The sequence below is a fragment of the Apium graveolens genome, chromosome 11 (assembly GCF_009905375.1).
Source record: "Apium graveolens cultivar Ventura chromosome 11, ASM990537v1, whole genome shotgun sequence".
Classification (NCBI taxonomy): domain Eukaryota; kingdom Viridiplantae; phylum Streptophyta; class Magnoliopsida; order Apiales; family Apiaceae; genus Apium; species Apium graveolens.
In genome coordinates, this window is record NC_133657.1 from 170,583,046 (window position 1) to 170,727,224 (window position 144,179).

General features: G+C 37.2%; 7 protein-coding genes across 11 annotated transcripts; 3 read left to right on the forward strand and 4 right to left on the reverse strand.

Annotated features, from left to right (window-relative positions):
- Nucleotides 1–28,992: 28,992 nt before the first annotated feature.
- Nucleotides 28,993–33,141, reverse strand: LOC141697650 (protein kinase G11A). The gene is made up of 2 exons (XM_074502143.1): nucleotides 32,478–33,141; nucleotides 28,993–30,030 (listed from the first exon to the last, which is right to left on the reverse strand). Exons 1-2 carry the CDS (start codon nucleotides 33,011–33,013, stop codon nucleotides 29,232–29,234), a joined length of 1,335 nt encoding a protein of 444 aa, XP_074358244.1. The 5' UTR covers nucleotides 33,014–33,141; the 3' UTR covers nucleotides 28,993–29,231.
- A 352-nt stretch (nucleotides 33,142–33,493) lies between these two features.
- LOC141697086 (serine/threonine-protein kinase KIPK2-like) lies at nucleotides 33,494–39,236 on the reverse strand. Its single transcript, XM_074501296.1, has 3 exons — nucleotides 38,968–39,236; nucleotides 35,046–36,981; nucleotides 33,494–34,932 (listed from the first exon to the last, which is right to left on the reverse strand). Exons 2-3 carry the CDS (start codon nucleotides 36,827–36,829, stop codon nucleotides 34,074–34,076), a joined length of 2,643 nt encoding a protein of 880 aa, XP_074357397.1. The 5' UTR covers nucleotides 36,830–36,981; nucleotides 38,968–39,236; the 3' UTR covers nucleotides 33,494–34,073.
- A 19,874-nt stretch (nucleotides 39,237–59,110) lies between these two features.
- LOC141697127 (uncharacterized) lies at nucleotides 59,111–74,686 on the forward strand. Its single transcript, XM_074501361.1, has 5 exons — nucleotides 59,111–59,482; nucleotides 59,990–60,125; nucleotides 60,299–60,366; nucleotides 60,450–60,536; nucleotides 74,355–74,686. Exons 1-5 carry the CDS (start codon nucleotides 59,114–59,116, stop codon nucleotides 74,433–74,435), a joined length of 741 nt encoding a protein of 246 aa, XP_074357462.1. The 5' UTR covers nucleotides 59,111–59,113; the 3' UTR covers nucleotides 74,436–74,686.
- On the forward strand, nucleotides 62,337–66,736 carry LOC141697126 (uncharacterized). Its single transcript, XM_074501360.1, has 3 exons — nucleotides 62,337–62,892; nucleotides 64,508–65,040; nucleotides 65,123–66,736. The coding sequence occupies exons 2-3, from the start codon at nucleotides 64,531–64,533 to the stop codon at nucleotides 65,627–65,629; spliced, it is 1,017 nt and encodes a 338-aa protein (XP_074357461.1). The 5' UTR covers nucleotides 62,337–62,892; nucleotides 64,508–64,530; the 3' UTR covers nucleotides 65,630–66,736.
- Nucleotides 74,687–75,065: 379 nt separating the features above from the next.
- Nucleotides 75,066–87,951, reverse strand: LOC141698367 (alkaline/neutral invertase E, chloroplastic-like). Of its 2 annotated transcripts, none has more exons than XM_074503053.1 (7): nucleotides 87,837–87,951; nucleotides 79,652–80,395; nucleotides 77,970–78,135; nucleotides 77,663–77,874; nucleotides 76,259–76,752; nucleotides 76,107–76,155; nucleotides 75,066–75,658 (listed from the first exon to the last, which is right to left on the reverse strand). In XM_074503053.1, the coding sequence occupies exons 2-7, from the start codon at nucleotides 80,312–80,314 to the stop codon at nucleotides 75,332–75,334; spliced, it is 1,911 nt and encodes a 636-aa protein (XP_074359154.1). In that variant the 5' UTR covers nucleotides 80,315–80,395; nucleotides 87,837–87,951; the 3' UTR covers nucleotides 75,066–75,331. The 2 variants fall into 2 exon arrangements, with proteins under 2 accessions (XP_074359154.1, XP_074359155.1); XM_074503054.1 differs by having other exon boundaries at nucleotides 79,652–80,400; nucleotides 87,837–87,947.
- Nucleotides 87,952–106,788: 18,837 nt separating this feature from the next.
- Nucleotides 106,789–115,352, reverse strand: LOC141698088 (histone deacetylase 9). Of its 4 annotated transcripts, XM_074502701.1 has the most exons (14): nucleotides 115,101–115,347; nucleotides 113,684–113,796; nucleotides 113,472–113,589; nucleotides 112,669–112,743; nucleotides 112,365–112,584; nucleotides 111,636–111,699; nucleotides 110,030–110,122; nucleotides 109,828–109,936; nucleotides 109,612–109,661; nucleotides 109,444–109,534; nucleotides 108,473–108,543; nucleotides 108,142–108,240; nucleotides 107,309–107,375; nucleotides 106,789–107,198 (listed from the first exon to the last, which is right to left on the reverse strand). In XM_074502701.1, the coding sequence occupies exons 1-14, from the start codon at nucleotides 115,135–115,137 to the stop codon at nucleotides 107,113–107,115; spliced, it is 1,293 nt and encodes a 430-aa protein (XP_074358802.1). In that variant the 5' UTR covers nucleotides 115,138–115,347; the 3' UTR covers nucleotides 106,789–107,112. The 4 variants fall into 4 exon arrangements, 3 of the variants coding, with proteins under 3 accessions (XP_074358802.1, XP_074358803.1, XP_074358804.1); XM_074502702.1 differs by lacking the exon at nucleotides 115,101–115,347 and having other exon boundaries at nucleotides 113,680–113,796; XR_012564938.1 differs by lacking the exon at nucleotides 106,789–107,198 and having other exon boundaries at nucleotides 108,142–108,247; nucleotides 115,101–115,352.
- Nucleotides 115,353–116,193: 841 nt separating this feature from the next.
- On the forward strand, nucleotides 116,194–120,378 carry LOC141698646 (uncharacterized). The gene is made up of 5 exons (XM_074503417.1): nucleotides 116,194–116,507; nucleotides 116,853–116,959; nucleotides 118,639–119,125; nucleotides 119,744–119,862; nucleotides 119,977–120,378. Exons 1-5 carry the CDS (start codon nucleotides 116,262–116,264, stop codon nucleotides 120,173–120,175), a joined length of 1,158 nt encoding a protein of 385 aa, XP_074359518.1. The 5' UTR covers nucleotides 116,194–116,261; the 3' UTR covers nucleotides 120,176–120,378.
- The last annotated feature ends 23,801 nt before the right edge of the window (nucleotides 120,379–144,179 follow it).

Sequence of the window (144,179 nt, forward strand, 5' to 3'; positions counted from 1 at the left end):
AGCTCCATACCCTCAATGGTTGCTCGATGGGTTTAATGACACTATAGAAGATGTTGGGCTTTGTGATATAGATTTGGTTGGTCACCACTTTACTTGGGAGAGAGGCAGGGAAACTGATTCATGGCTGGAAATATGATTAGACCGTGCACTAGTTACTTCAACATGGTTTGATCTTTACCCTCTTGCAAAATTATATAATCTAGAAGGTTCTCCTTCCGATCAAAGTGCTATATACCTAGAACCAAGCTGTAGAGTTTCAGGCAATCGAAGAAGGCGGTTCAAGTTTGAAAACACATGGCTAACTGACCCTTTATGCAGTGTTATTATACGGGATAACTGGGAAGCAAACGAAAGGTGCAAGTATTTAACAGAAAATCCAAAGCTGTGCGGATAACCTGGGAGAATGGGGAAAAGAAATCACAAGGTGCTTTAACAAGCGTATTAAGGAATGCCATAAAAAATTAAAGGAACTCCGTAAAAAACTGTGATGTGTTTTCAGTGCAAGAGTACAAAAATACAAAGCACCAACTGTTCTTGATCCTTGACCAGAAGGAAATTTTCTGGCGTCAGCGCTCTAAACAATTGTGGCTTAATGCAGGTGACAAAAACACGAGGTACTTCCATGCTGCTTGTATCAAAAGAAAACGAGCAAATAGTATCACGAAGTTGAAGGATGATTCTGGTACATGGAAAGACTGGAGCACGGGTTTAAAAGAGCTCATTCGAAGCTTCTATGCAGATTTATTTACTGCAGATCAAGTGGTGTAAGATGACATTGTTAGTTGTGTTCCACAGACTATAGATCAAGTACAGAACAGGGAACTTAATAAAGAGGTAACCAGATAAGAGGTAAAAATGGAGCTATTCCAAATGCACCCCGATAAGGCCCCAGGGCCGGACAAAATGACTCCAGCGTTTTTTCAAAAACACTGGCACATTGTGGGTGAAGATGTATTCAATCTGACGCAACAATTCTTTGATACAGGGGAAATTCCAAATGGACTCAACGACACGAACATTATCTTGATTCCAAAGAAAAAGAACCCTGACAATAGTAGGAGAGCTCAGGCCAATTGCTTTATGCAATGTCACTATGAAAATTATTACGAAAGTAATGGTTAATCGCATGAAAATTCTGCTGGACAAGGTTGTGTCTACTACTCAAAGTGCATTTATCCCAAACAGGCTCATTTCTGATAACACCATGATTGCATATGAGATTATGCATTATCTGCGAGGAAGAAAAGTTGGTAAAGACGAATTTATGGCCTTAAAACTCGACATGAGTAAGTGTTGTGCATATGTTGTGTACTTGATGATTACATAAACACAACATCTAAGTAGATTTTACTTATTGAAATAATGTAGCACTCGATGGATAAGGATTATAGTCCCGACGGATAAATCATTATAGTCCCGACGGATGATAACTTATTATCCATCGAGTGAGTAGCTTATGTAATAATGAGTCTGTAGCACATTTCTGCATACACTTGTGTATACATTCTGTAGTAGCATATAAGTCATGTTGACTTTAACTAGATATGCAGAATAGGTTGATTAATTGTACATAAATGATGTCTTCTAATTCTGCATAAATGAATTGAAGTCAAGTGCCAAAATAGCTACCGATGGATGATTAACAAAGCCATCGACGGATGATCAAATACCTATCAACGGATGTTTAATATAGCAGTCGACGGATGATCAATGAAGCCATCAACGGATGATCATAAAGTCGAAGGATGATCATGTACTCAACGGATAAAGAATTCAAATATCAGTTGACACTTGACAGTGACAACTGGTCACATGCATCGAAGTGTATGCAAATGGAATGAGGAAGCCTATTAACTGGGTAATAGAGAACAAAGTAACAAAGCATTAGACCCGATAGTTTTATAATGATCCTGTCTTTTGACTTTGTAATCTTGGTAATATATAAACTAAGAAGTAGCAAATAGAAACTAAGATCTGAGATACAAAAAGTGAGAAACATTTGTAAGCAAAATTATTAGCATTTTGTCTGTATTCTCAGTAGTTCATATTTATAAGCAGTTGTGAGCATTCTTGCACACAGAGTTCTCTCGATATAATATATATCTCTGGTGGAATTGTTTAAATCCACCAGAAAGTTTTTAAAGACTCTTGTTTTTAATTACTTGTGTTTTGATTCACTTAAGTTTTTATTACGCATTGTGCTAATCAACACACTTATATTTATATTCGAGTTCGAACATTTTTATTTTAAGAAAAAAGTTCAAGAATTTCATTCAACCCCCCTTCTGTAATTCTTGCTATATTGTTAAGGGACTAACAATTGGTATCAGAGCAAGCTCTTGACTTATATGGAGTTTAAAGATCAAAACAATTCAGCAAGATGAACAAGAAGGATGTTGGAGTCAAGATTCCTTTTCTAGATAAAGATAATTACCATCATTGGAAGGTAAAGATGCATCTTCATATGCTTTCTCAAGATGAGGCATATGTGGACTGCATAGAAAGAGGCCCTCATGTTCCAATGAGAGCTGCAACAGGAAAGGAGCCATCAGTCCCCAAGCCAAGGCATGAATGGTCTGATCCTGACATTGAACAAGTCAGGAAGGATAAAAAGGCCATGAATATTCTGTTTAATGGAGTTGATGCGGACATGTTTGACAACATTATCAACTGCAAAACTGCCAAGGAAGTTTGGAATACTATACAGATAATCTGTGATGGCACTGAGCAAGTTAGAAAAAATAAGATGCAGGCTCTTGATTCAGCAATATGAGCATTTTCACAATGAGGAAAGTGAGTCACTCACTGACATTTTTAGTAGGTTTCAAAAACTACTAAATGCTCTCAAATTGCATGGAAGGGTCTATCAGACTAAAGACTCTAATATGAAATTCCTTAGATCTCTTCCAAAGGAATGGAAACCAATGACAATCTCATTAAGAAACTCATAAGATTATAAGGAGTTTACTTTGGAGAGACTGTATGGCATCCTAAAAACCTATGAGCTTGAAATAGAGCAGGATGAAAGGATAGAGAGAGGAAAGAAGAAAGGAGGATCCATTGCACTAGTTGCTGAGTTGGAAAAGGAGAAGGAAGTGAAGATGGAAGTTGTTGAATCAACTTCAAAGGTCTGTGAGAACAAGGGCAAGGGGCTTGCAGTAGAAAGTGAAGATTCATTAAGCCAAGATGACATGGAGGACATTGATGAGCACCTAGCATTTCTTTCCAGGAGATTTGCCAAACTCAAGTTCAAGAAAAACTTTGGAGCAGCCAAGCCAAATAGAAACATGGTGGATAAGTCAAAATTCAAATGTTTCAAATGTGGCTTGGCAGGGCATTTTGCCAGTGAGTGTAGGAAGTCAGATTCCAGTAAGAAAAAGTTTGAGTCTGTGGATTATAAGCAAAAATATTTTGATCTACTCAAGCAAAAGGAAAGGGCTTTTATTACAGAAGAAAATGACTGGGCAACAGATGGTCTGGATGAAGATGTCAGCTATGTCAATCTAGCCCTAATGGCCAAGTCTGATGAAACAGAGACAAGTTCCTCAAGCAATCAGGTAATTACTACAAAACTTGCACATTTATCTAAAGTTGAGTGTAATGATGCCATTAATGACATGTCTACAGAGTTATATCATTTGTATTAAGTCTCTTACTAAAGAAAATGTTAAAATCAAAGAAAACAATTTGTTTTTAAGTGAGAGGAATAAGTGCTTGAGTCTCAGTTTATTGATTTTGAGAAATTAAGAATTGAGTGTAAGATTGCTAAGGAGGAATTAACCGAGTCCTTGAAAAAGGATGAAATTTTAAAGAAGCAGCTCGAGCGTGAACAAGAAGTGATTAAAGCATGGAAAACATCCATGGATGTCCATGCTCAAATCACCAAAGTTCAAGGAATCGAGTCTTTCTGTGATGAAGCCTGGAAAAAGAACAAAGAGAAACTAGAACCTAATTTGGTAGATGGTCTGCTAAGAGATGTAGACTCGACGGATGATGAGGACTATCCGTCGGATAACAAAAAGTGTTATCCGTCGAATGATGAAAATCCTCATCCGTCGGCTGTGAGCAAGCCCATTAGCAAAGCCAAACTAGTGAAGCTGAATGAGAAGTATGGGTCTATTTCCAAGAATTTTGTTTCAGGAGAGTCAAGTCAAGTTAAGAAAGGGAAAAAGGCTAATGTTGGTCACATGATTGTCAAACAGTTAAGTGACAGACTTGAAAAGATTGAGGTAAAAACAGAGACTGATAGGAAAAATAATAGGAATGGTAAAGTAGGGATTAATAAACACAATAACTACACACCTGATAAATATGCTCCCAGAAAAATCTGTGTCAAGTGTGGTAGTGTAAATCATCTGTCTGTTAATTACAAATCTGCTATGCCTACTTCCATGTCTATGCAACCTCAATTTCGTAACATGAATGCCATGCCTCCCATGCCTGTTAATGCTATGTCTACACAGAACATGAATGCACAGTTTGCTAATATGCCATTTGCACCTAATCCTTATTATGCTGCATACAGTCTGCCACAAATGCCATTTAGCATACCTTACTGGAATAACATGTTTACCCACAACATGCCATTTCCTGTTAGTCATAGTATGCATGATAATTCTGTTGCAATGAATGGTTTCAAAGGCCCAACTCAAATGACTAAGAATGAATCTGAAATTCCTAAGTCAAATGAAATAAGGCCTAAAAACAGAAAAAGAAAGCTAACAAGGCAGGACCCAAGGAAACTTGGGTACCAAAATCAACTTGATTTGATTTTGATGTGTGCAGGGAAATAGAAAGAATCTTTGGTACTTGGATAGTGGTTGTTCAAGACACATGACTGGTGATTCTACCCTGCTCACAGAGTTCAAAGAGAGAGCTGGCCCAAGTATTACTTTTGGAGATGACAACAAGGGTTATACTGTGGGATATGGCTTGATTTCAAAGGACAATGTCATCATTGAGGAGGTTGTCTTAGTGGACGGTCTCAAACACAATCTGTTGAGTATTAGCCAGCTTTGTGATAAAGGCAATTCAGTAACCTTCAACTCAGAAGCCTGTGTTGTGACTAATAAAAGAAGCAACAAAGTGATTCTCACTGGTGTGAGAAAAGGAAATGTGTACCTAATTGATTTCAACTCATCTAATGCAGAATCTGTAACTTGTCTTCTCAGTAAAGCAAGTCAAGATGAAAGTTGGCTATGGCACAAGAAGCTATCCCATTTAAACTTCAAGACCATGAATGAGCTGGTAAAGAAAGAACTAGTAAGAGGCATTCCTCTAGTGGAGTTTTCAAAGGATGGACTGTGTGATGCCTGCCAAAAAGGGAAGCATATTAAAGCATCATTCAGGAAGAAACTTGATTCAACAATTGAAGAGCCTTTGCAACTGCTTCACATGGATTTGTTTGGACCAGTCAATGTATTGTCCATCTCAAGGAAAAGATTTTGCCTAGAAATTGTAGATGATTTCTCAAAGTTCTCTTGGACATATTTCCTAAAGTCTAAAGATGACGCTAGTGAAATCATCATCAATCACATAAGGCAAGTCAATAATCATCCTGATTTCAAGGTTAGAAGAATCAGGAGTGAAAATGGAACTGAGTTCAAGAATTCAGTCATGAGAGCATTTTGTGAGGAAAATGGGATTCTGCATGAGTTTTCAGCAGCAAGGACTCCACAACATAATGGAGTAGTGGAAAGGAAGAATGGATCACTTATTGAAGCTGCAAGGACAATACTTGAAGAATCTAAACTGCCTATATATTTCTGGGCTGAAGCTGTAAATACTGCATGTTACACTCGGAATATTTCTCTGGTTAATCAAGCAAGATGCATGACTCCCTATCAATTGTTCAAGAATAAGAAGCCAACTCTAAACTTTCTTCATGTCTTTGGCTGCAAATGCTATATTCAGAGAAATCAAACTGATCAAAATGGGAAGTTTGATGCTAAAGCAGATGAAGGAATTTTTGTTGGATATGCTGTTGGTAAAGCATATAGAGTCTACAATCTAAGAACCAACATTGTTGTGGAATCAATACATGTTGTGTTTGATGATAAAAAGATTGAAGGACTGAAAGATGGAGATTACCATGAGAGCCTCAAATTCGACAATATGGAGATGGTTAGTGATGACAGTGATGATGAAAGTGATCAAGAGAATGTATCTAAGGATAATGCAGATAAATCTACCACCAATGAAGCACAAAACTCAACATTTGTCGAGTTGCAGAATGCTTCATCCGTCGGAAGGCAATCTGCGTTATCCGTCGGGAGACAACCTACTTCATCCGTCGGTACTCAAAATTCACCATCCGTCGGGTTATCAAAAGGAGCAGGAAGTCAAGACAGATCACTTAAAGAAATTTCTCCTTTCTCAAATCAAAGATCCACAAACTCATGGGGAGTTTCAAATAGTCAAAACTCAATCACACATCAAGACAACAATGAGGTCTCTTCATCTAGAGCTAATCTACCTCAATAAAGGAAATGGACAAAAGATCATCCCTTTAAGCTCATCATTGGTGATGTTTCTGCTAGAGTTCAAACTAAGAAGAGCAACTCAGTAAGAATGTCTATACAGCAGCTTTCTTTCCAAGGAACAACCAAAGAAGGTAGAAGAAGCTTTGTTGGATCCTGATTGGATATTAGCTATGCAGGAGGAGCTAAACCAATTTGAAAGGAATAATGTGTGGAAGCTGGTACGCAAGCCTAAAGGAAAGAATCCAATAGACACCAAGTGGGTATTCAGAAATAAGATGGATGAAAATGGCATAGTTGTCAGGAACAAAGCTAAATTTGTTGCTAAAGGCTATTGTCAACAAGAAGGAATAGATTTTAATGAAATATTTGCTCCTGTTGCAAGACTTGAAGCCATCAGAATCTTCTTAGCCTATGTAGCCCATGCCAATTTCAAGGTCTATCAAATGGATGTCAAAAGTGCCTTTCTGAATGGAGATTTGGAGGAAGAAGTATATGTCAGTCAACCGCCTGGTTTTGAAGATCCAAATTTTCCAGAACATGTCTATTATCTTTTGAAAGCACTTTATGGACTGAAGCAAGCACCTAGAGCCTGGTATGACACTTTATCAAAGTTCCTTTTGGAAAATCACTTCACAAGAGGTACTGTAGATAAAACTTTATTTTTCAGGAATGTTAATGGCTCTAGTATACTTGTTCAAATTTATGTAGATGATATTATTTTTGGCTCTACAGATGAGACACTTTGCAAAAAGTTTGCCAAATTGATGCAAAGTAAGTATGAAATGAGTATGATGGGAGAACTAACTTACTTTCTTGGTTTACAAGTTAAGCAAGTTAGTGATGGAATATTCATTAGTCAAACTAAATATATTTTTGATCTTTTAAAGAAGTTTGATCTAATGGACTGTACATCTGCAAAAACTCCCATGGCCACAACAACTAAGCTTGAATTAAACACTACTGAAAAGTCTGTGGATATTTCAAGTTATAGAGGCATGGTTGGCTCACTTCTGTACTTAACAGCTAGTAGGTCAGATATAATGTTTTCTACTTGTTTATGTGCTAGATTTCAGGCTGATCCTAGAGAATCTCACTTAATAGCTATTAAGAGAATTTTCAGATATCTCAAGGGAACACCAAACCTTGGCATTTGGTACCCTAGAGATTCTGGTTTTGATCTAACTGGTTATTCAGATGCAGATTATGCAGGTTGTAGAATTGATAGAAAGAGTACAACAGGAACCTGTCAATTTCTAGGAAACAAGCTTGTGTCCTGGTTCAGTAAAAAGCAAAATTCAGTTTCTACTTCTACAGCTGAAGCTGAATATATTGCTGCTGGCAGTTGCTGTGCACATATTTTATGGATGAGAAATCAATTATTGGACTATGGTTTGCAAGTTGAGAGGATTCCAATTTTTTGTGATAATACAAGTGCAATTGCCATCACTGAAAATCCAGTGCAACATTCAAGGACAAAGCACATAGATATCAAGTACCATTTCATAAGGGAACATGTAATGAATGGTACTGTGGAGCTTCATTTTGTTCCAAGTGAGAAGCAACTTGCAGATATCTTTACCAAGCCACTGGATGAATCCACATTTTCAAGGCTGGTAAGTGAGTTAGGTATGCTTAATTACTGTTAAATCTATCTGAGTTATTTTGCAAGTTGATATGCAGCCATAAATTTAATTGATTTTTCAGTCCTGGATGAAATTTTGGCCAAGTCAAAATTTACATCTCGACGGATGACCCTTATCCATCGAGTTTGGTCATTCGTCGACACACAATTTGCTAATAAAAATCAATTACTTTTCTGGAATATTTTATGTCTCGACGGATAACAGTTTATCCTCATCCGTCGAATTGTCTTAATCTCAGCCGTTAATTCCATATACATTATCCATCGAGTATACTTACAGTTTGTAAGCATTACACGACGGATAATGGGTGGAATTTTTACAGTTTATTTTTAAACGGCTATTTTAGACAATTTCTATTGGTTAATTTATTTTACTTTATTATTTTTATCAGTTATTTTTGAGATAGTATAAAAGCTTATTTCATTACAATTAGTTTTCTTTTATCATTCTCGAATTCAACTGCTCTAATTTCATTCTCTCTCAAGCACTTACTCTCCTTCTCTTCAAGCTATTATTCTCTAAACAATGGCACCTGTTGTAAAGATTATGTCTCAAACTGGGTACATTTATGAGAAGAACAATTTCACTGCATTAGTTAACAAGGGTATTAAGCAATCCGATGACTATCACAAGATGATGGACTTTGTGAAAAATTGCAAGCTCAATTATGCCATGCTGGAATCAACCACAATCTTCTGTGAAGTTGTTGAAGAGATGTGGACCACTGCTACCTACAACTCTACTGACAAGACCATCACTCTAACCATCAAAGGTAAAGAATTATGTATCAATAGTGATGTGATAAAAGCATGTTTCAAAATTCCTGATAACAATGTAACTTCACCACACAATGACACTGATATCATAAATATGCTTAATTCCATGCACTATGCACTTCCTACTTCTAAACTGAGTGATATTAGGAGAATGGGTCTTAGGAAGGAGTGAAGTTTCTTGTGTGATGTAGTTACAAAGGTTTTCTCAGGAAAGATCAGTAATTTTGATTCAGTGAATATTTCCATGCTCAACATGCTATATATGCTAGTTACAGATAAATTTTATAATTTCAGTGACCTTGTCTTGTTTGAGTTAGGCTTTAAATTAGGTGAGTTAGCTAAAAGAGTTAAGAATGTGTATTATGCTAGATTTCTTATGTTATTGGCTAACCACCTCTGTGAAGAGATTGTGCTTGAAAACCCTAACAACAAACTGGATTATTGGGTTCAAGAGAGAAGGCTCATTGCAGATTTGAACAGGGCCAATCATCACAAGGATGTGCCAATGTTCTACTTTCCTGTAATGCAGGCACCTCAGGTAAGTGAGGTAAGTTCATCCATCCCTACAACTATTCCAACCTCCACAATTTCTTTGAGTTCAGGAGTAGCTATGGCAACTGTGCCAATGACCAAACAGTTGTCTACCAAAGCTACCAAACCTACTACTATTTCCAAATCCAAATCAAATAAAACACCTTCTGGTATCTCTCAAAAGATGCCAGTTGAAAAATCCACCAAAGCCAAAGAGGGGAGTGTGAAGGAGGGTAAGTTAGGTGAGGGAAGGGGTGAACATCAAAGAAACCCCAAGAATAAGGTTGGAGAGTTGAGTGAATCCCAGCCTAGCCACACTGCAGTTTCCCAACAAACTGCAGTGCTTAAAAAGGATAAAAGCTCACTTCTAGCTGCATCCTCCCAAAAGGATGTAGTTATTGAACAAAGCTCTCAACCAATAGCACAGGCCAAGAGGGTTAGGGACACAAGCTCACCCCAAACTTATACAAGAAAGAAGAAATCTAAAACCTCTGGGGATGCACAGGATACACACACAATGCAAACTGGTGCTAAAGACACAGTCACTGCACCTTCTGAAGTTCAGTTTGATGTGGCTCCAATAAATGTGGAGTCACAGCCAAAATCTCTAGTTAAAGAAGCACCTCAAACACCATACTCACCAATAAATTCTCTGGATGTGGATATGATAAACATATCAATTCCTGATTCCCTTCTTTAACTCTGTTGGGGAAACCAAAATCCAGTGCAAGTGAGCATCATCTTTTAGATGATTTGTTGGCTCACTTGCCAATTCTTTCAGAAATTGTTGTGTCATCTGTGCCTAAAATCTTTTCAATCAGCACAGAGTCAACAATAGTTTCTCTTCCCATCTCATTCATTTCTACTCTCTCGACGGATATTGCTCATCCGTCGAGTAGTGATTGTATCCCGACGGATAAGCCTAACAACAGTTATTCGTCGGATAGCAAAACCACTCACTCGATGGATATCACTCATCCGTCGAGTATCTCTGTACAACTTCAAACTTCAATTATTTCAAGTGCAGAAGATTTAGTGGTTGTACAGTCACTCTTAGGATTGAGAGAGCAGAGTGTCTTGAGTGAGAGGCTGGGTTGCTCCCAGGCAAAAGGAGATAAAATGAGTGAAAATCTGCATTCCATTTCTTCAGGATTGGCAAAAGGGAGTGAGAGGAGTCCCACCTTAGTAGGTGAAGCTGAGGGTGTGAGGGTGGGGAGCCAGGGTGAGACCCTGATGCAACAAAAGAGAGAACATGAGAGAAAAGCATGTACATAGGATATAAGGGTGGATCCAGCCATTGCTCATGAGTCAATGATTGTGGATGATGCAGAAAAGGAAAGACAATTTCAGCAACATTACAAAGCTGTAATTGATAACATTTCCTTGGATGCTGAAACGTTTACTCATCCTGTGTCAGCCTATTAACTGTTGGCTGCTCAGGGCAATGAGGAGGCAGAGAAGACTTTAAATCCAGTACATACTTCAGAATCTCTACAAAGGGATAAAGCTGCTGTTAATTTAATGCCTTCAACAGCTGGTGAGCCATCTGAAGAATTTGGAGTAAATTCTAATGATGATGACTCTGTCTCATTTGATGGAAGAATGAACTTAGGGGGAGATGAAGGCCCAAGTTCCATTCCAGATCTACCTTAATGGGCATTGACAAAGGAGTCTACACCAGGACAATTCAATGTATCCTTAGTCAAATAAATCATGTATATCCAAAAGGCCATTCAGAACACCTCAAATGCTGGTACCAAGGCTATTCTTCAAGCCCACCTAGATTCTCTACATTTCATGAAGCTACAGCAATTAAGACAGAATCTGAGTGTGGATGAACTCAAAAAGGATATAGCTGACTTGAAGACCTATAATTATGAGAAGCTGGATTCAATAATGCCCTATGGTACCATGCAGGATCTACTCCTCAGACTGAGAAGAGAATCAGATGCTGTAAGTCATATGTCATAGGCCTATTTGTATATTCGAGGATTCAACTCAACTCAAATAAGAATGTAATAAGTAAATAGTGGATCTACCATCAAAGAGATCTCGCAAAGTAATATCTGTCAAAGGATTCAGAGACAAGGTTCATCTACAGACTTGAGGAATTAATTCACTGGAAGAAGTTCAAGAAATTGATCATGCCTCAGTGATATAAGTCAAGATTGTGGATTTAATCAAGTGACAGAGATCTCGTAAGGGTATCAATAAATTACAAGGATTTAATCTGAAGAAAATCAAAGTATCAAAGTCAAGACATAAAGAAACGTCACGGAAGTTAGTCACTCATGAACCAGACAGTACATCGAGTGTCAACATTGAAGTGGTGGAACTGATTCATAATTTCAGTGATTTTCAGAAGATATTCAGAAGATTGGTTGCTGCTCAGGATTAGTATTAATTATCTATTAATTAATTAAGTCATATAATTTAATTAAGAAAATAAATTATATCTGCAAAGATTAATTTATTGATTAATTGAATTAATTGATTAATTAATTCAGAATTAATATTAAGGACTTTCAGGATTTTAATTGGTTTAAAATCTATTTAAATTCAAACAAGACAAACTGATTGTATTAGTATGACAATCGGTATGACAATAAATAGTCATACCGAAAGTCATGCTAATTCATTTAATTGTCTTGTTAGAATTATTATTAGATTAAAAATCTGTTATTAATTTCAGTACGACAATCTGATTGTACTAATATGACAATCTGTATGACAATCAATAGTCATACCGAATGTCATGCCAGTACAGTTGATTGTCCTACCGAAAGTCTTGCTGAGCTAAAAGGAATTGTCATGCCAGTTCTTTTGTGTTCGGCTGTTTGTTTTAAAAAGAAGCAGAAGACCAATTCAATTCAATAACATAGAAAAGAAGTCAAGAACATACAGAGAGAAAAAGCAGCCAAATATTTCATCTTATATGCTAATTCAAGATCACAATTTCTAGTTTGTAATGTTAAATCCAATCAACTAGAAATCATTCTCTTGTTCTTGTGTAACAATCTAGCGGATCAAAATCCCTAGAACTTAATCTCAAATTGCGTTTAGCATTTGATTCTAATTATTACAAAAATAGAAAAAGTTCATGTCGAATTTATTCTAGATTTTTGATAATTAATTTGAGATTAATTCCTTGTAATCGATACAATTGTTGTAACACCTTTCAAGTTTAATAATATTTTTATTTAACTTGAATTTTGTTTTACATTTTTTATTCCGCATTTATTCGATTATTTGGTACTGTTTGTATTCAACCCCCCCTTCTACAAACACATTGGGATCTAACAATTGGTATCAGAGCCTTCTGATTAACGAACAAATCAAGATCCTAGACTTTTGTGATTTTTCAATTCCTTGAATTTTTATTCATTCAAAAATTCATAATGACTTCACAAAAAGTTGAAACCGTTAAAATTCCACAATTTGATAAAGAGAATTATATTATGTGAAAAAAGAAGATGCTCTTATTTTTACAAGTGGCAAATCCCAAATATTCAAACTTGTTAAATAAGGGGATAAAAACTCCGATGGTTATTGAACTGGAGGTGATAGTAGATGATGTTGTGATCACCAAAGCTAGAACCTATCCTAAAGATCCTGAAGATTTTACTCCTGATGAAAAGGAAGAAGCCTCCTTGGATGCCAGCCTTCAATTAATTTTAATTGATTCCCTTGATCCCTTAATGAACAGACATGTGATGAACCGTAAAAATTCCAAACACATGTGGGAAACTATTGAGGTGATCAATGAAGGCACAGAGGAAGTTAGGGAGAACAAGTTGAAGATCCTAACCTCTGAGTATTAACATTTCAAATCAAATCCAGGAGAAGGAATTACTGAAGTGTTTGAGCTGTACAATGCGTTGATCAACAACCTGAACATCAATGGAAAATTTTATTCAATCAGGGAGGTCAACAAAAAGTTCCTTTTAACACTGCCAACTCATCTTGAACATAGAATCACTGCCATTAGAGAAGCTAGAGATCTAAGTGAGATTTCTTTGGACAGGCTCTATGGAGTGTTAAAAACCTATGAGTTGGAGCAGATTCAACAGAAGGAAGTCTATGGGAAGGATAGAATGGTCAGCATATCTACTGCACTTGTAGCTGAAGGTCAACAATAACAGCAATCTCAACAATTGGAGAGAATGGTACAGTGTTCCAAGGCTGAGGAAAATATATTAGTAGCAGAATATGATCCTCCTACTACAAATCAATCAAGTGATGATTTTTATTCCTTGGAAGAGCTGGAGCAATTGGAAGATGAGTCAATGGCCCAAATTGTCAAGAGATTCTCCCATGTCAGATTCAAGAGGAATCCCAAGCTTAAGTACAAGTCCAACTACAATAAATTCCAGAAAGGTGGATCTTCATCCTCTAACACCAGCAGTGGTGAATACAAAACAGGGATGATTGATCGGAGCACCATTAGATGCTATAACTGCAATGAGTTGGGATACTTTGCCACAGAATGTAGGAAGCCAAAGCAAGTAAGAAAGAACTCTGAAAGGGCTTATCTGGCAAAGGGAAGAAGCTGGGATGATACTGACAGTGAAGATGAAGAAGAAGGAAATCTTGCTCTTATGGCTATTGATGGAAAAGCTTCATCATCAAGAATAGAGGTAAAACTTTCTGATGCTGAAATGGTTTATCATCTAAGAGGTAACTTAGATTGTGCACGTCGTGATAATGAACTGTTAAGTTTACAGATCACAGACCTTGAGAAAGAGGTTAATGAATTAAGACTTGTGCACATTAATCAAGACAAATTAAAAGAACAAGTATCTTTTCTAGAGAATAGAGTTGACTGTTATAGAAAACTCGAAACTATTCTCAAAGACAAGATCACCGGTCTTGAGACTAAGGTTAGAGCCTACTTCAATTCTTGTTCGAAGGCTAAAGAGTTCTATAGTAAGCAAGCTGTTAATCAAACATCTGGAATAGGTTATGATTACAATACTGTTATTGGAGAATTAGGCATAAACTCCCCTCCTCATGTCTGTGCTAAAGGGAGGGAAGTACCACATGTGCTTAATGGTGTTGATGAACCCCTCTATAAAGCATCAATTGTTGAACCATTTGATGCGACCTCTTCTGTTATTCAAGAAGAAATACGTGCTGAGGATCATGCTTATGAGAAGATTGTTTCCAAGTCAAGTGAGTCGAAAGTTCCAGTCAAAGTTGTGAAAGCAATTGAGACTAACTCAGACACACATGAGTTGGATAACAATAATGCCATGTCTACCATGCATAAATTGCCTGCTGTTAATCACTCTCATAAAGCATGTGGTGTTTCTAATTGTATGTCTTGTGCTTTTAATATGATGTATGCTTATTTTAATGGTAAGCATGTTTCTAATGATAAGACTACTCCTCGTCAGCATGTGAATAACAAGAAGCATGATAGGTCTAAGACTGCTAGTCCTTCTAAGGCTAGAAAGGAGACATTTGTGCCTAAGCTTAAACATAAATTTGTTAAGGCTGTTTACAAGGTCAAATGTTCAGTCATTGAGGATGTTGAGACCATTAAAATTAAAAATGTTATTTTGCCTAACAAAGGACAATTCTACAAGTATGTCGGGCCCAACCAAGTTTGGGTTCCGAAGAAGGTCTAATCCATTTGAAGTGCAGAGCAGTATACAGGTGTAACCGGTAGTGTGGATTCTTGACAGTGGATCATCAAGACATATGACCGGAGATAGAGCCCTGCTATCAAATGTGAATTGAGAAAGCTGGCCCCCTAGTTACCTTTGGAGATAACAGCAAAGGTTTATCTGAGGGATATGGTTGTTTGCAAGCTGGTAATGTTATCTTGAACTTGTAAATAGTTTCTATATTTTTGCAAAATTTATATATAAATTTTTATTTGTATTTTCTGTAATTGTAAATATTGTATGATATATGAAATTGAATGTTGATATCTTGTTGATAGATATTTGGTATTTAATTCATTAATATTTGTTTTTATTATTATTATTTGTATTGTATTATTTTATTTTTATTTTATTTTAAATCTTATGCAACATAACAATTAGTATCTAAAGTACTTGACAAGTATCGGTCAATGATATCTTGTTAACATTATGTTGCAGTTATTTGTAAGCTTTTGACATGAATGAGAATTACTTAGACTTTACCCTAAGTGATCAATGTTTTATCAAAAACTCATTCATATTGAAAAATAAAATCAAACTTCTTTCTACATTAGTGATTTCTTATTTCATGTAAAATCTTTTGAAATCACTATTGTAAATCATTTTATCTCTCTATAGTGCCATATGTTCTGTGTTACAGGTTCAGTCTTCAATGACTTTCTTTCATTGACAGTCATGAGGTTGAAAACCCACAACGTCTATCCCAGACTGTAAAGACAAACACAAAAACAGAACCAACCAACACTCTCTTACCACTAAATATAGTATGAATGAGCGTGAGGGAGATAGTGCCTTAGTGCACCACATAAGGAAGGTTCTGTAGTCAACCCAGTAGCTCTGTCTCCTACATAGATGAGTAGTATTTAAACCGAGACAGCTGCTAGCCCCCATACATCTTCTCAAAAAGATGTAATGGCTGAAAAGGCACAAAAATAGTTACTAGATTCATTCTCTCAACAGGGTGTGTCTATTGAAATTTGCCTGTCGGCCAAGGTATCCGATGTAGTGTCACCACTTCAAACATAAACAATTCTTGATGCACAAGGAGAGGTTACACACACAAAGGATGAGTTGACGGAAACAAGAGTTTCGACCATTTTAAGGTCAGATTCGATTGTTCAAGGTTCGTTAATGGACCAATTGCCGTTATAGGTGTTAGGAGAGGATACTGATCCAAAAGCCATATGTCAGTGGTCAGTGTCTACCTCCCCAGGCTTAAATCCCCTGGATGCATCTGCGGATAGTGGATCTAACATAGGTGCAGATCAGCAACTTGTTGACAATGATTCAGATATTACCTGATGAGTCACAAGGAAATGTCTTCACAGACATTAGAAGGGAACTTTGATCTTTATGCTAAATTCGTTGGATCATTGTTTACCTTCCTAGAATTCAAATCTGGAACCCTAAAAGGGAAACTAGCAACTTGTAGATTATGACTCAGATTTATCTGACGAGTTTAACAAGGATGGGGATTTGCGAACTCCCATTGCACCACCTGTGACCTCTTTAAGGATGGCTAAGGTGATTTTCCTTGCAGGTACAGCTGATTTTTGGAGCTATGAGAGGAGTGATACACTTGTGAGAATGAGTGTAAACACGAGTGGAGAGAAGAGTGAAACACATGTGAGGTACACTAAACAGAATCACACACTCACAGTGAGGAAGAAAGAGAAACACTTGTTATTTCTTTTCCAACCAAGTGAAATATGAGAACTCCTTCAGACGACGGCATACATTCCTTCTTTAAGGGGGAGATAAAAGCTTAAGTAATAGTTTGGAGGATTCCTCAACTAAGGGGGAGAAATAGCAGGGAGGAAGAAAAAGATCCTACATGTACACTACACCACACCATTGTTGTTTGTAACTACGGATCCTATTGTACGGGAGAGGTGGTAAACACAAGGTGATTTTCTAGTAAGGGAAGAAGCTGTTTTCAAAAGGGGAGTACCATTGGTTTTTATCTGCGGATCCTATTGTACGGGAGAGGTGGTAAACGAAGGTGATCTTCTTTAATCAGTTGATTCTCATAGGAGGAGAAGCAAGAGATATATGGGCTTCTCAACAGGAAATATGGTTGTACAAAAGAAGATGAAACTACTTGAAGATATGTTCAGTCTAGAGGAACATCTATTTGGAATCTGGAAAAGGTTAAATGTTATCCAGAACTTTTCTGCTATTTACTTTGCATTTCTGTTTATATCTTTTTCTTATTTGTTAGTTGAGTTATCCTCTAGGTATTTGTGTGTTATTTTCTACCAAACAAATAGGGGGAGATTGTAAGTCATATGTCATAGGCCTATTTGTATATTCGAGGATTCAACTCAAATAAGAATGTAATAAGTAAATAGTGGATCTACCATCAAAGAGATCTCGCAAAGTAATATCTGTCAAAGGATTCAGAGACAAGGTTCATCTACAGACTTGAGGAATTAATTCACTGGAAGAAGTTCAAGAAATTGATCATGCCTCAGTGATATAAGTCAAGATTGTGGATTTAATCAAGTGACAGAGATCTCGTAAGGGTATCAATAAAGTACAAGGATTTAATATGAAGAAAATCAAAGTATCAAAGTCAAGACATGAAGAAACGTCACAGAAGTTAGTCACTCATGAACCAGACAGTACATCGAGTGTCAACATTGAAGTGGTGGAATTGATTCATAATTTCAGTGATTTTCAGAAGATATTCAGAAGATTGGTTGCTGCTCAGGATTAGTATTAATTCTCTATTAATTAATTAAGTCATATAATTTAATTAAGAAAATAAATTATATCTGCAAAGATTAATTTATTGATTAATTGAATTAATTGATTAATTAATTCAGAATTAATATTAAGGACTTTCAGGATTTTAATTGGTTTAAAATCTATTTAAATTTAAACAAGACAAACTGATTGTATTAGTATGACAATCAGTATGACAATAAATAGTCATACCGAAAGTCATGCTAATTCATTTAATTGTCTTGTTATAATTATTATTAGATTAAAAATCTGTTATTAATTTCAGTAAGACAATCTGATTGTACTAATATGACAATCGGTATGACTCATGCCAGTACAGTTGATTGTCCTACCGAAAGTATTGTTGAGCTAAAAGGAATTGTCATGCCAGTTCTTTTGTGTTCGGCTGTTTGTTTTAAAAAGAAGCAGAAGACCAATTCAATTCAATAACATAGAAAAGAAGTCAAGAACATACAGAGAGAAAAAGCAGCCAAATATTTCATCTTATCTGCTAATTCAAGATCACAATTTCTAGTTTGTAATGTTAAATCCAATCAACTAGAAATCATTCTCTTGTTCTTGTGTAACAATCTAGCGGATCAAAATACCTAGAACTTAATCTCAAATTGCGTTTAGCATTTGATTCTAATTATTACAAAAATAGAAAAAGTTCATGTCGAATTTATTTTAGATTTGTGATAATTAATTTGAGATTAATTCCTTGTAATCGATACAGTTGTTGTAACACCTTTCAAGTTTAATAATATTTTTATTTAACTTGAATTTTGTTTCACATTTTTTATTCCGCATTTATTCGATTATTTGGTACTGTTTGTATTTAACCCCCCCTTCTACAAACACATTGGGACCTAACAGATGCTGAAAAGAAGCTGGCCAAATTGGAAGACAGAGTTCAAGTAATTGAAAACTATGTGGCCACTATTCTTCAAAATCAACAGTCTCAGGCCAGTCTTCTAATGCAACCGGCTAAAGCACAAGGCTTGACTCCTCAACTTGATGATAACAAAAAGGGGGAGAAAGGACCAAGTGAGGGGGAGAAACTTCATATACAAATCAGTAAAGTAATTGTGCCTTCAATTACTGTCTCAAAGCCACCAGTTGCAGATGGTATAGATCTGATTCAAGCAGCAGCAGCTAACTTGAAAGTTGCTTAGAAAGAACAGTTGAGGTTGGTCAACTGGAAGAAGATTGATGAGGAGATACAGAAAAAGTTTGAACTTGTCAAGGAGCCAGTTAATTCAGCCATCCATCACTCTCAAGTCAAGCAAATTAGTGTGAATGAGATGAGCATGAACTATCTGGAAAGAGGTGCATCAAGTCTCCAAAGGCTGAAATGATTCTTAAACCAAGGGTAAACTACTCAAAATCATCCTTGAAGAACCCCTTGGACACTGTATATGAGACACCCAAGCCTGATGAGAAGAAGCTTCTGTCAAGATCAATTGTCTTCTATAAAGATCCAGCTGATTCAGTTTCTAAAAGGAGGATTGCTAAGATTTTCAGAAATGGGAAAGAAATTTGTGTGGTGGCTGGACACCCTCAATTTGCTCAAGCAAAGAGAGAAGAAAAAGCTAGATTGAAGCAGGAGAAGAAGCAGGCTGCTCTAGATGCTAAAAAGGCTAAACAAAAGAGAGAGCAGATTGCTATCTTGGCCAAGCTACATGCTGTAAATTCATCACAACAAATTACCTCTCAACCATCTGAAGCAACTGAATCAAGGAAGCAAGTTGAAGAACAGGAGAAATCTCCAAGAAAGAAGCAATTGGCTAAAAGAACTAAAAGGAAACTGGAAATTGTTGACAAGGAATTGGAAGATCAATTTCCTAAGGAATCCACACCAGCCACAACTCAAGCATCAAAACCCTTTGTGGCATTTGAAGATATAAGGGTGGTGGATCCCTACAGGAATATTCATGGTGAACCTATTGTTCCCAAGGATGAGCCAATAGAATGGGAGAACATACCAATTCCAGACTTCAATCTACCAGTCCTTAGCAAGCCAAAAAGGACAAAGTCAAGAGCAGTCAAGAAAGTGAAGCTGTCACCTCTAAAATCCAAGTCTGTAGTTAAAGCTCAGCCCAAAGTCAATAAGGGAGACTACTTGTACTTGTGTGACATCAAAGAATTTTCTGATTTAAACCTCTATCTGGATGAACTAGATGAAGTAAGAAGTATTGATGCATACAAGAACCTACCTGAAAGGTTAGTGTTCATGTACAAAGGAGGAAAGGAGATTCAGTGGCCACTTCACAGGATTCTTCAAGAGAGCCAAGCTATACTGATTAAAGTTTATTCATCCTTCAAGAAGAATTTTGTGTTCATTATCACTGCAAGAAGACTAGTATTGAAGAAGATTGAAGAACTAAGGAGTGTTAGAGCTAAATATGCACTCCCAAAGACTCTTATCATCCCATACACAGGGAGAAGAGTGCATCTAAGGTCCTACTGGATGATGGAGTTCATAGATGACAAAGGGGTGAGAAGATTCTTCAGATTAGAAGACCAATTGAGCATCTCCAGCAATGAGACTCTCTTGGAAATGCAAGAAAATCTAAATCTCTCAGAATCTGATGAACTGGAATTCCACAGGCAGCTCCAAAATCAGATTGATGAAAACAACAGAAATCTTGGAAGAAGATCCAGACCTTCAAGAAACTAGAAAAATCTGCTCAGGCTAGAGGAGCATCTTGAAAATGACTGTGAGCTAAACTTTATACATTTTGATTAATTGAAGCACTTTTCAGTATTATCTACTTTTCTTTAAAGCTGTATATTTAGGGTGTTTTGTTATCATCAAGTATCTCTTAATTTATGGCTACAATTCCAGTAGACATAAATTGGGGGAGATTGTTGTGCATATGTTGTGTACTTGATGATTACATAAACAAAACACCTAAGTAGATTTTACTTAGTGAAATAATGTAGCACTCGACGGATAAGGATTATAGTCCCGACGGATAAATCATTATAGTCCCGACGGATGATAACTTATTATCCATCGAGTGAGTAGCTTATGTAATAATGAGTCTGTAGCACATTTCTGCATACACCCGTGTATACATTCTGTAGTAGCATATAAGTCATGTTGACTTTAACTAGATATGCAGAATAGGTTGATTAATTGTACATAGATAATGTCTTGTAATTCTGCATAAATGAATTGAAGTCAAGTGCCAAAATAGCTACCGACGGATGATTAACAAAGCCATCGACGGATGATCAAATAGCTATCAACGGATGTTTAATATAGCAGTTGACGGATGATCAATGAAGCCATCAACGGATGATCATAAAGTCGACGGATGATCATGTACTCAACGGATAAATAATTCAAATATCAGTTGACAGTGACAACTGGTCACATGCGTCGAAGTGTATGCAAATGGAATGAGGAAGAGAACAAAGTAACAAAGCATTAGAACCGGTAGTTTTTATAATGATCATGTCTTTTGACTTTGTAATCTTGGTAATATATAAACTAAGAAGTAGCAAATAGAAACTAAGATCTGAGATACAAAAAGTGAGAAACATTTGTAAGCAGAATTATTAGCATTTCTCTGTATTCTCAGTAGTTCATATTTGTAAGCAGTTGTGAGCATTCTTGCACACAGAGTTCTCTCGATATAATATATATCTCTGGTGGAATTGTTTAAATCCACCAGAAAGTTTTTAAAGACTCTTGTTTTTAATTACTTATATTTTGATTCACTTAAGTTTTTATTCCGCATTGTGCTAATCAACACACTTATATTTATATTCGAGTTCGAACATTTTTATTTTAAGAAAAAGGTTCAAGAATTCCATTCAACCCCCCTTCTGTAATTCTTGCTATATTGTTAAGGGACTAACAGTAAGGCGTATGATCGCATAGAATGGGAGTTTTTAAAAGAAATCTTATTGAAGATGGGTTTTTCTCAATGGTAGGTTGTTTGGTCCTTCAATGTGTAACTACGGTGATTTATTCAATTGTTTATGGGGAACATGAAATAGGACCAATCCAACCAACTCGAGGAATACGACAAGGGGACCCCTTATCCCCTTATTTATTCATCATTTGTGCGGAAGGATTATCAACACTTTTGGGTAAATATGAGCTTCAACAACGTATCCATGGAGTGAGAATTTGCAAAAAAGCCCCAATGATCAGTCACATCTTGTTTGCGGATGATTCGTACTTGTTTTGCAGAGCTGATTCGAGTGATGCTAGTAATGTGGTAGAGCTGCTGCATACCAAATGTCATTGGCAGAAACAAATCAGCTTTATTGGGGTACTTGAAAGATAGAGTCAACATAAAAATAAGGATGTGGGAAGGGAATTATATTTTGAAGGCTGACAAAGAAATTCTAATTAAACATGTAGCTCAAACACTGCCATCGTACGTAATGAGTGTTTTTCTGCTTCCCCTGGAAATCACAAAAAGCATTGAAAAAACTCTTTCGAAATTCTGGTGGAACTCAGCCCAGTCGAGTGGTTCAAGGCTTAATTGGATGAGTTGGGATAGGTTGGCTATGCATAAACACGCTAGTTGGTATGGGATTTCGGCACTTTAAGTACTTCAACATTGCTATGTTGGGAAAGCAACTCTGGCGTTTAGCTACAAATCCAAACAGTCTAGTGGCGAGACTTTACAAAGCCAAATATTTTGCCAATACGAATGTTTTACATGCACAACTGGGGCATAACCCGAGTTTTATATGGCGGAGTATTTTAGAAGCTAGACATCTAATTACTGAAGGCATGTGGTGGAGAGTTGGTGATGGTTCCTCCATTCAAATTTTGGATGAACCATGGTTGTTAACAGATGTGAACCCGTATGTTACCTCAATTCAAGAACCTTTACAAGGTAAAATAGTTGCGTCTCTAATGTGTGTTAACTCCAAGGAGTGGAATTTAGAAGTAGTTCGTGATGTGCTTAATGATAGAGATCAAAAGTATGTGTTAGCCATTCCTCTTACATTGTCAAATTGTGATGATAAATTATTCCGGAGGTTGGAGGAGTCAGGTAACTACACAGTTAAATCAACTGACAAACTGCTGCAGTCACAGAGAGGTATGTGAAACGTGGAGGATTGTGATGAAATCTGGCAGTTTCCATGGCGTACGAAGGCACCTCCAAAAGCTCTAAACTTAGTTTGGAGAGCCCTGGCTGACTGTCTTCCAACGTTAGCTCAACTTCATAAAAAGAAAGTTCCAGTCAAGACCATTTGTCCAGTGTGTCACCAGGAGGAGGAATCAATTCTACACAGCCTGGTAACATGTCACTATGCTCAACAATGTTGGCTATTACTCTTGCCATAGATCAATTATCATACAGCCCCAAGCTTTAAAGATTGGTCGTGGTCAATGTTTAGTGCGGTTGACAAAAGGAAGCAATCAGAGGTCATTACACTATGTTGGGCAATCTAGAAATCACGTAATGATCTCATCTGGAACCAAAAAACTACATCGATGATTAAAACAGTAGTAACAACAAGGAAGGCACAATGGATAGTAACCCTAAAACAGGTCGTTTACAACTCCACTTCAGCCGTTTGCAGAAGGAGATGGAGCAGTTATATGTGTTAAGCCTCAGCCAAACAAAGTCAAGATATCAGTTGATGCAGCTGTATATGATGACTGAGAGGGGGTTGGTTTTGGATTAGTGGCCAGAGATTGTAACGGAGATCTCATTGAAGCAAAAGCAATTTTCTGTCTGAACATTATGACAGCACTAATGGTAGAAGCAATGGCGGTTAAGGAAGCTTTAAGCTGGACAAAGCTTCGAGAATGGCATGCAGCTACTATGGAATCTGATTGTCTAAGCGTGGTGCAAGCGATCAAGAGTCAAGTAGTCATGCGATCCTATTTTGGATCGATTATTATGGAGTGTCGCAGGATAATTCAAAAGTTAAACAACATTAGCTTGTATTTTGTTAAGCGATCCGCTAATATGGTGGCCCGTCAAGTAGCAAGGGAATCATATTATTTGTCTGGTGGTATAATCGATAGGAGTTCTGTTCCTAGCTCGATTCAGTATTGTATTGGCATGGATTTGTATACGTAATGAAAATATCAGCTTTTCGTCAAAAAAAGTAGTAATAATCACTATATAGACTTTGAAGTGAAGTGTGAGCAAGTGTGTCGATGGCGTTACACAGGGTTTTATGGGTGTCTAGAGAGGCAACATATTAGAGAATCATGAAAAATAATCAGAAATCTAGCTGTATCATCTCAATTACCGTGGTGCATTATCGGGGATTTCAACGATATGATGCACATTCATGAAAAAAAAGGAGGGCGTAAGCAGGAAGCTGTGTTATTAGAGGGTTTTAAAGATGCAGTGTATGATCGTGTACTGAGTGATTTAGGGTCTATTGGTAATGATTTCACATGGGAAAAGTCGAGGGGAAGTTCAACATGGGTCTAAGAATGGCTCGATAGGGGACTGGCTAATAAATAATGGAAAGATATGTTTTCCCAGGCTATAGTTACAGTTATCGAGGTATCAACATCTGATTGTATGCCTCTGTTGTTAGAAGTGACTAAAGTGATGTATGCTCCAAAGAAAAACGCTTTCGTTTCGAAAATATGTGGATCAGAGAAGAGTAATGTCGTAATTTGGTGCAGGAAAACTGGGTACAAGCAGCATGAAGGAGCATACTATTGCCTAAGGCTTGAATAATGGGGATGAGGAAAAGTAAAGGAGATGCGAATCAACATTCAAGAGACTAGAAATGAGATGAGGAAAGGGTTAAATATCAAGTAAGTCACTTACTGCGTCCAAATGTATCAAGTGAGTCACTGGTTACAAAACTGACTCAAATGAATCACTCATTTGAAAATTTGTATCAAAAATATCATTATATCGTTAATCGAAATTCTTAAAAATATTATATTGAGTTTGGCATATTTTTTATGAATGATATTACATCCAAATGAAAGATTCTGAGTTCTAGTATTTTAGATAATATTTTTAATTTTTTTTAAATTTATTTACTATTTATTTTTATTTAAATCAAATAATATAATAAAAAAATTAAAAATAAATAGTTGATAAAATTTTAAAAATCTAACAATATTATCTAAAATAGTAGAACTCGTAACCTTTCATTTGGATGTAATATCATTCACAAAAAATGTGGGAAACTCAATATATAATATTTTTAAGAATTTTGACTAACGATAGAGTAATATTTTTGATATAAATTTTTAAATGAGTGACTCATTTGAGTCAGTTTTGTAACCAGTGACTCACTTGATACATTTGGACGCAGTAAGTGACTTACTTGATATTTAACCCGATGAGGAAATATAGATCTGGAAGGGATGCATATGATGTAGAAGAGTATAATAAAGCTAGATGGGACTTCATGCAGCTACTTGAGAAACAGGAAGTCTATTGGAAGTAACGTGCGAAGCAGTTTTAGCTTAAGGAAGGAGACCAAAATACAAGATTTTTTCACAGATAAGCATGGGACTTGGAGGGACATGCCTGATGATATAAAATAAATAATCACTGATTACTTTGAAGAATTGTTTCAGGCGAACATAATAGCAAGTACACTTTCTGAATGGGAGGTAATTAACAAAGTTACCGAAGAGCAGAGTTTGAGTCTGATCATGCCAGTTACACAAGAGGAAGTAAAAGAAGCATTATTTCCATGTATCCTGAAAAATCACCAGGATACGATGGATTGAATCCAGGTTTCTACCAAGCTTACTGGAATATAGTGAAAGAGGACGTAATTATATTTTATCAGTCATTCTTTCCTACGGGAAAGCTACCAGATGAGATAAATCGTACTTTGATTTGTCTAATACCAAAAATAAAACAGCCGCAACATATGAAGGATTTACGGGCAATATCCTTATGTAAAAGGTAATGGCTAATAGACTTAAACAATGTCTACCAAGTTTGATTACGGAAAATCAAGTGCTTTTGTCAAGGGTAGATTACTGATGGATAATGCGCTCATTGCCTTTGAAATCAACCATTATATTTGACGAAAAAATCAAGGAGCAAATGGAATGGTTGGACTAAAGTTAGACATCTCTAAAGCATATGATCGTCTTGAATGGTCTTTCTTGGAAAATATGATGATTAAATTTGGTTTCAACAGTGTGTAGGTGAATAGAATTATGAAATGCGTCCAAACAATTACTTATAGCTTTATTCGAGACAGAAGTGAATTTGACAATGTTCAACCAAAACGGGGTATTAGGCAAGGGGAGTGGATCCCCCTTACCTATATTTTGTGTGCATAAGCACTCATGTCGATCATAAAAAGAAATGAAGCAGCTGGTTTGGTTCACGGATGCTCTATTGCTTGCTCATGGAGCACCTCCTATTTCGCATTTATTATTTGCGGATGGATGCTATATTTTCTTTAGAGCCACACTTTAAGAAGCCAAGAGCATGAATAGTATACCGGAGAGGTATGAAAGTCTGTCAGGTCAATTGATTAATTATACGAGGTCAGTTGTGACATTCAGCCCAAATACTGATCGTAATAGCAGACAGCAGATTAGTACTACACTTCAAGTCCAATAAGCGAAAGTACCAGGGAGTTACTTAGGCTTACCAATGTATATTGGAAGAAGAAAGAATAACGCATTCAAATTCCTCCCAGAAAGAGTTAGTCAGAAGTTGCAAAATTGAAATAATAAAAAAAATATCAAAGGGAGGAAAACCGGTATTACTCAAAACTGCAGCACAATTAGTCCCAAACTTTTGGATGAATTTATTTGTCATCCCGAACGAAGTAAGCAATGGTATTCAACACCAGATGAATGCGTTTTGGTGGGGGTCAGGCGGGAGTAGTAGATGGATACGATGGTTGGCTTGGGAAAGACTTTGTGAAGAAAAGTATAATGGGGAGTTGGGCTTTCGAGAACTTAAAAAAGTTAACACTGCAATGTTGGCAAAACATGGATGAAGACTAATAAATGGTGATAATCCATTAGTTACCAAATTGATGAAGGCCAAATACTATCCCAATCCCAGTTTTATAGATGCGAAGTTGAGAATTAACCCAAGTTACACGTGGAGAAGTATTCTTCAAGCTCAAGAGGTTATAAAATAGGGTGTCGAAGGAGAATAGGGATGGAGAAAGCACGAATATCTTTAAAGTACTATGGCTTCCTTGTTTGCAGAATGGTTATCTCACAACTACCATGCCCACTGAATTGGAGCAGATGACGGTTGGAAATTTACAGGCGGATAGTAAAGATAAATGGGACGAGGAGATTTCGCACGACCTTTTTAATGACAAAGATATTGAGTTGATTTAAAGAATTCATATCCCAAAGCATGTGAAACACGACTCATGGTTTTGGAGTTTAGAGCACACATGAAATTTTACTGTTAAAAATTGTTGTAGACAACTGATAGGCGAACAATAATGGCCACTGGCGGGGTTCTAGAAAAGACTATGATCATCGGATCTCCCAGGAAAGATTACAAACTTCATGTGGCGAGTTTATAAATCTGTCATATCAACAACTATGGCCCTATCAGCAAATCATGTACAAATTGATACTAGATATTCTTGGTGTCTAGGACCAGATGAAACCATCGAGCATGTTCTATTTCAGTGTGCGTTTGCAAAAGATGTATGGACAAAGGTAGGGATTCACGAGGTTAATACTGGACAAAATCAAAAAATGATATGGGACATGTTTTGTTCTCTTTTTAATATTTGCAATCAAGAGAAACTAATATTGATATTAACAATTTGTTGGAGTATTTGGAACATACGTAATCAATGGGTTTGGAATAAGGTTGCAGGTTCAGTATTTGGTGTTTATGCAGGTGCTCTAAATTGGTTTAATGGCGGGAATGAATAGTCAATATGAAAAGTAGAAGGGAAACCCAAGTGTTACTATGGGCCCGAGATAATGGTTACCACCACAACCTGGTTGGGTAAAAATAAACGTTGATACAACCATTTTTGAAACTGATGGAAGTATTTAGGAATAGGAATGAAGCTGGGGAGTTCATCTGTGCTCGAGTGCAGAAAATTGAAACAAAAATGCAACCGAGGCTGGCTTAAAAAGGCTTTGTTAGAACAAACAGTTTGAATTTATAAAAAATGTACTTTTGAAACATATGCAAAGTTACTAGTTGTGCATGTACAGGGGTTTACGGGTGTTCATTCTTTCACACAACCGTGTTAGATTGTATTGATCACTTTAAACATTTTAATGATGTGCTAGTTGGTTTTATTCATAGGTCTGCAAATAACGTGACTTGTATTCTAGCAAGGACTGCATATACTGTATCAGGCTTTCAAGAGTGGTTTGGTATTGATCCGGAATTTGTTTCAAATGTACTAATATTTGATTCTATCTAAAACAAGTAAGTTTATTTTTAATAAAAATAACTCCAAAAATTTACCCCACACTTCGATTTCCCCCCCGGTGTCACTTTTTTTTCCAAAAGAAAAGGCATCAAACTTGTTTCTTCAACTCGTGAAAAACATGAAAGAAGACCCCCACTGGCCATTTTTATTTTTTTATTTTTTTATTCATGTCAAGAAAAGATATTTGTACAAAATCATTCATACAAGGCAAGAAGCAACACAGACAATATGAAACCACAAATCTGTTATACTGATATGTTGTAAGAAATTATGAAACACGTATCTCATATTCAAAGATGAGCTCTCTCCCACCCCACCATTCTTATTTACCAACAAAAAGATTTCACATGGGTGGGGGCATCATTTTTCACAAGCATACACTCACCAGCCTAACTCCCATTATTCCCTTGCCCTTGTCCCCGGCCAACCCCTTTCAGTTAACCACCGCTACCAGCTTTCATGCACACATAACACGCTAGCGAAACCAGGATCTTAAAACATCCGAGGCTAAAATGCATAATTTTGAAAAATAGTTTATTTTCTAAGACATTCTAGGCTAAAAAATATAATACTTACTTTACATGATCAACCGGAATTTCAGCCTAACCTACTCCTCTTACTACACACACATAAATGTTTATATGTTTAGACGCTTGTAGGCAAATTGGACATTGTATGTGTATTGAGAAGAAGTTTCTGGCTAGTATTGCAAGAGACATTTGGCTAAAAACCAAATAGTTTTGTATCCACATGTTAAGTGGGACTCAATCAAGACTTGAACAAAGCAAACTGACCTTACATGTTGGTTGTTAGCCATTAATCCCTTGCAAGCAAGCAACAAAAGTCGTTCCTAAATTTATTCCCAGAGAGAATAATATCTTTCCTCGCAATCGATTAATAATTACATAGCAAGATTCATGCATAATGCTTGACAAATTTTCGGAATGTGCACAAACAAAATGTGCTTGCATGAGGTATAATTAGGTAGTAACTAATTTACCCACCAACTGTGTAACTGTGCTACTTAGAGAGTATGTATTACTAGAAGTAGTCCACAGGAGTTTCAGGACAGCTTTCATCGGATAAAACATCTCGAGTAAAAGGAGGAGGAATGAAAGGCGGTGACGTACATTTTAGAAGTGCCCAATTGACCCCTTGGAAAAATGGATGTTGCCTAATTGCTGTAGCACCCTTAGTGGACCCCAGTCGCCTTGCCGGATCCTTTAGCAACAGCTGTGAAATTAGGTCCTTAGCCGTTGCTGGAACTGTTGGCTCTTTAGGAAACTCGAGGGCTCGAGCCACAATGTTAGCTAAGGTAAGTTCATTATCCATACCCCTAAAGGGTGTCACACCATAAAACAGTTCAAATATAAAAATCCCTAATGTCCACCAATCAACTGGACTGCCATGGCCCTCACCAGACACAATTTCTGGTGCCAAATACTCGTGTGTCCCAACAAATGACATTGACCTAACATCAACTGGCTCAGCCACAAATTCAGGTCCATTGTGATGGATAGGCTTCTTCTTTCTCTTAAGTTTAGGATTGAAACATGAGACCGCTGGGACAATACAGTTGGGAAGAATGCACGAGGATGAAGCAAATGGTGGAGGGTCAATGTGATACTCACTCCGGAAAGGTTTGCTAAGAGGGTTCTGATTGGTAATAATTTGAGCAGGAGTTGACGTCGAGCTGTCACATTTTAACGAGAGATCAAAGTCAGTGAGCATGATGTGGCCATCAGATCGAACTAAAACATTTTCAGGCTTTAGATCACGGTAAACAATCCCCATCATGTGAACATATTCTATAGCTACCACCACCTCAGAGGCGTAGAACCTACAAACAATGAAGATACATTAGTGCTTGCAAATTGACTTCACACAGAACATTAATCTAGTCCAAGACTAATAAAACAATGCAGTATAGCTTCTTTATCTTTTTAATTTCATCACTGCAGCATCTAATAACAAAGTAATTATACTGCCATAAACAGTAAACTAATTGCACTTGGACCAACAAAGTACAACTGGTAATCTCAGATTTATATATAGGAAATTGGAAAAGAAGAGAGAAAGAACAGGATGCACCATGCCATGGAGTGGGGACCCATGTGTTCCTTTAAGATCAACACCATATATATTCTAGATGTTTACTTTTCAATAATATTACAACTCTAGATGAGAGCAGGTATTTGTTTTTTGTCTTCTATACAATGGAGGATTATACTCACTCATTAATTCATTATAGTCTTCCCTATTTCATGGATATTATATTTATACTTCTTGTGGTACTCTAGAAGATATTATCCAAATTAAAAAAATATCATACCTTTTCTGAGACAGTTATAACTTATAAACATATGGAGATGATCATTATTATTGTTTCCCAACTTATTTAATAATAACTAACACAATAGGTAGATTCTAAACCACCATAAAATTGATAGACTTCGAAAAACAAACAAGAAGGTATACATAGTGGGATTTGGGAAGACAGTATTGTCTACTCTAAATAGTAACAGTCCTTGAGCTAAAATTTAGTAATGGTATAGCAACTGAAGATCTGCTGCTAGCGCTTTAAAGGTTTAGAGTTCGATGCTCACAGCTCCTCTTCCTATACTTAAAAAATTGAATACTTTAAAAGAAAAGGTCAATTACAGGGAAAAAAAGCATCAGGTTATCTCTTATAATAGAGTCACATTTTGACGCATAAGTGCACTTCCATTATGTGCTGCATAGTTATTATTATTTCCTATTACGAGAACAGCGGTCTGTCTAAACTTAATCTCAAAGGTAAAGAACATTCGAGTAAACATACATCTTATTTTTCCCGTTCTATATCGTGATAAAGTTGAGTACATTTAGTTTCACCATCCGATAATCTAACTTTTGATGGTGCACAATTGCACATTATACATAATATGCGAAAGCTTATTGACGGAATACTGAAAATTTAAAGGCCAGAAAAATAATCAGGAAAGGTAACAAAAATTAGAATCCCCATAAATCCTGGAAAAATAATAACTAGAGCCCCATGATATTGGCTTCTGTGCTACCCTTCCTTGGAAGTTAAACAAGCAAGTAGGTTAAAAAATTCCATAATTTATGCTTCCCATCGCAAGCATTTACAGTAAAATAAGGTGCTTTTTCACATGCATACAAAAAATAATTACTCATTTTAAATTAGATACCAAGGATTAGGAGGTAGTTAAGCCATATATTATTCAACAGATGCCAATCTACTTGTAGGAAATTTCATAACAAATCATTATTTCATAGATAAGATAAGATGATAACTTACACATTTTACCATGTTTTGTTTGGATGGTGTTATTTTCTCCCATTCTAATCTAAGGTTCTATTTTGTCTTTTCACATTTATATACAAAATACACACAAATTTAAGAAAAAATAGAGGTCAACTAGAACATTGCTACATATGAGTAACATGTGACCATGTGTGAGTACATACCAAGAAGCAACATGGGCATATAAAAAATTCACATTTGATTTCACAAATCGTAATAAAGATTGTTACAACGTCACGTGCACCAGAGCATGAGCCTGATCAAACTAAACCAATGAATCATCATCACAATTAATCTTGTTAATCTCTGTGTTTAATGTTGGTGTTTAAGATGAGCACTACAACACACTGCCCAAAAAAACCTTACACAGTCAGTAGAGTACATGACACTTTAAATTTTAACTTGAAGAGTGGGGGGGGGTGGTAGACAGTAGACCAGTAACTCAGAAAAAGTAAAAATGAAAGTGTGTACGACAGTCTATGATACTACTAGATCTTCATAAACTCAACTAGACAATGACCATTGTGGGGGCATTCATCTGACAACTGGCTCCAGCTTCCTCCTCCACAATTATTATCCCCCACCCTCCCTCCTCAATATTCATTACCATATATATCCAAATATTTGTTCATTATATCAATCTCCAAATATCTCCCTGGTTTTTTAAGTTGAAAATATTAAGGGACATAATGCCAAAAATCATGCCCCTCATAAATTAAGAAATTTGTGACAATCTTTAACTACCTCCCAAAATTATGCATAATGTTATGATTTCACATGACCGCAACAAGAAGAGCCTATTGCATCCGATCATCGCACACCGCTAATGAATAGTACCAAAAAACGATAAATTTTAATGTGAGGACTTTGACTTCAATAACATTGTCTAATATGTTACAACTCCATCAATAAATTAATAAAATTTTATTGTTCTCGTTCGAAAAGTAATAATTAAAAAAATAATCACCGAGACTCACCTGACAGCGGATTCATGGAACCGCCTAGCAGGTTGGCGTTGTCTCAAAACATGAAGATCACCACCAGGACAAAACTCCGTTAACAAACAAGACCACTTAGGAGAATCCAAGAAACCATACAAAGTAGGCAAAAAAGGATGTTCAAGCATCTCAAGTATCTCCTTCTCAGTCCTGGCTCTGCCTTCTTTATTCCTGCTAGCAAGTTCTTTTTTATCCATGACTTTGGCTGCAAAAACAGCATCATTATGTCTACACTTCATCTCAGCCAAGTAAACACACCCTATGTCGCCTGCACCGAGTTTGTGGATGAACTTTAAGTCTGAGAGGAGGAGAGGAGCAGGTGGGTCAGTTGAAGAGGAGGTTCTGCGACGAATGGCGTCCCAGCATGGATCAGAGGAGTGTTTTGTGGTGAAAGTGGAGGAGGAGGATGAGCTTATGCTGCGGTTGTTGTCGGTTGTGGCTGTGGTTGCTGTTGAGTTGAAGCTTAGGCTTTCGAGATCGTCGGTTAGGTCGTCGACTGCCCATGGTGGCTCCATGTTGTCGGTTGTGTGATTCTGTATAAATATAGTTGAGAGAGAGACTTGAGAGAGAGAGAGAGAGGAGAGTAGTGGCTTAATGGGAGAGGAAGAGAGGGGAGGAGGGGGTATATAAAAATGGCTCCAATCTTGGGTTTTAATTTTTCTTGTTTTCGCCCTTTATTTATGGACGTATATATGGTCGTTTGTGTGATTTTGTGTTTGTGTAAAACTAAATCTTTTCGACTCGTTATTCTTTCCTATAATAATGTTAATTGATGCTCGAAACTCGAAAGCAGAAAATAATTGATAATTCGAGTTAAGAGTAATGTTATGGTTTCAAAAAAAAATCTTTTAATTTTTTTAAAAATAAGATTTCAGGAATTTTTTATCTGTTGGCCTGATTTATAAAGATTACCTGCCCAATATAAATTGACACATGATAAAAAAATTGAAATATTTTTGGGTTTGCTGAGATTTGAGGGAGCAGTCTAAAAAACGTAACGAATCTTTATTCTTTTTTAATCTTTGTTTTTGGTAAAGGACAGGGAAGGTAATAGAAATGTGCATGAAGGCCTTTTGTTTGCATACAATGCCACCGTCTTGTGTCATCTCCCCTCTGGTAGAGGATTGATGATAAGACAAGACTTGCTCAAAACTAGCCTTAAATTCATCACAAGATTTGCTCCTACTACAATAATTATTCATTCATGCCCCCAATTTGAATTGCAGCCGCATGGTTTATTTCAAATATATTTTTTTGTAAATCACAAGATTGGCTACTGCTATAAAACTATTCCACATGTATCTAAACCGCAGATAATAAGTGCGAAAAGTTGCATGTAACTAATATTGCGACATATTACAGATTGAAGAAAGATGTTGAGTTGCAAGGGTTGTCGGACTTGAGCCTCTACCATCTGAACTCCTCCAAGTATTAATATCAACATTGCTACTATTGCATCTACCTCCATTTCTCTGTAAAAAGTATAATTCTTACACTATAACCTACATATATTTATAATATGATACAACAGTGATGTCTGATCTCGAAAACCCATATTCTCATATCCTTGAGACATCAGAAGTTTTGCCTAAACATCTCAAACTCCAAATGATCTCCAGTGCCATTACATTCTTTCCAGCACTCATCATCTTCGTTATGTAAAGATATATCTAAAGTGGCACTCCTAATGTCACAAAATTTTGGAAGTTCAGGTGGCACTGCACACCTGATCAAAGCCCAGTTCAAGCCGTGGAAGAAGGCGTGTTGCTTGATTTCTGCTGCCCCTTTTACAGAACCTAACCTACTTTTTGGATCCTTTATCAATAATCGTCTCATCAAATCCATTGCTTGTGAACTTACCATGGGGCTCTCTGGGAACTTTACACACTCTGATACTACATTGCACAATGTATCGTCGTTTCCAGAACCTTTGAAAGGTGTCTTACCGTATAAAAGTTCATAAAAGAAAATTCCAAGTGTCCACCAGTCCACTGGACTTCCGTGACCTTCACCTTTTACGATCTCCGGAGCAAGATATTCATGGGTTCCAACAAAAGAATTTGATCGGGCACTTGTTGGCTCCACTATTAGTTGTGGCATTGAATTGATCTGGTCAGCTAGATCAGATTTTTGTTTTCGGGTTCTTGATTCATGCCTGGGTGTAAAGCATGGAACTTGCCATGCTGGTTGGAGACAGAACGGATCTATGCATCTAGAATCCGTGCATGGACTCGAAACTCTTTTTGGGGATTCAATGGGTGGAGAGGAATTCAGTATTGTCGGAGTAGCAGCACATCTGAGTGACAAGTCAAAATCAGTAAGCATAATGTGACCGTCTTCTCGGACCAATATATTTTCTGGTTTCAAGTCACGATACACAACTCCAAGCATGTGAAGGTACTCCAGTGCAAGAAGGACCTCAGCAACATAAAATCTGCCACAGTAGCACAATATTAGACTAAGACATTCGACGAAGTTAAATTAATATAGGTAGAAATGGTACAAAGGCCAAGTTCATTGCATTCATTATAAACTCGAGAAATTTACCTCACTGCTTGCTCGGAGAAAGTTTTGCTCAGTTGCTTTTGCCGAAGAACATGTAGATCTCCACCTGGACAATAATCCATAACCAAGCAGGAGAAATTATTTGTCATAAATTGTGCATAAAGCGTGGGGAGAAATGGGTGGTCTAACATTTGCAGTATCTCTGTCTCTGTTTGAACCCTGGGCATTTTCTTCCTGGCAGCCAAAAACTCATTGTCCATCACTTTCACAGCGAACAGACACTCTGTACCAGCAAGCTTCCCAAGGTAAACATTACCAATGTCCCCACCACCAAGTTTCCTAAGCAACTCAAAATGCCTCAAACCTAAACTGACGTTCTGATTTTGAACATGCCGAATGGCATCCCATTTCGTGTCTTTTGACATGTGAGGCCGACAGCCCGTGCGAGACCCACTTAAGTTGCTTTCTTCACTAAAGGCTGTAGAACTGCTATACTCCCCGATGCTACTCTTTGAACTTTGAGAAAAATCACCTTTATCTCCTGTACATGATCTTTCGCCGGCTCTTATTACAACAGGTTTCTGGATGTCACTAGATTCTGAACTAAAACCTAATTTATTAGCACTAGAGTCTATAGAACTTAGACTCAATTTACTGCCAATGTTTGTACTACTCGAAGTTGAAGATTCTGACTCTTTTTCTTTACTTGGAGTCTTTCGTACAGTGTCAGGTGTGTGACCGATTTGATTGCTGAGACAAGTGACCAAATTATCATCAGAAACTCCACGAATACGACTGCAACAAGTTTCTACAGAATCTGAGTCCTGTTTCAGTTTGGTTTTAACAAATTTCTTGCTCCTCCAAGCGAATTTAATTAGATTGGGGTCAACGCTTCTAGATTTTGAAACCTTTTTGCCAGTTTTAGAGCTAGGTAATGAATCTGCAGTATTGCACTTATTTTTCTGATCATTTTCTTCGCATGTCGACTGAATTAAACTTTGATCTGTGTCCAGGATGATCTCATCTAGCACTGGGAGTTTTTTACCACTGTGAGGAACCAATGCTGAAAGTTTTGATTTCCTTCCCCTCCGCATCAACCTCATATACGAGATCTTACTACCAATACCAGCTGGTAAGGAAACAGTCTTTGACTGCTGGGATATTGTGGCGACTTCAGCTTTTTGAAGTGATGCATCCGCCAAAAGCGTAGAAGCAGCATTCTTCTTCGATACTTCCACATTCGGTGCATGTTGGGATTTAGGTAACTTCTCCGATATATCTGAAGTGCTTGTTTCTGGAAAAAGGGAGATCTCCAACAAATTCCCCGTAACCTCATTTATGGGATTGCCAAATTCACTGGCCTCAACTACTACAGTTCTGCAGATTTTCTTATTAGTGTTCACCTCTGAAGGTCTTGAAGTGCCACCCAGTTTTGACAATCTCTTTGTAGCAGCCATTTCAGAGGCCTGAGAGATGCATAATCCTCGAAGTGCCTGCTTCAGATTCGCAGGCTCTGAAATTCCAATTCCCGATGCTTGAGACGAACTAACTCTGACTGGTCGTTTCATATATTTTTTATGTAAATTCTCCCTTAAAGTTTGTGATGGTTTCATACCTCTACCTGATGCCTGGAAGCCGATTGCTTCAAACAATCGGTTAATATCATCTTCTATCGAATATCTTAGCCCAGGCTTTTGCATGTAATGCTTCTCCTGAGAGGCTACATAATCTAATTCTCCAACAGGTTCGATTTCACTGTTAACACCTGATATACCCATTGTCCCGATGTGAGATCCAGCTGTTAAATTAAGGTTTTCCTCTAGCATTTCATAACTCACCACTGAAAGTTGATTTTAAAGGTGGAGGAGCTCAACACAAAGATCATGTTTTCCCCAATTCTATGTCCATCGTAATGATTTTCCAAATATGAAAGAAAACTCAGAAATATGGTACTTTTTTACAATGAAGCAAGAAGTACCTGCCACGAGTCAAAATGCAGGTTAATTTTAGAAAAAAATCAGTGGTGATATTTTACTGTAGAGATAAACAATAGTAAACTCTGACTAGCATGCATTAAAGAGTCAACCGCATACTGTTTATTCAAAACTTGCAGTTTCTATTTCAGTTGCTGGACATATGTTTTCATCTAGCAATTTAACCTTGTAAATTTGAAAATGTAAAAACTTGATTGACCTTCTTAGTCATAAGTCCCGCTACGGAACAGCAAACATTTAGTACATAGATCGTACTAAGTACTAACATTTAATCATTTATGAGAAATTGACGTTATTGACTCCGAGAATTAATCTGTCAACTTATTTGAAATCTTTTAATCCAGTATATGTACGTTCTCTTTGTCCACTAAACTAGTGCAGAGTGGAGTATTACATTGATAAGGTATTGAGGTTTGGGAAGACGACTTATAATTTTCTTTCTCCTCTCTTTGTTCTTGTCTGTATGGTTTCTACAAGTTCGTTTCATTAATCTAACCATCCAAACGACACGGTTTCTAACCAAATAAAACTGAGTATCGCATAATAGATTCTTAATAATTATTAAGTAAAAATAGTTAAATTTAATAACCCTAATAATGATAGTTCTCCTATGTGCATTACTCGGGATGCAATAATAAGGTGAAAATGACAGTATTTGTGCTAAACAGTTATGCTTCTGAACATTTAGGGTGGCATAATGATTATTCACATTAGGCTTTTACTTATTACTTTTGATAGTAAACAACAAAAGATTATAACTAATTTTGCTCTCACTTTGACTCTTACGATGAGACTTGGTTTGTAGTAACATACTAACCTGCAGGTAATAAGATAGAGCAACGAGCTGGCCCGTGTTCAGGTGGAAAGACAGTAGCATCGTTTTTGCTCCTACATACAAATATCTTACCCAAACTATTTACATCCTTCAATCTTTAATATCTAGAGAGAAGCATGGGTTTCTAACTTTCTATTATAGTAGGAATTATAATTATATTACATGACCATATGTCCTTATTATGACTTGAGAATTTTATTTGTAGTATAACTAACCTTAGATTATGTTGCAGGTAATGATGGCACTAACTATTTATTACTTCACCTTTAATAATAGTGTGTGCCAGTTGTTAAGATATATGTTGTATGTGGGGATATTACAGGTCAATACATAAATATTTTTCTTAATATCTGACTAGGAGGAAAAGGATAGTATCTGACCTACATACACAGAGAGCAGTGACAAACAGGTGGGGGAATTTGATCTTCGAAATATGAAAATTCAAGTGAACAACAATAATTCTTCACTTAATAGAAGTCTCAGAACCACACTTGATAATTGGCAAGACCACCTCATCAAGTATAAGTTAAATTAATTAACCTAAGGTAACAAAAGTAGTTACCTTACTCAAATGCTTCAATTTGTTGATCTATTGATTCAAATATTATTTATATCATTTATTTTCATAAGAATGTAATTAATTAAGGCCACTCGACTTTTAACTAAGTTACAAAACTACACTTATGTTAATGTATAAACCTTGTTCCTAATTTTACTTGGATCATCAGTAGACAGTAGACAACTGTAACACAATGTTCATACAACCAAACAGCTACACAAGTACATGGCCCTAAAGTTGCAAACTTTCTCATCAATAATCAACAAAATTCAAAACTAAACATATATACACGCATCCAAACTAAAACCAAAAGTTGGGTATGTTTCCTTTTCAAGTTTGAACCTACTCTCTCTCTCTCTCTCTCTCTCAAGTTTGAACCTACTTCAACTCTCTCTCTCTCTCTCAAGTTTGAACCTAATTTATCTCTCTCAAGTTTGAACTTACTTCATCTCTCTCTCTCTCTCTCAGAGGGAAAGTGAAACAATAAGCTTAAAACAATAACTAAACAAGGAGCTTCACAAACATCAAGATTCAAGAGATCAAAACACATAATACACATAAAGATGAGATTTTTACCTAAAAAACAAGAAGAATGAGCTTCAAGGCCACAGAGAAAATTCCAAGATTGTGAATAAGTGGAAAGGGGAGAGGAGGGAAAAATTAAAAATGGGAGAGAAAAGGGGGTGAATCTTTTTAGTGATAATCACGAGAATACGTAGCTTTGTCGTCGTTATCTCTGTCTTACAGTCACGAAACATGTATGTATGGTGTGTGTGTGTGTTGGCGTAAAAATATCAAAACTTGAGGAAGTAATTATGAGAGAGAAAGAGAGCTAGTAGTAGTAGTAGTAGCAGCAGCTGCTAGGTAAGTGGTAAGCCGCCTGTCTGACATATTTATGTGTGAATATATTCAAAATTACTGCATAGGATACTCGTGTTTTCATTCAAAATTGACTTCATTATATTTCATATTTTGTGAAACATTTAATTGCTTTTTTTTTAAAAAAAAAAAAACAACTAATTGATTTGTGTTCATTTTGTTTACCTGGTTAAAAGTACTTGTAAATTTATTATTTGTTTTTATCTAATTTTTTGTAGACTTGCGCCCAGGCCATACTCGAGGACCCCAAATCGAAACTAGCAAACAGTATTAAAAAAGACTTGTATCATTTGAATATTAATTTGGCTGAAATTATTTTTAAACCCCTGAATCGACAAAAAGAAATGTAAAAATGTAAGTTCTTCTAGCAATCTGATTGGATTCTTATTCATTACAGATTTTTTAAAACGGATCATACATTTTCAACAAGTGAATTTGAATTGCTCTCCAACAAAATAATGAGCACAATAAAAACTCACAAGAACATGTATATTTATCAAATTTGCTTAGTTCATGGACTAGGTACCTGGTGGATGGGGCAAGTAACTTGCACCTCTTCCTAAAGGCATTCTAAAAAAAGTCAATTGTTTGACGTTCAAATTTCTTTGGGGTAATTGTATAATCCTTCTTGAAAATGTCATTATAAGATTGGATGGGAGAAATGCTCCAAATTGTTGTGTAAAACAAGATTGTATAATAACAAGAGTAAGTGATATTGATAGTTCTGAGATTAAGTTGTTTGATAATCAATATTTGTATTCTGTAATTGTATTGTTTGGGTCTGTAAACTGATGGATTTTTCTTATGAACATTTTCAAGTTAAGGAATAAATTCTAAAAAAGATCAAGTCTTGATCATGTCTCATAGAAACGATGTAGAAGTTTGAAATTGAATAATGTTGGTCTATGAAAAATGTTATAAGCTCAGATATCGGCAAGTTACAGATCAAGGTATATCGAGAAGTCAGTTGAGAAGTCCAAAATGACTTGTAGAGAAGTCCCAAGAGATATCGACAAGTCATTTTTGCATGTAGAGATCTCGGATATCGACAAGTCAAATGAACATGTAGAGAATTGGAGATATCGACAAGTCAATATTTCTATAGAGATCTCAGAGATATCGACAAGTTAAAATGTGTATGCAGAGATCTCAGAGATATCGACAAGTCATTTCTGCATGTAAATATCGACAAGTCAAATCCTTCATGTAGAGAACTCGAGATGTCGACAAGTCAAAAGCCTATACCGAGAACTAGAGATGTCGACAAGTTATTCTGCATGTCGAGAACTAGAGACCTCGAGAAGTCATTTACATATGTCGAGCACTCGAGATATCGATAAGTCATTATACTTATCGATATATTGATGTCACTTTTCTACAGAATAAAAGGAGATCTCGACATACTATCTCAAATTCAGAATACAGACAAGTTCAATATTCAAGATTATCAGTAAACAAACAATTCATTCACTGAATTGAAAAGTCTACAAAAACAGCTGGAAGAATACAAGATCAAGGGTCAAGATTCACTGGACAAATGATGGTCACATACCTACAAGATTTTGCATAAATTTGCTAACACCGGAAAAGTAAATAGACAAGGTTCATTTAAAAATTGGTTTAGTACATTTTAGTACAAGTTTTGTAAACTCGTGTTGCAAGTCTATAAAGCATGCACGGGTCCTTAGTTGAGAAGTAACAAACATATCTAGAAAATCTTATATTCACTCAAGATAGAAGCAGAGTTCTTATTTTTTTAAAAACACAGATTTTTAGTAAGACGGACTTAATTAATACAATTAAGTGAGTTTTTGATATTGTGTCTTGTGTGTTCTTACTGCCAAACATTTTATCTTTACAATTTTAAACTGCCTTGTTCACCAATAATCCAAAACAGTTTAAAAGAAAAATAAAATTCAAGAAACACATCCACCTCCATGTGTTACTTTTCTTTACATTCAATATATAACAAGTGGTATCAGAGCAAAATCTTAAAGAAGACAAATAAAGATCTTGGAAGAATGGGTGCTCAGAAATTAAGCAGTATCAAGAACCCTGTCTTTGACAAAATCAACTACACACTATACAAAAAAATGATGTTGTTCATAAGGATGGACAACCCCATGTACATTCAGATTCTTAAAAATAGACATTTCATTCCTATGGGAAGGGTTCCAGAAGCCATAGATGGAGACATGGTCAGACCAACACATTATGTACCCAAATATCCCTTAACCTACACAGAGCCTGAAAAAGAAAAGTTGCTAGATATTAAATGCAACACAAAGGGGATGAATGTGTTTTTTTGGATTTTTAGCCTATTTTAAAATTGTTTGGATTATAGGTGAACAAAGTAGTTAAGATATTGCAGAGATATTGTGTTTACAGAATTAATCAACAAGCACAATATTTTCAAAACTTACTTAATTTGTATTAATTAAGTTGGTCTTGCTACAAATTATGTGTTCTTAAGAAAATAAGAACTCAGCTTCTATCTTGAGAGAATACAATAAAAATCTTGATATATTTGTTACTTATGAACTAAGGACCCGTGCATACTTTATAGACTAGCAGCACGGGTTTACAAGACTTGTACTAAAATGTACTAAACTACTTTATAAATCAACCTTTTTCTATTTCCATTTCTAACTTAGCAAATATGTGCAAAATCTTACAGGTCTGTGACCACTCTTTGTCCAGTTAATATTGACCCTTGATCTTGTATTCTTCCAGCTACTTTGTAGACTTTTCAAGCTAGTGAATAGATCATTTGTTGACTGATAATCTTGAACTTGTTTGCATTCTGAATTTGAGAATTATGTCGAGATCTCCGGTTTGTTCTATAGAGAAGTGACATCTCGATAAGTAAATAACTTATCGAGATCTCTGAGTTCTCTATAGGTTTACTTGACTTGTCAAGGTCTCTAGATCCTTGCATGTCAAATGACTTGTCGATATGTCTGAGATCTCTACATGTAGAAATTATTTGTCGATATCTCCGAGATCTCTATATACACAATTTGACTTATCGATAACTATTAGATCTCTATATAAGAAATTGACTTGTCGATGTCTCAAATTCTTCACATCTTCATTTGACTTATCGACATCTCTGAGTTCTCTACATGCAGAAATGGCTTGTCGACATCTCCAGTTCTCTACATCTTAATTTGACTTGTCGATATCTCCGAGACTTCTCTATAAGTCATTTTGGACTTCTCTACAAGTCATTATGAACTTCTCGAATGACTTCTCGATGTAACTTGATATGTGACTTATCGATATATTGACTTAGAACATTTTTCATATAACAAATTTATTCAACAACAAACTTCTACATCTTTTCGCTGAGGCATGATCATGACTTGATCTTCTTCCAGAATTTATTCTTTAACTTAAATCTGTTCACAGAAAAATCTCTCAGTCTAATGTTCTAACCAGTTTTACAGATTCAAGAAATACAATACATAATACAGATTTAGATTATCATACAACTTAATCATATGATTGTCAATGTGACTTAGTTTTGTTGTTCTAGAGTTATGTCTTGCACAACAATTTTCATAATTTATCAAGGTTTGTCACTATCATAAATAAATTATTTCTCGAAAAGTTAAGATTGTCTGACTACCGTTATCCGAAAATAAATAGCATTGATCTTAATAGGTAGTAAAAAATGATAAAATATAAATAATTCATAGACGACATTTCACCTAAAAATATTTTTCTCTTATTAATAACTAATATTTTATATTGAAATAAAAAATATAATTCTCGAAAAAAATCCACTTAACTTTTATATGAATAACATTAAGTAAATTTATTATATAACTAATACGTGTAATTATGAATACGATAAAGAAAATTTAATATATAATTAATACGTGTAACTAATGACTATTACAATGCTATTAATGTCTTAAAAATATATTTAATAAAAAATAAAAAAGTAGAAATTTAAGAAAAACAACTTTAAACAATCTGGTGTCTTTCGACTCCTCAACTATCATACTATACTAGCTTAAAACCTATGTAATGCACGGATCATACATATCTTTTTTAATATTATACATCTTTTAAAACAATTATTTAGAATTGAATTTTTAATTTTGTTCACTTAAAATTTAAAATAATATGATTTCATGATATTTATATATATATATATATATATATATTCGTAGTTTTTTTAGAACAGTTAAACCTACTTAAAATAATACCCTTAGTATCGGGGAAACAAATATTATTATAGCGAGTTTATAATTTTATTGAGAATAAAATATAATATCCCCATGGACCATAAAAAATATTAGTTTAGTGTGGTTATTAATTAATCAATTAACTATAACTTTATAAAAGCTATTTGAAAGTGACAATATAACTGATTGAACGACATAGTTTTATTAATAATTCTATGTGTGTTTTAAAAAAAATTAACTATGTTTTTATTAAAATTTGGTTTTAAGTTCAAATCAATAGAATACAAATTATGTTTAGTATGATATTAATTTGATTTATCCCGGATTAGTTGTTTACATTATTTCATTTTAGCACAGTGTCCGATACCGACCAAATCGTACTAATTATTTTAATTTTAATTTTTTTTAATTCGGAATCAATAAGATAATTTTTTTATCCCGTATATTTAGTATACATGATTTTATTTCAGTTAGTCGAATTATTTTTTCTATTTTAATTTTGTGTTAGTTTAGATCAATTGTATACTATATTTTTTTTATCCTGGATAAATAATATATATTATTTTCTTAATCCTAGTTCAATAGTATAATTTTTTTAGCCGGATCATTATTATATTTTATTTCATCTTAACCAGAGGCACATGAGGCACATTATATCAACGAATTCCAACTAATTACATTTAGTTTACTTAAATTTATTTTAGTCATAAATAACAATTATAATAATGTATAAATAAATATGAATTAAATTTAAATTGGTTGAAGAAGTTGACTTCAATATCGCTTATAATAATGCAAAGTTCGATATAAAATAAAATTTATATTGATAAACCGTGAAATATATTGACTTCAATATCAATTAAAATTAGAATTGACCGACCGTTCCACCCACTGACAAATTAGAATAATTAAGTAAGGTTGATTAAGTAATTTCATCAATTACTCACCAACCGACTATCTTTTAATATTTCGTCTATTATAATATAGTTTAGATATAGATTATCAAGATTATTTAAATATATGTCGTTATGCCCAAACAATTGGTATAAACATTATTCAGGTCAAAATCATATAGAGTGGTCAAAGTTGAGACATGTGTGTCTAAAATTAAGGAGAAGATAAGACAAGTTTCCTTTTTGAAAGGGGAATAGGCGCGCCCCTTGAATAAATGAAGGCGCGCCCCTTAAATAAATGAAGGCGCGCCCTGTGTTCTGAAGGACTGTTGATAAAATACATCTGTGGATATTGGAGGCGCACCCTCAGGAGAAGAGGGAGGCGCGCCCTATTTAGCCTTTGGATGATATCCTTGAGCTGACCCCTTACCTGTGGAAAGTGCTCAGGGTGCGCCCTAAGTAAGGAAAAAGGTTTGATAGGATTTCGGTATGGTTACTTGGACGGATTGTCAGGATGATTAAAAAATGGAGGAGATTATTACAACTAACCTATTTGATGCAGGTACTCTATTGAAGAACTCATTCCTGTAATACAACCGCAGGAAGGCGGTGTCCGTGGTCAGGGACCTCCAGGTGTATGTCTGGATGGAAGGCCTCCTCCTGTAGTCAATGAGTGTCCTCATTGGGGATGTGGGGTGAAATATGGTATGTGCTTTGGGAGCTCTGTCTCTGTAGTCAAGGGGTGTCCTCGTTGGGAGACTTCAGAGTATCCTGCACTTTGCACCCAAAATCTTGGGATCACTTGTCCTGCAATCTGGTAGGGGCTCCTTATCCGGGGGACAAGGATGCGTCCAACATTTGAGGTGAACCACGGCTATACATGCGTCCGCGGATTAGAGAAACAGCTGATAGCGGAGGGTTATCCTTAGACAGAGAGATGTCTTATCCGTGAAGTCTCGAAGTCGTGGACGAGCCTTTGGCCTTTATGGTTGGGCCTCATCGGCGGACATGCCTAAAGCTAGTAGAAGACGGTTTCCAGTAGGTTTCTTACTGGGCCTCGAGACAAGAGATCTAAGCCCATTAAGTTTCTTGTTCCCCAAGAACTACGTTGGATTGATTCCCTATAAATTGAGATACGTAGGAAAATTTTAAGGGGTCAGAAGCGAGAACGCAAATAAGCCACCACTAACCCTAAGCAATCTCTGCCACCAATAATCACAAATACCAAACACTGTTCATAAAATCCGACGATTACTTTTCACGTTTTCCGACGAAGAACCACCATCACAAATCTTGTTTCCGGCTACGGACCTCAAAATTTGTTGCTACCAAATTCCTCCATCCACAAATTGGCGCTAGAAGAAGGGGTAATCAAGATCTGGATCTAGGAGGAAAGATGTCTCAATGTCGTGATGGAAGTTCTTATGATGGAGAAAGCTCCGAAGAAGGCTCTGAGCAGGGCTATGATGAACCTTATGTTCCTACTCCGATGAATCATCCCACCCCGAATGTCGGTGGCCAACCACCGGTCCTGATTAGCAATGCGGATTTGTTGGAGCAACTCTATTACACGGGCGATGCCTTTAATGGCTTCGACTCGAGGTTGAGTACGGTGGAGCGGCGTAAGACAAGAAGAGGCATTCGCCATAACCGCTATGCTCATGCATCTGGGAAAGCTCCCATGACTGATGCTCCGATCGGTCATGGCCAATCCAGAGGCGAGCGTGTGGCAATAACGCCGCGACATCTGATTAAATCCCACGATGCAATCCCGATCGTTGAACTTGTTAATGAAGATACTGATGGACGAGAGGTGCCGCAGGCAGATAACCGGGTAATCACTCACCCGCACCGATCCGGACGTACTCTTGAGGAACGTCGGCAAGCGGAATCTATGTCAGCAAATGAACAATGAGGTTTCGCTGCTTTGAAGGATCGCTTGGGGATCTGCTTGGGGGATGATGATCTAATGATGTTACTGTTGGAATGGCAGAGAGACGCTGATCACGGAGATGTGACACCCCGTGGTTCAACGCGTGTGCCCCTGAATCCCCTTGAGAATCAGGATCAGCACCACGACCATGAGAGAGCTCCTTCTCGTGGATCGATGAACCAGTATGGTCGAGGATAAGGAAGTGGTCGTTAGAGGAGATCTCAGTGGAGGGGAAAAGGCGGAGGCCGAGGTAAAAACTTGGACGGATATCACCGCGACAACTATCGTGGCTATAGGGATACTCGCACTTATGACTGAGCATAAAGAGATAACTACGCGGGAGATAACGATCATAAGGATATCCAGGTTTATGATCGCGAGATGCCTCAAGGTCGCGTGTGAGGTCAAGGAGAAAATCCGGAAGGAGATCAAGGGCGAAACTAAGAGGTAGTAGTGATACCTGGAGGAGGACAAACTGATGCCCAAAAAACTAATCAACAACAGGCTCCTCTAGGTGGGAATCAGGTAGTGCCACCTCCACCTCAGCCCCAAGATCCAGAACCTCACATGCAGACTATCCCTGGTACGGGAGCTTTTAATGTGGATGATCTAAAGAGGCTGCTCAATCACTTGGAAGGAAGAGTAACGGGGACGACCGAAATTCCTACGCCATTCTCTGCGGCTGTAAGAGAGGCTCAGTTACCGGCCGGATATCGTAATGCAACTAGCGATCTCCGGTTCCATAGAAGTTCAAATCCTGTGGAATTCTTGGGTTGATTCAATATAGAGATGAACGTGTATCAAGTTCCAGACTTAGCCTGATGCCGACTTTTGGCGGCAACTTTCAGGGAAAACTCTCAGTAATGGTTTCAAAAGCTTGGACCGGGTGTAATCACTTCCTGAGACCAAATGAAAGCCTTATTCCTGACCAAGTTCCAAGCAGCTGTGAGATATACTTCGTCTATCACTACTCTGGCTAATGTCAAACAAAGGGAGAACGAAAGCTTGATATCTTACTTTAAAAGGTTCAATGCTGAGTCTACCAGCGTAAGAGGTGCTTCAGACGAAGCTTTGAAAAGTTTTTTGATAGCAGGGCTAAGGGTTGGCTCCGATTTCTGGAAAAATTTGCAGGGAAAAGATCCGGCTACTTTGGCAGATGTCTTTGCTTTGGTAGAATCATTCAAGGTCATAGAATAATTTTTGGCAGAGGTGCAACCGACTTTGCAAACAAGCCAGAAAGGCAGAGCAAGGAAGAAGGATAGATCTCCGAGCCCAAGATATCAAAGAAATAGTCGAAGCCCGAATCGGGTAAATGCTGTAACTGTAAGGGGGGAATGGAGCCCTCCCTCGAGCTATGAAAACAGAACTGGAGGGTACACCCATTTGGCTGCATCCATTGAGCACATCTTTGAGGTAAACAAGAACAGAAGACTTTTTAGAAAGCCAGAAGCTTCGTCATCTTGGCAAAGCAAAGATAAGAAGAAGTACTGTGAATTCCATGAATCATCCGGACACAACACCCATGAGTGTCAGCATCTAAAAGATGAAATCGAGACTCTAATCAAGGAAGGATATCTTGGCGAGTGGGTGGTGAAGGAAGTAAGGAGGCATAAAAATGGTGCTGACAAAGCAAATGAGGAAGGAGGTTGTACCCCTCAGGGATCTAACAACGAAACTCTGGAAGAAAATAAGTTTTTCAGGGATGGAAGTATCCGAGCATTATACAGAGGAGATCCTGGGATGGAATGCAAACAGAGCTTTGTCAAGATATGAAAGGGAAGCACAGTTTAGACCATTGACTGGCTTTTATAGGGTGAAGACTCGGCCACCCAAAGTATTTAGGGGAGAATCCATGGATATCACTTTCAGGAAAATGGATGGCAGGTGGGTACATCATCCCCATAATGATGCTCTAGTCATTTCTCTCCAATTCAGAACTAAAAATGTCTACAGAGCCTTCATGGACAATGGAAGCTCGACAAACACCCTTTACTACAACACTTTTAAGAAGATGGGTTTGCCTGACCGAGATATGTCAGGAGAGGGATTCTTGGGTCTATGGTTTTTCTAGTGAAGGAGTTAGAGTCATGGGATCAATTCGGCTGCCATATACCCTGGGAGAAAGTCCACTGTCTGTAAAAAAAATGCTCGAGTTTAAGGTCCTGAACCAAAAGTCGTCCCACAATGTGCTGTCGGGATGACCTTTTCTCAGAAAGATGAGGGTCATCACTTTGATACACCATCTTACAATCAAGTTTCCAACCCTAAATGGGGTAGGCAGCATAAAAGGCTCTCAATATGTCTCCCGAGAATGTTACCGACAGGCAATGAGGGGTTTTGGGAGAAGGGATATCCAAGTCGGAGATTCCTTAGACGATGAGCGGGAAGGAAGCATCGAGCAGCCAATCAAAGAGATTCGTGTCCATTACTATGTTGAACAGGAAGATGAATACTCAGCCAAGTTGTCTTCTGTAATGTTATTCTTAGAAGATACTCACAGGGTTAAAATGTTGGAAGAAGAACAAGAATCCCCAAGTGGTATAATACAAGGAAACATCAATGTGGAATGGCTTGAGGGAAGAAGTGATGTTTTGCAAAGCCTCGGAAAAACTGTATGTAATGGTAGATGCCCCCCTTCCTCAGGGCGTTCCCTTATCACCAAAAATCTCAGGAGAAGTTGATGCCCCTGCGTCTCAGGGCGCACATTCTCATAATCAGAATTCAGAAGAAGTTGATGCCCTTGTTACTTAGGGCACACCTTCATTCAGAAAGGAAGTTGATGCTCCTCCTCTAGAGGATGCGCCTTCTTAACAAAGTAATGAAGATCATAATAAGCTCGACTTGGATCCACGGATATCAATGCCAACACAGAAAATGGGGCCAGCTGAGGATACGATTGAAATTTGAATCGACAAGGAAGATCTAGGAAAAGTTTTGAGGATTGGATCTTAGCTAAGTTTGAGGTTGAAGGAAGGGCTTTCAAAATTTCTCTTGGAAAATCTTGATGTGTTTGCTTGGAGCCACTCAGATATGATTGGAATTGATCTGAAATGCATGTGTCATTGACTGAATATCGATCCCAAACACAAAGGGATTCGATAAAAGCGCAGGGCTATAAATGGAGAAAGGGTTGTAGCCTTGGCCGAGAAAGTTAATAGACTCTTGGACGTCAGATTAATCATAGAATCTTTTTACCCGGAATGGTTGGAAAATCCGGTGGTAGTGAAAAAACCTAATTGGAATTGGAGGACTTGTGTGGAATTCACAGATCTGAACAAGGCTTGTCCAAATGATAGCTTTCCTTTTGCCAAGAATTGATCAATTGGTTGATGCTACTGCAGGGCATGCTTTGCTAAGTTTCATGGATGCATACTCTGGCTATAATCAAATTCCCATGTACGAACCTGACCAAGAGCACACTTCTTTCATCACTGACAAAGGTCTCTATTGCTACATCAGAATACCGTTTGGCTTAATCAATGTCGGGGCAACTTATCAAAGGCTGGTAAACAAGATGTTTAAGAAGCATATGGGGAAGACAATGGAAGTATATGTGGATTATATGATTTTGAAATCTAAGAGAGTGGATGATCATATAGCGGATTTGGCTGAAATGTTCCACATTCTGAGAAAGTATCGAATGAAGTTGAATCCTCATAAATGTGTATTTGGCATGGAGTCAGGGAAATTCCTGGGATTCATGGTAAACCACCGAGGAATCGAGGCAAACCCCATAAAAATCAAAGCTTCTTCTGGATATGAAATTCCCACAAGTGTTCAGCAGGTGCAAAGTTTGACGGGAAGAATTGCAGCATTGAATCGATTTGTTTCAAAATCTTCAGATAGATGGAAGGAATTATTTAATGCAATTAAATGCATGGGAAATGATTCTGTATGGAACTCGGACTGTGAGGAAGCTTTTCAGAAAATCAAAGAGCAGTTGGGGAATCCTCCTATGTTGGCAAAGCCAGAAGATGGGGAGACGTTGATTCTTTACTTGGCAGTCTCAGAATACTCCATCAGTACGGCGTTGGTAAGAGAGGAAGAAGGCCGCCAGTCACCGGTGTACTATGTGAGTAAGAGATTGTTGGATGCAGAAACTAGATACACCAGCATGGAAAAGTTAGTATATGCCCTTGCAGCACGAAAGTTAAGGCCATGCTTTCAAGCTCATCGGATAGAGGTCCGCACCGCGTATCCTCTCAGGCACATTTTACATAAGCCATAATCGTCAGGAAGAATGATAAAGTGGGCAGTATAGTTGGGACAATTCGATCTGGAATATTGCCCTCGCACAACAATCAAGGGGCAAGCGTTGGCTGATTTCATAATTGAGTTTGATTCCAAGGTAGATGATAAGGCTATAGTGTTGGCAGAACCTTCCTCACAGGGAAATGCCCCTATCAAAGTATGAGAAGAGTTCCCACATCCTTGGTGGGTCTTGCATGTCGATGGAGCTATGAATAATAACGGAGCAGTAGTCGAGATTGTTTTATTTACCCTGAAAGGACAATATTTGATGAGTGCCATTCACTTCAAGTTTTATGTCATCAACAATGACGCTGAGTACGAAGCACTAATCAATGGCTCGAAGATAGCTTTGGAAGTAGAGGTCGTTAATTTGATAGCTTGAAGCGACTCAGAGTTGGTAGTAAATTAAGTCAATGGAGGGTTCCAGGCCCGAGGTCCTCGAACTAAATTATATATGAGATGTGTGCAGCGCTTACTTAAAAGATTTGGTAGCTCCAAGTTGGAAGACGTACCAAGAGAGGAAAATAACAATATGGATGCCTTGGCAAAACCGGGCTCACAGATGGACAGCGTGTTGCTCGGAAAAATTCCCCTGGGAATTCAAGAAATTCCAAGTATTCCAGAAGTAAGTGTGTTTCAGATGCAAGGGATCCCACAAGATACTTGGATGACCCCTATTTACAATTATATCTGAGCAGGGACTTTGCCGGAAGACAAGCTGCAGGCTCGACGCCTTCGTTATCAGGTTGCGAAGTACGTTGAGTATGATAGGGTGCTATATAAGAGAGGGTTTAATCAACCACTTTACGATGTGTAGATTTGGAAGAAAGAAATTACATTCTGAGAGAAGTACACAAAGGTATTTGTGGCAACCACTCGGAGGGGGGGGGGTTCTTTGGCATTGAAAGTCCTTAGGCAGGGATATTATTGGCCAACCATGAAAGAAGATGTTTTCTAGTTTGTTAGGGCGTGTGATCGTTTTCAACGATTTGTTAATTATTCAAACGCCCCAGCAATATCCATAACTTCGTTGGCAAGTCCTTGGCCTTTTGCTATGTAGGGAATTAACCTCATTGGAGAACTTCTCAAGGCCAAGGGGGATGTGAAGTACGTCGTGGTGGCTGTTGATTATTTTACAATGTGGGTGGAAGCTATGCCATTGGCCATGATCACGGCTAAGAAAATCAAAGATTTTGTCTTCAATTATATAGTCTGCAGATTTGGTATACCGTATAAACTCATATCTGACAATGGGAAGCAATTTGACAGTAAAGAGTTGAGGAAGCTTTGCAAAGACTTGAACATCAAGAAAGATTATGTTGCAGTCTATCACCCTCAAAGTAATGGCCAGACGGAGGCCATAAACAAGATCATTAAACATACTCAAAAGGCCAAGCTGAAGGAAAAGAAAGAAGATTGGCCAGAGCAGATGTCAGTGGTCCTTTGGTCTTATAACACAACTCCAAGGTCGACTATGGGTGAGTCCCCTTTTATACTAACTTACGAGTATGAAGCTATGATTCCCGTAGAAGTGGGAGCTGGATCGTTGCGAAGGGATTTGTTCGTTGAGGAAGATGCAGAGGTCAATCAAAGGCTCCACCTGAATTTGATGGATGAAACTAGGATGAATTCTCAGTTGAAACTTGCTGCATATCAGCAGAGAATTTCCAGTTATTTTAACAAGAGGGTGAAGTCTATACCTTATAAGGTGGGAGATCTTGTTTTAGTTAAAATTCATGCGAAATACCAAAACAGCTTCAGCATGAGTTCTTGGAGCTAATTAGGGAAGGACCGTACAAGGTCAAAGCTATACTTTGGAAATAGACTTATAGATTTGAAGATTTAGATGGAAAGCTCATCCCTCGAGCTTGGAATGCAGAGCACTTGCGAAAGTATTATCAGTAGGGTGTGGCCTCTGCCCCCTCACTTCTATGATTAAGTTTTATGTAATAGACTAGTAGCAAATAAATTCCTCCTAGCCTAGGGGGTAGTATATATGATTACGAACCTTGGAACTAGCCGAAGGATAAAATTTTCAAAATAATTTCCCCACAGAGCATAGTAGCCATGTGATTGGTGTAATTTTCACACTAGAGCGTATTATCAATAAAAGAGGAAAAGTTGTTTCAGCTGTTTGTTTGTTTGGTATTTATGCTCTTTAAAAGATAAGGCGCCCTGTTTAGGAGCTTCTTAGTGATAATAATTTGGGAAAAGCTGTAATAATTTAAACTGCACGGACATAAAGGTATCCATGTTATGATATTTCACTTATAACACTTGAAGGTTACATATATTAAGGGATGTGTAAAACCTACATGATATAGGTTGGCGTGCCCCTTTTGATAAGGATTTGAAAAGAATCCCGATTTAAATATCTGCTAAGGTTGGAGGCGCGCCACAATCAAACTTGTCCGCCAAAGTCCAAAGTTATGACTATAAGATAAAGCAGGATAATGAAATCAATTTTACTTGGAAAAACAAGGTTCACAAAATATAGAATAAACAAAAAACAATGAGGCTCTCTTTTTCAAAGTCGCTTTGAGATAATATCACTTTCTAAGTTAACCTACAATCAGAATATCAGGGCGCGCCCTGATAGTAGGAGGCGCCCCAAGTTTCAATACGTAGAAAATTTTATCAAAAGCAAAAAAAAATGAAAAGCATACAATTGTCATTATGAAACCAGTTCCAGAAAACCAACATAAAAGCAAATAGCTTGACAAACTTTGCACAACATCAAAAGAGGGCTGGAAACTCGAAGTATTAAGATTTGTTCAAACATGTTCAAAAGAAGCTCAGGGTGCGCCCTGAGATTCACTGGTTGGAGGAATTGATTGAAGAAGAACTGAGGGATCAACCTTAGGCGCATCCTTGGCAGGTTCATTAGTGGGTGCGCCTCCTTCCTCTTCCAGGCCGAGCTCAACCCTCTTCTACCGAATCTCATTAGCAAACTCTTTCTTGAACTCCACCATTTCAGCAACCGTTTCCTCGCCAAATTTTTTGAAAGTATATTCAGTGTCATTCGCTACGAATCAAATACTATAGAAATGGAAACCATTGGCAAAGGCTCCGTCTGTTATCATTCTTCTCTCCTCCATCCAACCATTCTTCTGCTGATCTTCGAGATGCTCCACCCTCAGTTTTGTCACTTCCAGCTCTGTGTGGAGGAGTTCTGCCTTTTAATTAAAAATATCAAGCTGAGAGGTCAAGTTCTCCACTTCTCCTTTGAGATAAGAGATCTGGGAATCCTTTGCTTTAATATCTTTGGAGTGGAGGAGGTCTTTGTCCTTCAAATTATTTTGGATAAAGTTGTTATCTCCCTAAAGCCTCTGCATGCGCGCCCTCTCCATCAGAATCTTATCCACGACTTGAGTAGAGTGGAGTATGAGTTGGCAGGAAGCCCTAACAGAAGCCTTGGTATATTCCTCAAGACTCATAGCCTGCCATTGCTTGATTTTCTCATTTGTCACATAGAGAGAAACCATAGGGCCCAGATGGTTGAGTGCTAATGTTTCAGAGCTTGAGGGCGGGCCCTCTATTCTTGCTTTCTTGGACGCGCCTTGACCTTCTGTCAGGTCTATCACTGTCCTTTTAGGAACAAGGGTAGGTTGGTGAACAGAAGGAGGAGCAGGAATTGGTGGTTGAGCCTTTGGTGTTCTTTATTTGGCGGTTTGGACTTGGCCTTGTCATCAGGGTGCACCCCAAACGACTTGGGAATTCTGGGAGGAGCCATTTTTGCATAAAACATATGGAAAATATTAGTGAACATAGTGTAAAGGTGCGCCTAGAGTTTAGGGCGCGCCCGTCAAAGATAAAATGAATATAAAGGAAGTAACAAATATGCTTCTATAATACACTTTTACTTTATGATATGCACCAAACGACAGACAAATGAATGATGTGTGACAAGTAGTATTGAGGATAAGTAAAATCTAGGACAACATAAAAATAAATATAAAGAAAGCGCGTCCTAAAGGGGAGGCGCGCCCCAATAGATACTAATGATTTTTAAACCTAAAAGGGGGTCATGCTGGGTGGTGCTGCCCTCATCTTCCTCTTCATCAGCCTCGTCATCACTGTCAACTTCTACAACACGAGTGATGGGGATGCCTTTCCTAAACTCTATATACCTACGTTTAGTCCTGTCACGATCAGACAATATGCCTACTCTCATTAAGTTGGACTCTGTAGCAAACATTTTCAGGTTCCATTTCTCTGCAGCAATCCTAAGTATGGCCTCTGCCCGAGCTTTGGGCGCGCCCTCTAGATCTCGCACAGAAGGCTTGTCTGATACAAAAAGAAGAGATGACATAAGAATAAGGGAAAATTGAAGATAGAAGAAAATAATTAAGGCGTGCCCTTACTTGGTTCTTTGTTGAATTGTATTCCGATTTCGGGGACGTCATACAAGTAGAAATTTTTTTCCTTCCACCCCTTTTTATGGCTGACCTTCCCAGATGAAAAACCTTTTTTTTGTGTTGTTTATCCACTACTAAGTAATAGTTTCCGTGGGCAGACTTTCTAAGACTAAAGAAATGGCTGACTTCTTTCATTGTGGGAGAGGGAAATCCAAGATCCATGTACCTAACGAACAATGCCAAAATAACCTTATAGATGTTGGGAGATAATTGAAGGGGTGCCAAGTCGTATAACTCAAACACATCCCTCGAGTAGGGATGGAGAGGCGCACCCACACCTAAAGCTACTAGTTTTGGACTTGTGACCATTCTAGGGATCTTGAAATTTTTTCCATAGTTAAAGATGTGGGGGCGCATCATACTAAAATGGCGCACCCATATACCTTCCATGTCATATAAGTCCATTAACCATTCTAATTGTTCATCTGAGCAGTTAGATGAAAGCCCCACGCTGAACAATTTCCCCTGCTCTTTCCTAAATCATTTTTTCATGGCCTCAGTGCATACTTCATACTTACTCCAGTCGAAATCTACCTCACTGTCAGAGATCTCCCGATGCACAAAAGGGACAGGAGAAAGTGCGAGAGAGTTGGAAAATTGATAAGTGTCCTCATCAAAGAAGTTTGCTTCTTCCCTGAGTTCAGAAGAATCTTCATCAGGTGCGCCCTCAAAATTAGGAGAGGTGGGCGCGCCCTGAGATGGTTGTGGAGATAGGCTCGAGGGAGATTGATTTGTAAGAAACTTTGGATGAGCCTGCACCAACATTAAATCCAATCTCGGCGCTTCTATACCTATCTACATTCAACCCCTCCAGCCAGTCATCATCATCATATTTTGTATTGATAGGAGAAGGAGACCTTTCTTTTTGAATTAGTTTTTGCTTGCATATCCTCTAAGCTAAAGGAACATTGTCCATAGAAGAGATGTTTGAAGAATCTACCATCAGTGTGCCTTCCTTAGAGTCTTGAACAAGGCGCCCCACTTGACGTAAAAACTCGAGAGTATGATGAGCGTTTGGGTGTTGTGGGTCAAAGTAAGAATTGGGAGGAGAATATATCCCAAGCTTCGAAATAAATTCCTTGAAGGGGTGAAATGGAGAAGACGCGTCCTCATATTTCGGCTGTCAAAACAAATGGAAAAAAAGCTATTGAGGGCGCGTCCAGAAGAAAAAATAAAAACAGTAAGGGAAAAGGCGCGTCCTAAATAAAGACGTGTTTCATGTTACGATAATGATATAAAAGTGGCTAGGGCGCGCCTTAACAAAGGAAGGCGTCTTTAGGTTTAAAGCCTTAGGGGATGAATATCAAAAATAAGATGGCGCACCCTATGACTCCGGTGCACCTTAAAGAAATTGTTCGAAATAATGAGTTCATTGCTCGTGAAAGTGAGTAGACGCCTCGTAATCCTAAATTATGCGTAATTTACTCTGGAATAATGGTTGATATTCTAAAAACATAAATTTGAATTTAACATCTTAAAATTTTGGATCTGTTATAATATAGATAAACTATACATACATATACACATAATAGTTGATTGAAGAATACATTAACCAAACAAGACATATGAACATTTGTAGTCTAAATGTGCCTATTATGCTTGATAAAATTGAAAAGGAAGTGAAGAATCACTTACCTGGTTCTTAATGAATGGATTGGCTGGATAAATTTGAAAAAATGATAGAGAATAAGGCTGATTCCGAGCAAAAGATGATCCCGTCGGTGTTGATATTTTCAGAAAAAAGGGAAAAGTGAAGAGGGAGAGAAAGTAAAAGTAAAAAGTAAAAAATTAATTATTACAGGTATTTATAGGTGAAAAGTAACACGTAACAAACCGTCAATCACGTCAATCACGTCGGTCACAATTCTCGAGAAAAAAGGGAACCGTTTTTGAACCGTTTAGAATCCAAAAGGACGCGCCCCTTGAAGGCACGCCTTCCTTGATGTAATTTGAATTTTGAATAAAGAAAAAGTGGTGTTCCAAAGGCGTGCCCTGTTGAAGGCGCGCCGTGTAAGATGATATTGGTAATGCGTGAGTTTATACAAATTTTGGTAAAAGACGAATAAAAATGGCAATCCCATTTTTAATAGCATATTGAATTTGGGGGTAGTTGTTATGCCTAAAAAAATGGATAAACATTATTCAGGTCAAAATCAGATAGATTGGTCAAATTTGAGATATGTATGTCTAAAATTAAGGAGAAGATAAGGCAAGTTTCCTTTTTAAAAGGGGAATAGGCGCGCCATTTGAATAAAGGAAGGCGCGCCATGTGTTCTGAAGAACTGTTGATAAAATGCATCTGTGGATACTGGAGGCGCGCCCTCAGGAGAAGAGGGAGGCGCGCCCTATTTAGCCTTTGGATGATATCCTTGAGCTGACCCCTTACCTGTGGAAATGCTCAGGGCGTGCCCTAAGTAACAAAAAAGGCTTGGATATGATTTCGGTATGGTTACTTGGATGGATTCTCAGGATAATTCAAGAAGGAAGAAAATTATTATAACTAACCTATTTGATGCAGATACTCTATTGAAGAACTCCTTCATGTAATGTAACCACAAGAAGGCGATATCCGTGGTTAGAGACCTCCAGGGGTATGCTTGGACGGAAGGCCTCTTTCTGTAGTCAATGAGTGTCCTCACTGGGGATGTGGGGTGAATTCTGCATCTGTAGTCAATGGGTATCCTTATTGGGAGACTTCGGAGTATCCTGCACTTTACACCCAAAAGTTTGGGATCACTTGTCCTGCAATCTGGTAGGGGCTCCTTATCCAGGGGACAAGGATGCGTCCAATATTTGTGGTGAACCACGACTATACCTGCGTCCGCGGATTAGAGAAACAGCTGGTAGCGGAGGGTTATCCTTGGTCAGGGAGATGCCTTATCCGTGAATTCTTGAAGCCGTGGACGAGTCTTGAGCCTTTGTGGTTGAGCCTCATCGACGGATATTCCTAAAACTAGTAGAAGACGGCTTCTAGTAGGTTTCCTACTGGGTCTCGGGACAAGAGATCTAAGCCCATTAGGTTTCTTGTTCCTCAAGAACTACGTTGGCTTGATTCCCTATAAATAGGGATACGTAGGCAAATTGTAAGGGATTAGAAGCGAGAACTCAAAGGAGCCACCGCTAACCCTAAGCAATCTCAGCGACCAATAATTACAAACACCAAATACTGTTCATAAAATCCGACAATTATTGTTCACATTTTCCGACGAAAAACCACCGTCCCAGATCTTGTTTTTGGCTACGAATTTCGAATTTTGTTGCTACCAAATTCTTACTCAACATATGTTAAATCAAACTCCCACTAATTTAAAAAATTATCTATATTTATATTAAAAGAGGCCACTCGTATCATCAAAATTGATTTTGATGTGTCACAATTTTTTTAATGCGTCACAATTTTTTTTAATACCTTTTTTATTAATTTATTTGATGTGAATAAGAATTAACCTTAATGAGAAACATTATCTTTAACTACATATTTTATTAATTTATTTGATGTGAATAAGAATTATCTTTAATAAGAATGATATGACATCCTAAAGGATAAGTAACAAAATAGTTACCCAATAAAATCCTCATTTTAGCTAATTCAAATACTAACATATAGGAGCATTTTCCGATTATGATTCCTGTCAACTAAACTTATTAACCATCAACAAAATGTTTTTTAATTCTCAAATTATATTTTACTTTTGTTTTCTTAAATTTTTCTTGCCTTAAAAATTTTAACTCGTGATATTTTTTAAACAACTTTACATAACTATTTTTAAAATTAATAAATATAACAAAAGTAGTGTTATATATCCTAAATTGGTTGTTAAAATCTTTTCCATTTTCCAAAGAACGTGACGTGACATTTGTACACATCTTACATAATATTTAGAAATAATTTTGAAAACCGTTCAACTTTTCTAATATTTTAAATATACTATATAGTTTATTATATCAATAACATTTTTTAAAATTAATTTATATTAAAATTAAAATTTGATAAATTTAATATGTAAAAGTGATCATAACCTTGCATGGCTCGGATAGTAATTCAACCACTCAAATGTCAATTATTTCCCCCACAGCAAGGAAATAGGTGAGAGAGTACAGTCTAACTAAATCCCATTAAATGTAAATAAATATTTGTGAGTCAATAAAGAAATGGCAATGAACTCAGTGCACATCGGACTATCCACCCCTCCCAAACCACCAATCTCTCACCACTCTTCATTTTTGTCCCCAAGACCCCATTTTTACTTTCCCAAAAAACACCCTTTTATTCATCAAGATTCACATTATAAAACCCACAAAAACAATATAATAACAACACCCAAAAGAATCTCATCATCAATGGCTGCTGCTGCAACACCATCAGACACTAATAAAAAACCATTCTCTGTGTTGTTTGTTTGTCTTGGTAATATTTGTAGAAGCCCAGCTGCTGAGGGTGTGTTCACTCATCTTGTTAAACAGAAGGGTCTTGATTCTAACTTTTTTATTGATTCTGCTGGTACCATTAATTACCATGAGGTTGCCTACTCATTTTCTTGACCTTTTACATTGTTTTTTTTTTATGAATCTTGATTTTTTGACTAGTTTGTATGTGTGTGACATTCTTCGTTTTTTTTTTATCAAATTATGTGTTTCGAATATAAGTTTAGTTTGATGGTTAAGAGCATTGACAAAATATAATCTTTTGAGCTTGGTGGATTATCGAATTGGTTGCATTAGGCCTAGTGAACTCGAGTTTATTATTGAATTCAGGATAGTCCCGGACCTTTAAATTTGTCATGGGATTTGATCTGGGATCATGGGGGTGACACAATGTGTGTGTTTGCTTGTTATATTTTCGTTGATTTATACACATATAAATGTACTCGTATTGTTTGTGATCTTTTAGATAGAGTAGAGATGTTTGTTTATGTGTTCGACTTTCTAGCATTTATGCTATTTGTTTAGTTGTGAATTGTGATTACCCTAGGTAGTTAGAAACCAAGCTTTGTAAATTTTGTGAATTATTGCTATTATATTTTCAAGGGCAATGATGCTGATCCAAGAATGAAGGCTGCTTCTAAAAGGCGAGGAATTGAGATAACTTCGTTATCCAGACCAATAAGACCCTCTGATTTTAAAGACTTTGATCTAATTCTTGCCATGGACAAGCAAAACAAAGGTGTGTGAGATGTAGATGAAATACTAATTTTGTGAGCATGGTTTTAAAATCATACATTGGTAGTTCATCTGGGACAAACATAGTTTTAGATAATTTTTGGAACAATGTGCTGCAGGTAATGACTAAAGTGTGTGTTAATTGGAGCTATAGGTTATAACTGGTTTACTTTGCAGATGATATACTTGCAGCTTTTGAGAGGTGGAGCTTTAGGGAGACCTTACCTGCTGATTCATATAAAAAGGTCTGTAGATGGTGTTGCTCAAATTGAAAATTTTGATTATCAGTCAGTTTTAAGTCTATGTAGTATGTACTTTGATCGTGCAGGTAAAGTTGATGTGCTCATATTGTACGAAGCATAATGAAACTCAAGTGCCAGATCCTTATTATGGTGGACCACAAGGTTTTGAGAAGGTAGAGTTTTAATTTTGTATGAATATATATTATATTTGATATTAAGTAGTCAAGAGACTCAAGACCTTAAAAAAGTACCTAACAGGTTTAAAAAAAATGCAGTATATACATGATTGATCCTCAGGACTCAGGAGTAAGTCTGTTTTCTAACGGAAAAATAAGGAGACAGGATGAGCAAATATAAGTTCCTCCTTTATGTGTCTTAATTCTTAATATATTAAGGTGAAGAATATGGATGATTACTTAAGAACCTAAGGTGAACACAGAGAATGTGGTCACAAATTTTTATTAGTATATCATCTACTGATTTAACCGCATTAATCTAAGATGTAGAATTTATTCTTTATAGGGTAACTTGACAAGATCTATCATGCTCTTGTTCAATTTAAAATCTATATTGGTGGTTGATAATTCCTGGTGGCGGGACTGCTCCTTCGACGCCGTCCTGGATCCTTCGCCGCTGTAGAGGTGTAGCTGTGGTTGGGTTCCTACAAAACAACACCGGAAGGGGGGTTGGAGTCCCGCGGCGCCTCCGGCGTGAGAGTAAGAACTAGCTTTTTGGGAAGATGAGGATGAATATGAATGTAAGGTGGCTGTGTGTGTATATGAGTGTGATAGAATGATTAACCCCAAAACCTCACATTCTTGGGCTATTTATAGCCCAATGATAGGGTTTTAGGGTTGGTACCTTTGAATCGTAGCCATTGATTCTGGGAGCGGAGGACACCTGGCGGGAGTGGATGCTTTACATGTGTCAGTGCGGGACTGGCCGAGGAATGTTTTGAGGATCCTCTGACACGTGCCTTGATTATCCCCATGATTGACACGTGACCGTTACTTCCATCATGTGCTCGGGTCAGCGTCTCACGTGCTGGGATTACTCAAGGTTGGGGTCGCGGGACTGGACTAGTTAGGACTGGACTGAGTTGGGAGGTCAGGACTAGTCCTCCCAGGAGCTGAGTGGAGTTATGAGCATAAGAGTAGGAATCCCAGGAGTTGTATGGAGCTAGGAGCTAGGAGCTTAGGAGTAGGCCTCCCAGGAGCTGTATGGAGTTGAAAGCCTGGGAGTAGTCCTCCCAGGAGTTATATGGACTATCATGTGCCCCCCACTCCCTTATGCAGATTTTCTGGATGGGGGAGTGAATTTGAGTATATTTGTAGAACATGAGCTTTTGATTGTTTTGTTAAAAGAACTTGATCTTTTCTTGCCCCCCAGTCCGGAGTTCGTTGAGTTCGGCGAATCAGGACTAAGGTTGTTGTCCTTAGCAGGAGTTGAGCTTTTATTGCCCCCAGTCCGGATTGCGTTGAGTTCGGCGAATCAGGACTAAGGTGGTTGTCCTTAGCAGGAGTTGAGCTTTTCTTGCCCCCAGTCCGGAGTGTGCTGAGTTCGGCAAATCAGGACTAGGGTGGTTGTCCTTAGCAGGAGTTGAGCTTTTCTTGCCCCCAGTCCGGAGTGTGCTGAGTTCGGCAAATCAGGACTAGGGTGGTTGTCCTTAGCAGGAGTTGAGCTTTTATTGCCCCCAGTCCGGATTGCGTTGAGTTCGGCGAATCAGGACTAAGGTTGTTGTCCTTAGCAGGAGTTGAACTTTTATTGCCCCCAGTCCAGATTGCGTTGAGTTCAGCGAATCAGGACTAAGGTGGTTGTCCTTAGCAGGAGTTGAGCTTTTCTTGCCCCCAGTCCGGAGTGTGCTGAGTTCGGCAAATCAGGACTAGGGTGGTTGTCCTTAGCAGGAGTTGAGCTTTTATAGCCCCCAGTCCGGATTGCGTTGAGTTCGGCGAATCAGGACTAAGGTTGTTGTCCTTAGCAGGAGTTGAGCTTTTATTGCCCCCAGTCCGGATTGCGTTGAGTTCAGCGAATCAGGACTAAGGTGGTTGTCCTTAGCAGGAGTTGAATTTTTATTGCCCCCAGTCCGGATTGCGTTGAGTTCAGCGAATCAGGACTAATGTGGTTGTCCTTAGCAGGAGTTGAACTTTTATTGCCCCCAGTCCGGATTGCGTTGAGCGAAGGAGTCCGGACTAGGAGGTGGAAACGGTTTTGGGGAGTTTCCCCCCAATTATTTGAATTATTACAGCTGTTATAGATGGAGAGACGTGCCGTAATTATGATAAGCATTAAATACTGCGATGGATGAGTGGTTGGGATTGTGCCACGTGGCGTGGCGATTAGGTTTTTTACCACGGCTATAAAAGGCAGTCCTTCCCCTCTTTCTTGTTTTTTTATCTTCTTTATCTTTTCTCTTACTCTTGCTTCCCTTTTTCTTCCTCCATTTCTTTTTCCGGCGGTGGTTCTCGGAGAAGCTCCAGGTGCTATTGCTGTTTGCTTGGCCGTCCTCAACTTCTCCGTTATCTCTACTTTGTAAGCTTATTTCCCTTGCTTTTCTGCTTTTTGTTCCATTCTTTTGTTTTGCTGGTGTATTGTATTCTTTATTTGTGCTATTGTGTTTGGTTTTTGTTGGATGTTTTTGTATGTATGTGTGTTTTTGTCTATGTTTTGGTTTTTGATTTTGTTTTGATAGTGTTTCTGAAATTAGGGTTTTATGTTGGGGTCCGGACTCGGATAACTAGTCCGGACTGATAGGGTAGGATTTGGAAGTCGTAATTGGTTGTTGTTTTTGTGTTGTTTTGATATCTAAGTTCGGAGTAACAGGCTAGGGTTGTTTGTTTGGATTCGGGGGTTTCCAGTCTGGAGAGGACGTTTAGTTTTATATTTTGGTTGGGTCTCCGGACTGTATGATGTTGACTTGTAATAAAATTGAATCGTAGGGTAGTCCGGGCCATGTAGCTTCAAAGATAAATAAACTGTAGGAGTTTTAGACTAACCTTTGTAACTTGTTTTAGGTTTATGATCCGGACTAAAGCTCTTGCCAAGGCATTCATAACTTGTTATCCGGGGCCATCTAGTTCAGATTCTGAGTCTTCTGCTGATTCTGAACGGGTTGAGATGGGGAAGAGGGCTTCCACTTCGGATTCTGAGGCAATAACGAAGCTTACGGTTGCTAAAATATCTTCAAGAAAGGTACCCTGTAGTCCGGAGGGGCTGTGGGTGGAGAATCTTGGTTATTTTGTTACTAAGAGCGAGGAGATAGAAAACAGTTTTTATTTTAGGAGCATTAGGTCCGGATATGCTAGGCAGGAGAATGCTGGCCCAGGGCCCTATGATAGGGAAGTTTTTGATAGGAAGTTTGCGAACAGCATAGTGGCTAAGGAGCACTATGAGTTGAAGGATGAGTATTCTGGGCTAGATAATGAAGCCCAGGATTCGGCGGTCCGGGCTGCTTTTCAGTTGGATCGGCGGATTGAGTGGAGGTGGCCGACTCCGGACGAGAGGGCTCATCATAGGCCGGCTGATGGCTTCGTTCCCGTGTGGTTGGAGCATCTCCGGTCTGGATGGAATCCACACTGGCATTTGTTTCTAAAACATCTGTGCAAATATGTGTACAAGATCTCTCCAATGCAGATAACGCCTAATGGAATAAAGTGGATGACTTGGTTCATTGCCACCTGCAATCAGTTTAAAGTTCAGCCCACTTTCAAGTTGTGGCATCACATCTTTCATTTAGTCCGGTCTAGCCAGTTTCTGTTATACGAGCTTCGGTTCCGGGCTCCGGAGTGTGGATATGGTGGCTCTTATAGTCCCGTTATTCAGCAGTCTTCGCTGAAGTTTTGGAATGGGGAGTTGATCATGCTCCGGGGTTTGGACTTGCACTATCTACCCCATATAGCTTCGGAAGGAGTCCGGACTCGCTTTCGCAGGGATGTGCTCCGGGGTGAAGCTCTCCGGTTAATTTTTGCATTTTGTGAATGTCTGGGTTTCCAGATGACCCGAGACACCTTTATGAATCATAGAACTTTGCATAGGCTGGGCTGTAAGTAGTTTTATTTCTTGTCCGGACCTTTTAAATGTTTCTTATCTGTTCCCATTTGTTGTTGGTTCTTGTTTTTGACTTGTGTTTTTTGTTTGCTTCTTGCAGGTTTACCACATTATAATCCGGACATGTCGTCCTCCGCTTATAGTGATGCTCTAAAAGGTTTGGGCAAGGCTTTCAAGTTGCCAAAAAAGAATGCTGTTGGTGGATCCGGATCGAACGCCTCGGCCGAGGAGGGGTCACAGAGCAATGCCGTCCCCAATCCGGAGCCTGAAGCTCATGTGAACCAATCCACTCCGGAGCATAATGTTGAGTTGGATATGGGTAATGAGTTTGACAATCTTGAGGATCTGGGTCCTATCGGGGAGGTTCCGGGTGCTGATTCTGGGCGGAGGAGGAAGAGGCTCCGGACTGTTGGGTCGAAACCTCCTAGGGCTGAAAATTATGAAGCTGGCTCTGGGTCCGGGGCTGGCAAAGGGAAAGCAGTTGATGTGGATAGTCCGGATAAAGATGGTCCGGCGCTGGAGGAGAAGGTGGCTCGCTTCATGGCTGGGATTCCGAGTCAAGCTCAGTGGAGTAAGATGAATGAGTCCGGATTTGATGCCACTATGAAGGAGTGTTCCCGGCTCTGGGGTCAGGTATTTTCTTTCATTTCTTGCTTCTTGTTTATTGTGTTATTTTGACTTAGAATATTTTTTTAAGTTTATATGTCTTTTGTAGCTTGGTGGATATATGGCCGGATCCGCCTCTCTTGCTTACAATGAGATTAAAGGTTTCCGGAGCTCTGTTGCTGATAAGGATGCTGAGATTAGTCGGCTCCGGGACCAAATCATTGAGAAGGATAACTCTTTGTCCGGGTTGAACAAGAATCTGAATGAAGTGACTATCCGGGCTGATAACGCGGAGAGGGAGGTTTCTGGTTTAAAATCCGAATTGGCAGAGCTCCGGAGGCAAATGTCTGCTGTTCGTCCGGAGGCTGAGGTTATCGATGAGTTTAAAAGATCTGAGGAGTACGATAGGGCCCTTGCCAATGCTGGTGCTCCGGAGATAGCTCGCTGCTGGCTGGTTGCTGAGCGACACATCAAGACTAAACCGGAGGCCGATTGGGATAGCTTCGTCTCCGAGTTTATCAAGGCTAAGGAAGACATTGAGCTCGGATTGGGGGAACCGGAGCCATTTGACGGCCCCTGTCCCAGTTTCATTCCTCCCAGTGCTCCGGACGCTTGACTTTATATTTGTTAAGGACTTTTTGATATGTTCGATCTATGTAATATTCGTACTTTGCTCCGGACTTTGTTGAGTCCGGTGAATTTGTGATGAATGCTTTCCTTGACGCTATTTTACTTTGTTTCTGTAGTTTGTTTGTGCCTTAGAATATTTTTCCAAGTAAGGTTTGTTGCTCTAGTCCTGACTAATTTTCTTGTCCGGACTAGTGGTTTCTTTTAGTTAGAAAATTAATTCTAAGTAAAAGTTGGTTGTTCTAATCCTGACTAATAGCTTGTCCGGACTAGTGGCTGCTTTTAGTTAGAAAATTAATTCTAAGTAAAAATTGGTTGCTCTAGTCCTGACTAATAGCTTGTCCGGACTAGTGGCTGCTTTTAGTTAGAAAATTAATTCTAAGTAAAAATTGGTTGTTCTAATCCTGACTAATAGGTTGTCCGGACTAGTGGATGCTTTTAGTTAGAAAATTAATTCTAAGTAAAAATTGGTTGCTCTAGTCCTGACTAATAGCTTGTCCGGACTAGTGGATGCTTTTAGTTAGAAAATTAATTCTAAGTAAAAATTGGTTGCTCTAGTCCTGACTAATAGCTTGTCCGGACTAGTGGCTGCTTTTAGAAAATTAATTCTAAGTAAAAATTGGTTGCTCTAGTCCTGATTAATAGCTTGTCCGGACTAGTGGCTGCTTTTAGTTAGAAAATTAATTCTAAGTAAAAATTGGTTGCTCTAGTCCTGACTAATAGCTTGTCCGGACTAGTGGCTGTTTTTGAAACATATGCAACTTAAAAATGAAGCTTTTCATTGATCATTCATACAATGTAGAAGGAGAAACATATTGGTTGCTTGCCATATTGGCTACAAGTTTGTTTGCTTTACTACTGGTAGAATTTTCTTAGCCTTAGTCCATGCCAGGTGTTTGGGACTTCTGAGTCATCCATGTTCAAGAGCTTGTAGGTTCCTGGCCTGAGAACTTCTTTGACCTTGTATGGTCCTTCCCATTTGGGCATTAACTTTCCGGTGTTTGTGGGATCTGATGCTTCAGTGTCTCGAAGGACTAAGTCTCCAACTTGGAAGTTTTTGACTCTTGACTTCTTACTGAAGTGGTCTCTTGTTTTCTCCTTGTATTTTTCCATCCTTTGTACAGCTTGGTCCCGGACCTCATCAATTAGTTCCATGTTTGTTTTGAGTCCTTCGTTTGCTTCTTCAAAGTTTATTGCTCTGTGTGTAGGAGAGCCCACTTCAATAGGCAACATTGCTTCTGTTCCATAGGCTAGTTTGAATGGAGTTTCTCCTGTGCTTGTCCTTGGGCTTGTCCTGTAGGACCAGAGTACGCTTGGTAGTTCTTCTGGCCATCTACTTTTGCTTTCTTTGAGTCTTTTCTCGATACCTCGGAGCAGGATTCTATTCGTTACTTCTACTTGGCCATTTCCTTGGGGATATACCACTGATGATTTTTTGTGCTTGATCCCGCGCTCCTGGAGGTAGGACTCGAACTTTGATCCAATGAATTGTGGTCCATTATCTGAGACTAGGACTCGTGGTATCCCGAACCTCATCAAAATGTTGTCCATAAACTTTGTGCAGTCTTGTTGATTGATTGTCCTCATTGCTTTTGCTTCAACCCATTTTGTCATGTAGTCAATAGAGACTAGTAGGTACCTGAGATCTCCTTTTGCTCGAGGAAAGGGTCCCATGATATCAATACCCCAAACAGCGAATGGGATCGGTGATAGGACTGAGGATGGTAGGACTGGGCTTATCCGGGACACATTGCTGAAGATCTGGCACTGCTTGCACTTCTTGACATATTGTATTGCATCCTGATGGATTGTTGGCCAGTAGTAGCCTTGCCTTATGATCTTATGAGCTAGGGCTTTTGCAGACATGTGGTCTCCACATATTCCTTCATGCACTTCTGCCAAGCAGTACTTTGCTTCTTCTGGGCCAATGCACTTCAGGATAGGAGATGAGAAGGTCCTGCGGTAGAGTACTCCTTCTTCGAGGAAGAACTTGGCTGCTTTTGCTTTCAATCTTTGAGCTTTTCCTTTATCTTCCGGGAGCTCCCCTTTGTCCAAATAGTTTATGAAGGGAGTCATCCAATTTTGAGTGCTTTCTATTTCCAAGATCTCTCCGGATTCAATGGATGGTTTGTGAAGTTCTTCGAAGTAGACTGAGCAGTCCAGATTTGATGAATTCCGGACTAATTTGGATAGGATATCCGCTTCTTCATTCTCTTCTCGGCATATTTGAGTGAATTGGTGGCTTGGGATTGAGGCTAAGTAGCTCTGAACCAGTGCCTGGTATTTCGCCAGAGTAGGGTCTTTTGCTATGTATTCTCCATTTGTTTGCTTGACCACTATCTGGGAGTCGCTGTAGATTTTCAAGTCCTGGACCCTTAGAGTCCGGGAGAGCTTTAGTCCTGCGATCAACGCCTCATACTCCGCTTGATTGTTTGTTGCCGGGAAGTTGAAGGATATAGCTGTCTGAATCTTGAATCCCTCTGGGCTCCTGAGTATGAGTCCGGCTCCTGACCTCTCGGTTGTTGAAGAACCATCTACCTTTAAGGTCCAGGCTCCCGGGCTAATTTCCTTTTTTGGCTCCTGATCCGTGTCCATTGTTTGTTGGTCTTGTTCCGGGAAGTTACATTCGATTATGAAATCTGCAAGAGCTTGAGCTTTGATTGCAGTCCTGGGAATGAAGCTTAGATTGAACTGGCTCAATTCCACAGCCCAATTAACGAGTCTTCCCGAGATATCTGGCTTGTGGAGTATTTTCCTTAGTGGTTGATTTGTCACTACTCTGATCTCCCTCCCTTGGAAGTAGTGCCTGAGTTTCCTTGAGGTTGTAACCAAAGCGAAGGCAAACTTCTCCAATCTTGGGTATCTTATTTCTGCATCTTTTAAGACCTGGCTTACATAGTAGACTGGTTGCTGTGTTCCATTCTCTTCCCTGATTAGGGCAGCTCCTACGGCTTGTGCTCCCGCTGACAAGTATAAGTAGAGAGGCTCTCCTGGCTTAGCTTTGGTTAGGACTGGTGGCTGAGAAAGGTAATTTTTTATTTCCTCGAATGCTTTCTGGCACTCCGGATTCCAGTTTACCTCTTTCTTGTTGGTTGCTCCTTTGAGTAAATCAAAGAAGGGTAGACACCTCTCTGCTAGTTTTGAGACAAATCTCCTGAGTGCAGCTAGTTATCCTGCTAGCTTCTGCACATCTTTTTGGGTCCTGGGAGCTCTCATCTCCTGGATTGCTTTTATTTTCTCCGGGTTGGCTTCTATGCCTCTGTTGCTGATCATGAATCCTAGGAACTTGCCTGTTCCTACTCCGAAGGTGCATTTCTCCGGGTTTAGCTTGAGTTGGTTCTTCCTCAGATTTTCAAAGCACTCCTTCAGATCTTCCACGTGCCCTGGTATAGTTGTTGATTTGGAAATCATGTCATCGACATAGCACTCTAAATTTCTCCCAATCTGGGACTTGAATATCTTGTTCATAGTTCTTTGGTAAGTGGATCCAGCGCTGGTGAGGCCGAAGGGTAGCATCACATAAGCGTAAACTGCTCTGTGAGTTATGAATGCTGTCTTAGGGATGTCCTTCGGGTTCATCTTTATCTGGTTGTATCCGGAGAAAGCATCCATGAAACTTAGCATTACATGTCCTGAGGTGGCATCTATCAGTTGATCAATGTTTGGAAGAGGATACGGGTCCTTCGGGCATGCATCATTTAGGTCAGTGTAGTCTACACACATTCTCCATTTGCCGTTGGACTTCTTAACCATGACCACATTAGCTAGCCACTCCGGATATTTGATTTCTTTGATGATTCCTGCTTTGAGTAGCTTTTCCACTTCTTCGTCAATGGCTCTCTGCCTCTCTGGAGCAAAGTTTCTTCTCTTCTGTTTTACTGGTTTTCTGTTGGGGTTGACATCCAAGCTGTGCATTGCTATGGACTCATGTAGTCCTGGCATGTCCCTTGGACTCCAGGCAAAAACATCTTTATACTCCCGGAGCAGGGATACTAATCTCTCCTTGAAGGACTCCTCGAGTCCTGACCCAATCCTCACTTTTTTGCTTGAATTGGTTTCATCTAATTCGATTTCTTCTGTTTCGACTGCTGCTTCAATTTTTGCTTGTTCTTTGTTTGAGATCATTTGATGAATCCGGGCTTCAGAGTTCTTCTTTAGATAGTTGTTTGCTTTTTCAGGTTCTTCGGTTGGTTGCATGGTAGGACGAGGTTGGTTTAGGACTCGATTTGTCTTGTCTACTACCTTGACTTGGTTGCTTGCCAGTTCTTCTGGACTTGTTTTGCTTGGTTCTTCCCTTTTTCGGGGTCGGTGCTTCTTCGTGCTTTGTTGCTTGCGAAGGACCGTAGCCTTCCTCTTGTTATCTTGATGGGTTTCTGCCATAACTAACCCCTGGTTGTAGCATGTTTCAGCAACTCCGTAATCTCCTTTAATCTCCCCGACTCCCGTCGGGGTTGGGAACTTAATCTTGAGATGGGAGATTGAAGTTATTGCTTGCATCATTGTTAGAGCTGATCTGCCAATAATTCCGTTGTATGAGGAAGGAGCGTTGATCACATAAAACTTGATGACATGAGTCACTTGGTTAGGAGCAGATCCAAAGATGACTGGCAGATACAAAGTTCCTTTGATCGGGACTAAGTTGTGGCCGAAGCCATAGAGTGGGTCTTCTCGACATTCATTTAAGCGGACGTTCCCTAACTGCATTCTATCCACTGTGTGCTTGAAGAGGATATTTACTGAAGAGCCATTGTCTATGAGCATTCTTCTTACTTCATTATCGAAAATGTCTAGAGTGATAACCAAAGCTGCATTGTGATGAGGGTTGACTCCTTCATAGTCCTTGCTGCTGAAGGATATCACCAGGTCTGGGAGTGATTGGATTGAAAGTACTTCTTCGCCGAAGTCCGGGTTCCGGGGTGGGGAGTATGTTCCGCCTAGGACCACATTGACTACATTCTTTCCTTTCTTCTGCGCTTCCCCTCTGCTGTTGTCCCGAACTAAGTACTTGTTCATATTTCCTTTTTCACTTGGTCCTCAATGAAGTACTTGAGTGATAAGCAATTCTCGGTCTTGTGGCCATGGGTCTCGTGATAATCACACTGCCTATTGTAGGGCCTGCTCTCCGGAGGAGTTTGCATTGGTTTCGGAGGATAATAGAAAGGCTTGTCTTTGACTTCTTTCAAGATTTCCTCCCGGGTCATGTTGAGAGGAGTCCAGTCCGGCTCCTGCTTCGGCTCCCGAGATTGCTTCACGGGTCCTGGGTCGCTGTTTGACTCCTGCTTAGGACCAAGTCTTTGGAAAACCGGGTTTGCTTGTCTTTCTTGGCTTTGGTTGCTTTGCTTGAATTTCTTGTCCTGATGGTAACCCCCTTTCGGTCGGTCATCAGTGTTTTTACTCCTAGACCCTCCATTCCGGGTCATTCTCATTGCCTGGAGCACATCTGTTTCCTTAATGAATCTGGCAACCATGGAATAAGCTGCTGCCAGACTTTGCGGCTCTTTATTGATCAGCTCCACAATATACCTTTCGTTGTGCTCTGGGTCCAGGTTTCTTCTAAAGATGCTTAAAGCTTCCCTTTCATCCAGATTTGAAACTTTATTGATTGCTTCCTGGAACCGGCGCATGTATGCAGAGAGGGACTCATTGTCGTGCTGCCGGATCGTCTCCAGGTGACACATGTGCATTTCGTGCGTTTTGTTTGCCCGAAATCTCCCAAGGAAAGAGGCTCGAAATTCCTTCCAGGAGTGGATGCTGCGGGAGGGGATTCTGCTGAACCATCTCTGGGCCCCTCCCTTAAGGGTTGAAGCGAAGAACCTTGATTTCGTCAAGTCATTGTAGTAGTATATCTGCGCTATCTGCTCAAAGTAGTTCAAGTGCTCCTCCGGGTCTCCCAGACCATCAAAGGAGTCAAAGTTGTAATGCTTCAAGTTCCGCTGCCGGGGGATAGCTTCTAAGGAGTGGCTGAAAGGAGTTAGTGTTTCTCCAATCTCCACTCCTGATTCTCTGTCCATCTTCCTCTGCAATTCATAGATCATGTCTTTTAGGTCCTTCTGCTTCTCTTCTTCTTCATCATCAGAAATCAGCTCCGGAGTAGGGTCTCTCCGGGTTCTTTTGCTCCTAGACTTGGTCAACAGCTTCTCTTCTTCTAATTGTATTCTCTTTTGGATCTTTAGCTCGAGCTTTGCTTCTTCTTCTTTCCTGATTTGCTCCCGGACTTCTTCCAACTTTCTCTGTTTGGCAGCTTCTGCTTCTTTTTTGCCTTGATCTTTTTTGCTTTTCTTCCCCTTGGCTCCAATGCGGTCGAACACAGACCTCTTTGATTGCTGGGAGTCCCCGGATTCCTCCGGCTCCTCCTCTAGTTCTGCCTCTTCTTGGAGGCGGGTCTGCTCCTGTCTGTATAGTCTGATTGCTTCTGCTAGTTCATCACTTGTGAGGTTAGCCATGTGCTCTTCGGCTACCGGGACATTTGTGTACTTGTACTGATTGAGCTCTATGAGGGTCCTGGCATCCCTTGTGTTCACAATTCTCTCCATTACGGGAGTATGTAGTGGTTGCTCCTGGAATGTTTCTCTCTCGGCCCCTGGGTCAAGAGCCTGGGAATGGTCCGGCTCCTAGACCTGAGCACTAGCAGATGGCCTCCCAGAGGTATTCTTTCCTGGTCTTGCCATTTCTCAGCAGTACCAACAACAAACAACAACAATATGGCACAGAGAATATCGGTCTAAGGTTGTTTTATGAAATTTGCAGAAACTACCCAAAATAACAACAAATACTAACAAATAGCTTCCTGGGAGCAGTTCAAACGATTTTACGGGACTATTCAACGATGAAGTACAACGCAAAGTTATATTCAAACTAGAACAATAACGATTAAAACTAACGATAGCTCTCACGAACGTGGCTTAATCAACAAAACGGGCTCACACAAACGTGTCCTAAAGTAACGAGCGCATACAAACGTGGCCGACATAAACAACATTCATGCTTACGGAAATGGTTGGTTGCTTGAGTTCTTACAAGTTTATATAAATGGACTCTTTGAAGAGTTTGTTGATGAAGGTGAATCCAGGGGCACCGAGACCCAAGGATGGAGACCCCTCCTTCTAGCGCCAAATGATAACTCCTGGTGGCGGGGCTGCTCCTTCGACGCCGTCCTGGATCCTTCGCCGCTGTAGAGGTGTAGCTGTGGTTGGGTTCCTACAAAACAACACCGGAAGGGGGGTTGGAGTCCCGCGGCGCCTCCGGCGTGAGAGTAAGAACTAGCTTTTTGGGAAGATGAGGATGAATATGAATGTAAGGTGGCTGTGTGTGTATATGAGTGTGAAAGAATGATTAACCCCAAAACCTCACATTCTTGGGCTATTTATAGCCCAAGGATAGGGTTTTAGGGTTGGTACCTTTGAATCGTAGCCATTGATTCTGGGAGCGGAGGACACCTGGCGGGAGTGGATGCTTTACATGTGTCAGTGCGGGACTGGCCGAGGAATGTTTTGAGGATCCTCTGACACGTGCCTTGATTATCCCCATGATTGACGCGTGACAGTTACTTCCATCATGTGCTCGGGTCAGCGTCTCACGTGCTGGGATTACTCAAGGTTGGGGTCGCGGGACTGGACTAGTTAGGACTGGACTGAGTTGGGAGGTCAGGACTAGTCCTCCCAGGAGCTGAGTGGAGTTATGAGCATAAGAGTAGGAATCCCAGGAGTTGTATGGAGCTAGGAGCTAGGAGCTTAGGAGTAGGCCTCCCAGGAGCTGTATGGAGTTGAAAGCCTGGGAGTAGTCCTCCCAGGAGTTATATGGACTATCAGTGGTCAAGTCACTGTTATTTGTATTGTTTTAGAATTCTGATATGCAAAGTTAATTTCATAATTGAATTTGTGTAACATACAAGAGGCATTAGAGAATTAGATTGAAATAAGGATTAAGGGTTTGTAGAAATTAGTGAAGGTATCAAGTTGCTATTCAAGTAGCTTTCAATGACTAAACTTTTGGTATATGGGTGTATGTTTATGTAAATGGTTAACCAGGAAAAAGCTTTTGCAGTTTTTACACATTCAAGAAGCATGCCAATTATCTTATTGAATTCAAGTGCTATCAGAATATCCATACAAACCCATCCAATTGAATATCTAAATTCTAATCAATTGTTGTTAAATCATAGGACGATGTTTCTGAAATAGATCTGATCGTAGTAATTTAATCATTTTATTATAAAGCCTAATCGTAAATAGTATTCAATCCGTTAAAGATTGATTTTCCAAACCCTGGTGTACTTAGATAGACAGGATCAAATGAGCTAGAACTAGACTCGAAAAAATGAGACCTAACTCTACTAATGCTCGTAACTGGCAAGTCGAGCTTGAGCATAATACCTTCTTTTAAGTCAAATTTGACTTTCGTATGAAGGATTCAAGTTTGGGTTTGAACAATTTAGTTGTTCATTTAACGAACCAGGCTCGACCTGACTCATCAGGAAAATGCTCAAACTCAACACAAATTACAAGCCTATGTTTAAAGACTTGGACAACAATATACTACTTTGCAATCCTAGTAACCACTGGGTATGGCCCACCTGCTAAGTTAGCTCTTTCATTATTCAGAGTGTCATCAATTGCCAGAAATTTTCCTGGTTTAAGCTTCCTGATCATTTTTTCACTATCGAGCAAAGATACTGATGAGAAGCTTTGGTTCCATATACTGCTTGTCCTTGGCAGGTTCTAGATTTACTTGAAGATGCTTGTGAATCACTTTTGGAAAGCATTTTGGCAGAAAACAGTAGCAGCAAAGGTTCTTAGATACTGTGGGAGGGAGGCGATTGGTCCAGTGATTGATGGCGCATTGTCATGGATGAAAGATTTAGTTTTAAGTGATTGATGTTAAATGAATTGCTGATATATTGTATGGCACTATGCGCCATTTATTCTTAATGTATGATTAACATAAGCTTTTGTTATTTCATAATCATTGTGGTGATTCAGCAATTTTTGTAATAATATTTTGGAAAGTGAACTATTATTATCCATTAAGCATAATGTTTGATCTACAAGTGATTAGATGAAGAACAACAGACACACCAACTCAAGACTTTGCCTGTATCTTGTACCAAAAAATGGCCATGTATGCTTTAATTTTGGGTAAGATTATAAATTAAAACTAAAATATCATTATATTTTGAAGTTCAAGATTTGCGTCTCAAAGCGTCTGTGACAGTAGCTGTAGAACCTACCATTTCTGACATTAGAAAAAAGGGAAGTTGAGTATTCCATAGACACTGACGGTTCTCAGTCGCTCCCTTGATCACCAGCTATATAGTAGTGAACTGCTTCATCACCAGCTATGAATTTTATTATTACGATTAATGATATATTCGAGTTCGAGGCATGTATCACAGGCACAGCGCAGAATCGAAGTACATAGCAATGCAATATTCGACCATTGTCTTCTTAACTGTTGATTAGCCAGCAAAGTCAGTAACGTCTTAGTACAGCTTGTAACTAAATCCTGTTACAAGTACTGAAATATTGTAATATGCCTGGTGCTTTAATTGATTACAATGATTTTCAACCTAATTATACCTCTCATTATACTCTGACAAGGCACATAAGAAGTTTGGATAGATATCTACACAAATGATTGTCACTCGAAGGGAATGGTGATGCTTCACAAAAATATGGCGGTCTCTCGCATATGCTCATATAATGTAGCTCTTTTTCGCTCCCATCTGAGAACGTTTTCTTCTTGGATTGGAACTGAGCATGCAAGAAAATGCATTTAATAGCTCAGTATCTTCTAAATTCACAAGTATATTTGCTGCCTCCGGTTTGGCAAGGAGAAGTTTTGCTACAAGATATCCTGCAATTGACCAAGTTTGAAAGAGATGTGCCTGTTTCCCTATGAGTCTTCCACGCTTGGTGTCATAATATTCTGGCCACTTGTCCCTGGCTAAGCGCCTTTCGGCAATTTTCACTGCATTTTCAGCAATTCCAGGCCTGTTCATCTTTATGCATGCCACTGTGAGCTGAGAAATACAAAAATTTCAAGCAGATTAACAATTTTCTGTTTAGGTTAACACATGATTCTATGACAGACCAAAATTACACAAAATATCAGTCAATCTATGTCAATATACATAGTTACTACAGTCCCGTTCCTCTTTATGTACACCTCTAATCAATTTGGTTGACCAAGATAGTGCTGGCAATTTAAATGCATGACATGCAATTAACCATGTGAGATCTAACAGTTATGTGGAAAGAACTCCTTAGCAATATTATTTATATTGTAGTTAATGTCATGCTAGTAAATTAGGCAATTGAAATGGAATTATAAAGAGTGAAATCTATCAAAAATATGGCCTGCCAGCCCAGTTGCCTTAATAAAAAGTGCTTCTTCAGTAACTCCTCTTGTGGGTTTGAACAAGAGGAAACTTAAAGGCAGCAACCCCTTCATGATTATCATAAACTAACCTGCCAAAGCAAAGTTGGCCAGGAGCCACCGTTGTGGTAGGACCAAGGCCTGCATTTAAAAAGAAAATCAATTATTTAGTAAGGAAAAAATTCTGTCATGATCCAATAACAACTGTAGTAACACGCTGGCCACCAAGACTTAAGAAGTATACGTGTTCTTAGGATCACTGCCCGTAACAATTCGCCATTCCTCTCCGTCAAGAGCAGGATAACATATCTTTAAAGGCATATCAGCTACTAATTCTGCCCATTTGGCTTCTATCAGATCCAATATAGAATGTGATTGTTCTGTTGTTGCAAGGCTGCTAATTATTGACCATAAATTTCCAAGAGAAAAGAAGCGAAAATCCATGTGAGCTGGCTGCAAGTTTCCAATCAAATAGCCTCCTTTATTAGGCATCCACTCCACCAGCCAGGGGGGAATTTGATCAGGGTAAATATTGAACTTATTAACAGCATCATATGAATATTCTTCTGTCTTGTAACGGTAGATTTCATTTAGTTTTTTCATGTCAGTCCAATAATACTCCCTGATATGGAACGGTAATGCAACTAAACGATTGTTTAGTGCTGTTATAAGGTCAGTTGATCCATCCTCAGGTGCAAGCATCTCACGTGCAGAAAGTAATGCCGAATAGAATAATGCCTGCAAGTGTACAATATCACATGAAAAATTGTGTACCATTTTACGTTCTCAAAAGAATGACAATAGAAGAAAATGTTCTCAAAAGAATGACAATAGCAGAAAAGTGGTTAGTCCGTTTTGTCCTATTTAAAGCAAAATTGTGCTAATAATTGTTTAGCCAAGCCTCCTGTTACACCATATGTCAGTGGTCATCAATTGCATAATGTTAAGAGCATCTCCAACCCTATTCCATATAATTATTACCTAATATATAGTAAAATAATGGTTACCTAAAATCTACGTAAAAAAATAGTTTTACTCCAATCGTGTTACCTATATTCGTACCTATATCTTCAAATGTAATATAGAATCATATTTTTATTAGTTGTTTATAGTTTAGCACCAACTAAAATAGTCTAATTTTTGTAGTGTCATATAGAGTGATTTTTTTTTTTATCAAATATTAATAAAAAGTATTTAGTTAATAATAATATATATTTAAAAAAAATTAAACCAAATAAATAAGTAAAATTATGGATCAAATTTATTCGTCTTTTAATCGAATTTACAAATAAACTCGATCTGAAATGGTGCCACAAATATAGGTTAACAAGATAGGGAAACAAAATGTTTACTCAAATATGTTGGAGATGATTTTATGAACATGGATCCCTAAATTTGTCTATGTGGCACAAATATAGGCAAGGGGTCACTTGGGTTGGAGATGCTCTTATATCGAATATTTTTTATAATCAAGCCATCAAATGCATAAACTTATGAATGATACAAGACTTCGCCGGAACACGAAAGTGATGAGTAATAAGCTTTGAATTTGTAAAAAAAATTAAATGTTGATGGGATTGATGCAATATTTCTCTACAAAAGATAAAGAAATGCATTATAGTGTTGGAACTACAGTTTCTAAGACTACCTGGATTTCCAATGGGTGGCCATGAATTCCCATGCGGCGATCTATCATACAAGAACCATCTGTCACCAATAAAGTAGGAAACATATCAAAGCCATCAGCAAGACATAACTTTAAAATCATTTTGATTCCCGTTTGCACATCAACCCTTTCCTGAACAGAACGGTCACCCGAACACTTTCCATATGCTCGCAACAATATAATCCACCACAATCCTGAAGCACATATGGAATAATATTTGTTATAGGTTTATAAATATATTTGATCATAAATGTGTACAGATATCTCAACGAACTAGATGTAAATTTACCAGAATCTACTGGTGCAACGCGACCAATTGCTGCCTCACCAAAGTCCGGATCCAAAATATCTTCTGTTGCAGAATCATCACCGTCGAGTGGTACTGTTCGCACTTTAAAACTAGCAGGCATCAGTCCTTGTCCTGGACTATGGCAATCCATTGTTTTTTCCCAACTCTGATTAGAAGTGAATCATATTGACGGGATGAAGTTGAGGTTCAAGTATGCAAAACAAAAAAATAAAATAAAAAAGAAAGTAAAAAGGTGATTGTAAGTTAAAAGAGAGGTTTTCATATATGTACCGACTCTTCTTTGCGACAAACTGGAGGTCCATGATGATACACAGTAATGTAGATATTAAAAATGTTTTGATTGCACAACGAAAAAAATCATAATCAGCCACTTAAGGTTTAAATACACTGGGGATTCATAAAGGTTTCTCAATCTCACAAAAGCAGACACAATTAATGTATCAATACAAATCTACTTGTGAAGATTAAAACGTATACTGATAAAAAAATCCAATAGAGAACGGAAATTATGTCAACTCAACATCAAAAATACATCGCAATGCTTCAAAAATAGAGCAATGACTTAACTGAATTAGTCATTGTACTACTTGACCATAACTAGGATTAACAGCCTGAGTCGACATGTTCAACTGAAGATGATGAGGTTAGTAGCAATCTAGTGAAGATAGACTAACAGCTGCTAATTTAGTATTTTAGCCTTGACGAATCTAATTTACCACAGGGCACATCACAAGTCGAGAATGTTAGAATTTTCTAATGTTGTACTGGGAAAAAATCACATTATTGGTTGATCAATGTCCTACCACAGTTGTCTTCGATAAAATGTACTTTCGCGCATTAAAGTTAAACTTGATATACACTTCACCATTTTACTCGACCTTTTTACCGTTAACTAACAGAAAAACAAATCTTTCCAAAAATCTATCATGTCTAACTCCGACCTAGTAGCTGAATTTCGGCTGCTGAAAACTTAGTAATGATTACTTGACCAAGTAAAAGAAATTATAGGACTAAATGAACACCAGAAACTGTCCTAGTTCTAAGTCCACTTATCTGGGTAGCCACCCAAACATATTGGTCACAAAATTGCTCTCTCCTTCTGCCAAAAACCACTGACTTTGGCACTGATAAATCCCAACTTTAAACCTAATATACAATGTGAAGACCTCACATTTTTTAAACCCCAAAATTACTGAGAGAAACAATAGGTGCCACCTCCATAACCTAGCAAGGCCATATCTTAGATGTATAAAAAATTCTATATGTGTTCTTTTGCTTGCGTCACGTTTTATTTATTTCCCAATGTTGAAGCAGATTGTCACATCGGAGAAGCATATTACATACAGGAAAAAAGAGTTCAGTGATAAAAATGTGAACTGGGTCCTAATTTAGTGTTAAAGATAAAGAGTACTTCAAATCCTAAAGAAAATCCAAAACCATAAAAGGTTAAAAGAGAAGCCATCTTATTAAATTTTGGTTAAGCATATCATTTGGAAAAGAAGACACATACAATAAAAAGATATGTCTCGTGAAAACATATTATAAACTATAAAGTATTTTCACTGAAAAGATTAGAAGCTTTATTAGCTAATTGCAGAACATGAGGCATAGGACTATCAATGTTGAATGCCTGCTTTGCTAAATTAAAAATAAGATATTACCTGCAACTGAAGGGTATGGAGGATGAAGTTCCGTACAATGTCATACTCTCCTTTAAGAAGGAAAGCTATCCCAGAGGGTATGAAGTCACGTATGAAGACCTGATCATAGTTGAGAATGCTGGAATCATTTGGATCATTAGCTGCAATTGTCCCAATAGGATTACCACAATAATATACCATGGATGCTCGCAACAAGTCCCATGCTTCATCCTCAAAAGAATCTTTAACCTCATTTAACTTACTATAAATTGTCCCAGGTGTTCCTAAATTCGAAGAGACACCGCCATTTTCACTTTTCAACTGTTGAGTCGATTCAAAATTTGAAACATCTGAATTAGTTTTCATGCCATTAATCAATGTTCTCTTTCCCTCCTCAGCGGCTGCCTCACTTATACTATCCGCCCGTCCGCATTTACAAGTCAAGCCTTCCGAACCGTATATTGGTTTCTTCTTATGACTCATACCATCAGCACGGACACTTGCAAAGATCCTAGTAAAATTTTGAAGACTAACTTTTGTGGATTGGGTATACCTGCACCCTCTTCCTCTCCTAAATCTGTCTGAGACAAACATATTCGACTTTTCATAGGGAAACTCTCTATGGTACAAGTGAGTCCCTGGTGCAGAAAGAACTTGAAGAAATGCTTCTGAAGGAACACCCATGATAGTATAACTTGTGCCTCCTCGGAACAGCACTACTTAAACACCAGACCTTTGTTTCTTATAAACAGTACCTCCTCAAAACTGCACTATGTAAACTTGAAGTTCGTATCAGTATTGAAAATAACAAACATTAAACCCAATATACTTTCATCTCACTAATACAGAAATATCATGTGAGAAGAATAAACAGTATCTATAACTCCAAATACAAACAATGACTAATTATGACAACCCTGATCAAATCGTGAGTCCGGTCTATCTTGATACAGGCCCCAAAAAATAATGATTTGTTGGTGCACTTAGTGATAAAAATCGTACTTGCAAACTGAACTAATCATCTCACATGTCATAATGCTGAATTCCACGATCACGCAAATAATGAACCAGAGTCCTCTTGATTCATACCATTACATATCAAAACCTCGAGTCACTATCCTACTCCACACGAGACTAAAAAAGTAACCAACATCACACAGCCACATGATAAGTTATCTTTATTAGGATAAAGGATTGTTTATGAAAATATAGGACCCCCAAGTGTGATTTTAGGTAACTACCCAAAATAATGAAATTGTCTAGTATGAACAAGGGAATGCATAGGCCTTAGCATAAGGTAAATAAACTTTTTTTTATTTAATTAATCGTACACGCACTAGCAGGAGTCGAACTCGTGAACATGAGTCAACCACTTTGTTGGCGACCTTAAGAAACTTGAGGTTACAATTTTTGCAAGTATGAGAATACAAATGGTAGAATTAAAAGTTGGGTCTGTATATATATACCATAAAAGCTTATAACCACAGTTAATTACCCAAAGTTCACCCTCAGGTTCATTAAACACAAACAACAATAGGGCTTAACATTAACCATAAAAAGCATTATCATTTGCTTACAGAACATGAAGAAAAACAAGATGATGATGATATTTGTATTTGTTATAGCCAAAATTTGGTATTGGATCATCTCGGGTCAAATACGGGTCAATTGGAATTGAATTGGGGCAAGAAGATGAATAATTAGGTTTTGGTCTACATTGTATGAAGCGAAGACGCGCCCTGTATATGTAGGATGCGTCCATGATTGTGTAGGCTGTACTTTGGGTTGTCATGTAAAGAGATGAGCAGGAAGATATTGAAAGGAGGAGGACGCGCCCAAGACGCAGGACGCGCCCAAGGCGCAGGACGCGCCCTGATAAGTAAAAATAATGGGATGAGCTGTATAGGTAATAAGGTTGCCAAGCAAGGAGAATATGTGTATTTTACAAGGGGAGGACGCGTCCTGCCTCCTGGAGATGCACACTTTGGGATGGTTGAGCTTGTTCTCATTCAAGACAAAGCAAATAGAGATACTTGAAAGATATAGCAATATGTGGAGTTCGTAGCGTCAGGACGCGCCCAATCGTTCAGGACGACCTATGTGTGAAGAATGCATGATCAAGAGTAAGTTTAAAGCAAGACAAGCGTGGAAGGAGCAATGGAGGATTATTTTCACTAACATATTTGTTGCAGGTACTCTTTGAAGAATTCCCTCCTTGAGACGGTCAAGGAGGGGGATGTCCGTGAAAAGCTTGAAGACCTCCAGGGGTATGCCTGATGATTGAAGGCCTCCTCCTGTATTCAACGGGTGTCCTCGTTGGGGATGCGGGGTTAACTTTGGTGTGTGCTTTGGGAACTCTGTTCTTGTATTCAATGGGTGTCCTCATTGGAGAACTTTGGAGTCATCCTGCACTTTGCACCCAAGAGCTTGGGATCACCTGTCCTGCTATCTGGTGGGTTATCCTCATTCGGGGGACAGGGACGCGTCTGGCATTTGGGGTGAACCGTGGCTATACCTGCGTTCGTAATTCAAGGGAGATAGCTGTAGCGGAATGTTATCCTTGCGCAGGGAGATGCATTATCCGTGAAGTCCTGCGATTACAAACGAGCCTTGGGCCTTCGCGGTTGGGCCTCATAGTTGGATATTCCTAAAGCTAGCGGAAGATGGATTCTGGACCGGGCCTGGGAATAAGAAGTCTAAGCCCATTAGATTTCTTATTCCCCAAGAACTACGTGGGCTTGATTCCCTATAAATAGGGATACGTAGGCAAATTGTGAGGGGTCGGAAACGAGAGCCATAAGGAGCCACCACCAACCCTAAGCAATCTCAGCCCCCAATTTATCACAACCACCACACTCCGCTCACTTTTCAGGCGAGGGACCACCATCGTAGATCTTGATTCCGGCGAAGAACCTCAAACTTTGTTGATACCAAATTCCTCCGTCAACAAATTGGCGCTAGAAGGAGGGGTGCTCATCAAGATCATAATCTCAGGAGGAAGAGATGTCTCGTCACGATGAAGGTTCTTTGACGCAAGAATTGAAGGATAGCCACAGAGGAGTTGCATACAACGGCCACGAAGGAGATCCGTAAAATAAATATTTTTGGCCAGGGGGGTCGAAGGAGATTTGAATGTAGTATCCACGGCCACGAGGGAGATCCATGGATGATGATTTCCAGCCATGAGGGTTGAAGTTTACAACCATGGCCACAAAGGAGCAAAATTGGATGAAAAATTCGGATTTGGTGGGTTAAGCGATTTGCTTACACTGTTTGGGCCGTATCTCGAGTTCCGTAAGTCAGATTTGAACGATCTTACAGCCTACGCGAAGCTTATTGAATTCTCTTTAATTCAGAGATGATATGGATAGGACAATCCAAGTTGAGCAGCCCGGAAACAGAGGAAAACAGCAGCTACGAATTTTTACCAAAAAATCCTATTTATCTTAGAAGATTGCAAGAAACCCATTCCATTAAGAAGATTGGGAGAAACCTATTTGGTATAGAAGATTGAAGAATCCTATTCTATTTAGAAGATTGAAGAATTCTATTCTATCTAGAAGATGGGAGAATCATGTTCTAATTAGAAGATTGGAGAATCCTATTCCATTTAGAAGATTGGAGAATCCTACTCCAACGAGAAGACTGAACAATTCTATTTGATTTAGAAGATTTAAGAACACTATTCAGTTTAGAAGACTTAATCAGGCGCAAATCTGAGGACGATCGGGAGGAGAACACTCCAAGAAGAAGGCATTACTATCATGAGCTAGTCATCGCCTTTAACAAGATCCATCAAGGTAACACTCAACTAGTTTCGTTGTATTTTACATTACTTGTTTTTGGGACTTGTGCAGGAAGAGGATTGGGAAAGAGATTTGGCATGGAGAAAATCCCCCACAAACTCTTAGGACGCGCCTTGATTAAAATATTTGGGGCCCATATGACTTTCAGCAAATTTCAGGAAAATTCACCGACTGGACACGTCCGTCCCTCTAGGACGCGTCCTCCAGGTAACATTTCAAGTTCCATATTAATTGTGTTTATTGTAGGTAGGAAATCTTATCAGGAAAAAATCTCATGAGTTACCAAGTGCTGCGTCACAATATATTAAGGCGCGCCCTCTGCATGTGAAACATTCAGTGGAGAATTGCTCTCCCAGGGCGCGCCCTCAGAAGAAAAAGTCTATGGAAGTTTTCAATGAAGATGTCATGATAATCAGATGAGTTATAGTCACTACTTGAAGAATGGCTCGACTGGAACTAATTCCTCATCTTTCAAGACGCGCCCTTTCCTTAAGGCGCGCCCTCAAAAAAAAAATATTGATGGTGAGGTGAACTTTATTGACCACAAGGAGAATCTTAATATTGGAACTTCAAGAGAAAAGAATCTATCAGAGTAGAGGTACCATGAATCCTAGGACGCGCCCCTTAATTGTCAAGGTGAGGCCCCAGGACATGAATGAGCTCCTTCATCTAAGGATATAATGTTATATCCTCAACAGTTATAAGTAAACTCTCCAAGGCTATCTCTCTCAAGGCGCGCCTTTATTGAAATACCCATGTGATCTTCCTCGATATTACATACATGATTTATACAGAAGCGAATGAAGTACAATGATCTTCCTAGTATGTCGAGAGTTTAGTTTCAACGAACGCGCCCTCACATCCTCAATAATCTGAGTGAGTTTTCAGGACGCGCCCTGAGCATATTTGGCTCATATGTTAAGGCTTCTTCTTTCGATATGACTACCAAGGTCATCTGGTTGTCTTTAGCAAAAAGGGAATGTGGGAGTTGCATTAGTTCAGATGAGGAAGATGAGGCTACAAAGTACTTTTGACAAGGTGCACGCTCGGGGGGTAGGTTACCTCTCATTAGTTCTGTGGTGTTACATATTGCCACATGAGTAAGGTACATGGCTTTTCCTAAAAATAAGAGAGATGCTTAAGGTCGGAAAAATACTCATGTTTAAGGAAACGCTCAACTTTAAGAAAATGTCTCTGAGAGTGAGATGCCCTTTATCAGATGCCACTTCGTGAGATGCCTCGTTGGGAGATGTTTCAACAAGAGATAGTTTCTGCATCGCTTGAGCTTTGTTGAAGATAAAAGCCTTCTAAAAATATTGATCTTTGATTTAGTTTTGTTACATGAAGATTTTGTAGAAGACCCTTGTCGAGGTAGATGCTCCTCTTACAAAGGACGCGCCCTCCAAGGATGTTAGCTTGTCGAGGTAGACGCGCCTCTTACAGAGGTAGCTCCCTTAAAGAATGATTTCCCTTGTCGAGGTGGATGCGTCTCCGACAGAGGACGCGCCCTCCAAGGATGATTTCCCTTGTCAAGGTGGATGCGTCTCTGACAGAAGACGCGCCCTCCAAGGATGAATACCCTTGTCGAGATAAGACGCTCCTCTTAGAGAGGACGCGCCCTCCAAGGATGAAGACCTTGTCGAGATAAGCCACTCCTCTTAGAGAGGACACGCCCTCCAAGGATGAAGACCTTGTCGAGATAAGCCGCTCCTCTTAGAGAGGACGCGCCCTCCAAGGATGTTAGCTTGTCGAGATAGATGCACCTCTTACAGAGGTAGCTCCCTTAAAGAATGATTTCCCTTGTCGAGGTGGATGCGTCTCCGACAGAGGACGCGCCCTCCAAGGATGATTTCCCTTGTCGAGGTGGATGCGTCTCTGACAGAGGACGCGCCCTCCAAGGATGAATACCCTTGTCGAGGTGGATGCGTCTCTGACAGAGGACGCGCCCTCCAAGGATGAATACCCTTGTCGAGGAGGATGCGTCTCTGACAGATGACGCGCCCTCCAAGGATGAAGAACTTGTCGAGATAAGCCGCTCCTCTTAGAGAGGACGCGCCCTCCAAGGATGTTAGCTTGTCGAAGTAGACGCTCCTCTTAGAGAAGACGCGCCTTCCAAGGGTGATTCCCCTTGTGGAGATGGACGCTCCTCTCATAGAGGACGCGCCCTCCAAGAATGATACTCTTGTCGACGTGGACGCTCCTCTCATCGAGCAAAACGCTCCTTGTAAAGAGGACGCGCCCTCTAATGATGTTAATTATTTGAGGAAGACGTCACCTCTTTAAAGGGCGCGCCCTCTAAAAATAGATGATTGAAGAAGATTGTAAAAGTTTTGACTTTGATTTGAATAAATGAATCACGCTATTTGTCGAAAAGATGAGATCAGCGGTTTGGAGTCATGATTTGGAAAGAAGCAGGAAATCAAATATAGAATGGTATTGTGTCATCGGTGGAAGGATCACTATCACCAACAAGGCACGTCCTCCTTGCGTCAAAGATTATTTATTACTTGAAGATCAGAGAGCTAGTGTTTTATTCTGGTCGCGCTTTCCTTAGTGCGCGCCCTCATATGATGACCCTTTCAGTTTAAGGCACGCTCATGGGAGACCAATATTGGGATGAAAAAGTTAGAGAACCCTCAAACCTTTGTTAATGGATTGTGCTTTTCCAAAGTATGTGAAGTGCACACTTTTGTATAAATTCTCTTGTTTCTTACACCGAGTTAGCTCATGTAAGCTTAGAGATATGGTACATAAGTGGTAAGCCTCTCTAGACAAACCAAGGTTAAAGTTATCAGGAAGAGAAGGGGTATTCATAGGTGAAGGCGGGAAGAAATGTGAATAACAATTGTGAACGCGGCAAAGAGTGAGAGCGCGCCGTCATGGTCAATAAGGAGGATAAGATTCCGAAGACGCGGCCTTAATTGAGAATCCGCCCTCATAGAGGAAGATGTAGAGGACGCATACTCATACGAGTGGAGGATGACACAAATTTTTGCTTGGATGTAGATATTAGAATTCCAATTTTGTTTTCAACTTCATATGGAATTCGGGGGGTAGTTGTTATAGCCAAAATTTGGTATTGGATCATCTCGGGTCAAATACGGGTCAATTGGAATTGAATTGGGGCAAGAAGATGAATAATTAGGTTTTGGTCTACATTGTATGAAGCGAAGACGCGCCCTGTATATGTAGGATGCGTCCATGATTGTGTAGGCTGTACTTTGGGTTGTCATGTAAAGAGATGAGCAGGAAGATATTGAAAGGAGGAGGACGCGCCCAAGACGCAGGACGCGCCCAAGGCGCAGGACGCGCCCTGATAAGTAAAAATAATGGGATGAGCTGTATAGGTAATAAGGTTGCCAAGCAAGGAGAATATGTGTATTTTACAAGGGGAGGACGCGTCCTGCCTCCTGGAGATGCACACTTTGGGATGGTTGAGCTTGTTCTCATTCAAGACAAAGCAAATAGAGATACTTGAAAGATATAGCAATATGTGGAGTTCGTAGCGTCAGGACGCGCCCAATCGTTCAGGACGACCTATGTGTGAAGAATGCATGATCAAGAGTAAGTTTAAAGCAAGACAAGCGTGGAAGGAGCAATGGAGGATTATTTTCACTAACATATTTGTTGCAGGTACTCTTTGAAGAATTCCCTCCTTGAGACGGTCAAGGAGGGGGATGTCCGTGAAAAGCTTGAAGACCTCCAGGGGTATGCCTGATGATTGAAGGCCTCCTCCTGTATTCAACGGGTGTCCTCGTTGGGGATGCGGGGTTAACTTTGGTGTGTGCTTTGGGAACTCTGTTCTTGTATTCAATGGGTGTCCTCATTGGAGAACTTTGGAGTCATCCTGCACTTTGCACCCAAGAGCTTGGGATCACCTGTCCTGCTATCTGGTGGGTTATCCTCATTCGGGGGACAGGGACGCGTCTGGCATTTGGGGTGAACCGTGGCTATACCTGCGTTCGTAATTCAAGGGAGATAGCTGTAGCGGAATGTTATCCTTGCGCAGGGAGATGCATTATCCGTGAAGTCCTGCGATTACAAACGAGCCTTGGGCCTTCGCGGTTGGGCCTCATAGTTGGATATTCCTAAAGCTAGCGGAAGATGGATTCTGGACCGGGCCTGGGAATAAGAAGTCTAAGCCCATTAGATTTCTTATTCCCCAAGAACTACGTGGGCTTGATTCCCTATAAATAGGGATACGTATGCAAATTGTGAGGGGTCGGAAACGAGAGCCATAAGGAGCCACCACCAACCCTAAGCAATCTCAGCCCCCAATTTATCACAACCACCACACTCCGCTCACTTTTCAGGCGAGGGACCACCATCGTAGATCTTGATTCCGGCGAAGAACCTCAAACTTTGTTGATACCAAATTCCTCCGTCAACAGTATTATTACCTGGGTGATTAACCTAGCTCGGGTGGAAATGTAAACAACACAATCTTGGGTTTGGGTCCTAATCTTGGGATATTATTATTACTAATCAATGTAGAAATGTGGATGTATCATGTATGTATGTACAAATAAATTACGTGTACATTAAATCTAAAGAAATTACAAGGAATGGAAAAACATTTTTAGGCAATGTGGTTTTTTACTGTTTGTCCATTAATTTATAAAAAAAAATGATAAAAATATCCAAATTTTGAAAAATTTAATTAAAATAATTATTTTGAAGAAAGTGGCTCCATTAAATATTACACCGTTGGATAATCTAATTTATATAGAATATTCTATTTAGAGTTGAGTATTTCATATAAAATGAATATATAAAGTGAATACTCCATTGCACTGAAAATTGGGTATCTCATCGGCTATAATTGACCCACTTTTCAAAAAATGATCATTTTTGTTAATTTTGTGTAAAAATAGGTTAAATTTGTCTTTTACCCGAATTTATAAGAAGTTAGAAAATTTATAATTTTAGGTCATTTTGATTAGTGAAGTTTTTGTAAATACTGGAATTTATTATTATTTTTAAAAAAATTAAATTAATATATTAAATTTATAAATTTTCGTATTTATTACATGCTCATGAACACATATTATAAATTTTTTTTGAGAGTGTAAGTTTGCATATACACGTGTGTGTGAATAATTCATTTTCCCAAGTTCAATTTATCTTATCCAAACTCTCTATATATGTAACCAAAATCAAGTTCCAAGGTCTAAAATATTACACGATGTCGTAATTGCCCAACTAGGTCCAAGGACCTCTACGAAAGAAATAATTATCTTTCTTCAAATTATCATAATGTGATATTCCAATATATTGTTAATATTTTTATTTTAATGCTTTTCAGTTGTTAATATTTTTGAAATAACGTATATATTTTTTCATCAAAATTTAATATATCTCACTAACTAAATTACTTTTTCTTAATTTTTCAACACGTTTCTTAATTTATCCGTGCCCCGCCCCCACCAAATGTTAAGTATTCAGGAGCAATTTACAAGTATATATAATTTTTTACGAATTTGAATAATAATCATTAATAAAGAATAGACCGTAAATCGATTATATATTTAACAGAGAATTACATTTTGCGCTCTTTATATTTGACAAAAATTTAATTTTGTATACCTATTTTTTAAAATTACAGTTTGCATCCCCCTATTTTCAAATCCGCTACAATATACACCTTTTTTACCTAATTTTTTAGTCCTAATTGTTGTCTCCAACAATATATCTCATCTTTTTTCTTCAATAATAGAATATATATGTTGTTGAAAATAATATTTTTGGCAAAAAAATTAATTTTTTTTGACTAAAAGGGTGCAACTTGAAGCGGATTTCAAAATAGGGATATGCAAACTGCAATTTATAAAAACAGGTATACAAAATTAATATTTGGCTAAATATAAGGGTGTAAAATACAATTCTGTTTATATTTAATAATACAACATAGGGTTCTGTGAGACATTTAATTTCACGTCAGCAAACACATAAGCATCCTGTCATGTCATATCAGTTAGGGCTCCGTTACAACTCTGTTGCATTAGATAAACATGGAGGCATATACTCCCGGTATTACGTCTCTTCGACTCTTCCTCTACCAATCACGTCCATACGTCCATTTGCAACTTATGCACCTGAATCATCTCCAGGTTAATTGTAATTTTTTTATTTTTTTGATTAATTTGAGAATTCTATTGTGATTTTAGATGTTTACGCTACTCCGTTTAAGCTCGCTTTCACAAAGTTTCGCATATCATTGTTTTGCGTTGCTATAAAAGATAGTGGATCATCGCTCATGTTCATCTATGTGTAAAGACCATATGATGATTAGACGAATTATAGTGTTTGATGTATTAATATGTTGATGGACCATGGTGTGAAGAGAAAATACTACTTAACAACTTGACCGAGGTAAAAAGTTAAGAGTAATTGGCAGTTTCTAACCCACTTTTATTTTCATTTTTGTGATTTGAGTCTACATTATTTTCTCTGTCAACATACACCCCATAAAATTAATTTCGCTTCTATTTGCACCTCATTGACGACTTTCCATCCAATATGACTGTTAACTTTAATGGAAGCGGGGACATTTCAGTAATTACTAATTAAAATAGAAGAAAATAAGAGTAATTGGCACTTTGTGTTGTGCAGGATATGCCTGTACCTTAACAAGACTAAGACAATTTGTCAACCCTAAATAAATTGTATTGTTATCTTAATTTGTATTTTGTACTTGTAACACCTAAAGTCTGTAAAAATGTCAAAGGAGCAGACTGAAGTCTTTTTCTATAAACAGTGTCAAGCCTAAGAATTCTCTCTGGAAGAAGATCATGCCTTAGAAAAATTATGAAGAAGCTTGGAGTTAAATAAATCTGTTTTAGGAAAAATGTTCTGAGTCAAGATCTCTATAAGTCACAGATTTAGTGTTATAGAGAAGTCATTCGAGAACTCAGAATGACTTATCGAGAAGTCAGGAAAGGCACTAGAGAACTCACAAAGATATCGACAAGTCAAATTGAAGACACGAAGATTGGAGATATCGACAAGTCATTTCTTCACTAGATAACTCAGAGTTATCGACAAGTCAACATTCAGTAGAGAACTCTGAGTTATCGATAAGTCAAATTCCACTAGAGAATTCAGAGATATCGATAAGTCAAATTTGACCAGAGAACTCTGAGTTGTCGACAAGTCAAATTTGACCAGAGAACTCTGAGTTATCGATAAGACAATAAATCATTAGAGAACTCAGAGATATTAATAAGTCAAAGTGAAGATATGAAGACTAGAGATCTCTACAAGCCAAATTCTCTTAAAGAGAACTCAGAGACCTCTCCAAGTCAAATTTACTATGGAGCATTAGAGATCTCGATAAGCCAATATACTTATCGAGATGTCAAGTTCTCTATAGACCAAATGGAGATCTCGAGGTAAAATCTCAAACTACAAAATTGCAGATCAGTTCAATATCCAAGATTAAGAATCAACAAACAATCCAAACAGCTGGATTGACAAGTATACAAATAGTAGCTTGAAGGATGTGCAAGATCAATAGTGAAGATTAACTGACAAAGGAAGATCGAGATGATCAGAGGATGCTAAAGTTATGCTAAGCCAGAAATAGGAGATATACTTTTCTATAAATTGAAATGACAAGTGACTGTTTACAAAATCTAATAGCATGTCTTATTGTACATTGTGTAAATCAGCAGTTAACTGATTTATAAAGTTAACACTGGTCCTTTAGTCAGAAGTAACAATTTAGATATAAAATCTTGTAACTCTCTCAAGAAGAAGCTAAGCTCTTTATCAACAAAGAGTTTACAAATTTTTTAGCAAAACATTTTTAATTTTAATATAAAATTAAGTGAATTTTGAAGATTTGTGTTCTTTATTTTTCTGCAAGTTAATTTCTGCATGAACATATTTTTACTACAAGATTTAATTTACTTTGTTCAACAATAAAAGATTCAAGAAAAACTCAAAAATAGTAAAACACATTCACCCCCCTCTCTGTGTGTTATTCATTTCCTAACACTTTGTAACCCATTTCTTTGGGCATTTTTTCAATTCAGATATATATTATATTTCCTTGTAAGTTGCACCTTTAACTTTGAATTTCTCTTTGTTTTGCACCCCAGACTGTTTTAACTTTTATATCAGGGGTAAAATTGAAAATTTCTGGTCTCTAAGAACAAATCGCCGGATCCTTAGATTTTCCATTCCAAACCAACAAATAAATACATGAATCGATTGCAAAAAGGGTTGAGCAAAACCGAATTCAAAAATAAAAAACTGAACTGAAACGTACTAATTCGGTTCGGTTCGGTTTGATTTTTCAGAAATTCGTTCAATTCGGTCCGGATCAAATTGACCGAAATAAAATCCTGTTCGATCTGGTTCTTTTAAAAACTATTTCGGTCCGGACCGAGTAGACCGAATAGACCAAATCATAAATACTATAATTTTATATTATATATTTTACATATACCTTAAAAATTATAATCATAATTTGTAATTTATAATTATATTTATATACTCTTAGAACTCTACATATCACCTTAATTTAATTATATTTTAGATTTCATATTTTTTGGTTTGAAATTTTTAAAACAATTTTATTTTTTTAAAAAAATTCTGTCTGTTTAGTCCAAAACCGGACCGAACCGAATTATTTCGGTTCGGTTCGGTTGGTCCGGTCCATAATCCAATTTCGGTCCAGTTCGGTCAAAGAAGAAATGATAATTCGATTTTTCGATCTATTCAGTTCGGTCCGGTTTTGGACCGAACCGACCGAATACACAACCCCATTTGTAAATAACAAGCAAAAGCTATCTATAGTATCAAATTTATTGAAAAGTGCCCGAAAATCAAACCCCCAATTCGAAATAAGAATCTTAGAATCGAGTTTAAAATTTTAATTTTAGCGAATATGGATCGGTCTATTAAATATTCACTCCATTTATAATTGGATTTTTTGTAGGATCGAATCCTGGATCGAATATTTAATATGCCGATCCATATTCGCTAAAATAAAAATTAAACTCGATTCTAGGATTCTTATTTCAAATTGGGGGTTTGATTTCCGGGTATTTTTCATAAAATTTGATATTAGAGATAGCTTTTTCTTGTTATTTGCAATCGATTCATGTATTTATTTATAGATTTGGATTGAGAAATCGAAGGATCTGGCGATTTTTTCCCGAGGACCAGAAATTTCCGAATTTACCTCTGATATAAAAGTTAAAAACGGTCCAAGGGTGTAAAATAAAGCGAAATTCAAAGTTAAAGGTGCAACTTCTAAGGAAATATAATATAGACCCGAATTGAAAAAATGCCCAAAGAAATGGGTTACAAAGTGTAAATTACTCTAATTTTTTTTGTTTTAATTAGTAATTTACTGAAATGCCCCTGCTTCCGTTAATGTTAACGATCATCTTGGATTGAAAGTCATCAATGAGTTGCGAATAGAAGCGAAATTAATTTTATGGGGTGTATATTGACAGAGAAAATAATGTAGACCCAAATTGCAAAAATGAAAATAAAAGTGGGTTACAAATTGCCAATTACTCAAAAGTTAATTTTGTTTCCTAAATTCATCAAATTCTTATTCCGAAATACTACGTAAGTGAAAAAAACCCATTTTTTACCCCATTATTCAGAACAAACTTCATGAACATTACTTGGCCTTCATTTCTTCTTGTTTAAACTTGTGTACATTTGGTGAAACGGAAAATATGTTTGAAGAAAATGCATGTAGCAATGGGAAAAGTAGTATTTTGTGCCTTTTGTACATTTGATGCAGAGCAAATATTTATGCATACATTAGCATTTTTTGGGCTTTTAAATAGGTGGATGTGATAGATTTATTTTTATGGCCAAAGAAGTGAACGAGTTCCAAAGAAAAGGGCAGTTAGTAATTGTCTTAACCAAAATTGTGGTCGAGCATGAAGGCTTGCTAGAGAGCGCAGTGGCACTACCCATAAAATATAAGTTTTGGAAATTTATCATTTAATTTTCATTACTTACAATTTGCTTTTCTTCACCTTCACCTTTATTACTGTATAATTTTCTTCTTGATATTGTAATTTATTATCTTTGTATAAAAAGAAAAATGTTGTTCTAGACCTTGATCATGTTAAAGTTTTAGCTCATATTAAGTTCAAAATTGAAACATACAATAGTAGTGTAAAACCTGTAATAGTGAATATTTTCCGATAGTGAATTATCTGGTTTAAATTATATAGTTCTAGAGTAATTGTGAACAAATTGTACGAGAGAAGGTAGGAGTGAAAAAAAGAGTATAAACATTGTTTGATGAAATTTGTTAAGAAAAATGAAATAAGGTGAAACATTTATATTCTCAAATACCACTATATTATCCTCGAATAAACTGATTTGTACCCTTCAACCACCCCCCAATGTATTTCTTGTCATTACAATAATTTCAGTGTTTAATGACATGCGATCTTCATGTCTTTCAGTAATTAACTACCTTTTATATTCATGTTAATGACATGTGTTGTTTTGCAATAATAAATAAATATGTTGATTTCTGTTTTAATCCTACAACTTTTTTAAAAATTATTTCTGGTCATTTTTATGCCAGACGTGTTACCATAATTAATTGTATAGCTTACACGGAGGGCCTAATGTAGGTTCAGATTTCAAAGGTTAAAGTGAGGATTCAGGCACGGTGAAGTGAGACAGCTGCAAGGATTCATCAAAGATATATAGTGACAATATTTAATAGGCTGGTAAAATTCTTTATTCATGTTGGATTAATAGAATGTGAGTAGTTCCGTTTTGCAGACCGATGAGCTAGATTCAGTATTAGCATATGAAACAGAGGTAGTATTTTAACTTATTCCTCTCAATTAATCTTGTTATAGAAAAAAAATTCGTATTTTTTTTATCTTCCCTTAGTCCCTCTATAACCTCCTTTCCTTACCTTTATTTTGGTTAAATAATTTGTAATGACATTTCTTTCCACAAATTGAAGTTTTTATTGTATGTTTAAAAAATACACCGTATATTCTATACAAAGGGACACAATCTATCATACTTTATTTTAAAACTACTTAACATATTCTCGAAAGGTAGTGGCTTCCGAGTTCGGGTATCTAGACGGGCAATGCTTATAGTAAGTCCTCTGGTGACAAATCGATTATATATTTATATCTCATGCCAACGCCAATATAGATCAATTTATGAAATTTGCAAAAATTATAAATTGATCTAGATTAAGTTTATTTTTCAACAAACGAATCCCAGACTCCCCCATATAATGATGTACTAATCAGATAATTCACTATTGATGATTGTCTTTATCAAGTTTTAAAATTTGATTTTTGGTTGCCTACAATTTTATGATCATAGAGAAATTGTTGGTCACTAGTCAGCCACTGCAAACATATGCCGAAACTCAAAAACCCCCAGGTTCAGAGGGATAAATACTTTCAAATTTTAGCATATGGTGCCCAATAGCCCAACTTATAGAAATGAAGCACATATATCAAAGACGCACAATAGGCCTTAGAATATTACATTCCTCGAGCACATGTTTCACTAGCAGCTTGTTTAGTAAGAAAAGTTTAATTTACCAGATAAACACCCCATTAATTATAATACCTACCATGACTTATTAAATTGATGTTTTTACTCTAAGCTTTCGGAAGAATTTGTCCTGTATACGAGCACATAAACATATTTATGGATAAGAATGCAATAGTGATATGTTTTAGTGTAATTCAGCACAACTTTAGATTAATCTATTGGTGCTGGCGATAACCTATATCTCTAAATTCTGGCTTACTTGTGTAAAATCTCTGAAAGGACTTAAGAACGTCATCACCATTCTTTTTTACAGTTGATTATAACACTAATATATAAATATAGTTATGTTATGTGCATCCAATTTATCTATTTGTAAGTTTTAGTAAAGCATATATGAGTTTTGAACATAGTTTTCTACTTAAGCAAGTGTTGCTCGCAGTGACGAGGTATTAATCTATTGGTATATCCAAAATTTATTTTAACATGTTATAGGTCATGGTAAACTGTTTGATTTTTCCCTAGAAACCAATTTTTTTAATGAAATTTCAGTTTTTTCAGTTTTTATTTCGATTCTTTTACTTCAACTTTCAGGGATATTGTTTAGCTAAAACTATGTCTTCGTGCTTATTTTGTCATCTCATTCATCTAATGTAAGCTAATTTGTATTTTGACATTATCATTATAGTTTTAACTATCAAATTCACTTTTCTACCTGGCAGAGGCATGTATAAGGTAAGTTAACTGCGATTAGTAAGTTGGAAAATACATGTAAGCTCCCGTATGAGGGCTATTTTAAGCTAGAAGGGGGGTTGAATAGCTTAATTACCAATTTAAAAATTATTGTGGCGTTTTAAAAATATTTTATCCCTTTTTAAAACTTTACCGAGTGGTTATGCAGTTTATATGTGCGGAAGATAAAGTGTAAGGAAAGAAAATACCACACGGTGATTTTATCCTGGTTCGCGATGGCGCAACCTCTAATAGATTCACTCACCCCTACTCCAGTCCCCGAGCTCCTCTCCCGGACTCAGAATTTTCCCTTATAATAAACTCGCTCCTTTAGTAGGCGGAGAAGCCTTTACACCCTTTACAAGTATTTATCTTGGTGCGTAACACAAGGGTCACCACCTCAAAATAAATGTATTACCTACACAACTTATCTTAGACAATAACTCCCCGCTATTTCTTCAAAGTTGTTGTAGAGCCTTTGTGTGGACTTGGCTTCCTTAGCTTTTGCCGGTCTTGGATCTTAGTGATCCGGTCTTGGGTCTTTCCTCTTTTTCACGGTGCGAAGACTACTAACTCCCCGTTAGTACGTCTAGGACTTGGGTCTTAGAACGAGAATCACCTCACGTCACTTCACCTCACTACAAAACTAACAAAACAATTCACGAAACAAAACAAGTAGAAAAATATTTGTTTTGAACTAGTATGTTACCGTACTAGCCCATAAGTAGTATAATATCCAAATAAGAATATTAAAACTAATTAGTTATACTTGACTTAAAATAATACAAGATGGTCAAGTATATTTATAATTACTCCTTTACAGATTTAATAAAGTTGTAGAGTAATATGAGAAATCCCTTTATATATTAAGCACTTATGGCTTATGACTTCTTTAGTATTCTTCTTCTTTCGATTAATTATTTATGGATCGATGAATACTTTAATTACAACCTCGGAGTTGTATATATTATCTGCTTTATCTGTACATCTGCAAATATGCTTGCTGTTGTCTGTGTTGCTGCGCGAAAAGAAAGAGACAAGGACACAGACAGTCTGTCAGCACGGAATTAAAGAGAAGCGCAGACAGAGATTAGACATGCAGGTACGGAGCAAGGCAGGGAGACAGGCGCGGCTGCAACTGTCGGCGCGTGCAGCGTACGCGGTAGGCCTATTGCGCATTTGTAGAATGCGTTACACCCAATATTGGCTTAAAAGGGGTGTAACGCATCACGGGAATGCGTTACAGGTCCTGTAACGCATTCCTGTAATGCGTTACAGCCCTCTGTTGATTTTAAAATTGATTTTCTGGGAGTTTCGTAACTCCGTTTTGGGCGTGCTATATACCGTTGGATTCGTTTTTCCGAGACGGATCTAATGGAGTGATCAATTTTAGTTTATATAAAAGTTTTGAACTGTTTATATTTCCATGAAGTGTTTTAAAGCTATTTTTGATCGTTTGAATTTATTTTAAATGCTTCATGTGATACATAGAGATGTATAATGCTTAGAACAATGTGCTAGATGATATAACATGCCTACCTTGATGTTGATTCATGTTGATATATGTGATATATGCTTAGTTTATCATGCGATGATAGATTTAGGTGAACTTAAATGAACATAAGGCGTTTGTTAGACAACCTAGTATAGTGAAATTGTTTCATAACCTTAAGAACAATATTATGAATACAATCATGAGATTCTTGTGTTTGTGAAACACGTAATTGAATATGAATTTTCGATATGAGAGAAAGGATGATTCTGTCAACAACAGATTTCTATCTGTAAGAAAGGGTTATTAAGTGACGCCTCTTGACAATGCTCCACCCGATCTGGGAATCATCTGATTATTGATTATTGATTTGAAATATTTAATTTAAAAGGAAGAATTTCTTTATAATACGATTATGATTGTAACGTAATATAATCCCTCTAAAATTAAATAATATCAAGTAGTAATTGGCCAATGATACAACGGGCTTGTGTCGGTCATAGCCTTCCAATATGATAGAAAAGTAGTTCTTATTTTTGAATCATTGTCGGTTCGTGCTACAGCCGAGGGCTTTGATTTCGAAATAAGAAATACTTGTCTGTTACATAGAGATGTGTACATTGAATAAGAATCTAAAGGTCGGTACGTGCTACAGCCGTGGGCCTTTGGGGACTGATTCAACTGTACGGAATGTTGGGTTAGACTTGACTTAGAATATTGAGTTTGTCGTGCTACAGCCGAGACTCAATTATTCAAGAGGCTAAATTTTGATTAGGGAATAACATGAGATGTAATTGACAAGAGTTGTCTGCCTATTGAACATTGCATGGCGGTTCGTGCTACAGCCGGGGTTGTGTAATGGAATGTAGGATCCCTATTCCCACTAGCATTATGAATGCTTAATTTTTCATGTAGGGGGTTGAATAAATTAGGAAAACTAGTGGGAGCCACTTATGAATAAAGACCCGATTCATATAGTGTTTTGAAATGAAATCGAATATTTGCTAAGTGTTGTTATGTGTTTATCATTTACAGATTTACTTTGTACGTTATGTCTTCTGCACTATCACTTAGGAGCATACTGGATGCTCATAAATTGACTGGTCCTAATTATGCTGACTGGCTTCGAAACTTGAGAATAGTTCTCAGGATTGAGAAGCTGGAATACGTGATTGACTCACCTAAGCCTACTGAACCTGCTAGTGATGCACATAATGATGAACACGTTATGTATCGTAAGTGGATAGATGATGCAAGTGTTGCTCAATGCATCATGCTAGCTTCCATGAACATTGAGCTACAGAAGCAACATGAGCATATGGATGCTCACACTATCCTCATGCATCTACAAGAGTTGTATGATGTGGCAGGGAGGACAGCTCGATATGAGATATCGAAGGAGCTGTTCGGTTGTAGGATGTCTGAGGGATCATCTGTGAATGACCATGTACTTAAGATGATCAATTTGATTGAACGTCTTAGACAACTTGGTTTTGCCATGGATGGGGAGCTGAGCCAAGACTTGGTCTTGCAATCGCTTCCGAGTTCGTTCTCGCAGTTTGTTGTGAACTTTCACATGAATAAGTTGGATGTCAGCCTGCCTGAACTCCACAACATGTTGAAGACTGCGGAATCGAATTTTCCCCCTAAGAAGAGTTCTGTTCTTCTAATTGGTGAAAGTTCCAATCCTAAGAAAAGGAAGAGGAACTCTTCCAAGAAGAAGAAAGTAGGTGAGAAAACGCCGATTCCACCAAAAGCTGAAGACCCCGAGAGCAAAGTTGTTTGCTTTCACTGTAACAAGGTAGGGCACTGGAAGAGGAACTGCAAGGTTTACCTTGCAGAATTGAAGAAGAAGGGTAGTGAGACTACCGCTTCTGATTCAGGTATGTTCATGATAGAAATGAATATGTCATTAAATCAAATTTCTACTTGGGTATTAGATACCGCCTATGGTTCTCAAATCTGCAATTTGTTGCAGGGACCAAGGAGAAGTAGGACTCTTGAGGAAGAGGAGGTGATTCTACTGATGGAAATGGAGCAAGAGTTGCTGCTGAAGATGTAGAATCATTTCATTTACATATGCCTACGGGCAAGACTATTGTTTGAAATAATTGTTATTTTGTTCCCTCGATTGTGAGGAATATTTTTCCCACGTTAGACTTGGCTGGATTTTTCATTTATTATTGAGAATAATGAATGATTTATTCTTAGAGATAATATTCTTTATGGACGTGGTACTTTAAATAATAGTTTGTATATATGTGACATAATTTACTTCAGATTGAACAAACTAATAAAAGAAAAGGGATGATAAAAATCTCACTTTAAAGTGGCATTGCAGTCTCCATTTAGTAGACATGGAGAGAGGACTGCAAATTTGCTAGGAATGGTACACACAGATGTATGTGCACCAATGTCTAAGCAAGCCATAGGTGGATTTTCATACTTCATTACTTTTATAGATGATAGATCTGGATTCGGATATGTGTTTGATGAAACACAAGTCTGAGGCCTTTGAAAAGTTCAAAGAATATAAGTATTAAGTGGAGAAACAACCAAACATAGTATCATAATTCTTCGATTAGATCGAGGTGGTGAATACTTTGATGGAGTGTTTCTAGATTATCTCAAAGTAAATGGTATAGTCTCCCAGTGGACTCCTACAGATTGGTATCTGAAAAGAGAAATCGAACTCTATTAGACATAGTTCGGTCCATGATGAGCTATGCAAATCTTCCAGTATTCCTATGGGGTTATGCATTGGAAACCTCAGCATATTTACCGAATAAGGTGCTTTCCAAAATCTGTTCCTCAAACTTCGTATGAGATATGGAAAGAAAGGAAACCGAGTCTTAAACACGTTAAGATTTGGGGATGTCCAGCTTATGTCAAGTAAGTTGACCCAGATAAGTTGGAATATCGATCCGTAAAATGTAGTTTTGTGGGATATCCTAAAGAGACTTTAGGGTGTTACCTTTACACCGATCATCGGGTGTTTGTCTCCAGACATGCTACCTTCTTGGAAAAAGGAGTTTATCCTTGAAGGAAACAGTGGGAGCAAAATTGAACTTGATGAAGTTCAAGAAGCACAAACTACTATGGATCAAGTGGAAACACCTGTTCTGACTGAACAACCTTTTGTGGAATAGCCCATTCATAGATCAGGGAGAGTGTCTCGCCAACCTGAGAGGTATTATGGCCTTGTCATTGAAAATGACAATGAGTCGTCGATCATTGATGTTGACGACCCTGTGACCTATAATGAGGCTATGAGTAGTGTTGACTCAGAGAAATGGCATAGTGCCATGAAATCCAGAATGGTATCTATGTATACGGTATACAAAAGATAGATTATAGCAGATGGCCAGGTGGAGACCTATAAGGCCAGGCTTGTGGCAAAAGAATTCAAACAAAGCCAATGGATTGACTTTGATGAAACCTTTTTCCTGTAGCCCTGTTAAAATCAGTTCGGATTTTGCTTGCGATTAATGTGGTTTAAAGCAAGCTTCTCGAAAGATGGAACATTCGTTTTGATGAGATAATCAAAGAGTTTGATTTTATCGAAAACGTAGATGAACCATGCGTCTACAAAAGGGTTAGTGGAAGCGCGATAACATTTCTTATATTGTATTGAATTAGAGTTGACACACACAACAACATAGCAGACCCACTCACAAAGCTACTTTTTGAAAGTCACTTTGATCGTCATAAAGATGAGATGGGTATTAGATACCAGAGTGATTGGCTTTAATACAAGTGGGAGATTGAAAGGAATATGTCCTAAGTCCAATCATGTATTAGGATTTAGGAATAACTTTTATGTAATCTGTTTTGATTTCATTGATATTAATAAAGACTTGTTTTGTTTTTATTACGGGCTTTATCTATTTAAGTGTTTAAATAAGATATACCATAGTTTAGAGTAAAGCTTTTTATGGATTATGATGAGATCATAATAGTGAGACCTAAAAAGATGATAACTCTAAACTTAAATAGTTCCTGGTCATAGGATTACTAACTGGTAATTAATAATCCGCAAAGATCGGTACATACTATGCTTGCTTTATTATGAAGGATGTCTGTTCTCATAGACATTTGTGTGGTGACACTATAGATAGTATGTAGGTGCTTATTATGGAATAAGTTCACTGAACATGACTCGCCAAGCTGAACAACTGATGGAGTTCACTCACGTGTCAGCAGTTGTTCGCTTAGTGATAGTTGTACAAGTATCCTTAGACTTGAGGTCATCATAGTCATCTTGTGTACACTGAACTATGCTTTGGTTTAGTTCTTAGTCTCCAGGGACAATTATTAGGGCTCTTCTGGGTATAGGAATTTGTACACGAAGATAGTGTATGATCAATAAAGGATCTACCCCTTCCAGTGAAGGAAGCGAATGTTCAAGGCTGATCCACTTATGCTAGTTCAGGAATCTCTGGCCAGAGTAAATGAAATTAGAAAGGAGTTTCTAATTTGCATAGAACTACGCATAATAGATGGTAAGCAAGTGATTGAATTAGATAGGCTTGACACGAGATCTATGCCTTGTATTTAATCGGGACATTGTAGGGTAAAAGGAGTTTATTGTACGGTAACTATTCACTGACAGGTTCTTGGTATTCTAAGCAGTGAATTCATATTATCCGGATAGTCGCGATATGTTGAAAAGCATCACTCACGATGTAGAATAAATGTGATTAATTAATTAATCATATTTAATAAATTAGAGAATTTATATAAATAATAATAAAATAATTTTATTATTATTTATTTCTACTACCGGCTTAATATTGAACCTACAGGGTCACACCATAAAAAGAGAATGATTTATTGGTGGAGGAATTAATTAATAATGGCTAATAATTATTTATTTGTGAAATAAATAATTAATTGGCAGATTTAATAATTGATTAAATGAGATTTAATTGATTATAAATTAATTAAGAAAAGTTTTTAATATTATTAATTAAGGATTTAATTTTTGGAAATTAAATCAAGAGAGAGAATTATTTCTAAAGTGTTTAGAAAAAGGATTAATAATTAAAAGGTGTTTTAATTATTAATGAGAATAATAAATGGGAAAATAATAATAATATTTATGGGAAAATTTCAGCTGAAAATTTTGCCTATAAATATACTATTATATACCCTATTTTATTCGAACCCGAGAAACCCAAAAGTTTCAGAAAAACAAATTCTCTCCACCTCCTCCTCCTCCTCCTAAAAGTCGTTTTCTTGGTGGATACCGGTGGAGTGCTTCACACTTGAGGAGCAACTGCTAAGGATCTCTGTTCGTTGTCTCCGAATTATTTTAAAAGGTTGGATTCGATCCCTCGAATTTTTATTCACGATTTATATGCTTTTATTTGGATTTTGTATGTGTAAAAGTGTTTTTCCACGCCCCGCTGCGTTTAAAAATCCAACACCAGGTACACATGGCTTTACACAATAAAATCTAAAAGTGATGTCAATATAATTTTTCAAAAATTTCAGTGTCTGGTTGAAAGATTTTTTGACACTAAAATTAAGTCCATATATACGGATTGAGGTGGTGAATTTACTGGTTTACAGTCATATCTTAACACACAAGGGATTGAACATCTTAAATCACCACAATATACTCCTCAAAGTATCGCTTTTGCAGAACATAAATACCGCCACATTATAGAAACTGCAAAAACCCTTTTACATCAAAGTTCACTGCCATCAGACTTTTGGTCTTTTGCTTGTCACCATGTTGTTTACCTCATAAATAGAATGATAACATCTACCTTGGGAAATAAATCACCATATGAATGTCTGTTTCGAACTTCTCCTGCATATCCTTCTATTTGTGTCTTTGGTAGCTTATGTTATCCATGGTTTCGTCCCTATGCTGCGAATAAGTTAGAACCACGATCCCAACCATGTGTATATCTTGGTTTTTCTACATAATATGACATTTTCCTCCACACCAGATATGACATTTTCAAATTCTCCCGCCACCAGCCAGTCACAAAATGACTTCATAAATGACTCCAGCCACTTCTGACATACCAATGCAAAGTAGCCGTGTTATTACAAGGTCTCAAAATAATATATACAAGCCAAATAAATTCTATGGTTTTACTGCTACTACATCTCCTTATTATGTGCCAACATCATACAAACATGCCCAAAAACATATTCATTGGAGGGAGGCTATGAAAACTGAGTTGAATGCTCTTTTACAAAACCAAACATGGGATCTTGTGCCAGCTGATGCTTACAAAAATATTGTTGATTGCAAGTGGCTTTTCTGTATAAAATATAAGCCTGATGGAAGTATTGATAAGTAAAAAGCTAGACTTGTCGCCAAAGGGTTTACACAATGTCCATGCATTGACTTCCATCATACTTCTAGTCCTGTTATAAAACCATCTACAGTTCGACTTATTTTTTCCATTGCTATACAGAAAAGGTGGCATATTCACCAACTGGATGTGAATAACGTTTTTCTCCAAGGCAAACTTAATGATGATGAGGTTTATATGAGGCAACCCCCTGGGTTCGAAGATTATGTATTTCCTACTTATATTTGCAGGCTTAAACGTGCAATTTAAGGACTTAGACAAGCCTCTCGGACATGGTATGATGAACTCACAGATTATTTGCTACATGTGGGGTTTAAAAGATCACATTCTGACACTTCTTTATTCATTATGCATACTCATGCCTTTACTGTATATGTATTGGTATACGTTGACGATATTATAATTACTAGTTGTAGTCAAAATATTGTTCAACAGATTATTCATGGACTTGCCTCGCGTTTCTCGCTCAAGGACTTGGGTCCGCTCAATTACTTTTTGGGTGTTGATGTAATTCTAAGGATGGTATCATTTTATCCCAGGACAAGTATATACATGATTTACTTACAGAAACAAAAATGGTGGATTGCAATGGCGCAACTACTCCTATGTCTGCCAATACACAACTTGTCACTCACAACTCTGCGCCCATACTTTAACATTACTAAATACAGACGTATTTTGGGTAAGCTGCAATACCTTTCTTTTACTCGCCATGACTTATCATATGCTGTCAATAAGCTCTCATAGTTCATGCACTCCCCTCAATCACATCATTGGAAAGCAGTTAAAAGAATATTGCGGAATCTGAAAACTACTTCAATGGTTGGTCTGAAACTTAGTAGCCAATTTGGTAATGATCTAATTGCATATTCTGATTCAAATTAGGCTGACAACCCATCTGATCATACCTCTACTACTGGCTATGTCATCTATTATGGCAACTCGCCAATTTGATGGTGTTCACGGAGACAACGAACTGTAGCTCGTTCATCCAACGAGGCAGAATATCGTGTTGTTGCATGTACGGTGGCTGAACTTAATTGGCTTTCTAATTTACTACGTGAATTGCATGTACCTATGACTTGTACACCACGTGTTCTCTGTGATAATGTTGGTGTTACCTTGCCACTACGTGAAAATAACAGGAATCATTCCAGTTGGAGAACACTGTCGTGTTCGGTTCTATATTTTGTACTACTATCATTATATCCCTCTACGCGACATAGCGCTTTTAGACCATTAACCATATTTGGTTGGGATTCACACAAATTTGCCGGGTCTTTTCCATTGCTATCATTTAGAATAGTAGAAATCTATGACCACCGATATATATATACAGATCCAATATTGTTTCTTTACTGAAACTTGCAATGTCTTTGCCATCTCCAAATTGTACCGGGCATGAACTATCACAAATCATATATATTACTTTAATTATAATATTACTATTTAGCCGTACCAGTTTTTTACACAAATAATCCTACTTATATACACTATAGTAATATATAATATGCATAGAGTTGGACCACAAGTCTGGTATCCCAATTTAAAGCACCAAATCAACTTCTAATAGGATTTTACATTCGGTTAAGGAGGACATATAAAGTTATAGGTGATCCTATCGATGTGTTTAATTTGAGAGATATGTCGACACTTTTATTTACTATGATGAAGGAGGAAGATGAGAAGAAGGAAGGACCTGGAATCCTCAAAATCGGTTTGTTCTGCCACTAGCATGTGGAAGGAAAAATCTAACCAACAAGCTTTGATGATACCGCAACATCATCAAATTTGATATTGACAATTGACGAGGTGAATGAAGATACCTATTCAACCCCTTGTGTTTCACCTTCCTGTTTCACTCCTGTTATTTCTCCAGCACACTCCAAGTACAACATCTAGCAATTACTAATGTTGTTAAAGAAACTGTGTAGTGTTTAAGATACATGAGTTAAGCTTTCAATATCTTAATAGTAGCATAATTGTAGACCTTTAATCTTTTATACCTCAGTTTGTGCAAAGTAGCACAATTGTTTTATAACTTTTAATCTATCTGCTATATAAATTTGAGTGGGTCATCGTAGAAATTTTATGAGTCTCCCTAAAATTGGATCAAAACTTGGTAAGAAGTATGGCGCCTGCCTCGCGGAGAGGTGTCCCAGTTTTATTTATTTATTAGTGAACTGCATCTGGGAAGAAGTTAACATGATGGTACTGGTACTTGTATTCTGTATATTGACACAAACAGGGAAGTTCAAATCGTAATGGTACTTCTGTTTAACATTTAATATAATATGTGAATTCATTATACCACAGAGCCTTGCAACATATGTTACGAAGTTTGAGCACATCTCTGCTTGAAGTATCCCCGCTTATAATAGATCAAAAGTGAGAGATTAATATATAATATCCGATTAAATGTACTAATGGTAATCTATAATTCTATGTAGAGTAATATGTGATTGATTTAAGGTTAACTGAAAGGGAGATCCAAAATTTCTTATAACATGTCTCAACTGCAGCTCCAGAACCATAATTTTTGCCAAACGGTGTAGATTAAATCATGTTTAGCCATGTTCAACTATGTACATCTACAAGAGCTTTGTAAAAAAAGGTGTAGATATCTTTCGACAGGTTAACAACTACGAACATACAAGCACTGCATTATCAAAGTAACAGTTAACAACAAAGAAAAGATAACACGCATCACAACCACTATTGCATTTCAGAAGCCGGTCTGCAATTTATTAGTAAACGAGACTAGAGCTTTCCCGTGCCTCCCATGGGCTATAAAGCTAGTTATATCTAATCATTGAAAGGTTTTAAAGAAAAACTCAATGTCTTAATATTTTTTCAAGTTATATTACAACCTATGACAAAATAAATTAAAATTAACAATGCTCCCAATTTATTTTAAGGTTACCATCAATTATTTATTAAATATTTTTTTTGGTTTACCAAAATAAAGGAAATTACTCCATCCGTCCCAAAATAAAATACAAGTCCCTTTGAATTTTTTCGCGTATTTTAAGATATCCACAAATCATATTTTAAATTTTATTTTTCTAAGTAAAAGTATACATATTAAATTTTAATTCAAGAAAAGAAACTTTTTAAAAAAAATATGCAGTACTTTGCCTTTTATACACCTTAAATACCCGTAAAAAATCAAAGGGACTTATATTTTGTGACCAGAGGGAGTCCTCTTTTTTTTGGTTACCCACAATCAAAAGTTAATATATAAATAATCATTGAAATATACTATTCTCTGGTTTAAACTTTTCAGGTTCAAGTGCAAATTTGTTTCCCCTATAGATTTTGATGGAACTCGGCTGAACTTAACAAATTCAAAGAATATACAATCATTTCAGTTTATAAACTAAATTGATCTACAAACAAATCTACCAACTATGTTAATGCAGAAGATCTACCAACACATCTGCAAACTATGTAACTATTTTAGTATCTGCCCATAATTTCCTTCCTGACTATCCCCCTTTAAAAATTATATACTGTCTACCATAAAAAAGGGCAACAATAGTTTGCAACGACACTAAAACCCAAAAAAAGCCAGCTATCTATCAGCAAAGTTAGCTTCACAGTTTAGCCACCTTCTATATTGTGATCATTATCGTTATCACCTTCATAATATTCATCATCACGATGGATGTGTTTGTCTTGGGTTTGTTCTGGAAAACGTTTCCACAAAAAAGAAAAAGAGAATGTATCAGAATAAACATCAAAAATTACATTATCTGAAAGAAGCTTGAATAGCAACAATTGGGTCAAGCTAACTTACGATCCATGCGTTCATCAGGGTCCTGCTCATCCTCATCAAAATCAGGAATATAAAAATCAGGTGGAACCTGCCAAATGAAGAATGAATATACTTTGTGAATTAATGAAATGTACAGGAATATATTTTGTTATTAGATTATGTATCTTGATTTGTAGGTCAAGGACTGTTATAATGGTATTGAAGTTATTAATTATATCATAAGCTGAACCTAAAATCTAGGGTTGGATCATGTATGGCCCAAGTAGTGATTCTGCACAAAAATACAGTTGAAAAATGCTATAACAGAATAAAGCAAAAATGTTTTCACAACCTCTAATTTTTAAAAATTGCAGGCACAGCTTTCTTAGAACTGTGAAATATGGTAAACGTGATGGTATTGCATGAGCAACTTAAATGTAATTGATTTAGAACCTAGAGTAAGCAATCATCAATGACCAAGTAAATTTGGAGGCTACTGCTGATTAGAGGTAAATAAACGAGTTCTGCACCTAACTTTATTATATTTATGTTATTTTTTTAGTAAGACTTCAGTCCATGTGATCTTAAGGCTCATGATAGTGTTATAAATATCGAACTTCATGCAACTAATCTGACCTTCACAAGATTAATCATTTCTGAGTCCAGCCACCTTCACAGTGGCTGAATGTTAGCTCAAGTCTCCATTAGGGTCCAACTATGGCTTTTTTTGGTCATAATTATATACAAATATCTTTGGTTCACTGAAGATATGTCCACTTTCAGGACTAGGAAGCTAATATAAAACAATTGGAGAAGACCATAAAAGATGTGTGAATGTGAAAAAGTTTAACAAGAAACTATAATATTCTCCCTACCTCCTGCATCTGTACACCTGGAGCATGTTGGATGCAGCGGAGGTTTTCCATCACTTGCATTTTTATTGTTCCAAGATAAGATTTGCTATTTAAGTTTTCCTGTTCACTCAACATCATCAAACAATTAATTAGTACAGGGAAAGGGTTTAAAGCTTTAAGCATTCTGTGCTTTTATGTGAACACGATGCATCGATTTAAAACAATAATGTATTACTACAGATACAGAAGAATCTAAAGATTTGAAACTGGCCATCTTTTATCTGAGCAAAGTGTATTCAATTTCAAATTAAATTTGTATTATGTAAAGGAAAGAAAAGGAGAAGGAACAGACTATGTGCCCCCCTGGAATCTTCAGAGAATAATCTGGGGCGAAATATTTACTATATTCATTCTCTGGTATTTCTGCAAAAGGGAAACAGAAACGATATGTTAATATGTTACCAAACAAATAGCAGAGGTTAAGGGATTAGCCAAAAAAAAATAGCAGAGGTTAAGCAACACCTAAATGTCCTCAAAATTCCATTATATTCAAGGAAATATTTAGTGTTCTCTTTCGACGAAGGATGTACTAAGTTCATTTCAGTTGTGATGAAAACTAAGAATGGGTTTATCTGAAAGTGTAGTCGCTAGACCATGCAACCAGTGTCCTGAAAAAAATGATAATTGTGGAAGGCGAATGATGATATTATTATACTGGCCCTTGGAGACCTCAAATTACAAAAGAAAATGATTTCACTGTTAAAATCAAGCTAATATAATTTCGGCATGACAACATTTTTTAACAGCTTCTAGTGAAACAAACAATTGTAACCTCGGTATCTCCAATTGTTTATGATGACCATTAAGTAATAAAAAAATAAAAACAGTTTTAGAGAAATGTACAAGGCACGACAACAGCTTTCTTAGGGAAAGCGAGCTCTCTGCTTGGAATAAGTAATAGCAATAAGGATGAGCAACCAACAAGCAGTCAAACTTATTAATAATATTATGCTTCTTTCTACTTCCTAGTAATATTCATTTACCCTTTTTATCGACAGATATAACATGTGTACAGTATATCTCTGTATCGTCTCAAACACCCAGACAAGTGTATCAGATTCAGGCAAAAGGTTGTTCGTACTGAATATTAATATTGACTTAAAGATCCATCAACTTCATACTCTGAGCAATGAGTAAAAAGTACAGAAAACTAAATCCTATATAAATTGGAAGGGGAAGAGTTCTTGTTTGCAGTACTTTACAAATGGATACTTGTGCATAAAAAAGCATAAATCCTAAAACGGGGAAAAAACTGGTACGAACCATTTGGAAGGTCGGTGTCCAAGAGAACCCCTGTTTCAACAGCCCAACATCTAGCAACATTCTCTTTTGTATAACCCCCTCCTCCAGTTACCTAATAAAGCAAATTCCTTGCTTCATTCTGATAATATATTTATAGGAGTTAATTAAAAAAAAGGTAAAAACACTTACCAGTAATGGCAGATTAAACTTTTTCACGAACCTGACACATTCAGCATGCCCTGTTCAAAATTTCAGTGCATGAAAATAACAAACAAAGAGCAAGTTTTATTACAAAATCATTACAAATAAACTTACAGATATAATGAAGGAACACTAAATAGGTTGCCATGTAACAGCAAATTGTTAATGAAAAACATCAAACACACAATGAACGTGTACTATTACCATCAATAGAAAGGTTGAAGCAGCCTAAGCGGTCACCGGCAAGTGAATCAGCACCACATTGTAGAACTATCGCCCCAGGTAAATATGTTTCAACGACCTTCGAGATAATCTACAAAACAAACATGGCATGCCAACTTAAACCTCAACGCTATCAATGCTCAGAATGTGGTCTAGTTTTAAAAATATTGAGCTTTCAACATACTGTCTTGAAAAGTCGATTAAAGCTGGCATCGTCTATCCCGTCCTTGAGAGGAACATTAATAGCATAAAATTTCCCTTCTCTCTCTCCTATTTCCTTCACAAGTTAAAATAGTAACAAACATTCATTCATGGTTGAGCAACTACGAATATTTAGTAATTTCCAGACACCAAACTAGGAAATAAACAAACATGATTATGTACAGATCTGACAAGTGTCATCAGCAGAAACAAAAAGCAGTAATAGCCACCATTATTTCTGTAAAAAGGGGAACCTCCATACGAGCTTTCCGATTTTCCCATTATATTTCTTCTTTCATTTATTTTTATCTAGATGTTAAGGAGCAAGTAATGTTCTCAAGTAATGGATGGAAATAGAGACATCTATTAAGTTTATAAAGGGATAGGTAAAACACTAAAATTATCTAGAAACTACTGCACTGCAGTAAAGTCCAAAAATAATTGTTCTTCTTTACTTATGCTGGTATATAATTATTAGGGGAAAAGCACAAGATGGTTCTTTGACTTAAGATTTCTTTTCAAGGACTCTATTTTTGTCATTGCCACACAGAAAATTTGCTATAATTTTATCACTGATTGACTCTGAAGGATTTTCAGAAATTTAATAGTGAAAAGGAAACTAAATAGAGAACTCTAGACATTATCAAAGAAATAAATGATGAACCGATTTAAGATCATGAGCTTGTTAGAAACCATCATGAAACAAATTATTTCAAAAGCCCAAGATGAGCTCATAATGCAGAGGGAATTACACAAAGTAGTATGGCTTCCACACCTCTAACGTCGAAGACCTCAGGGTACACCACATCCAATTAAGTAATCCTGGTGTCAGGTGACCCGTAAATAATGTGAGCATTTATTATTCGTCATCATAAACTATGACTGTATTTCTCATAAAGAATTGTTATAGTCGAGATTAATATAAATCACGATCTTTATTTGTTTATGAATTTAATCGAAAAAGAGTGAATTGAGATATATTGCAATAAACTAAACAATTTCTCCTATCTTTTGTAGTTGTATATGATTAAGTGAGAAAGCAAGGAGAAACACCCAAGAAACAAACAGATGGAAATGAAAACTCTACTAACTTTGAACAAAATGGTAAAAAAAAAATCTCACTAGACATGCATATAAGAAACTAACATAAAATGTTTTTTCACCTACTTTATTAATACCAAATAACATGCATGTGAAAAGTAGATAACAGAATATTTAATAATACAATTAAAATATCCCTTGCTTAAAAAGTAGAATCATGTTCCAGTTTTATGAACAGTTCATTCCGGTAACAAGGGGAAATTGATTTAAAAGGAATAACAGATGTAATACATTCTTGAAGGCATACTGATTATTATAATATGAAGTGCTTAGTGCTATGAAGAGTTTGATATGTAACAAAAGTAAGTAGCAACATATACTTGATTAATAATACTAACACATAAACCATGTACGCAAAATTTGTATAAATAACAGTAGAAAGTAGAAACCAGTGCATATGATGATGCATTTCTATTTAACAATCCCATAAATGAGAAATTAATTTCAACAATATGATTAATAACATAAACACTGGAAAACAGCAGTACCTTCACTTCGCCAGTTCCAGGAAAGAACAAATCCCCATACTTGTGAAAACTAACGGTCATAACCCTGTCACCAAAACCAGCAAGTCTTTGAGAAGAATTACGATAATCTCCAAAACCGTGAATCTTTAAGGACTACAATGACTTAATCTTTAATCCCCTAGAATTTAATGAAGTTCTCAGTCACTATACTGATGAACAGATATATCTAAGATTAGACGTCAAGTAGGCCAACAAAACTCTTTACAGTTATTATCCAATTTACCAACTCAACAAATTTACTTCTCTCCCTGACCAATTCATTAAAAAACCAATTAAGCATTTAAGTTTGTTCACAGACTTTGCAGGATGTAAATTTGCAGAAACGAGAGGCAAAATACACGTGGAAAGAGACATCACTGGTGTTGAGTAGACCAGCACTAAGTTTTCTAATAAGCTTGAAAAAAGGACAGGCAGAGGAAGATCATAGCTACTCTGTGCAGCATCAGATATTAAGTATGTGATGGTCCATAAACAGGGCCCATCCAACCCATACATCGTTCACTATATAACCTTTTGGAAAGTGATAATTTATGGAATGCAACTTTTACTTTACAAGAGAGTGATAATTTGATTCAACTTTGTAGGAATAAAATTAGCACATTCTAAATTCTAGTATAAAGCAAATTCAAAGAGTCTGCAAACATATTACATACTCTAATATACAATAAAATATTAGGTTAGTTTCAGAACCTATCAGTGAAGTAAAAGGCTTCTTCTACACCATCTCCGTGATGAACATCTATATCAATGTATAGGACACGTGCATGATACTTTAGAAGCTCCAAAATCCCTAGAACCAAGTCGTTGATGTAACAAAATCCAGATGCTTCACACTTCTTGGCATGGTGTAGTCCACCAGCCCAATTTATAGCAATGTCGCAGAGCTGATTGTTCAGTCTACGTGCAGCATCTGCAAGATATGACAAACGGTTTTGTAATATAAGCATAAAAAGTTCATACAGTACACCATTAGGAAATAAGACCTTGTTCTTACCTATCGTTCCACCAGCATAAATTTGACAGAACTCAAATAAGTTCTCAAAAACAGGACAATCTTCTCCAAGATTATCTGTAGGCAAAAAACAAAGAGATAGAACATTTATGACCCAAGTACATAAGTTCGACTGTCAAAACTTCCATTTTCTACGAACATTAGCAAACAATACCGTCAACTTCTCCATACATGAGCACTAGCATGAAAGATCTAGGGATATCTTTATGACAAGTACAGATTTATAAATTTCCCTAACCTAGAATGACTATATCTATGTATCCATTTTTAACTATTCCATGAATGAAGATTAACTAAAAAGACGCGAAGACACAAGAGAGGAACAAGAAATAATATACTACATAACATATACCTAGATAGTAGATAAATATAACCTCCGGCTTAGTACTTCTCTAGTCAAATGACATATCAGAAATCGGAACTTTAAAGTGACAACAATTATATAAGTTTGAAACCATAAACACCAGAAAAATTAAAAAAACAAGTAGCATATTTTAATACAGAAGATATTCATTGCGCCTTCAGATCAATTTTAGTTACTAAAAGTTGAAGAGAGTAAATCACCATTCCATTAGGTAGGGAGGTAGCAAAAGTTCAGAGCTTTAAAAACATTTAAAGCCATGGACTCTTATGACTTATCTCAAACAACGTTCAACCTTCTATTCATTCTTAACAATTTCTTGTGACAGAAAGAATTAAACTTTTAAAGTTAATAAAATTTCAGGCAAGTCATAAACAATAAGGCATGTTTTAAATTGCAGGACTTCATCAAACCCAAGTCTTACATTTTGCCAATTCATTCGGATACAGATTGAGCGTGTCAGGGTTTATGCGGTGCAAGAACTCCACATAATCAGCTGAATGAAATTGAGCAAGCTCGACGGGATATGCTTTGTGAGGTCTCTACATTATACAGCAGCGAAATCAGGACATGCAGCTATATATTAACAGAGGAGAAAGAAACTGAAAAGGCACTACATTTGTTTGACATACTAACATATATTTCCATCTTTTTGTGAAGATCATAAGAGAGAACCAAATGATGAGTCATGCATAATCTATGCGGCTTCATTGGATGGTTTGGCCCAAAGTAAACACTACCGACATCTCCTGCAATTACTCATTTGTACTGTTAGTCGAAATGTGGTACTCACTTGTACTTTGACATGTATTTTTAAGCTATTCAAATACTGCCCTTTGACATTATAATAAGTATATTTATTAGCATTATACAGGAAGATCTTGACCACATATTTCATAAAAAATCAATGGTGATTAATCAATGTCTCTCCGTCTCTCACTAAAACCACGTCTCCCTTGAACCTCCTCCTATATATATATGTGAGTGTGCATTTATATACACAAAAATGCATCCTCTCAGTCCCAACACATTGGGCAATTCCTTAAGCATTTAAATATTAGTAAAGTGACAGATGCTTAAGTTAATATAGCTGTCAACGAATCTACTGGGCTCAGCTGATACAGTTGTCAGCAAGTTACAATTGCCATAGAAGATACAGAAAATGGTAATGCAGTATCAAGGTCTCTTTAACTAGTTATAACAGATTTAATTAGAAGGTATCCAGCATTCTTATAACCCGGAATGATCTTAGCATATAAACTATCATGGTATCATTTTAAAGTAACTTGCATTTAAATGTAAATATGCACATACTCTCCCAGTCCGAAGATATAAAAGCATTTCATAAAAAACTGAATATTCGTAATTACATATGAAGATGAATATCCACATCCCTGGACATTTTATACCACTTGAAAAGAACTGAGAAAAAACTATTATATAAATTTCGAATAGGAACCGGCATCATACAACATAACACAAATATCTAGCCTGAGACCGTATTACAGAGAACAAGTAAATCCATTAACATTCAGCTACATTCTTGTCCAAAATAAAAAATTCAACTGTGTTTTTTGTTCTAAAGTTGTAGCATTTACAACTCAAATCCATTTCGACCCTCAAGTCCAAGGTTATACGGGCCGCATAGTTCAGCCCAAAGTATAACTTATAGAGTCGAAATTTATTCTCAAAAAAATACCCTTGAGCTATATTTTCTTGACAGCATATTTGTTATTAACAAGTCTTTTTTCAGAAAAAAAGTAGCAGAAACCCAATAGTGGGCTCTCGCGGTAAATCCAAAGAAATCCAATTCCGGGACTTAATTAAGAAAATAAAAAAACTACAGCAGACATGGGTATAAATCTAGGGTTTGAAATATAAAAAAACAAGAGAGAAGGAGGGAGGCTAAAAATTGCAAACCCCAATACTTGTATTTAAACACTCTCAACATTATATTACGCATTCAAGAAAAGAAACAGCTAATATACTACACAAGTGTATGTAATTATGTAAATAAAAGAGGAAAAAATGCAAGAAAGCTATAGATAAATACCGTCGTAGAAGTAGGAAATTTTGTCCTTAGAGCGCATGATGAATATGGTAGTAGGCAGCTGATGAGGAAAAGACTGTCGAGGGGGTCACTCCAAATTCGCCATTCTTCACCCCTCGCTGTAGTTGGTCTGTAGCTACTCTCAACCTGAGGTGTTTTCGAGAACAATAAAACAAGAGAGAGAGAGAGAGATTGAGAGAGAGGAGAGAGAGAGATTGAGAGAGGGAGAGAGAGAAAGAGAGATGTGTCAGATTATATCTTCGTTTTTTGGTTAGATTTAATTTCAGCTAAATTACTATGAATTTAGCTTTTGTTCTTGAGGAATTTTTACAGATTATTCTATATCAAAATTTTAGATTTTTTTATTGGGTAGGAATTTCAGTTTTTTAAGAAAAATGAAATCTAATAAAGAATAAAATAATAAATTAATGAAAATAGTTATTTTTTATTAAAAAAATTTACTAAAATTAATATTTTGGAAAGTAACTCTTATACGGTACTTGATTTTTGATTAACGAGTAAGGTTAATTGAATCGGAGCCGCAACATACAATTCCATATTATATTATTTAAATTAGTAATTTGATGAATAAGAATAGGAGTTAAACAATACCATGTTAATTCCTTGATAGAGACACACACCTAGCCTAAACAGATTTTGATATTTCATTTATCATTTTAAATTAGCAAAAAAAAAGATTTTGACATCTCCCTGAAATACTTGGTTCGGCCCAATTAAAATTAAAGTTCGAAACATTCTATCCGGTCAAAGTCCTAGTTTCTTAAGGCCGGGTCGAAAATTGGCCCGAATGTGTACGCATCTCTTGTAATATCACTTATACCTATTCTCATTTTAAATCTCATTCACATCATCCGTTCAAACATCCCCTAAAAACATGGTTCATTTATATATTTTTTTAAAATTTAATAAAATTGAATTTATTTCTATATAAACAAAAAATACCAGAAAATACATCGAAAAAAGGCAATTTATAAAATAAAAAAGAAATATAAATTTTATAAAATAAAAAAAACATAAGATTTTAAAAATAAAAAAACCAATTATTGTTTGTTATCCGAGTCTAAACAGACACATAAAAAACAGTGTGAAGCCCTCGGCCAAGGGAAAATAGGGTTAAGAGTGGCGGCAGGGGTAGCAAAAAGCATGGGAAAGCACGGCAAGAAGCAAAAACACCCACAACGCTCTAGAGAAAAGAACTACTATTACAATTCAGACAACGATGATCAACAACACAACACAACTTACCCTGTTTCCACACTTCCAAATGATGTCCAAAACTCTGACTCAGAAGAAAATGAAGACACCAACAACACTCACAATACTCAAACCCCTTCAAATGTTGTTTTTGGTCTCCCATCCAAATTCTCACTTTATCAACAATCTGTTCAGGTACTACTGTAACCCCCCCCTTTGTTCTTTATTCTACATTGTCATTTCTTTCCATTTTTCTTGTCTTAATGTGTGCTTGTAAGATATTTGTTTGTTGCATACATTACTAAAGATCTTTATTTACTAGTGTTCTGTTCTTATATTGATTTTATGATATTGTGCATTAGTATTTACAGCTGTGACAACTGTCAAGTGGAGCTAAGTGAGTCCACTCTCGTATAATTAACTATTTGTCTAAGCTTAACAATGATAATCACTCTTGTTAGGGTTACTTTTGTTGTGGTTGTGGTACATTCACGAATGCCAAAACTTTTTTTGTTAAATTATTATTGTTATTACTTGCAGTCACCAAAAGGGGATATAAGCTATCTGAAGAAGTTCTTCCTAATGTATGTCGGTGGAAGAGTACCCCTTCATCTTCAAGAAGATTTCTGTGGCACTGCACTTCTTAGGTACTGTTTCTCTTCGTCTTTTCCTTCTTAGTATTATGTAATTTGAGTTCTCATGTATACCACAATGTGTCTTCAATGATATTTGGGAGAGAAAACATGTAATGGTGTTAAAGCAGAGTTCTTTTTTACTTTCTTTTCCTTCTGATTCGTTTTATAAAGATTATCTTGTTCAGTGTATCCTCTGTCGCTGTTTAACTGATTTCATAGATATCAGTTTGAGTTGGATACACTTTTATTCAGTTAGGGCTAACTTATAAGCACATCCGTTCTTAATTAATATAAGAAAATATTTTGTTCTGATATTTATAATACATTCCTGGCAAATACTTTTCTTGCTTAGTTCTAGCATTGTGCAAAGTTCAGCTTCTTTCGTTGATAAATGTCTGAAAAGAAGCTTTAAGGCCTAAATCTTTCATCTCAACCCCTTTAAACTCTATCAAGGTGTTATACTTGAAGCTGAGCGTCAACTGTGAATATTTTAAGTTCTCACGAACCTCTTTCACTGTTTACAAACAGCCATAGTTTTTTGTTACTATCAGAACAATACTTTTTTTTTAACGAACAATAAGATTTTATTGAACATAAAACATAAGAATACAGTCGGGACAAACCCCCAAACTGACAACTACAACCTGATTGTGAAACAAAAATCGAGCTAAACAAATAGCCGTTTTGTTTTCAGATTGCTTAACAATAGAATATTCTTGATAATAAAAATAAAAATGATTACAAAAGTTTCTCAAGCAATCCAGTCGACACCACTATCATTGAAAATAGTAGAATCACAATTGACCTGGTCACTTAAAAAACCGGTGATAGACCAGTGTTCATATCCATCAGTTACACCAACTGAGGTTGGGGATACAGATGCCCCATATATTGAACAATCCTTTGTTGTGCGAGGTGGGCTCTCGCGATAAATACCACAATTCCAGATTTGAAGCGGGTTGCCCAGATCTCCCAATACACCGTATAAATCATTCTTAATGCAATATGACAACGAATCAAAAATGCCGCAAGACATACACCCAAAAATTGGGGACAATCAACAATCCAAAAAGATGGGTACGGTAACAAGATCACACCCAAAAGGATTTAGATCTCGATTTTATTGAAAACTATTATAATAGAAATTAAAGATTTAGAAATGGAAGAAACGGGATGAGAGGATGGACGGATGTGAATTTGATGGAAGGAGGGGATGGTGAAGGATGGATGATAGTTATGAATGACGGCCGACTCTCATTAGGGTTTTGAACAATACTTGATACTGCAACCTTCACTTGGTTGAAAGCTGACCTAGAGGCTAAAGTTATCTCTTTTCTTGTAAAACGATAAATGAGACAAAGAAAATACAATCATGAACTCTTATTATAGTCTACATAATTGAAGTATAATAGCGTAATGTTTTGCATTATAATAGTTAAGCTCAACTAGCCTGTTAATATGGATAATTCATAATAGTTAAGCTGGACTTAGCCTGTTAATATTATGGAAGCTGAACTGGCCTTTTAATATGGCAGCTGATTCGCTAGTTGTAATATACAGTATTTTTACTACTTATATTAAGAACTTTATGAGACTGGTAAACTCTCGAATTTGGAGTTTGGTTCGTCACTCAGTTATATAATCATCCCATATCAAGTTCTCAAAGTATATTATATCTTTTCATTTGGCAGTACAGAGTGGCTTTGTAGCGACACAAGACGAACTGCTGTTGGCCTAGATTTTGATGTTGAGGCTCTTAATTGGTGCATGGAGAATAATCTTAACAAATTTGGATCTGATTTGTACTCTAGAATCTCTCTTTTTCATGGTAATGTCTTGCATCCTCTCGAGGCTAAATTAGTGGAATTTGAGCCCAAAGACTTCATAAAGAATATTACAAAGGATAACGAAGATGTTCCAGATATTGATACACTCTCTACCACACTAGCTGGAGCTTGTTCGTCTAATAAAAATATTTCCACCGTGCCCCCAAGAGATATAGTGTGTGCATTTAATTACAGTTGTTGCTGTCTTCATAGTCGTCAAGAGCTGATTTCATATTTTAAATATGCCCTTAGTTCGTTGTCTAAAAAAGGTGGTATATTCGTGATGGATTTATACGGTGGCACATCATCGGAGTGTGAGCTTAAGCTGCAGAGAAGATTCCCCAATTTCACGGTACATGTTTGCTTATTAATGCCTGATACAACAACTATCAGTTTTTTTCCTTTTGGCATTTTTTTTCCTTTTGGTGTGATTACTAAGATTATATCATTTTCCACCCTTGTAAATATCCTTAAATACATCCTCCATATCTTACATGTCCATGAGTGCCATTAGTACTTATCATTGATATATATTTTTATCATGCTTTAAGTTCTATCAAAGATAATAGAGCATGCTACTATATAAATCCATAGTGTAGATTTGTTTTTGGTGTTGTATATTTTAACTTGGTTAGGAACCCAGTCAATCTTTCCTTTGTAAATAATGTCTAGAAGAAACTTCTCTTTGTAAGTTAGTGAGCTCTAGAACTCCCTAATTAGTATCACAAGAACTGCATTCTGGCGCCCAAGTTTTCTTTTTCCGGATCTAGTTTATGACTTCTATTAACTTCTTGATGTATTTATTTTCGCTAGTCGTGAGTAGATGTGTGCGTAAGAACATATTTGCGCGAAGCATATGATTCTAACAATTTAATTGTTTTATTGCAAAAATTTCTTCGTACTATTAGTTTCGAAACTTTACTTTTGATTGACTGATGGAATGCTAACTTCTACTGTTAATCTGACTTAGTATGTCTGGGAGCAAACGGGATTTGATATCCTTCAGCGAAAAACAAGGATCAGCCTTCACTACAATTTACAAAAGCCACAGAGGAAAATTCGCCATGCATTCTCGTATGAATGGAGACTGTGAGTATTTCCTTGTCACTATTGTTGCTAATATTTTATTTCACATACTGTTAGTAGCGAAGAACAATATAATTAGTTTTTAAAACTATTAAAATCTTATTTGTTATGTTTCAGCTGGTCATTACCCGAGATTAGAGACTGTTTGGAAGAGGCTGGTTTTAAGTCTGTCCACTTCTGGATTCGCCAGATGCCAGACAGTGAAAACATAAGAAGAATTGAAGGATTTGGTGATAGTCAAGACGTAAAATATGAAGAGGTAACAAGTTTTCAGCAGCAAGATTCATGGAATGCGTTTATTGTAGGTGTTGTCTAGTAATGAACTGCTCCATTTTACTAGGATATTGGTTGTTGCACTGTGGAGACTGTAAACACAGCTAATAATTAAACTTTCATAACTTGAAATCAAAATCTTTATTTGTGGCAAAGAGCTTTCATCTCTTTATTGTGTTTTTGTTTTACTTTACCATCAATGTACAGTTGGTGGTCTCATAGTCATCAGCTTACCAATAACCTTGAATTAGAAACGTAAGTTGCCATTATAATATGATTTTGCCTTCTGTGATCGACTTCTGAGTTCTGACACAAGACAGAGTGAAAGCTATTATAAAGATTGATACCAAAGCATGGTTTGAAGTTCATTAGTTCATAATATTGTATTAGCAAATCGTACTATCACAATATATCCAAATCTGGACTCTTTAATAGCATGTCAAAAAAGTAATGGTCATCTGACAATATAGAAGATCACTATCTTGAGGCCTGCCTACTGTGCTTGTACTCTTTGTTTGTATACTTAAATCTTCAGATCCTCGAGAGATGCTGAACTTTTAGACACCACCAACTCTCGCAGAATACACACTGTTAATGTCAAGATACAAATGCCCCGGCTGACAAGGACTACAGTATGCATTTTAGAAGGGAATAACAAATCTGGAAAATGAATTTGAGAAGCTAAAATAAATTTGTAACACTTTTGCTCAAGTAGAAGTGATTATAATATGTTGACTCACACTATAAGCTTTAGGGCTTCACAGCAAATGGATTTTACAAGTTCCAGTCTGTATACCCATTCGAAGATATCTTACAGCAAAAATGAGCTAAATATTTACATGTGAAGATGAAACTAATACTGCTAGCCAGGAATGGCTTCGAGTCCTTCTATGGACTTCAAAGCAGGATGTGTAGAGTGCAATTCATCTAAGGTGGGATTATGAAACTTTGCATAAAATTCTATGAATATATCACATGTAATTGGGTAATTATAATATCACAGGAATGAATTTAAAACATTAAGGTTTTTTACGGGACACAAGAGCGTATGCTCGGTAGCCTTAAGAAAACAATTCATGAACTTTATTAATGATTGAGCGTAAAAGTAGAATGCAGCAAGGATTTTCACTCCATCCATTCGATTCACCACTCCCTCCATCAATTTTCAATGAACTCGCTGATTATCATTAATTAATGGGGCCTATTTATTTAAATTATTTTATTTGTTTTGTTGATGCTTTTGTTACTGTGTTTTAGTACAATTCCAACGGCTATATAATGACTCCAAAATCTAACAACTATAATTTCAATTTTTAACGGTCATATATTATAGCCTATAAATTGCAAAATTCAGATTTACTTGTAACATAAATTTTTACATACTCATATCTTTTCACATATTTTGTGTTTTATATAAATATATATACATATTTAAAAAAATGGGTACTAATTGGCTCCACTCCGAAAAATTACAATTATGTATTTCTTGGATTCGATAATTTGTTGATCCAATTACCGGTCGATATTTAAACAATAATAATTTATGGGGGAGAATTCATGAGGATTATGTCGAAAATTGGTGGGGCACTCCGGAAAATTCTCATACTGAGTTTCGTTTAAAATTTGCTCTGGACTAACACTCACCATATGTTAGATATTGAGTGCAACACAAAGGGGGTATGAATGTGTTTTCTTGATTTTTAGTCTTTTTAAAACTGATTTGGAAAGGTGGTGAATAAAGCAGTTTAATTGTAGAGATACTATGTTTAGCAGAATATAAAGAACATGCACAATAAACACAGTATTTCAAAACTCACTTAATTTGTATTAAAATTAAGTATGCCTTGCTACAATTCCTGGGTTCTTAAGAATATAAAAACTCAGCTTCTTCCTTGAGAGAGTACAAGAAAATTTAGATCTGTTTGTTACACTTAAAAACAAAGGACCGGTGTTTACTTTATAGATTAGTAAACACAGGTTTACACAGCATACAATAAGATGTACTAAACCCTACTTTAAGTTATCTCTAAAGCTTCCATTTGTGGCTCAGTGAATTCTTGCAAATCTTGTAGGTTTGTGACCTTCATTTGTCAATTAATTTTGGCCCCTGATCTTGCACTCTTCAACCTCCTTTTGTAGACTTTTCAATTTAAGTGATTAGATCGTTTGTTGATTGATAATCTTGAATCTTTAACTTGTCTGCAATCTGTACTTGGGGTTCATATCGAGATCTACAGTTTGTTTTATAGAGAACTGACATCTCGATAAGTATAATGGCTTATCGAGATCTCTGAGTTCTCTATAAGTGTCTTTGATTTGTCGGGGTCTCTAAGTTCTCTATAAGTAAACTTGGCTTGTCGAGGTCTCCAAATCTCTGCATGTAGAAATGACTTGTCGATATCTCTGAGATCTCTATACGCATTTTGACATGTCGATATCTCTAAGATCTCTAATGATAATTTGACTTGTCGATATTTCCAATCTTCATATCTTCATTTGACTTATCGATATCTCCAATCTTCATATCTTCATTTGACTTGTCGATATCTCCGAGTTCTCTATATGCAGAATTGACTTGTCGATATCTCAATATACATTTTGACTTGTAGATATTTCTGAGATCTCTAATGGTAATTTGACTTGTCGATATCTCCGATCTTCATATTTTCATTTTGACTTGTCGATATCTTTAAGACTTCTCTATAAGCCATTTTGGACTTCTCGATAAGTTATTCTGGAGTTCTCGAATGACTTCTCTCTATGACTTAATCTGTGACTTGTTGATATCTTGACTTAAAATATTTTTTCCAAAACAGATTTATTCAACTCCAAACTTCTTCACCTTTTCTCTAAGGTATGATCTTGTCGATCTTCTTCCATAGTTTATTCTTAGACTTGAGACTGTTTACAAAATAATACTCCAGTCTATACACAATGCAAATTTAGACTATCATACAACTAAATGTTAGGGTTGTCAATATGACTTAGTCTTGTTATGATATAGGCATGTTTTGCACAACAATCTTCCCCAATTTGTGAGAAGATTGCTTATCACAAATTCATGCCTGATAACAAGACTAATCCCAAGCTAAAAACAAATACATAAAAATTGACAGATTAACAAATACAACTTTTATACACTGAGTGATTACATGAGTTCAATAAGTACATTCATCACATGAACTTCTCATAACCTAATTCTTTTCTAATGAGGTCCTTTAGATTTACAAGTACTTGAAGTTCCTCTATGATTTCAGTCCCTCCTAGAGCTTCCACAAGCTTGAGCCAATCATCCAATGAATAACTATTCAAGTAATCTACTCCGAATCTTGAGAACATGCAAGCTTGTATGTTTAGAAAATGTCCATCCTTAATTATTCTGCTCAGCCCCTATGCCTCAAGTTCATTAGATCTTTGCTCAAATATTTTTATCTCTTTTATATATTTTCTTTCCCTTTCCTTTCTTTCAGCTTTTTCTTTTGCTCTTCTTTCATCTCTTACTTTTAACTATACACACATCACAGCCCTTGTACTTGTGTCCTTATCCTTCATTAAGCTGGTCACCCTCTTAATTTCTGTGGTTGAAAGTTTATCCATTAATTCCCTGCCAAGTAGAGTGAAGGAGCTATCCTGATAATAAATTTTGACTTCTCTTAATGATACAACCCAAATTTTGACTATTTCTTCAAGCTTAATGTTGAAAGTAGCTCATCATCAGTGATGCATCGGTTTAATGGTAGAAAATTAGTTTGATCAAAGCAATTCCAGATAACCCGCTTTTCAACTTGCAGCTTCTTTGGTTTTCTCCCAACAGTCTTCTAATGAGTTTTGATTGGTGGCTTAAATGAAGGTAGGTTTGAGACTTTCTTTAGAGTGGTTTGGCTGGAAGTGATTGGTATTTTGAGTAAGGTGTTTGAAGTTGGTTTGTACAAAAGTTTAGGTTTAAAGGTTAAGGATATTTGAGTGTTTGAGCTTGCAGGCTTAGTGGTTTGAGTATGTGAGATTTGAATTGGTAGGACATTTTTCTTGGTACCTTCACCATCTTCCCTCTTCTTCCTTCTCCTTTCATCTCCCCTCTTCTTATCATCCCTTTTCTTGTCTTCTAATTTGCTGCCAGTTGCTTTAGAAGATTGACTTGGATTTGATCCATAAGGTTTTTGCTCATTGTTCTTCTGCCCATCATCATCCTTGTCATATGTTGTATTGAACTGTGTAGTTGGCAACATGGTCTCAACATTTTGTAGGTATCTTCCCAGCATCCTAATCATCTCATCATCTTCAGCTGTTTTGAAGTTCTTCCTCTTTAGATTAGTTTCCAATGTCATAATTGATCTTGTATTTCCCCTTACACAGATTTTAGGGTACTGTGAAATATCTGCATTGTTTAGTTTATGGACAAATGTAGGCCACCCCCTTGCTTGGATGTAGACTAGGCTTCAGGAAAAGTAGCTATCTGAACTTTATTGAGTTCTTTGAACAATTGATGTCCTCTAGAATTACTGGATTAACTCTGTCAATTATTACATCCATGCTCTCATACTTTGAAGATTTGAGAGAGACACTTTCAGACATCTATCTAAACCACGGTCATTGACATTGGCTACTATCCTCTTCTCCAAAAAGTTGTCAACCTTTACTATTACCACTCTTAAGAAATTGATGTTGTTGGCCAAAGCTCTCTTGTAAGTGATGTAGTTATTGGCCATAGAAACTCTTAGAACTACTAGTAGCTCTTTGCACTCCTTATCTTGACAGGGTCCTACTGTATCTTTCTGGAGCCTGTCTTTACTAACATCTTGAGAGAGTTTTAATTGCATAGAACTTTGACCAGAGTGAGTAGTAGATTTTCTAGCCTCCCGAGATTGTGAAGATTTACCAGCTTCCTTGGACTGTTGAATCCTAACTTCTATCTCCCCCTTAGTCTTGTTGGCAGGTAGGAGTAGTGGATTTGGAATTTTTGGCCTCGCAGCTTCAGGAAGAGCAGGTAAAGGAACATTCAAGGCACCCATGATAACTATCAAAGAAACTGAATTCTGTATTTGAATATGTTTGTGGGAGTCTACCAGGGTCCTGATGTCATTCTGTTGACTCTGCACTAGATAAGTAAAAGCATTGACCTGAGCTGTGAGTGAGTCATTAGAGGCTTGGAGAGTTAAAACTTGCTGTTGTAGAGATTGTATTTGGAGATTTGTTAATGTAGAATGAGGTTATTGGGAACTTGAAGAGATAGGAGCACCAAAAGTAGCTTGAATTGTCTCCTTGATCCCTTGCATTAAGAGCATATGGTTCATATTTAGCTTGATGAAGTTGATCCAGTTTGACCCTTGAGTCATTGTTATTTGTAATGTGATTCTGGACAATTTCATGCAAAGCTACAAATGATCGCTTCATGTTAGGAAATGAATAACACACGGGGGGGGGGGGTGAATGCGTTTTACTGTTTTTGAGCTTTTCTTGAATGTTTATGGTTGAAAAAAGTAAATTAATTCTTGTAGTGAAATGTGTTCATGCAGAATTTAAACTTGCAGAAAAATAAGGAACACAGATCTTCAAAACTCACTTAATTTTATATTAAAATTAAGACTTTTTTGCTACAAAATTTCTGGGCTCTTTGTTGATAAAGAGCTTAGCTTCTCCTTGAGAGTGTTAAAAGAAATTTTATCTAAATTATTACGACTGACTAAGGACCAGTGTTAACTTTATAACTCAGTTAACTGCTGGTTTACACAGTGTGTAATAAGACATGCTATTAGCTTTTCTGAACTGTCACTTGTCATTTCTATTTATAGAAAAGCAGATCTTCCATTTCTGGCTTAGAATATCTTTAGCATCCCGTGTTCACTTTAATCTTCCTTTGTCAGTTAATCTTTACCATTGATCTTGCACATTCTTCATGCTGCTTTTTGTAGACTTGTCAATCCAACTGTTGGATTGTTTGTTGATTGATTATCTTGGATATTGAACTGATCTGCAACCTTGTACTTTGAGATTGTACATCGAGATCTCCAGTTTAGGTCTATAGAACACTTGGCATCTCGATAAGTATATTGGCTTATCGAGATCTCTACTACTCTACTACTCTAGAATAGAGAAGGAAGACTTGTATAATCATAACTAGCAGTTTGATATGTAAAATATTAAACTATTATAAAATTAGAATAGTATAAAGAAACTTGCATGATTATAGTTAAACGATCTGATATGTAAAACGTTAAACTATTCTAAAATTAGAACAGCATAGAAAAACTTGCCTTTGGGTTTTAGAAGTTAGGCACATTCGCAATGACATAACTATTCTGACATTCTGTCTCAAGACATCACCGTATTTATTTTACTAATCCTTTGATTTGCTGCTCATGCACTGCTGTAAACCCAATATTTCATATTATTCAACTCTACTCATCATCCATTCCGTCTGAACCTGATTTTATCGATCGACTCATATCTATAATTAGAAAATAACACTTTAATCATCTAAACGATAATTAATCGATGAACTGCGCTTCAAAACCCTATCATCCACCCACACGATAACCCATATATAATTACAACAGTAAAACACAAGACTCTTGACCCACGTAGACACGTAATTCGCATAACATGTAATCAGATAATCTACGTATCACATAAATTATATCACACCTAACTCGTTTCGTCAAAATATTTGACTCGGTACGTATAAAACAGAAATCGAGTCAAAATACGACTTTTCGATAAATACGCGACTCAGAACTGACTTGCAAAATAAGAGACCTTTTGAAACCAAAAGGATTTGTGTCTTGAAAGTATTTTTAATAAAATCAAAATATTTTTCTGAATCAAAATATTAAACGGATGACCGATCTATTTATTATGAATAAAATAAGAATAATTTAATTAATAATAATATTAATTGAATATTCATTACCTTTATAGGATTTTAAAAGCTCAAAATAATCCTAAAATATTTTTTGGCTTAACTATAAATAATTTTATTTCATTTAATTATTTATAAATAAAATAAATCGATTAAATGAATTAATGGACCAATTAAATGAATAAATAATTAATTAAAACAAATTATAAATAATTAAATCAAATTTGGATTTTCAAAAATAATAAAGAAAGTAATTTTCTAGGATAAAAAAATTATTCAGTTAATTATTTAAAGTAATTAACCAAACACAGCAACTCGTTTTACTCGTTTCTCGGTTGGGTGTCGTTCTAATTGAACACAGCAACTCGGAAACAAGAACAATAACAACAGGCGATGCCACACGCATCGATTCCGGAAAAAATAAAGTAAAAATTCCGGTAGAAGCTCGAAGCTTTCCGGCCAAGAACTCAAATGGATTAATTATTAACCAAACACGATGATTTTGGTGTCAAAATAAGGTGAATAACGATTACAAACTACTCATGTAATCAAAACAAGAATAACACGGAAAAATCAAAAACAAAAATGGAACTGTTAGTCCCAAAGTATCGTAGAAGGGGGGGGGAGATACCTACAATCTTTTTCAATTCTTTATAAGCTCTTCGTTAAAAATACAGAATCAAAATAGACACAAAACAATTCGAGGAATATATCATTTTATTAATATAATCCTTGAGGTTGCTACAATTTAATCAAACAAATGATTGGCTACAATATATTCGACAGTACAACGGTATATTTACAAGCTTAATGAATGAAGTCTTTAATAGAGCTATCGTTAAGACACAATTTGTTGTTGAGGAAGATAAGCAAATGAATTTTCATTCATTCTTCCGCTTTGTAGTCTTCAACTGCTTTGGACAGGTGGCATAACTGTATCCACTCAAAATCCATTCAATTGCTTCTGTTTGTTCAATAAAAATAACCAAGTAAATTTACTGGGGACCAGAGTGACTTAAATTTCTATGTGATTCTTACTTGCGACCACAGGGTAAAGATATCGCCTTGGAATAATTCTCCAGCTTGTTACTCGTGACCACTAGACATAAATCTCCTTCTATGCCGACTTGCGACCACAACCAAGTGACTGTGCATCTCTATTTGCTTACTTGCGACCCTAGTGCAAGTGTGACTTGCGACCACAATGCAAGTTGGATTTGCCTTAGAATTCTGAAATGCTTGAGTCTAACTTGCGATTGGAGCTTCACTTTGGAGCTCTTTAGTTGCTGTTAGGGTGAAAACACGCGCTAAAATTACACGCAAGTATACGCCTTCGCAAGTAGTATAAGATATAAATCAGATTTGTTCCCACAGAGACTGGTTTAGGTTAACTTAAGATTATGCACTTATGCAACAATGGTATGGTTATCGCTCAATGCTAAGACAAATAACACTTTGGGTTGTTGATTAACTATAATATTAACTAACATTTAAATAACTAAGAATTAAAGTGATTGAATTAACTATATGAGACAAACATGGGATTCTAACTTCATTACTACTTCATTCAAAGTCATTGTTCTTAACCTTAGCATGCAATGGTGATGATAACTAATTAGATAACATGAAACTAGTAAACGCCAACTTTCGTAGTACGAATAACCTACTACTAGACATCCACAAAAGAGATAGAAGCTGAATAGACACCAATTATATTGAGACCCTATATGTCTATAGAATTTGACAACATAAAGGTTTAATGAACAATTTATCTATCGTGATTATATAGGGCAAGTAAGATGGTTAAAATTACCTACGAATCATGTATAACAGTTATACATGAACTTATGCTAGCATGGCAAGTTCTAAACCTCTATATTCATTTTCGCTTCAATAAAGATTAACACGCTATCTTATATAATAGCTACACACATAAGATGAATAAGCATAACCAATACTAGGATATCAATCAATCACCACACACCAAGATATTGAAACAAATTAACTATAGAAATCCATAAGTAATTCCGTTAGAACCCCAAGATAACGATTAGTTCATAACCGAACTCATCGTCACCATGGGTTCCAATGAAAACATGATAATAGGGTTCAAAGACAAATCGAAAATAAGCATCCAAGTATCAACTATACTAAAGAAAACAAAAGTCTTCTTCTCCGTAGCCGTCTCGTGCTCTCTAGGCCTTCTTATGGCTCTCTCCTGGTCTCCTTGTTGTTAAAAATGTCTTTTTATTGATATATATAGGCTCCAGGACTGACCATGACTCTCAAAATCTTCAATTTCGACTAAAATCACTATTCTGATGCAGAAATAGGGTGTAGGCGCGCTACTATCAGTCCGCGGCCACGCTGGAATAGTGATTTCTGGAGCGCGGGCGCGTTGGTTCTGGCATGGCCGCGCTGGCCTTCTGGAAATTTTCTGACAATTCTTCTTTTGGCCGTATCTTGCGTTCTGCTCGTCAGAATTAGGTAATTCAACTGCCCACACGAAGCTAACGAGATTCTCTACAAGTTGAGAATGGCCTAGGATTCCAATTCTGATCCCTTTTTAGCATATTGCTTTGAAAATATCCTTTCTTCATTTAACTGATGCCTGAAATGCAATAACACAAAAACACATCACAAATACCAACAACTTGAGTCCAAAACACCAACTTAAGCTTGTAATGAAGCGTTCCAAGTAGATATATAATCCACTTATCAGTTACAACCTAAATGCTTGTAGTTTCCTTAGTATAATTACTTTACTGGCGACTACAGGACAAACATTTCTTCCATGGCCAATTTCTTTCACTACTTTCTGACTTGCGACCATAAGACATGCAATTGCCTTAGATAAATTTCATCCTCTTGTCTTCGGTAATTGCATCAATATTAAATCTTCTGAATAATCAAATTAAAGCATTTCTGACTATGGTGATGTTTGGTGCAATGGTCTGGTTCACAAACAACTAGCATAAATTGATTTAATTCAATTTCCTTTACAGTTCTGAATTGATATAACTTGGTTGGTTATTCATTGCTTCATTCACTAAACCCCTAAACTGTAATACTTCAAATTAAGTAATTTTACTGACACTGGAAGTCCTTTGACATTTTATTCTTCATGGAGGTTTGAACATATTAATGAATTTCTTCCCATGACCTAGTTACGCACTTAGAGCATTAATTTCATCTTTTGATTCTTTGTATTTATCCATTCTTCATCTTCAGGGTTCCTCTACTTCACATTTTAATATTAATTCTCTGTTTCTATTTCATGTTAAGTTATAATTCCTCGATTACATATTACATTATATTATGCTTTACAAAAACTCAATCTAATCTATCCGCTAACAGAATAAGCAAGAAATTAGCATGGTTCTACTGTAATTAACAAGTTAAGTCCATCAATAACATCACAAAGAACCTATAAATCCCAGAAATCAAAAACCGACATCCAAGAAAATCGACAAAAATCGGTTTTATCGAAAAACCCCACCTTAATCAGTGATGTTAGTACCAAATTAAAGAGCTTCAAACAAGCTTTGATTTGGTTATTTGAACGTCAAGAACGGCTGAGTAATTCTCCTAGTATCGATCGATGATGGTGATGAAGGGATTAAACTCAAGGTGAACCTTATCTGATCTATTTGGATAATATCGAAATTTATGAATTTTTTTATGAAAAATACAAAATTAGATAATTGGCTATTTATACTTACTGCCAAATTATACCCGATAAATCACAAATCGGTTCTTTGATCTCGTAATTTAAAATAAGAAGCCTGAAAATAATAATTTACGAGGAATATTAAAATATTATTTATAAATAAATACAAAATCTATACTAAAATTCCCCAAAATTAAGAATACTCCAAATATGCGAAAATAATCGATCTTTGAAATATGCATGATTTTATAAAAATGAAAACGTAAATTTTGTGGCCTTTGAAGTCCCGGTAGGGTCCCGATCCGTTAATGTTTTAGAAACCGAAATATTTACTAAATTAACAGAAAACCCCGCAAACACATATAATGTATGCAAATACACACAAAATGAGATAAAACAAGTACCTCGATAAAAACGTACTTTCACACGTGTCCAAATCGCGTACAATTTCATACAAATGCATTTTAAACACGTAACGAGTATCCAAAAAATAATCCGATCCTTACGGGACCACACATAAATCTATCGCATGTTAAATCATGGCAAGACACATTTTTAAATAATATTAAACACATAATAATTCATTTAACAAATATCAAAATAGCTGTAAAATATTATTTTTAAATAATTTCTCAACTCCCCCACTATCAGGTTGGGCTTGGACAAATTCCAAATAAATATTTGACGCAGACAGAATATCCACTCAATCCCTAATATTACAAAATGAACTCAATTTACCGATATCAATAAAATGACCGGCTTTCAAATAAACTTTTGAAAATAATACATTTAAGTAAAGATTTTCATAAATTAACAAGGATCGATACAACACTTATCAATTAGCACATTACCATTTAATAACACGAACTCGTCAAACATGAATAAAATATCCACCATTTTACTCATTTCAAATCAGAAAATCACATAAACATATTCAAGTAATAATAATAATAATTCTGAAAATATGGGATATCACAGACATCGACAAGTCATTTCACATATAGAAAACTGGAGACCTCGATAAGTCATATATACCTATAGAGAACTTAGAGATATCGATAAGTCATTATACTTATCGATATGTCACTTCTCTACAGAACAATTGGAGATCTCGACATACTATCTCAAATTCAGAATACAGACAAGTTCAAGATTCAATATTATCAGTCAACAAATAGTTCATTCACTGAATTGGAAAGTCTACAAAAGTAGCTTGAATAATACAAGATCAAGGGCCAAGATTAACTGGACAAAGGGTGGTCACAGACCTGCAAGATTCTTCACAGATTTGCTAACACCAGATAAGAAAATAGACAAGGTTGCTTTAGAAATTGGTTTAGTACATTTTAGTGCAAGTTTTGTAAACCCGTGTTGCCAGTCTATAAAGCATGCACGGTTCCTTAGTTTACAAGTAACAAACATATCTAGATTTTCTTTTATTCTCTCAAGATAGAAGCTGAGTTCTTATTTTCTTAAGAACACATATTTGTAGCAAGATGAACTTGATTAATACAATTAAGTGAGTTTTTGATATATTGTGTTTGTGTGAATTCTGTTAAATATAATATCTACATTTCTTAATTACTTTTTTCAAACCAAAATCTATTGTAACACCCCCAGATCCGGGGTCAGGGATCCGGGTCATCACGGTCTTTCTTTCCACAATTATCACTTAACTTAATTAATAATAAACAACCTCATGCTGTGACCCCACACTAACACACACCACAACACGTCATAGTCTCAGAGATGAAATTGAAATAAGTACAAGTCCTTGAATCCACAATTAAAAGTTATTACAACCCAAAATAATTACTTGATAAGTTTACAGTTAAATGCCATTATCTGCCACAAGTTATAATTATACATAATTGATTCTCAAAAGTAGAATGCCTGATCTACAGATAGATCTACCTCTGCAGCTATATCAGCTACGATCTCAACGGGAAGGCGCGGGGCGCTTCCTACGCTCTTGCGCTGGGTCTGCTTGAGCCTGACCATCTTTCCTAACTGTTGTTGTGTGATGAAGAAATAAAGCAAGAGTGAGCATTACAGCTCGCAAGATAATATATAGTGTAATCAATAATGCAAGTATCTAAATAGATAACTTACTAAAAACCTTTATCAAGTGTAAGATAATTACTTACTGGATATAAGCTTAAAGGAAGATGAAGTTACCAAATACTTCACTATACTTATATCATTTTAGAAAACCACTTGAACTACCACTGTTCAAATTATAATCAGTTTTCAATAGTTCATCACATAGATGAAACTACAAGACAAGATTTGAATAGATTAAATCTTTTAAATATTATTGAAGGAAATGAAGTTATGATATACTTCATTAAGTTCCGATATATATATATATATATATATATATATATATATATATATCCACATATACATCTTCTTTATACATTTCCTGAAAACCTCTGTCATGAAAAGTATGGACAGAGTTTGTAACATCCAATAAATTTTTGGAAGGAAAAAGAATTGTAGCATAAACCCGATATCTTGCTGATCAGGCAAAGATACCAATAAGTAACCTTTTCTACTAGTAGATGGATGAATTCCCCACTGGTCATCACCCTGGTCGCAATAGGACCTTATGCTGGACTGCCACTCAGCCACTTACGCATTTGATGGACTCCCACTGAGCCACTTACACTATCATGGACGCCCACTGAGCCCATGTTGCTTATGCCGACTCGATAGATGGACTTACTTCCCAAACGTTGGGTAAGTAATCAATTAATTTATCAAAACAGCAACCTCGTTGCGAATGTAAAATACACCACTGAGCCGGATCCCCCAGGTTTTGAGCGAATATTTAAATCCCCTTTGAAAGGAAGATCTTAAATGTAAAAAATGAGTTTTGGGATCCGCGCTAACTTTTAAAAATCATTTTGAAGACTCGAAAACACTTTAAAGAGTGTTTGGAATACTGCTGATTTAATAAAGTAAATCAGTCCCGATATATTAGAAAATATCTGAATATTATTATTTAAATAATATTCCCATAATGATAATCCTTATAAAAATAATTGAAGTAGAAGTTGTAAAACTTATACTTGAAACGAGTATTAAATAACCAAAGATATACTTATTCGAAATTACTATCTTTATTTGAATAATCAAAAATAAGTTTGATTATCGACACCTTATTCTTTAATAAAATAAAGAATATATCTCAGCAAATAATCGGAGTCATAGATCCTCAAATGAATATTCAAAATAATATTCAATAAATAAAATAAAAGGAGTCATAAGTCCTCAGATGAATATTCAAGTAATATTCAATAAATAAAATAAAGTGAGTCATACATCCTCAATTGAATATTCAAATAATATTCATTAAATAATATAACTGAGTCATAAGCCCTCGAATGAATATTCAAAATAATATTCAATAAAATAATAAAAGTTATCGAATAAACCTTATTCGATTAATAGTTTTAAAAACTATATCAATATATATATATATATATATATATATATATAAATATATATTATACTCGGGAGCCTCGCCTCCCGGTTTTAGAAAAAGTTCACCTTTTGATCCCCTATACTAAGGGTATACTCAAATACCGCTTAACTCTACCATAGGTATTATGCAACTACAAGCATTTGAACCAATAGATATATAAATCAAGAATATGAAACAGGCATGCATATATACCATATCACATGCTACAATATATCGCAAGAATTTGCTAATAACAATCATGCACTTATCACAAGATAATGCATATACATATATACATCACAACAACAGTATAACGGGTAGAAAACTTGCCTGAGCGACTGGGGGTTATTAATGGCTTGGGACGAGTCTGGTAACCTATAAACAACATGTAAGTTGGAATTAAACCAAAGTCACTTGTAAATCTATACTTTAACCAATTTAGACTCTAACGCTCGCTTTGCGCTTACTGATTTTCTTAAGTCGCTCGAGTACCCTCGGCTCCACCATTTTTAATAAATTAACCATTATGAGTTTTAAGGCGATTATTTCGCGAGTGTCTTACCAACTGCCTATTACACTTTACATAAATTTTTGATACTCCAATTAGTCCTTTAAGGTCTTTAACCTATGTTTTAAAGTAAGGCGAGGGGTAATGGTTCGCTCACGAAACGTCGTTACTTAAAACGGCCGTTTCTCCTAAACCGTACATCGGAATCAAACGATCCACATATCAAAATGAAGCTTGTAACATGAACTATCTAAAAATGGCAATGGTCAAAACCTAGCAGGGAGTTCTCGGGTCCTAATGTTATGAAAAAAGCAGTCTAAAGTAAATCGGACATTACGACGGCTATGTTTACGCGATTTCCCAATTTTATAACATTTCAATTCAACCACCAATCAATCCCAATTCATTCATACAACCAACATCCATCCACACTACATCATAACAGCCCCAATCAACTCAATATTAACAATTATACTTATTCTTAAACTTGAATTTAAACTATACTTAAGTCCTTTAACCAAACCATAAGATTTCAACATTCAATTCACCACCATTCCAACCCAAACTCTAAACCAATAAGCATTAAGCTACTCTATTACCATAACAACCAAAATCATCCTAATATACAAAGTAAAGCTAGGGTTTGGAGATGATATACCTTCCTTGAAGTGATGTGAGTAGCTAGGAAGCCTTAAGAAGCCTTGAGATGTCTTTAGGATGCTTGGATCTTAAAGGAAAAACAAGAAAAATCAAGTTAAAAACCTTGAAATCACTATTCATTATCTTCTTCATTTATTTCTTGGAGAAGATTGAGAATGAATTGGAGGCTTAAACTCATAGGATATCCATAACTATGCATAAGGAGTACTATAGAATTATCTTACCAATTTAGGAAGCTTGGAACTTGAATTTTGAAAATTCTTCTCTTTGAAATGGGAAAAGCCGAGAGCAAGGTTCTTGGTGAAGAGAAATAAAATTTTTGTTTTGATGAAATGATTTGTTTTGGCTTGGTGGATGTAGTTTTTGTTTGGATTTTTGGTTAATTACCTTATTGACCTTGTCTTTGTGTGGTTATAAACCAACCACACCTCCTCCCTCCCTATGTCATGCTTACATCACCTTATTGTGTCATCATCTCTTACTTGCCCTCTCCTTATTGGTTGGATGACCTCATCATCCCTAACCTCCTTGATTAACTTCCTAATTGTTTGCCTAATGGCCGCTAATCTGTTATACGGTTCGCTTAACTTTCGTTTTCGTTTATCGTTTGAGGGATCATACCCGGGATCTTATTACTTGGGTTTCCTTAACCTTTCTCAATACATTATAATCCTTTTATGATCCTCTTTTATAATCCTTTTATTTAAATCCTTTTTATCCTGTTACCTTGTACTCAATTCTTTCCGTATCTAGTGGATTTCCGGGAAAAATCAAAGTGTTCGGAATTGGATTCTGACGATCTTTACATACACTTTTATACCATATGGAGTACTAATAAAATCTCAGAATATCCATAACAGAACCCCTACATAGTGGGGCATGAAAAGTTTTCTCATTCAGCAAAAACACTATTCATAAGGGTTACAAAAAGTTCAAAATTTTGGGGGTTATTACAGTCTCCCCTCCTTAAAAGGATTCCGTCCCGGAATCAAATAGAAAACAAATGGGGGTACTTTTCTAGCATTGCGCTCTCTAGTTCCCAAGTTGATTCTTCCATATTATGATTCTGCCATAGCACTCTGACTAGCTTGATCACTTTGTTCCGAAGCACCTGCTCCTTCTTATCTATAATCCTTACTGGCTTCTCCACGTAAGTCAGATCTGGTTGCATATCCACCTGCTCGTACTCCACTATGTGTCTGGCATCCCGATGATACTTCCTTAGCATTGACACATGGAACACATTATGAACTTGTTACAAGTTAGGGGGTAAGGCTAACTCGTACGCTAACTTTCCAATCCGTCTTAATATCTCAAAAGGTCCAATGTATCTTGGGCTTAGTTTTCCTTTCTTTCCAAATCTCATTAACCCCTTCCAAGGGGATACCTTCAGCAGTACCAAGTCCCCTACTTCATATTCCTTGTCCTTTCGGGCTAGGTCTGCATATTTCTTCTGTCTGTCTTGGGCTGCTACAAGCCGCCCTTTGATAAGATCCACTATGTCTTTGGTCCTTTGGACCACTTCGGGTCCGAGCATCTTCCGCTCCCCTACTTCATCCCAGTATAAGGGAGATCGACACCTTCTTCCGTATAGGGCCTCATAAGGCGGCATTCCGATGATAGCATGAAAGCTATTGTTATAAGAAAACTCGATCAACGGCAAGTGATCATCCCAACTTCCTTTAAAGTCTATTGCACAGACTCTCAACATATCCTCTAGTGTCTGGATGGTCCTTTCACTCTGCCCATCTGTCTGGGGATGGTACGCGGTACTCATATTTAACTTGGTCCCCGCACATTCTTGAAAGCTCCTCCAAAATCTGGAGTTGAATCTGGGGTCTCGGTCTGAGACAATGGACGCTGGGACTCCATGTCGTGTCACTATTTCCTTAAGGTAAATGTCCACCAGTCTATCGACGGTGTATCTCTCATTGATAGGAATGAAATGAGCTGACTTTGTCAGTCGGTCTATGATCACCCATATGGCATCATGGTTGGCCTTCGTCCTTGGTAAGCCGACAACAAAATCCATGGCTATCTGTTCCCATTTCCATTCGGGAATCTCCAGGGGTCGTAAAAGTCCACTGGGTCTCTGGTGCTCTGCCTTTACTCTTTGGCAAGTCAAACATTTGCTTACCCATTCTGCTACGTCCCTCTTCATGTTGGGCCACCAGTAATACTCCTTCAAATCCCTATACATCTTGGTGCTTCCCGGGTGCATGGAATACCTTGAACTATGGCTTTCATCCAAAATCTCATCTTTAAGCTCTTGAACGTTTGGAACCCAAATCCGATAGGAGTACCTAATTATCCCTTTATCATCTTTCTCAGTATGGATCTCCTCTCCAGTCATTGACTCTCTGCCTTCATTCATTATTTTCTCTTGGCACAATCTGATCTTTTCCAATAACTCTGGCTGTATTGAGATCTCAGAAAGCTTTTCAGTTCCGGTTCCGGTTACCTTTACTTCTATTTCCATTCTCTCAAAATCCCTTATCAATTCTTCCGAAGTCTTTATCATTCTGAGTCTTTCCTTTCTACTAAGGGCATCAGCCACCACATTGGCTTTCCCCGGATGATAGAGAATCTCACAATCATAGTCCTTGATTAGCTCTAACCATCTCCTTAGGCGCATGTTGAGCTCTTTCTGCGTAAATATGTACTTGAGGCTCTTATGGTCTGTGAAAATCTCGCACTTCTCTCCATACAAGTAGTGCCTCCAAATTTTTAAGGCAAAAACTATTGCCGCTAGCTCAAGATCATGGGTAGGATATCTAATCTCGTATTCCTTCAGTTGTCTCGATGCATACGCAATCACTTTACCGTGCTGCATAAGCACACACCCTAATTCTTTGTGCGACGCGTCACTATATATCACAAAATCTCCTTTTCCGTCTGGCAATGCCAACACCGGGGCCGTTACCAACCTTTTCTTTAATTCCTGAAAACTGTTCTCGCATTTCTCCGTCCATTCAAACTTCTCTGTCTTACGAGTAAGTCGTGTCAAAGGGGCTGCGATCTTCGCAAAGTCCTGTACAAATCTACGATAGTAGCCGGCCAATCCTATGAAACTCCTTACCTCTGTGGGTGTGGTTGGCCTTTCCCAATTTGAGACCGCTTCTATCTTGAAGGGGTCGACCAATACTCCTTCTTTATTGATCACATGTCCTAAAAACTGTACTTCATTCTGCCAGAATTCACACTTCGAGAATTTGGCAAATAACTGTTCCTCCCTGAGTATTCCTAGAGCTATCCTCAAATGCTCTGCATGTTCTGCCTCAGTCCTTGAGTAGATTAAAATATCATCGATAAAAACTATCACACACTTGTCCAAGTACTTCTTAAATACTCTGTTCATTAAGTCCATGAAAGCCACTGGGGCGTTGGTTAATCCAAAGGACATTACCAAGAACTCATAATGCCCATACCTGGTACGAAACACTGTCTTGGAGATATCTTCAGGTTTAATCTTTAGTTGGTGATATCCAGTTCTCAGGTCAATCTTGGAAAAATAAACAGCATCCTTCAGCTGGTCGAAGAGATCGTCTATTCTAGGTAACGGGTACCTGTTCTTTATGGTTAGCTTGTTCAACTCTCGATAGTCGATGCACAGCCTCATACTCCCATCTTTCTTCTTAACAAATAAAACTGGTGCTCCCCACAGAGACACACTGGGTCTTATCATACCCTTATCCAAGAGTTCCTGCAATTGGGTAGCTAATTCCTTCATTTCTAATGGGGCTAACCGGTAAGGTGCTTTTGAAACTGGCGCCGTCCCTGGGGCCAACTCAATAGCAAATTCAATCACTCTATCGGGTGGTAATCCCGGAAGGTCTTGTGGGAATACATCTTCAAATTCGTTGACTACCGGAATATATTGCAAGTTGGACACCTCCTTCTGCGTGTCCACCACATAGGCTAGGTAAGCCTCATTTCCTTTCCGTAGCATCCTTCTGGCCTGGGCCATAGTCAAAAATTTCTGCGTCTGCCTCTTTCCTCTAAATATAACTTCTTTCTTTCCTGGGATAATTAATTTAACTTTCTTCCCCTTACAGTCTATCTGAGCATCATTGCTAGATAGCCAGTCCATTCCCAAAATTACATCAAACTCCCCTAATTTAAAAGGAATCAGATCAACACTAAAAGATTGCTCCCCTATGCTAACTCACAGGCGGGGTGAATCTGGTTAACAGAAATAATTTCATGATTGACTATTTCTACTAGTAAGGGTTCTATGAAGGGTTCAGCCTTAAGTCTTAACTTACGCGCAAGGTCCTTTGATATAAAAGATTTAGTTGCTCCCGAATCAAATAAAACGTTTGCACTGACTGAATTTAGAGAAAGGGTATCTGCTATCACATCTGAGTCTTTCATAGCATCCTGGACTGTCATGTTGAAAGTCCTCGCAGTAGGTGGCTTATTGGAGGCAGCCCTGCTGGCTCCTGAAGCTGCTGGTTTGTTCATTGGGCATTCCCTCTTCCAATGACCCGGGCGTCCACACTGATGACAAGTGGTGGTTGGAATGACGACAGGGGTTGATGAAGGGCACTTAGTTGAATAGTGACCTTCCCGGCCACACTTAAAGCAGGTTACTGGTTTTCCTTTACACTCCCCAGTGCGCATCCTTCCACAAGTGTTACAGGCTGGCAATGGGGGTCGAAACTGGTTGGAATAGGACATTCTTGACTTCTGGCCGCTCTGGCTCACACTCACGCTCATTGGCCGCTTAAACCCAGTGTTCTTTCCCGATAGGGACACTGCTCCTCGATTAAATCTAGTCGGGAAGCTCCTTCCTGCGGAACCTCCACCCATGCTCATACTTTTCCTTTTTATTCCCTTCTTCTCTCTTTCCTTCTGCATCTGTTCACTTCCGGCTTCTACAATTGTTGCCTTTTGCACCAGAGTGCCATAATCTGTAAGCTCAAGGATTGCCACCCTATTCTGAATCCACGGTTTCAGTCCCTGTTGAAACCTCCTAGCTTTCTTTTCCTCGGTGCTCACAAATTCTGGCACAAACCTTGATAACTCAGTAAATTTCGCTTCATACTCTGCTACAGATAAGTTATTCTGCTTTAGCTCCAGGAACTTGAGCTCCATCCGGTTTTCCATAAACCCCGGGAAATACTTCCCCAGAAACAACTGACTGAATCTCTCCCAGGTTATGATAGCATCTGTCTCCATGTTTTTCTTGGCCTCCCACCAGTAGTTGGCCTCTCCCTTCAGAAGGTAGGTAGAAAATACAGTCTTCTGTGCCTCATCGGTACTCAAAATCTTAAAGGATTTCTCCATTTCCTTTAACCATGCCCTTGCCTCAATTGGGTCGGCTGATCCGTGGAACTCAGGGGGCTTAAGGGACTTAAAAGCCCTGAAAGAGTTTGCCACAACATTGTTATTTCCTTGAGGGGGTGGGTTGGGTTGACGTTCCAAGTTCTGCCTTAGTAGTTGCATGAACTGGTCCATGGGATCCATGCCTGGGTTTGGTACTGGTTGCTTAACCTCAGTTTCTCCTTCTTCAGCCTCTATCTCAAATCCCTCAACATCATATGTTTCCTCTTCCTCTTCATACAGGGAGTCATCCTGTTCCACATAATCCTCATCTTCCTCTTCACTGTGTTCCTGGTTCCTATCGTCCTGGTTATGGCTTCCCTGGTCCTCAGATCCAGGGTTCGCCCTAGTTCCAATCTTTCTTGGCGGCATGATACTGATAATAATAAAAAAATTATTGGGAAAAAAATCAACGTTAGGTCACAATCATACTCAATATTATGCCTTGCACAGTCTTTATAATGGGGAGAATGTATCTCGTAATTCTATTATTTTTATGGCAGTTCTAATAAGAAGTGCAGTAATAATAATGATAAAAACAGTGATCTCGTCACTAAGGAACTGAACTGAAAGGAAACAAATATATACAATGCGAGAAATACATAGTTTCGATCTGGTCAAAAGTACAACAGTGCTACAGCCATCTGTCCCAAAAGTGATACACAAGAGTCTATCTGTCTAGTCAGAATAAGGGATGCTATATACAAGTCAACTATCCCGGAAAATTGGCTCTTACTAAGGCCTCGACTAACTAGACAACTAGACTATCCCATCGTCAATCCTGAATCACACACCAGAGCGGGTCAGCTCCCATACCCTTTCCATCGCATGACGGAAGATATAGTCGGCCTGCCGCCTGGAGATCCTACCATGCCTGTCCCCCTGGAGCGATCTGAGTCTCACTCGGGACGTGAGCTCTATCACCGTCAGCTCTCTCCTCAAGGATCGGGGTATAGCAGCCCTAGTCTCATAAGCTCGGGTACGCCTACCCGCCCTCTCCGCATCCAACTCCCTCCTGGCCTCATCCAGCCGGGCCTCAGCAACAGCCACTCGGGTCCTCAGTACATCCTGAACATAGCCGTGGGCTAGCAAAGACTGCCTATGGGCATGGTCGAGAGGTGGTGAATCCGGAGCCGCTGGGGGTGCCTCCTCGGTCTGTCTAGGCTCGGAAGTATGAGTCTCTGAGCTGTCATCATAGGTGCTCCAGGATGCTAGTGGAGGGGTAGGGGCTCTGACCACAGGGAGTGTGGGTAAAGGGGTACCAGTGTATACTACCATAGCTCCGACACGCTCCTCAGCCACTGGGACCTCATCCGGGTCCTCCTCATCTGAAATAGCAATGACCTCTGTCTCTGACTCCTCTGAGGGGTCCTCCTCATCCTCCTCCATCTCAGACTCCTCCTGATCCTCGACATCTAGCAGTGCCTCATCATGCTCACGCTCAAACATCTCAGGGTCCTCTATCTCATGCGCCTACACATTAAACGAGCTAAGTTACTATCATGATACTTATAAGGGTTCCCGTAAGGGTTTTAACTGTAAGCGCTACTTTAAGTAGTCCGACCATGAACTTGGCAAAAGTTCTTATTATCTTTGTGAGTTTATTATTATATCGTCGCATCATCTCTGAGGTTTATAACGCTTAGCTCTGATACCATTTCTGTAACACCCCCAGATCCGGGGTCAGGGATCCGGGTCGTCACGGTCTTTCTTTCCACAATTATCACTTAACTTAATTAATAATAAACAACCTCATGCTGTGACCCCACACTAACACACACCACAACACGTCATAGTCTCATAGATGAAATTAAAATAAGTACAAGTCCTTGAATCCATAATTAAAAGTTATTACAACCCAAAATAATTACTTGATAAGTTTACAGTTAATTGTCATTATCTGCCACAAGTTATAATTATACATAATTGATTCTCAAAAGTAGAATGCCTGATCTACAGATAGATCTACCTCTGCAGCTATAGCAGCTACGATCTCAACGGGAAGGCGCGGGGCGCTTCCCACGCTCTTGCGCTGGGTCTGCTTGAGCCTGGCCATCTTTCCTAACCGTTGTTGTGTGATGAAGAAATAAAGCAAGAGTGAGCATTACAGCTCGCAAGATAATATATAGTGTAATCAATAATGCAAGTATACAAATAGATAACTTACTGAAAACCTTTATCAAGTGTAAGATAATTACTTACTGGATATAAGCTTAAAGAAAGATGAAGTTACCAAATACTTCACTATACTTATATCATTTTAGAAAACCACTTGAACTACCACTGTTCAAATTATAATCAGTTTTCAACAGTTCATCACATAGATGAAACTACAAGACAAGATTTGAATAGATTAAATCTTTTAAATATTATTGAAGGAAATGAAGTTATGATATACTTCATTAAGTTCCGATATATATATATCCACATATACATCTTCTTTATACATTTCCTGAAAACCTCTGTCATGAAAAGTATGGACAGAGTTTGTAACATCCAATAAATTTTTGGAAGGAAAAAGAATTGTGGCATAAACCCGATATCTTGCTGATCAGGCAAAGATACCAATAAGTAACCTTTTCTACTAGTAGATGGACGAATTCCCCACTGGTCATCACCCTGGTCGCAATAGGACCTTATGCTGGACTGCCACTCAGCCACTTACGCATTTGATGGACTCCCACTGAGCCACTTACACTATCATGGACGCCCACTGAGCCCATGTTGCTTATGCCGACTCGATAGATGGACTTACTTCCCGAACGTTGGGTAAGTAATCAATTAATTTATCAAAACAGCAATCTCGTTGCGAATGTAAAATACACCACTGAGCCGGATCCCCCAGGTTTTGAGCGAATATTTAAATCCCCTTTGAAAGGAAGATCTTAAATGTAAAAAATGAGTTTTGGGATCCGCGCTAACTTTTAAAAATCATTTTGAAGACTCGAAAACACTTTAAAAAGTGTTTGGAATACTGCTGATTTAATAAAGTAAATCAGTCCCGATATATTAGAAAATATCTGAATATTATTATTTAAATAATATTCCCATAATGATAATCCTTATAAAAATAATTGAAGTAGAAGTTGTAAAACTTATACTTGAAACGAGTATTAAATAACAAAGATATACTTATTCGAAAGTACTATCTTTATTTGAATAATCAAAAATAAGTTTGATTATCGACACCTTATTCTTTAATAAAATAAAGAATATATCTCAACAAATAATCGGAGTCATAGATCCTCAAATGAATATTCAAAATAATATTCAATAAATAAAATAAAAGGAGTCATAAGTCCTCGGATGAATATTCAAGTAATATTCAATAAATAAAATAAAGTGAGTCATACATCCTCAATTGAATATTCAAATAATATTCATTAAATAATATAACTGAGTCATAAGCCCTCGAATGAATATTCAAAATAATATTCAATAAAATAATATAAAGTTATCGAATAAAACTTATTCGATTAATAGTTTTAAAAACTATATCAATATATATATATATATATATATATATATATATATAAATATATTATACTCGGGAGCCTCG

Coding starts and splice junctions, on each gene's coding strand:
- LOC141697650 (XM_074502143.1), bottom strand. CDS start 33,013: ATGGAGCCACCATGGGCAGTCGACGACCTAACCGACGATCTCGAAAGC. Junction 30,031..32,477: donor TTCCATGAATCCGCTGTCAG/GTGAGTCTCGGT, acceptor CATTGTTTGTAG/GTTCTACGCCTCTGAGGTGG.
- LOC141697086 (XM_074501296.1), bottom strand. CDS start 36,829: ATGCTAGAGGAAAACCTTAATTTAACAGCTGGATCTCACATCGGGACA. Junction 34,933..35,045: donor TTCTCCGAGCAAGCAGTGAG/GTAAATTTCTCG, acceptor CTACTGTGGCAG/ATTTTATGTTGCTGAGGTCC.
- LOC141697127 (XM_074501361.1), top strand. CDS start 59,114: ATGGCAATGAACTCAGTGCACATCGGACTATCCACCCCTCCCAAACCA. Junction 59,483..59,989: donor GTACCATTAATTACCATGAG/GTTGCCTACTCA, acceptor TATATTTTCAAG/GGCAATGATGCTGATCCAAG. Junction 60,126..60,298: donor CATGGACAAGCAAAACAAAG/GTGTGTGAGATG, acceptor TTTACTTTGCAG/ATGATATACTTGCAGCTTTT.
- LOC141697126 (XM_074501360.1), top strand. CDS start 64,531: ATGTCGTCCTCCGCTTATAGTGATGCTCTAAAAGGTTTGGGCAAGGCT. Junction 65,041..65,122: donor GTTCCCGGCTCTGGGGTCAG/GTATTTTCTTTC, acceptor TGTCTTTTGTAG/CTTGGTGGATATATGGCCGG.
- LOC141698367 (XM_074503053.1), bottom strand. CDS start 80,314: ATGGGTGTTCCTTCAGAAGCATTTCTTCAAGTTCTTTCTGCACCAGGG. Junction 76,156..76,258: donor GGCAGTGATCCTAAGAACAC/GTATACTTCTTA, acceptor TTTTAAATGCAG/GCCTTGGTCCTACCACAACG. Junction 75,659..76,106: donor GGCCAACTTTGCTTTGGCAG/GTTAGTTTATGA, acceptor TGTATTTCTCAG/CTCACAGTGGCATGCATAAA.
- LOC141698088 (XM_074502701.1), bottom strand. CDS start 115,137: ATGCGCTCTAAGGACAAAATTTCCTACTTCTACGACG. Junction 111,700..112,364: donor GCCTTTTACTTCACTGATAG/GTTCTGAAACTA, acceptor TTTTGGTGACAG/GGTTATGACCGTTAGTTTTC. Junction 110,123..111,635: donor CTGGAACTGGCGAAGTGAAG/GTACTGCTGTTT, acceptor TAACTTGTGAAG/GAAATAGGAGAGAGAGAAGG.
- LOC141698646 (XM_074503417.1), top strand. CDS start 116,262: ATGGGAAAGCACGGCAAGAAGCAAAAACACCCACAACGCTCTAGAGAA. Junction 116,960..118,638: donor TGTGGCACTGCACTTCTTAG/GTACTGTTTCTC, acceptor TTCATTTGGCAG/TACAGAGTGGCTTTGTAGCG. Junction 119,863..119,976: donor TTCTCGTATGAATGGAGACT/GTGAGTATTTCC, acceptor GTTATGTTTCAG/CTGGTCATTACCCGAGATTA.